At 38.6% G+C, this 126,963-nt stretch overlaps 1 protein-coding gene across 1 annotated transcript; it reads right to left on the reverse strand.

Annotated features, from left to right (window-relative positions):
• Nucleotides 1-32,991: 32,991 nt before the first annotated feature.
• On the reverse strand, nucleotides 32,992-93,696 carry Cfap95 (cilia and flagella associated protein 95). The gene is made up of 6 exons (XM_048347405.1): nucleotides 93,557-93,696; nucleotides 75,862-75,970; nucleotides 63,720-63,838; nucleotides 62,920-62,988; nucleotides 47,938-47,995; nucleotides 32,992-33,189 (listed from the first exon to the last, which is right to left on the reverse strand). Exons 1-6 carry the CDS (start codon nucleotides 93,694-93,696, stop codon nucleotides 33,007-33,009), a joined length of 678 nt encoding a protein of 225 aa, XP_048203362.1. The 3' UTR covers nucleotides 32,992-33,006.
• Between the last annotated feature and the right edge of the window lie 33,267 nt (nucleotides 93,697-126,963).

Here is a 126,963-nt window from a genome sequence, read left to right on the forward strand (position 1 = left end):
CTAGCCTCCTGGAGGCTCTGAGGGGAAGACTCAGGCCTTTGCCTTTTCAAGATTTTTAGAATCTGCCTACATGCCCTGGCTTGTGACCCCAGCCAGCAGTGTCACCACTCCAACCTTTGTATATATATCCTTCGATTTTTTTCCTTTCCTGACTCTTTACCTCCCCATCTCATAAACCTTTGTGATTCCATGGGGCCTATCTAGATAACTGGATACTCATTTCATCTCAAGGGCCTTGAGTTAGTCACATGTGAAAAATCTCCTTTGCCATGTAAGGTAGCATAGGTTCTGAATATTTTGGACATCTCTGAAAGAGACAATTATACTGTTCCTACATATCAAAGATCCACTGCATGAGCAAGTTGCTTCAATATCTTTGGATAAAATTCATTTGGCTTGATTACAGATATCAGTTTTAATGGCCTAAACTCTTCCTATATCTTTATTCTTTTAAAATAAGGTTCTCTCTGATATGTGAGCCTTTTCATGTTAAAAGAAAAACCACTTTTTCCTAAAGAAGGAAGACAAGCAAAATGACAGTTTAGTAACTAGTTTCTCTATTTTACTCAACCAATGACATTTCTCTTCTTTGCTCATTTTTCAGTTAGAAAATAAACAAAAGAAGCTGGGTGCTGGTGGTGGTTCATGTCTATGATCTTAGCTACTCAGGAAACTGAGATCTAAAAATCTCTTTTTGAAGCCAGCCCAGGCAGAAAAATCTAGGGCACTCCTATGTCCAAATAACCAAGAAAAAGCCAGAACTAAAGGTGTGGCTCAAGTGGTAGAGCCCCATCCTTTGAAGTGCCAGACTTTGAAGTCGGGCACCACTTTACCACTCGTACCCCACTTTACCATGTGAACCTGAGATAAGCAGGCCCTTTGAGCAGACCCAGGGCAAGCTTATTAGGGCCCAGCCGGTCAAGAACTCTAACCGCTGGGAATGCTTAACTCGGACTGCCCCCAGAATGCCTCCAGCCCTGAGCCAATCAGATTTGTACCTGTGTCCTAATCTTGTTTGCTTGAACACCTGATTGCTGTAACTTTGTTTTTGCCTTTATAAGCCCTGTGTAACCGCAGCTTGGGGCTCCCTCCTAACCTCCGCTGTGTCGGTGGGTAGGATGAGGCCCGAGTTGCAGCTCACTTGAATAAAGCCTTGCCTTGCTTTTGCATTTCGGAACGTCTGAGTCTCGGTGGCCTTCTTGGTGGTCGTCTCACAACTTGGCACAACACCTTGAGTGAAAAAGCTGAGTGAGAGTGTAAGTCCTAGTACTAGCACAAGAAAAAGTAAATACACTTTTGGGCCTTAGGATTTTCTTGAGTTCTGACATGCTGAGCCAGACTTCAAGGCTGTTGGATTTATACAAACCTATGCCACATCCATGGTCTTATACCCAACATTGAGTATATGCCTTTCTCCCAGGATCCTTTTGCTGTAATTTCTAAATGTGGGCTTGGACAGTTCCATGGGCATACTCAGTTTCTTTAAAGTTTCCTCCATGCCCTTCTCATTAGGATAACCCAAGATTATAGAGTAAGCATTCTTTTTTCTAAAATGCTATTTATTCTTCCTAAGTAACAGCCCCTTTTAGAAACACACTATGAACTCATTTTACTTTTCTCTGGTTTAAAAAAAAAAAGCCCAGTGGATATGTCTGGACATGTCCATTTGTCTTTTTCTCTGCCATTAAGAATTCCAGGGTGACTTGATCACTTCCCCTCAAGTTCCCCATACCTACTGTTACACCAACTGGCTTTTCCTTTCTGGTCAGAATTAAGTAGAAACTCAATTCATGTTGTCCTCTAATCAGCTGTTCTTCTTTTAGCAGCAGAAGCCTCCCAACAGATGTTAGGAGGGCTGAAGCCATGACATCACCTCATCACTATTACAGAGCAAAACAGGCCTTGCCCTCTCTGCTGATTTGGATCCTTGCATCTCTGGCCACATACTTCTGTACAGTTCTGAAATATTCCATATGGAACTTGTTTACATCTAGTACTATAACTTGAGTAGGCAGTTTGGGTTGATAAAGGTTCGAACAAAAACTAGAAGTATCAGGAGGCAGGGTCTACATCAATCTCTAGGTCCTGAGAGTATATTATTAGGGGATGAATGCTGATTTAATTTAGGAGATCTCAGTTTTAGGAACAAAACTCCCACTCCACCTATAGGAGTAGAGCTCTGTGTGTGACCACAGTAATCATTCAATCTAGAAAACCACCCTCTGATTCGTTGGGAGGCAAGTACAAGATTTCTACCAGCGCAGATTTCAGCACTTTTACTTCAGCATGGGGCCTGAAGTTTCTCTTGACTAGAGAGGTGAATAAGGAGCTGTGTGCACAGACACCAAGGGAGCACAAAAAGAACTCTTGTTAAATGAAATTGACATTAGAAAGGGAAATTGCTTTTAGAGGACATCACTGACAGCCATAAAGCCACAGCTTCAAGTGGCCAACCTTACTTTGGATTTTCAGTTTCCTTTCGTGTGCTGGAATGGGTTTTAATTCATAATGGATTCTTTTTACTCCATAACCAGATGTGAAGTTTTGTCCTTCCAAGTTTCAATAATCACCATGAGATTGGATTAAAATGTTAAATTTATTTATGCTTGTTAATTACTACTACTTTGCCCAGGGCAAAAAGAAAAACTGAAGTGATTTTTTTGGTATTGTTTCTGATAAAAACAGACTGGAGAAATGTTGTCAATTTTGAGATATCAAAGGAGCAAACAATGAAGTGGTAAAAATATATGGGATTAGGAAAAGAATGACTTTGGGGAACTGGTCTTGGGGTAAAGAGGTGGAGGAATTGAGCTGAGACAAAAAGGATGTTTAAAAAGATAAAGAATTTCCCAAGGAAGCTGGGCACTGGTGGCTCACTCCTGTAATCCTTGCTACTCAGGAGACTGAGATATGAGGATTGTGGTTTGAAACCCTCTCAGTAAGAAAGTCTGTAAGATTCTTATCCCCAATTAATCAACAGAAAAACAGAAGTAGAACTGTGACTCAAAGTAGTAGAGCACTGGCCTTGGGCAAAAAGTTTAGGGACAGTGCTCAGGCCCTAAGTTCAAGCCCCACAACTGACAAAAAAAATATTCCTAAGGAATAAGTTTCAAAAGGAAAGATGAAGTGACCTGTGTCAGGATAGGGAGATGGAGGGAATTCTCACTATGTGGAAGACAGAGTGGAAGACTTAACGAAAAAGGAGTTTGAGAATTATTAGGGTGAGGAGAATGACAGGAGTTCAGAGTTCGTAGGAAGTCAGATAGAGTTAGCAGAATATTGAAAGACAAAAAAAAATAACAATAAAAACTGAGCAGGGCAGTGATGGCTCATGCTTGTAACCCTAGGTACTCAAGACATTGAAATCTGAGCATCATGGTTCAGAGCCAGCCCAGGCAGGAAAGGCCATGAAATTCTTATCTCCAACTAACCATGGGGAAAAAAACTAGAAGTGGAGCTGTGGCTCAAGTGGCAAAGTGCTAGCCTTGAGTACAAAAGCTCAGAGACAGCACCCAGGCCCTGAGTTCAAGCCTCATGACTGACAAAAAAGAATAAAGACTGAAATCGTGAAACATGAGGAGGGAGAGAGGGTAAATCTGGCAGGAATGGACAGTTAGAAAGGACAATGTGTGTCCAGAAATTAGCTCTGAGTTCAGATCACTTTGGTCACCTGCATCCTTCTGCTCTCTGTCTTGCCTCTATATACCCTACTGTAAGTACAATGATATCTTCTTTCAAAAAGTTGTATTTCCCCAGGATGAAACACACTTATCCCTGCTCTTGTGACCTCTGTCTCAGTCTTAGCCACAAAGGTGACTTTCTTGGTCATTAGATGTCATTAAATCACTTAGTCAAATATCAGTGATATATGTGGAGTTCTATTTGTCCTCCTCCTGCCTTGCCACACATAGAAACCTCCTGTCCATCAGTCCTACAAACTTTCATAAGAATAAACCTATAAATCAACACTTTTTCGATGTCAACGGTGGCTCCCAACAAGACAGAAACATTGCTAGTAAGCTTTAAATCCATTCCCATGATTTCCCTCCTTTACTTAAGCCAATTCCTGCACAAAATAAAAAAGAAAAACAACTTATAAAAGCCACAAATAGACATGGAGAGGTTCCAAACCACTTCTTCTGGAAAACTAGGGAAACTGAGGCCTACAAACGTACAAATATTTAAACAGTCTACATGCGGCCATCTGGCATCCTCACTGCCGAGACTCTAGTCCCAGCTCAGAATCGGACCCTCCCTATCATGAGGACTTCCTGATCCCTGAAATTCTCAGTCTGCTTTTCCCCACCAAAACAAACTTCACATATGATCTATTATTTAGATAAAAATTGGTCCTTGTTTCCACTCATGTGTTAAGGGTGGTATTTGTGCATGTGAATTAGTTTTAGAATCTTGCCCCACGAGAGTATAACCCTTCCAGACTTAGTCCTCTTCTCTGCCTTTAATACCTTTCTCTGCCTGTATGACCCAATCCAGGTCCTGGCCCCAGTGTGGAAAGCCACTATGGAACCATCTTTCTGTCCTCGGTCCCCAAAAGAGTACCTGGAACAGAGTAAATGTTTAATAAGAGGTCATGTGACCAAAAAATGGCTGTGTAACAGCTTAACAGTTCCTCAAAAAGTTAGACAGGTTAATATGTGAACCAGAATTTCAATTTGGTATTTACCCCCAAAGAATTGCATGGATAACCCTGCCTTTGGTAATCCTTCATCAGTTGATGGATATTTGGATTGTTTCCATTGTCTTTTGGTCATTATTGGCAATGCTATGAAGACCATCCATATTCATGCTTGTGTGGGAAAAATGCCTTTCCAGTTTTCTTGGGCACATATCAAGAAGTTGAAAGGCTGGGGCCTACTTGGTAACTCTATGTCTAACTTTTTTAAAAAACTGCCAAGCTATTATTTACAAGACTGAAACTACTTAATATTCTAGTAACATATGAGGTTTCTATTTCTCTATGTCTTCCCAACAAAATTTTCCTTTTTTTTCAATTATAACCATCCTACTGAGAGTGACATAGTAGTATTTCATTAGGTTTTGATTTCCCTAAAGGCTAATGATGTTTATCCTTTTGATCTTTTCCTTATTAATTATTTGCATATCTTTTTCTAGGTAAAAGCCTAGTGAGAATCTCACTTACATTAAATTAAAATGTGTTATTGAAGTGCATGAATTCTATATATATTCATGATACCAGATCTTAGAGAGGATATATGATTTGGAAATATTTTCTTTGATTCCTTGGGTTAAATTTTCCCTTTTATGAGAGAGTCCTTTGACACTCACAAGTTTTTAATTTGGGAATACTTTAATTTTAAAGTACAATCTACCTTCTGTTTCCTCCTTTACCTGATTGGGCTTTAGCCATTTGAATTCCAGCCCTCATCACCAGCTAAATAGTTTCTTACTCTCCTTTCTGGAGACTAAGTCTACTAACTCATTGGTTTCTCTGGGAGAAGACTAAAAGAGTAGAGAATCTGGAGAAAAGATCGCATGGTAAAACATGAACACCATGGGTATGCTCTCTACAGGGGCTCTGAGCAAAGGATCATTCCTGAAAAATGGTTCTTGGGATGGCCACACATCGCATGAAAGTTGTCCAGGGTAGCTATCTGACACCTGGCAAATGACTGCCACCCAGTGGTAAAATGGAAAATGGCCTTAGAGGGTATTAGTTTTACTAAAAAATTACAGAATTTTTTTTTTTTGGGGGGGGGGGCTTGCAATTATAAATAAGACATTTGTTGGGAAAGCATTTTGTCTTTTGGATTTTTTGTGGCTTTGCTTGAGTTTGGGTGAAAGGCAAGTCTCTGTCTTTATAAATTTGAAATATTGGCGAGAGAGCACTGCTTTCAGGGCAGGCAGGACACTCCCGTGCCCTTAGATAGGCATTGCTATTTAGGAGGAACAGTTTGCTTTATGACTCATTTATATACTACCTCTGCATTTTATGGATTTCTGACCTGCCAACTGGAAGGTTGCTACAAGTTACAACCCAGTAACAAGACATCTGCAATTCAATTCAGCTTTTCCATCTGCTAGCTACAGAAATCCATCTTAGATGAGCTTAAGCAAAAGAGGGGATTTAGAGTAAAGATTTAGGGGCATTTAAATTGAAAAGGAGTGATATGTGTTATTTTGTCTTATGGATAGAGGCAATCTAAGCTCTGATTTCAATTCTCTACCTCAGTCCCTATACATGCTACAGTCTATGTTGATTCCAGACAGACAGAATTGTGTGTGTGTGTGTGTGTGTGTGTGTGTGTGTGTTCAGTGTTCACTTGCCAAAAAGAATCTGTCTTTGATCTAGTAATTCCAGTCAAGAATCACGAAGAGAGCCAGGATTGCCCTACAATTCTAGCTATTCAAGAGGCTGAGGGCTGAGGATCACAGTTCAAAGCCAGCTTGGGTAGATAAATCTGAGAGATGCTTCCATCCAATTCACTGACAAAAAAAGCAGGAAAGAGAAATGTGTACAGAGTGATAGAATGCCAGCCTTGAGGTGAAAAGCCAAGTGAGAACTCAAAGCCCTGAGTTCAACCTTCAGTACAGGCACACCAAGAAAAAAAAATCATGAAGAGTAAAGAGAAAATTATTTTTCCTCCTGATAATTCTAGCATTGCCTAGCTGTGAGGCACAATAGATGTGATATGAAGATATTAAGAAATTGCAGAGGATTATGGGATTTGGGCAAGAAAAAGACATCTTAAGATTTTTAAAACCAGATTGACTCCCCCACCCCCAAGGGAGGCAAAAGAACAATTTTTATATATTTTGAAATATGTAAAAAATGACCAATTTTCAGATTAACAGTTTTTCATATCTTTACCTATCCATGGCCCTCTGACAGACATCAGGACCATTTTGGTTGTAAGCTCTAGTGTCATAAACATCATTCACCCCCACACCATTCAGATCTATGAGCATAAACCCTTGACCACATATGTGTTCCTCCCCTTTGTGATGTGATGTCTGCTTTGTGGCATAAGATATTTCACTGAGATAGTTCTAAGCTATAAGTGACCTTCTTCATCATCTCAAAAAGAACAAGATTTTCCTTTCTTTTTTTCTTTGTGAAGCAGACATTCTTACTTAGGACTATGTCCCATTTTTTCCAAAATCAGTATTGGAAAATGTTGACTAGGGAGTCATAGAAACCTCAAGAGATCAGAAGCCCTATTGAAAATTCCCAGACATTCGTCAGGGCTCCAAGAGTTGATTAAAGAAACTTTTTGGTCTGAAAGGTTTCTCCATAATCAAGAAGCACTCTTACAAAAGCTGACTGTAGGAGGAGGTCATAATTGGAGTCTGATCCTGCCAGGTAGACTCTCAGGCCCATAATTGAGTGGGGCCCCAGCTTGACCCAGCTAGAAAAGTGAGATGTGCTTGGGGGAAAAAAATCTTGAAGGGATGCTGGACACTAGAAGCTCACACCTGTAATCTTAACTATTTAGGGGCCTGAGATCTAAGGATCGAAATTTGAAACCAGACTAGGCAGGAAAATCTGTGAGATTTACATGTCCAACTAACCACCAAAAAGCCAGAAGTGAAGCTATGGCTCAAGTGGTAGAGCACCAACCTTAAGCAAAAAATCTAAGGGTCAGCACCCAGACCCTGAGTTCAAGCCCCAGTACCAGCACCAAAAATAATCTTTGAGGGGGGGGAAGGTAACACATTATTAGGCCCAGCACAGTTTCAGAAAGTATGATCCTCAGATTCGAGAATAGTATGGTTTTAAGGCTATGCATCATGAAGAATCTGCTGCAGTTGGAAACTGATCCTGCACTCTACAGGGAACAGATGTGCACAGATGCAGACACATCTGTTGTAAGCTAAATTATCATGTTAAGATAAGGGATGAGGTGGAGAAAGAAATTGTAATGTCTCTAAAAAAAATAGCATCAATGAGGAAAGCTATTCAAAGGAGAACTTCTTTTTAATGCTCAGGGTTGAAATTTCACATTTCAGACAAAGACAAGACCAAGTGCTAACTATACATCTCAATATGTGCTGAATTACACATTTTTAATTCAGTTTAATTGTCCATACAATTTATTTCATGTCACTTTAGCTATAGATACAAAGTAGTGACAATTGTTTTGCCCAATATGATGCAATTGACTGAATAAAAGGTAATTCTCTTAAAGGACCATCTATTTCTCTACAGAATACCTGGTTTGTGTCATTATAAAAGGGTATGTGCCCTCAATCATATAAAAATTCCTATTTTTTTCCCATCCCTTTTCCTACTGAATCTCCAAAACATGAATCCAACTAAACTATGCTTACTATCAGTGCACTAGCCAATTCCATTCCCAGTGAGGGTTGTCTTCTTGGTTTACAGACAGTACGGTGTCTTTGGCTTTTCCTCAGTTCAACTGGGTGAAGAAAAGAACATAAACTCTTCAGTGCCTCTTCTTATAAACTCACTAATTCCCTCATGAAAAACCTAGATTTATGATTTTTCCTAAACCTAATTACCTCCCAAAGTCATTTTAATGCCCACATTGGGCATTAAGGCTTTATATAGCTGGGGTCATTATTAGGATCCTTCCTTCCTTCCTTCCTTCCTTCCTTCCTTCCTTCCTTCCTCTCTTTCTCTCTTTCTTTCTTTCTTTCTTTCTTTCTTCTCTCTCTCTCTCTCTCTCTTTCTCTCTCTCTCTCTCTCTCTCTCTCTCTTCTCTCTCTCTCTCTCTCTCTCTCTCTCTCTTTCTTTCTTTCTCTCCCAGTCCTGGAGCTTGAACTCAAAGCCTGAGCACTGTTCCTGGTTTTGCTCTAGGCTAGCACTCTATCATTGAGCCACAGTGCCACTTCTGGCTTCTTCTATATATGTGATGCTGAAGAATTGAACCCAGGGCTTCATGTATACAAGGCAAGCACTCTACCACTAGGCCATATCCAAGCCCTTCCTTATTAAGACTGTTACACTAAGAACATTCAAAGGGACTTCAGTTTTCTTAACTTACTGGTCTTATAAGGTAAAACCACCACCAACAAAAAAAAGGTAATAAAAGCAAATGTGTCGCTTGTGGGAGGAGCAAGTTGTGTAGCCTTCAAATTCATAGAGAAAAGTCACTCAAGCCACACCCTGCCTTCCCATCAGTTACCACAGAAGAAAGCAGTCGTAATTTCCAAAGGAACCCAGAGGAAGCATAATCTCTCAGGTTATCCATATTATGGTTTCTGTGCCATTTCCCACTAGAAAGAAGGCATAATGGCTCAGCTCAGGTCTGAGGTCTGTGACAAGAAATGCTCAAACTGAGCCTACAAATCTTTTTATACAGGAGAGTGAGGAAGCTGTCATAGACCTTCAGTGGCATATGAAATTGATCAGAGTTAACCTTGACAAATCTCCTTTTCGCCAAAACTGAAATGATTTCAGAAAGAAAATAATATGATTTCAGTAAGAAAATGATAATATCTATGTAATGGTTTGGATAAGTTCCTGAAAGGCCCATACATTAAAGGCTTGGTGTTATGTAGAGATGGAGGAATCTTTAAGAAGTGGAGCCTAATGGGGAGGAAGTTAGATTATTGGGTTGTGCCTTTGATGGGGGTATTGGAAGCCCAACCACTTCTTCTTCTCTGCTTTCTTGTTACCATGGGATGAGCAGCCTCACATAACGCATGCTTCCACCATAATGGGCTCCCTTACCACAGGCCCAAAAGCAACAGACCAACTTGATCATGGACTGAAACCTCCAAAGCCGTGAGCCAGAATAATCCCTTTCCTCTTCCTAAGTTGATTTTATCCCAGATATTTGTTACAGCAACAGAAAATGGACCAAAACAGCCTGCCACTGTCTGCTACAAATTTGTGAGTTCCCAAAATAAAATACCATAATTGGTCACCTTTGGAGGCTGCTCTAAAAGTAACCCAGAATTCAGAAAAATAGGAAACAAATCAAACAATTAGCATATCTGTATAATTCAGTTATTCCAATTAAGCAAATAATAGGGCAGGAGGAGGGGTTCAGAAAGAAATGCGTGGTTCCAGTGAGCACAGTTCCTGAGAAGCAGTCACTCTTCCACAGTCATAATCTCCCCCGCTCCCAGAGCACTGTCCTCATCCCATGCACCTGCAGGCCAAGGAGACTATGTTAGGTTGCTAGGGCAGTTGTAATAAAGTCATGCAAACAGTTTGGTTTACACAACAGAATCATATTACCGCAGTTCTGGAAAGTGGAAGGCTGATCTTAGGGGTCAGTCAAGAGAATTTATTCCTAGTCTCTTATCCATTCTCAGAGGTTTTCTGGCTATCTTTTGAGTCCCTTGGCTTGTAGAAGGATCAATTTAATATCTGCGTTTGTATTCACATTGCTTTCTCCCGATGTGTGTTTATGTATGTTTATGTGTGTATGTGTGTATGTGTGTGTGTATGTCTATGTTCAACAAATTTCGCTTTTATATAAGGACATTAATCATGTTGAATTGTTCTAAGCTATTGATCTCATTTTAACTTTGATTACGTCTATGAAAAGCCTACCGCCAAATAAGGTTACACTTCAAGATGTGATCTAAGGGTGTTAGGATAATGGAATATTTCTCTTGGGAAAACACAGTCTAACCCACAACAGATGTTAACATTATCTACTATTGCTAATCCCTTGATACTTTACCTTTTGTCATAACTGGTTGGGAGTTTTTCCACACCTTCGCTAAAATCTCTTGGAGCATGCTTTGTTTGCTCTGGATACATTTTCCTCAGAGGACAATTTAATAATGAGTGGGCAAAGGAGTAACATGGGTGGTGGGCCAGAGTGAAAAATGGGGAGTGGTCCAGCATAAATTCCAGTCACTGAGATCGGGCTTGCAGAGAACAACTGGGTTGGGAAATGCAAGGGAGAAAAGGAGTTTGTTAGGCACAGGAAGATGGCATAAGACACACACAAAGCCCAAAAGCATATGCAGTATGGTGTTTTTGTGTTTTGGACATACAAATTCAGCAGCAAGGATCCCATCCCTGATTCTGCCACATATTAAACTACTTAGGACAAAACTTACCTTTTCACTCCTTATACTGTCCACTTTTATCTATAAAATGGACATGACAACCTCTGCCTCATAATTTGCTGTTAAGACTGCTGAGATGAACCTCCTAAGGAGGTTGAAATGTGCAAAAAGAGCCTGAAATGTGCAAAAGGCATGATAAATGTTAGGATTTGCCAGAATTACTTTTACATACTTACCTCACATCTGGAGAATGTATCACCAACAATAAATTTCTTGAAATGATCCACCTCAATGTGATCTAATTCTTACTTTCCACTGCAAATTTAAAATTATTTTAAATACAATGCTGGATGGAAGTGAAGTTGCTGGCAGGCTTGTTCTTCTGAGATTTTCTCTTTTCTACATGGTTTAAACTCAGAGCTAATTTCAAACAGCTTCTAGCCTGGATACAGGGTAGCAGTTGGGCATATGGGTAAATTTTAAAGCAATGTAGATATTTTAGGGTGTCCAGGGGCTTTAGAAAGTAATATAGTTTGGCCTCTAATTTTTAGATGATGACATTAAAACCAGAGAGGTTAAATGATTCATCTGAGGCCACGCTGCTGGAGGCAATGTTGGGACAAAAATCTAGTCCTTATGACTCATAAACCAGCCCTTTCCTCTCCAATATGGCAAACTTTAGCAAGATAGTTGAGAAAAAATGCTTATTGCACAGAATTATCAATTTATGCAGTGAGTGCAACCTTTTCCTACAGAGAAATACACATTAGAATTAGAAATGAGGGACCAGAGCAGGAACTCAAAATATTACTATGTTCTTAGAAACCCACCACATGAGTCCTCTGAAATGAGACAAATAATGATTTAACCAGCATTTTAAGCTTTTAAAAGTGTATACTCTTAACAAAGAGTCAACTACTTTTATACATAGGAATAGACTTTTCTCAAAGCTTTGAACTGTGACTCGTCACTTTTTTGAGTTTTCTTTTGAAGCCTTTGCAAATTTTCCCCTCTATAACAATCAATTAGCCTAATGCCACTTGGAATTATACACTGTAAAGAGATTCTATTTTAAAGAAACCTACCTCAATGAAACAATGGAATGCTGAGGAGATGATTGTATGGTTTAACTTGGTTCTTTTTGAAAATTTCGCCAAGACCTAAGTATCACAATGGGTCACTGTGCGTTGATACTTGTATATACTTTTGTGGAACTAACTTGGTAATTTTCACATTTTGACAGAAGGAAAACAAGAGGTACAGGTCATTTCTTTAGCTCTCCTTTTCTGGCATAAGAGGGAAGAGATTTAGGGGAAAAAAGGAAAGCTGCAGGGCAGAATTAGAGAAAAATTACACGCTTAATGCAAGATATAGTACTTTGGTGTTTAATAAAAGTATATTGAGTAGACAAAATATTCAAGAGAAAACCCCATTTAATGAACTGGATTATGTTGAAAGGATTCTATTATCTAAAAAGACTTGGTATCCATAGAAACCTAGCAACCAAGACATATCCACACTGACTTTGCCTCTATGGAGAGGCAAACAAATAACCAATGTGCTTGCTCTTTCCTGATATCCTTATGTCATGACTACTAAATTACAATGTAAGAGCGCTGTCTTAACAAACCCTACAATTGTTATACTTTTAGAACAGGACCAACAGAAAAGAGAGAATCTAAATAAATAATAGAGGTAGAAAAATAGTTTACAAGAATGAAAGGAGACAGGGATGCCCTGGTGTTTCCAAGAAGGTATTGCCACTCTGATCTTCACCCCAGGCTAGATGATGAGCCAAGGGAGAAACCCATGTTCCCTGATCTGCTGACAAGTAATAGGTCACCTGATTCCACCGCATCAGTACTCTGTTGGTCTAAAAGGAAGTCCAAACAGCCCTAACACACTCTAAGCAGAAGGTCCAACCAGTTGCAACTGTGTGGTTTTGCATGTATAATTGATTTTATTGTTACTGGATAATACATGTGCTGTCTATCTTTATATGCCAGGCACTGTGAACATTTCTGAGGACATGGGAGATGTGAATGAGTTGTTCCCAGCTGACAGAGATATGAATCTTGCTTAGAATCTTCCACTGAAAACAAAGAAGGATCATTAACATCCATCCATGAGGGGCACATCATTATTTTAAACCCTTAGGATCCAGTAGAGATTCTTGGAAACAAGTGACACACAATAAATGTTGACTGAATATAATAGCTCTAGAGAATTAATCAAAGGAAGTTAACACACAACATCTGATTATCTGTAGCAGGGAGCCTCAAGATGTAGCAAAATCAAATGGTACAAATAAAATCATTGTAAATAATGATAAAATATAATTAATGATCTCAGAAATAATAAGTACTGAAGCTGGTATGTGAATTCTAGTCTGGTTCCAGAGATTTTTATGCTTAATCAATATACCATATCTTCTCCTAGAGAAGGCAGGGAGACAGCTACTAAATAAAGTCTCTGTAGCTGTGGTGTTTGGGGAAAAAATAGAAAAGAAAATAAGTCTCAGAGTACAAGCTGCAAAACTTTACATGCCAGACATGCAGCATGAACGACAGCTGTTCGTTTATTCATTTATTCAGCCAGTGTTCATCAGCCCTCCCTGAGCCTACAGCTCTTCCAGCCCCATCACTAGCCCAAAGGGGAAACACTTTTATTCATTGTCTCCACAGGATGGCTACTTTCAAACACACACTACCATCTACCTCTTTATTGAGTGTGCTGATTATTGCCTAGTTTCCCTTACCAGAATGTAAATTCCATGAAGTCATAAAAATGTGATGCTTTGCTCCCAGAGCAGTGTTGTAAAAATAAAACCAAACAACAAGAACAACAACAAAAAACAACAACAACCAATCAATAAGCATTTGTAGAATGACAGACTCATGGAGTTTACTCTTTAGGGCACACAAAAGTTAGTAATTTTGATGAAGTCCAGTTTGTCTATTTTTTTGTTACTGTAGTTTTTGATGTCACAAATAAGAATCTTTTGTCAAATTGAAGGTCAGAGATTTTTACCTGTAATTTAGTTTTAGCTTATATTTAGGTCTTTGACCCCTTTTGAGCTGATTTTTGTATATAGGGTGAAGGGAAGGCGCCACTTTATTCTTCTGGGTGTGATGATCCAATTGTTTATCAGCACCATTAGCTGACAAGCCCATTCTTTCCCTGTTACATTATCATGACACATATCATAGTTTGGTGCAGATAAGTACATTTGTTTTTGGAGGGAGGGAGGATGAAGTCCTGGGGCTTGAACTCAGGGCCAATGCTATGCTGTGAGCTTTTTTTACTCAAGGCTAGTGCTCTACCACTTGAGTCACAACTCCACTTCTGGCTTTTTGGTGGTTAATTGGAAATAAGAAAGAGTCTCGTGGAGTTTCCTCTCTGCGCAGGCTTTGAATCTCAATCCTCCAATCTCAGTGTTAAGTGGCAAGGATTATAGGCATGAGTGAGCAGTAGCCTGGCTTGTTTCTGGAGTTTTAAATCTATTCCACTGAGGTATACATGGGCCATGGTGTCAGTAACATAGCATTTACCACCATTGCTTTCTAGGAAACTTTTCAGGATTTCTTGGATTATTTTTGGTCTCTTGTGATTCCATATAAATTGTAACATCAGCTTGTAATACAAAGAAAACTCCTAAGACTGTGATGGAAATTGTTTTGAATCTGAATGGCATTCTAGGCCTGTCACCATCCTAACAGTCTTCTGTGTGAACATCGGATTGGTTTTTATCTACTCAGACCTTTAACTTTGTTAACTTATGTTATATATTTTTCAGAGCATAAATTCTGTGGATTTGTGTGTGTGTGTGTGTGTGTGCCAGTCCTGAGGCTTAAACTCAAGGCCTGAGTACTGTCCCTGAGCTTTTCTGCTCATGGCTAGTGCTGTATAACTTGAGCCAGAGTGCCACTATTCCAAGTTTTTGGTGGTTAATTGGAGATGGGAGTCTTTCAGACTTTCCTGCATGGGCTGGATTTGAACTGCAATCCTCAGATTTCAGCCTCCCAAATACCTAGGATTATAGGTGGTATGAGCCCCTGGCACCCAGTCAATTATGTGATCTTTTTGTTAATTTTTACCTAAATATTTTACTCTCTTGATGCTATTGTGAATTAAATTGTTTTCCTAATATTTGCATTGTTCATTGCATCTAGGGGGGTAAAAACTATTTGTATCCTGGAAAATCACTGACCTCTTTTGAGTAGTTCTAATAGTTTTTATTGGATGCTTCCTTAAAATATTCTACATATAAGAGCATGTTATCTGTGAGCAATGAATGTTTCATTCCTATCATATATATGACCTTGGAAAGAAGGTTGTCCATTCTTTCACTAGCAAGTAACATGTTAGCGCTGAGATTTTTTTTTTTGTCAGTAATAGGGCTTGAATTCAGAGCCTTAGTGATGTCCCTAAGCTTTTTTTGCTCAAGGTTATCACTCTACCACTTTGAGTTACAGCTCCACTTCTGGTTTTCTGGTGGTTAATTGAAGATAAGAGTCTCACATATGTCCATGCCCAGACTGGCTTTGAACTGAGATCCTTAGAGCTCAGCCTCCTTAATAGCTAGGATCACAGGTGAGAGCCACCAGCACCCAGCAACTCTGAGATTTTTTTTTGTGCATGCCTTGTATTGGGCTGAGGAAACTCTTCTTATCCCTCATTTATTGAGCATTTCTGTCTCACTGAGCTGGGGGTAGAGTGGGGAAGGAGAGAGTGGTCTTCGTTCAAATACCATACCCCTTTCTTACCAAATTGTAGTTTTTCTTGAATAGATATTTCTTCATTTGCTATTTGCCCCTTTGGATGATTTCCAGAGGCTTTAAACCTGTTTATCTTTAAGGATTTTCACTACTTTCTCTGTGGAGCAGCAGGTCAGCAGAGGTTATTCCATTGAAATGCAGAAAATCGAGCGACTGTTCATTTTAATGGGTGTATTTTTTTTTGCTAATTTACACCAGTAAGGCTGTGGCATATATGTCATCCACTTATTGATACTAAATAGGGTGGCAGCAATAATGGCACAGCATGTATAAGATCCCCAATTAACAATGACAAGGTGATTCTCTGCTCTAGTGAGATCACAGGCACTGAGAAAAAAGCTAACCAAGGTTTGGGGTTGTCAGTAATTGGATAGACTACACAGAATGACAAATGATTAAATATCTAAAACTCAAACTTGTTGTATGGGCTTTTGAAGAAGCTGCAAACCAATTAGTCTTTCTTTATCTTTCAGAAACAGCTTGGAAAATGGATTTTAATTCAAGCTCAGTGTGATTCCTAGACTGTGTAGAATAAGAGACATCAGTGGTATAAAATGGGAAAGTATTGCTTAAAGTCTCATCCGAGTTTCAAAACCTAAGTGTTCAGAAAATCTCTAGTCATTGCAATAATCACCATTACATCTACTTTGGTGAAAAGGAGGAAGTTTGGACCTTCAGAAAGATTCTTTGCTCTGGAAGACATTTCGTATGTTTAGTCCTCAGGTGCTCAGGGGGCAAAGCACCTGCTGGCATACAGTGAATATTAAGAACACAGTGTCCTTTTGTTTCTAATGTGTCTTGCTTTGATGTTCAAAATCTAAGAATTACCAATGAATTGAAAAAGGATAATGTGATTTCTAACGACATTTCTAGAGGAAGGAACGTAATGTATTCAAATACATCTTCTTTTGCCTTTTGACACAGTGTCTTTTGTTTTCTCTCTTGATAGACTTGAAATCATTTCCATAATACTTTTCATTTCTCCTAAGCAGAGATATAAGAATAGCAGGGGATCGACATTTAGATCATTAGATGAGAACTGATTTCTCACTCTGGTGCCTGTGGTTACCAGAGGCTCCCTCTCCCCAAATAATAATTCTCTCTTCAACTGCTTCCAGAGATAGTGTGGTATGCAGTTTATCTAGCTGGCTTCCATTTTGTAAATCACCTTTGAATCCCTCCTTAGAATCCATAACTACAATGTTTATTTTTTTCTTTTGCATATACATCAAATAATAATGCTTATGAATATATATGTATATCTATTCTGTATCAAGATGTGCTTCATGTATGTTCCTTTACATCATAGGAACCTTGTGAGGAATGTGAAGCACAAAGAGATCAGGTAACTTCCTTCTTCTCTTTCAATTCTTTCTTCCTTTTCTTCCTTTCTTTCTTTCCTCTTTCCTTCCTTTCTTCCTTTCTTCCTTTTTTCCTTCCTTCCTTCCTTCTTTCCTTTCTTTCTTTCTTTCTTTCTTTCTTTTTCTTTCTTCCTTTCTTCTTTCTCTCTCTTTCTTTCCTTTTTATTGCCTGTCCTGGGGCTTGAACTCAAGGCCTGAGCACTGTCCCTGGCTTCTTTTTGCTCAAGGCTAGCACTCTGCCACTTGACCCATAGTGCCACTTCTGGCTTGTTCTATATATGTGGTGCTGAGGAATTGAACCCAGGGCTTCATGTATGTGAGGCAAGCACTTTATCACTAGGCCATATTCCCAGCCCCCTTCCTTCCTTCCTTCCTTTCTCCTTCCTTCCTTCCTTCCTTCCTTCCTTCCTTCCTTCCTTCCTTCCTTCCTTCTCTCCTACCTCCTTCCCTCCCTCCTTCCTTCTTCCTCTCCCTCTCCCTCTTCCTCTCTCTGTCTCTATCTATTTCTTTCTTTCTCTCTTTGTACCAGTAGTAGGATTTGAACTCAGGGTCTCATACTCTCACTTGGCACTCTCTATCACTTGAGCAATACACTTCCAGCTCTTTGGTGGTCCATTGGAAATAAGACTTTGGAGACAGACTTTTCTGCCCACGATAGCTTCAAACCTTGATCCTCATATCTCAGCATCCTGAGTAGCTTGGATTACCGGTATGAGCTACCAGTGCCTAGCACCTTAGGTAACTTTCTAAGGGAACATAGCTGGAAAAATAGGGTATTGTGCTCTGGCTATCACTCCAAAGCACTACTTCCATGTAATCATATTGCTTCCTTGGGCAGCATAGTAAGTTGTCAGAAGAGTGGTCCAAAAAACACAGGAAGAATGGGTTCAGGGTCTGTCTCTCTCTACTTACAAGTTAATTCTTGGTGAGAATCTACACATGCACACAGTGTACAGGTATTACGTTACTAAAGTTGGGCAGAAAAACATACTACACTGATTATTTAAAAAAAAAAAACACAAAAAACAAAAACCTCACATGAGCATCTTAGCATTGTAAGATGGGCTTAAGGTTGAAACAGCCAATCCAAGAGATAGCATTAGATGCTGAGATGTAAAGGGTGAAACTCTGATATTTCTACCTAAAAGTTACAAAAACCAAAGTTGAAATCCTTCTTCAACATGTCTCTGACTCCACTCTGCATTCAGGCACAATTTTCAGTTCAGGAAAACAGTCAAATCCAAAAGTCAGCTGTCTAGACACCAAACCTTAATCAAGGAGATTAATTATCTGTGCAAAGAAATTATCAATCATCTGTCTAGAATTCCTACTTATTAATGTGAAAGCCTCATTTAATTGGCCATTTAGAGTTGTAGACTTGGCAGCTGTGTCTATCCTAAAGTCATCATCCACACAATTTTAATTAACAATAAGATCTTCGAAGGGCAAAGATCACATCTCATACATCTTTGTGTATCTCTTAGCCTACATACAATCTTGATTGTCTGCAATCAAGATATTTCTCATAACTTGAGTGGGTAACTAATCATAGTGCAGTGTTAGAGAGCTCATCCTACATAATTTGTTTGAAATCCACACAAATTTCATAATGAGGATTTCATAATGACCTGTCTTAAGGACATCAGTTATCTCTGTACCTGTGTTCTCTCACCAGGAAAATGAAGAGAAGAAACTCTAGGAGTTTTCACCAGTTCTGATAGTCTAAATTCATAGCAGCAATGTAGGTCCCAATGAGGGAAATATTTAATATCAAGGTTATATTCTTATTTACCTTCAGGACTGAGTTAAATTAGCTTGAAGTAGAAAGTTATAAATCAGTGGTGGCTGATTTACCAAGAGGTTTATGAGGTTTTTTTCCTCATTACAAACCACAAGTTACTCAATGAAATAATATCTATATATGAATGAATAATGGAAAACTGTGGGGAACTGGAGGTGTGGCTCAAGTGGTAGAGACCTTGGTTAACATGGGCAAAGCCCTGAGTTCAGTCCTCCATTATCTCCCAAAAGAAAATATCAGACAGAAAAAGCCTGAGCTATGATTTCTATCTTTTGTATACTCTGGGGACTCCAGTTCAGAGGAAGAGCAGGAAAACGTCATGTTTTCCAGTAGAGGGAGCCAGATTTAAACATTCACCAGACTGTAAGAGTTAAAAGCTAATGTTCCCTGGAAATCTGTGCCAGATCTGGCAGGGCAGAAGAAAATACATATTTTGATACCGAATCCTCATTTCTGATCTTACCTAACAAGTGAGAGGTATTGATAAGGCTAACACTAAGTTTCTAAAAGTTAAATTTTCCCCCAGCAATACATAATTGTGCTTTAAAGAAAATTTCCTTTTAATCCCATCAGCAGTGGTAGAATTTTTACAAACATATTTTGCCTGTAGATATCTGAGTTCAAATTCAAATAAAAATAAAGATCTATAAAGGTAGACAACTTATGATTTTATTTTTACCTAGAACTGTAGATTTAATTAGTTAACATGAATCATAGTCAAATATGGCAAGCCCCTAATCCAGCATTACTAGTGTCTATGTAAAAGGGTAAGATTGGACAAAGCTATCCACATCAGAGCAGCTGCATGTGAAGATAAAGACAGAGCTAAGAGTGAGGCCAGCAAACCACTAAACAAAGAGAGAGAGAGAGAGAGAGAGAGAGAGAGAGAGAGAGAGAGAGAGAGAGAGAGAGAGAAGAGAAGAAAAGAGAAGAGAAGAGAAGAGACGAGAAGAGAAGAGAAGAGACACAGAGAGAGACAGACAGAAAGAGAGAGCGAGAGAGAGTAGATCATCAGACTTCTTTACAGCTCTCAGAAGGAATCAAACCAGTGGACATTTGTTCCCAGACTACAGCCTCCAGAGTTCAGAGGGAATACATTTTTGTTATTTAAGCCACTCAGTTTGTAGCATTTTGTTACAGAATCCCTACAGGAAATTATTTCATTGTCTTAATGGTGTTCAAACTCCATCCTCAGTTTTCTTTTCAATTTAACTTTTAAAACAAAAGTAATCTTGTAATGATCCAAAGGACTGTGACTGCATTAAAAATGTTAGAAAATAGAAAAGTAACCATAAGATAAGAGATAGATAGATAGATAGATAGAAAGATAGATAGATAGATATTCCCACAAATCAGACCTTAATGCTGTTAAGAGTTTATAATTGGCTACCAGTGGCTCATGCCTGTAATCCTAATTACTCATGAAGCTGGGGCTTGAACTCTGCCTGGGTACTGTCCCTGATCTCTTCAGCTCAAAGCTAGCATTCTACCATTTGAGCCACAAGCACCATTTGACCATGAGACTCTTATATCCAATTAACTATAAAAAAAAAAAAGCTATAAATGATGCTGTGGTTCAAGTGATGGAGCATTAGCCTTGGGAAAAAATGCTCAGGGACAGTGCCCAGGCCCTGAGTTCAAGCCCAAGGAACAGCACAACAACAAAAAAGAATTTATTGAGTATTTTTTCAGATATTTTAATGCATTTATTAACATAGGTAACCTTTGCCAAAATGTTGTTTCATGTATCCTGATATTTTAATAAATAATTCATATCTTTTCATATCAATAAATTTTTCCCACTCACTCCATCATCTAACACTTTCACTTATCACAAAAATACTCTTCCAATTGTTTGTTCCAAACAACAATCAAATCCCAGCTCTCTCTTCTAATCAGGTAAAATCATTTCTTTTTTGTTCTTATTTAAAACCTTTCTGATTTGTTAAACAAACAAAACCATAGTGCTCTGTAGGATGTCCTGTATTCTACATTTATCTAGTTATTCCCATGTCGTGTCGTTTTGTTTCTTTTAATATCCTTGTGTTTCCTACAAACTGAAAGATCAAACTGACAGCTGAAGTGTTTAAGTTAAACATTTACTTACAAGTATGTTAGATGATATTACATATTTTATATCAAATATATAAAAACGGTCGTTTGGTGACATCCTCCAAATAGAATGCTGTTGACTAAAAGATAATATAGGCATTTATATATTGTAGAAATTCACTTTCTCTAAAGTAGGAAATGGGGGGAGGTATTTTCTGAGTAGGGTCATATTCTAGGCAATAGACATTTGCTGAAGGTCCCTTTTAAATGGATTACCATACAAGAAGCTATGACACATGAACTACTAAGCACTTACCCAAGTTTTGTAAAAATCCCAAAGGAATTCTTTGACTTGATTCCATTTGTTAACATCTCAGTCTGCTTCAGTAGTACTCAATTCATTGTTTCATCAGTGGTGAAGCACCTATCATGTTGTAATCTCTTGACTTGTTGAGGATAGAGGTGAAATACTGTTGCCCTCACAGAACTTGCATTGTTATAACTCAGATCTGGCCCAGCCTGAAAAAAAATACCTGAATTCCAGGAATATTCTCTTATCATGAGCTCAAACAATCCCTCTTTTCTCTTTCTCATGGTGCTCTGAATCTCAGATGTTACCTCCCTGGGATTAGTCCCATAGCTGACCACACTTCCCTTCTTAGGTTGGAATTAGGATTGACAAAATATGTGAACAATGAATGACTCTCTTTCATCCTTTTTTTCTTCTGCACAGTGTCATCCCTGATGACATTCTATTTCTACTCTTCATTCAACTACAAGCTGGTCTTCCTTATGTGTATGTCCCAACTTACGTTCAACACTCCAGAACTCACCCTCCTCCATATCCCCACTGCTCCCTCAGGGTTCTCCTCCACTGATTTCATCCTGGGTTCATTCAGACTCCACTAAGGCTTGCGAGCTCTAAATCTGAAACCTCCCTATCTACTGCTCTCTGTTCACATTGACCCGTGTCTCTCCTGGACATCAATGGTAACTTCTTTATTACTTATCTTCTCCCAACCATTTCCCCTCTAAGCATTCTTCTCAACTATGTTTGAGTTACCTTTCTTCTTACCATGTTATTCAACAACTTAAAGCCCATCACCTCTTGAATAAAGGCCCCCCTTGTGCATCATATACCTGGCCTTTCTGAATGTTTCCTCTCACCTGTGGAAGCTAGATCTAAAATATACTGGGACATGATAAACTATACAGGAGTCTAGATATTCACACACAAGAGACCAAAGGAAGGATACTGTAGGGGTTGAACACAAAGGCACAATGCCTATGTGCTTCTGATTATATAGTATTTATAGAAATGGACTCTAAGAGATGGAAACAAGAGGGTTTTTTTCTTCATTGTTATTTTTCTTTTCCTTTTTTTTCTTTTTTCAAATTTAATTTTATTGTCAAGGTGATGTACAGAAAGGTTACAGTTACATACCTAAGGTAATGAGTACATTTCTTGTCAAACTTGTTACCTCCTCCCTTATTTTTCTCCCACATTTCCTCCTGCCCAATCCTCCACCCCCCCCCCCAAAGTTATATAGTTCATTTCTAACATACTGTCTTGTGAATATCCGTGTTCTATTGGGTCACCCTTTGTCTCACCATTGTGTTTCTTTCCTTTTTCCTCCCTAATTCAGATAAATGTATATATAATACCAAGGATACCAAAATCAAATACAGTAATAACAGGGGATAAACCATAGGAAAAAATGAAAGAAAAAGGAAATAACTTCACATAGTACATTAAAAACAACAACAATGAAAACACTCTTGTTTCCATATCTTGAAGTTCATTTCACTTAGCATCATCTTACATGATCATAGGTACATAGCTATTGAGCTATTGTGATACACTGCTATACTAATTATTACAAATGAAGGAAACCATGGAATCTGTGTTTCTTTGGGTCTGGCTTACTTCACTTAATATGATTTTTTCTGAGTCTTTCCATTTCCTTACGAATGGGGCAATGTTATTATGTACGTATCTGATTACTTTATGTACTTTAAAGAAAATGCTGTAACCTACAAATAAGGAAGCATTTTTTGGAGGTTCTGGGGCTTAACTCAGTGCTGAGCAGTGTCTCTGAGCTTCTTTTTGCTCAAGACTAACCCTCCACCACTTGAGCCACAGCACTACTCCTGACTCTTCTGTGCAGTGTTTTGGAGATAAGAATCTCATGGACTTTCTTGCCCAGGCTGGCTTTTAACTGCAATCCTCAGATTTGTCTCCTGTGCAGATAGAATTATAGGCATGAGCCACCAGTACCCAGCCTAAGAAAGCATTTCTTTTATTTTCTTTCTTTTGTTTTATTTTTGGGGCAAAGGGTTACTTGGGTTTGAACTCAGGGCTTCAAACTTGCTTAACTGGCCATCTAACATTTGAACCATTCTTCCATCCAGAACGCATTTCTTAAAGCAAAAAACATATAAAACATATACACTATAAAGGAATATTGATAAATGCAAATACAATAAAATAAAGAACCTTGATTATTAAGAAAAAAAGAAAAAGCAAGGGAAGGAGGAAGATAGTATTTGTAACACTTGTGAATATATAAGAAAAGCAGCCAGGTGCTGATGGCTCATGCCTGTAATCCTAGCTACTCAGGAGGCTGAGATCTGTGGATCATGGTTTGAAGCCAGCCCTGGGCAGGAAAGTCCCTAAGACTCTTCTCTCCAATAAACTACTCAGAAAAAAACTGGAAGTGCCATTGTGGCTCAAGTGTTGGAGTGTTAGTCTTGAGCACAAAGAAGCTCAGAGACTTCCCAGGCCCTGAAACCAAGTCCCAGGACTGGCAAGAAGGAGAAGGAGGAGGGGGAAGGGGAGGGGGAGGGGGAGGGGGAGGGGGAGGGGGAGGGGAGGGGGGAGGAGGAGGAAGAGGAGGAGGAGGAGGCCAATAGAAAAAAGAGAGTAAAACATTTCACAGGAAGGGAAATGTACATGGATATGGCTCATAAACATATGGAAAAGATAAACTTCCTAAAAAAGGATAGTTATTTATACTAAAAATAACCAGATTCAATACAAACCCTGATAAACCTATGACATCAACAATTCAAGTGATGGCAAAGAATGAACAGGGGAAACTTGTATATAAATAATTATGCCCATTCAGAAAACTTTGAGATTGCCCAGTAAAGTTCAATTTGTGCGTCCTATAATAATTAGCATTTTTTCTCACAATTATGTCCCTCACAAAACATATTGAGTCTCATTTCTTTTGGAGAAATCCTACATATATGCATCAGGTGACATGCACAAGTAGATCCATAGCATCAGTGTCCATAAAGAGAAAGTTTGAAATAGTTGCAATGTCCACTAAGAATAAAGTAATAAACTGAGCATATGTTCAATTGGAAGAGTATTAATGCATTGCTAGTACTTGCAGTGACCTAGGTTAAATTTTAATAATGCTGAGCAAAAACTGCATTCTAGAACTGCACAGATTAAGAGATTTTAAGAAAAATGAAGGGAAAATTAATAACATACTGTTTCAAAAGACTTACATGGGCTGGGAATATGGCCTAGTGGCAAGAGTGCTTGCCTCTTATACATGAAGCCCTAGGTTCGATTCCCAAGCACCACATATATAGAAATCGTCCAGAGGTGGTGCTGTGGCTCAAGTGGCAGAGTACTAGCCTTGAGCAAAAAGAGGCCAGGGACAGTGCTCAGGCCCTGAGTCCAAGGCCCAGAACTGGCAAAAAAAAAAAAAAAAAAAAAAAGACTTACATATGTAGAAAAATCTATCCTAAGGAGTAAAAAAGAAATGGTTACACAAAATTGATGTTAGTGCTTGGAGTTGGAGTTGTCATAGGACAGATACACAGGAAGCCTTAAGATAAAATAATTATGTTTCTTAATCTTGATAATCAGAACCAGATAATCATTTTACAGTTATTCTTGAAACTATAAAGATGTATCTTTTCAATATTTTGTTTCTTTTTTTTTCTTTCTTTCTTTCTTTTTTTTTTTAATTGGCCAGTCCTGGGGCTTGGACTCAGGGCCTGAGCACTGTCCCTGGCTTCTTTTTGCTCAAGGCTAGCACTCTACCTGGAGCCACAACATTTCCGGCTTTTTCCATATATGTGGTGCTGAGGAATCAAAACCAGGGCTTCATGCATACTTGGCAAGCACTCTCCCGCTAAGCCACATTCCTAGCCCTGTTTCTTTTCTTTTGCTTTTGTTTGCTCATTTATCTGTCTTTGGGAGGTAAGGAGAGCATAGAAATGGTGGGACAAAGGGTGAACAAATGCAGCAGTGGTTCTCACTAGATACTACATTGGAAATGAACTATACAACTATGGGTGCAGATGGGAAGGAAAACACTGAGAGTTAGGAAAGGAGTGTCTAAAAAGAAATGTACTCATTACCAGACTAAAAGAACCATAGCCCCTCTGTACATCACCTTTATAATAATTAAAAAGTTAAAATTAAAAAATAACACATATATATATATCTGGGCTTTTCTTCATCTAACTATTCCTCTATCTTAGCTGCTGGTACTTCCTGCCTCCTCCCAAACTATACACACTTCATAAAATTCATTATGTTTCTATGACTTTTCTATAGCCATTAGCTCAGTCTGGAATTCCCTTGTTTTGTGTACCTACACCTACCAATGTGTGAACTACTTATATCAACTTCTTTATATATTAATTCATGGATCCCTCCTTCCTTATTAAGAAACCTCAGATTTTCCCCAGGAGACTTAAAAATATCTCCAGAATCTCATTATGTTTGCACTCATTATATGGGAGCAATTATCCTAGTAAGGTACAATTGTCTATTTATTTATAAACTAGAGAGAAATACTGGTCCTTTCTGTGTGCATTCCTAGATGTTTAATAAATAGTTGTGGAGTGACTAAATACATAAATAAATCATGTTCCTAACAATGACACAGCACCATAAGGTCCTTAACTGTGAAAAGTATTTTACTGGTCAGAAGTTATTTGCAGTTCATAACTAAACAAATTTCAGAAAGCACGTTGACAAACCTCTCTTTTCTTCTTTAAGAAGCATTTTTATTGAAGTATAACATATATGTATTACACACACACACACACACACACACACACACACACACACACACACACACACAGTGGAAAACATCCCAAGCTTACAGTGGGCTAAATTTTTCCAAAATGAACATTGTGGTGACTGACTCTCAGATTAAAAAAAAAAAAAAAAAAAAAAAAAAAAAGAGGCACTGAAGTTGCCTTCCTCTTTCTCCCAATTAGATCTCCCAAACACAGCCTATATACTAGTCAAGCACTGAGCCACAAACCCAGCCTTTGTGTGTGTGTGTGTGTGTGTGTGTGTGTGTGTGTGTTATTTTTCAGACAAGGTCGGGTTTGGACTTCAATCCTCTTGCCTCCTGGGATTACAGGCATACACTACCACAACTGGTCTAAACGTTCAATAAATTAAATTACGCAATACTTTCTGCATCTACAGAGCCCAGGTCTTACTTTACATTTTTACCTCTCCTAGTAGATGATTTGTAGAAGCACTAATTTTGCTAAACTTTATCTAGAAGTGTTTTGACCTTTTCTAAAGCATTGCAATCAGCAAATTACCTTATGGAAGAAAAAACAAGTTCTACATCACAAGTCTTGGGATACATGTCTATTCTCATATATGTAGGTAATTAATAATTTAAGTTAATCATTTAATTTACTCCATCAGTAGACTCATCTATAGATATTTTCCACTTTGCATTGGAAGCTAATACTTTCTTTTAATCCGAGCTATTGAAGACATCCCTTCAAGATAAATTCAACTACATTTTCTACTGTTCAGTTCGGAAAGTCTAGAAAAATTGAAAACTTATATCCCTGATGTTTTCCCATGAATAACCACCCCAATATTGGAGAGGGGAAAGCTGCTCACCTCCACCCAGACACACCCCTTCCCCTAGGTGGGACCTTCCATCAAAGTAGCAATAGCCTATATGTAGAAAGACCCGAGGACCTTCCATGGGATCAGCAGTCTCTGCTTGATTTCCCTGAAGTGGGAGACATTAAACTTGTCTCCAAATCCACTGTCTGCTTTGTTTTCTTGTTTCATCCTATGTTTCAGCTATCCTTTTTTTTCTGGTTTTTCTTTTCTTTCCCAGCACCTGTATTGTTATTGGGGGAACAAACAGATACATCAACAGCTTCTTTTGCTATTTTCTTGCTTTATTAAAGAGCTTTTGTGCACACTCCTTTGGACTTTAATCTACTTAGGAAAAAAATATATGAAAAGAAATACTGTGGTTTTTCTGTGTTCTTTTCTTCAGTTAGTCTACATGTGGGGAAAAAAGTTTCTTGATTTCTATAACTGCATGAGGCTTTTTAATAGAAATATTTTTGTAGGACATTCTTTGGCTTTTACAAAATGACTATACATGTATGGTATTTTTTTAAGGTGATGAAGAATTTTGTGACCAAATCTTGGATCTCATAAAAACTATTCAGTCAGTAATCTTTAATTACCAGTGTCTTATCAACTATCTTGTGTGTACTACCTGAATTAAACCAATGGGAGTTTGTATCAATTTTTAACAAACATAAATCTAGGTGTATAAAGAAAACATTATTGGCAAATACTTTTACTGTAATTCATTCTTATCTCTCAATTTCCAATTATAGTTTGAATTTTTCCTCTCCCATATCTTTCCAAATTTGTTTCAGGTTATCCCTTTCAAATTCATTTTCCACTAGATGATTCCACCCATTTGTACAGAGTACGTTTAATTAAATGCAAATTTTTCTGTTCTTGAGATTAAGAATCTATCTCATAAGATCCTACATTCTAATATTGGAATTCAATCCATTAAATTGTTAAGATAAAAAGGCTTTTACTAAATATTTAGATTAGTGTTGCCACATAGAATAGAATGTATAAATACTCAATTGTGCCCATGTTTAAATATTTGAAACTAAGACCATAAGTTTTAGTGGTATTTAATGAAAATTTTAAAGTGAAATGTGATACAAGTGGCTTTAAGAGGGAGTCAGCTTTTATTCTTTACTTGGAAAGGGAGAAAGTATAAAATATAAATGCATCAATCACCATAACATTTAATGTAAGCATACTTTATTTCATTATCATGAAGTTGAAATCCTATTCATAGCTGCTTACTAGCAAAGCTATATTTTCTTTGGTAGTGGAAGTGTTTTTAGAAATCTGCTCTCATTTATTGCCTTTTGTCCATATTGATATTTTTGCATAATCCACAAATGATATTATAAATATCCAAATGTCCCTTGGCAGAAAAGAAGGTTTCTATTTCTAATTTGAGATGTAAATAGATGTTTTTAGAGGCTGGGAAATGGTCTAGTCTTCTTTTCTGGTTGTAATACATAAACACCTTACTTTGGGGGTGGGGGAGTATGGAGAGCAAGAGAAAGAAAGGAGAGAGAAAAAGACATCTATGCATGTACATATACATTGTCATCTGGAAATGTACATACAGATTTAATATTAATTTATTAAATATTTAGTTTATTTCAAAAAGAAAACATGCATTACATGGGTGATAGCTGAGTACTTCTCAATATTCCCTCATAACAGGAAGGAATATAGGTCACATTTGGGGAACAAAGGTTTTGATTTCCTGAGGAATTGAGGTACATAAGCATTACAAAGATGTGTTGCTTATGGGAAATCTTGTAGCTGGTGGGGAAAGTGTTGGAAAATGAGATGACCTTTACTCTTGGAGACAAGTCTCACTACTATTAAATGAAAAGTAGAACTATATGATGAAAAAGTAAAGAATACATTACTCTAGCATTTTATGAACAATCCTAACAATCCTTAACCATCACTACCACTTCCATCATAAAAACTATTGACTAAATGCATACACATGGCCTATGAATTTTCTGATAGTTCTTGCTTCTAAGACCTTCTGAGATTCTCTCTAGTCTTAAAGATTTTATTGCTTTGAAACTGAAATCAAATATTTGATCCCAAATGAATCTTTCAGATTTCATCTCAAGCCCCAAATAAGAATCTGTTTCTTGGAAGTGGAGTTGTGACTCAAGTGGTAGAGCACCAGCCTTGTGCTAAGGGGCTGCCAGGCCCTGAGTTCAAGCCTCACTACCAGTAAAAAAAAATATTTCTTCTTAGATCATATCCTGATTTGTGATATTATATAACAAAAGATAAATAACCCAATTAACATGGGCAAGAGAGCTAAATAAAGGACATGGCTAAAGAAGATATGAATATGGCCAATGCAACTGGAATGATGGTCAATATCATCAGTCATTGAGGAAATACAAATCACACACATTAGGATTGACTATAATCAAAACAGTGGAAAATGTTGGCAAGTCTCAAGAGAATTCTGTAAAATACACATGTAGACTAGTCAGGAGTGGTATGGTCCCTTCCTAAAGAAGAACTTTCTTTAATGACTAACTCCAAGTTCCAGTATTTTTAGAAATGATGTGGGATACTGGTGAGAGGAATCATTAAAGTCATTACCTAAATAAACCCCTATCAATATGAAATTCTTAGACTGAAAAGACTAGGTTTCAGGGGAATGTTTATAATCACTCTGTTTCCATTCATTCACTTGGAAGCAATTGAATGTTCCACATAACGGAAATACCTATTGTAACCTTCATTTCGATGAGTCATTTCCTGTGACCAGGTTAACTACAGTCACACTTATTTCACTCTTCTGAATCACCAAACCTGAGTTCTAAGTTGAACATGTGTAGCAAACCCAGGCTTATTTTAGGCAGAGTGTGATGTCAGTCATTTTGTAGAATTTCAGCTAAACAAGCTACCAGGCAGAGTTCAAAGGTAATGGATATGACTATTAAAACTTTTCCCCCATGGAAAGTAATTCTCAAAGGATGAGTAGCTTGACATTCAGCTACACATATATCCAACAGCTGTTTGCACGAGATATGTTAATGAATGTTAAGAATGACTAAACCTGAATTTTAGTCTATGGAACAAAAAGTAATTGTAGACACATATCCATTAGAATCACCATTTATGTAAATTCAACACTATATAATTATGTGTACTATACACATTTGTGAATATCTAATATGTATATTTATATGTTACACTGACATATATTTTAAAGCTAGAAGAATATAAAATTCTACTGGTGAATACTTATCTGGCCTTTCACTTTTTCTTTTCTTTTCTTGTTGTTGTTGGTTGTGGGCCTTGAACTTGGGGCCTTGGTGCTGTCCTTAAGCTCTTTTGTTCAATGCTAGCACTCTATCACTTTAAGCCACAATGACTCGTCTAATTTTCTGGTGGTTAATTGGAGAAAGGACTCTCATAGACTTTCCTGCATGGGCTGGCTTTGAACCATGATCCTCAGATTTTGCCTCCTGAGTAGCTAGGATTACAGGTGTGAGCCAACAGCACCTGGCTTCACCTTTTCTCCATTGATTGTTATGTCTTCATAAAGCTTTATAATCTCTTTCATATTTTGTTAACCAAGAAAGAGTTTGGGGCAATATTCTATTAGGATTTATCATGAAATGCTATTTCATGAATTTATTTTTTAAAGTCAAGATAGTGAATGAGCCTAGGGTGACCAGATAATCTTATCATCAAAAGAAATAAAAGTTCAAATATGCCTCAGAGATTAACCTATTTACTTATGTTTAGTTATCTATTTATTTGATTGTAAAGGTGATGTTCAGAGAAGTTACAGTTACATAAGTAAGGTAATAAGTACATTTCTTTTTCTTTTCTTTTCTTTTTTTTTTTTTTTTTTTTGTCAGTCCTGGGGCTTCGACTCAGGGTCTGTGCACTGTCCCTGGCTTCTTTTTGCTCAAGGCTAGCACTCTGCCACTTGAGCCACAGCACCACTTCTGGCCATTTTCTGTATATGTGGTGCTGGGGAATTGAACCCAGGGCCTCATGTATACGAGGCAAGCACTCTTGCCACTAGGCCATATCCCCAGCCCCAGTACATTTCTTTTTGACCAATGTTACTCCTCCCCTAATTTTCTCCTGCTGCCCCCAAACTCCCCTCCTACCAAATTGTAAAATTTATTTCCAGCATATAGTGACTATCATTGTTGAATTTGTTGACCCTTTGTCTCACCATTTCTGTGATTCCTCTTCCCTTCTGCAAATCAGATGAGCATATACAAGAAGTAAAAAAGTAACAATAGGGCATAAACCAAAGGGAAGAAAAGAAAGAAAAAAGAAATAACTGCAAACAGTACAATAAAGAAAAACACCTCTTATTTCCATTTCTTGGAGTATAGTTTAATTAACTATATTTTATATGGTCATGTGCAATAGCTATTGAGCTATTGTGATCTTCTGCTAATAATATCATAGACATAGTCTAATTATTACAAATGAGGGAAACCATGAAGCCTATGTTTCTTTGGGTCTAGCTTACTTCACTTAATATGCTTAACATGCTTTTTCTTTTCCATTTCCTTACTAACGGGGCAATGTCACTCTTCCTGATGGAAGCATAGAATTCCATTGTGTATATATACCACATTTTCTTGATCCATTTCTCTACTGATGGGCATCTAGGTTGCTTCCATATTTTAGGTATGGTAAATAATGCTGCAATTAACATGGTTGTGTTGGTAGCTTTAGTATGGCATTGTTTGTGATCCTTTTGGTAAATGCTCAGAAGTTGGGTTGCTGGGTTCTAGAGGAGCTCTATGTTTAGTCTTTTGAGGAACCTCCATACTTCTTTCCAGAGTGGTTGAACAAGTTTACACTTCCCCCAACAGTGTAGTAGCATTCCCTGCCACATCCCCGCCAGCATCTATTGTTATTAGTTTTCTTGATAATGGCCATTCTAGCTAGGGTGTGATGGAATTTCACTTTTTTTTTATTTGCATTCCTTTTATGGCCAGAGATGTTGAACATTTCTTCAAGTGTCTATTGGCCATTCTTATTTCTTCTTCAGGGAAATCTCTCTTTAAGTCTTTAGCTCACTTATTAATGAGGCTGTTGCTTCTTTGAGGATTTGTTTTGGGGTAGTTTAATTGTGTAAGCTCTAAGTACTTTGTAGATATGAGGCCCTTGTCTTTTGTACAGCTATTAAAGATCTCCAAATCTGTGGGCTTTCTAGTTATCTTGCTAGCTATGTCCTTTGCCACACAGAGAATCCACAGCTTAATGCAATCCTATTTATCCAACTTTTCTTCAATTTGGTCTGTTTCTGGATCTTTATTTAGGAAGTTACAACCTGTACAAAGAAGCCCTAGTGTTTCCACTATCCCTTCCTGTAATATTTTTAGGGTATCTAAATATGAATACCACCTACATCTTTATTCACTTAATATTTGTCTAGAATATGGAGGGTAGAATAGAGGTCAACAGGAATCTTGAGATTAATAGAAAATAGATATAATACCAAACACAGTTGGGAAAGGGAGTCAAATTGTGATGTCCTATAGCATTGATAGGTGAATATAATTACCACAATGAATTATGTATTCAAAACAGCTAGAAAAGATAATTTTCAGTGTTCCAATGCAAAGAAATGAAATGTTACATATTTGAAATGATAGAAATAGTAATTGCTTAATTTGATCATTATACAGTATATCAAAACATATTTGAACCAAAACATCATATTGTACAAAATAAATATGTACCATCAGGTGGTAATTTTTTTAGGATCTTTTGTTATTGTTAAATAGGATTTAAATTGGCTCACCTAAAAGACAAAGAAAGAAAAACGTAGCCACATGCTAAATAATCAGAAGTGTGACTGTGTTGGCTTTATTTCCTTTATTTCTAATAATAAAAGAAATGTATCATCCATAAAACAAAATAACATAGCCATGGTGTGGTAATAATATGCCCTCAGTAGCACATATAGTAAACTTCAGAAGTTACCAGGATAGACTAAGAAAAGAAGAGAATACACACTGGTCTAGAATATCAGAGTTTCTGTTGAAAGGAACCTCTTTCCATTGTATTTAGAAGACAAAAATAATCAAATGTTCTATTTATTATTCTTAACGTAGCCAGAGAAACCAGTTCCATACATTATACTTTTAAAATCTTTATAATTTTTTAGAATGGTGTAATAGGATTCTGAGTCAAAGAATACAGTTTTAGTTTTGCATCTGCATTAGCATAAATCCCACTTTCATCATGCCACGTGTTGATACCAAATCTTTTGGAACCATCTAGATCTGTGAACTGAGACCGGCATTTTCTGTGGACTATAGAGTAATCATCCTGACTGGAATAATCCTATTGGAGGAAAAGAGACAAATGACATAGAATGAATAAAATATAGAGTACCTTCCAAATGTTGATCTTAATATCTTAGTCTTAAATTCCAGGTAAATTTTCAACAGTTGATTAATTTGATCTCTGAAGAAATACCTTAATAGAAATGATGATTGCAGTTATAAGAACTTCAAATCCTAAAAGAAGAATCTAGCTCAAAGTTATTTTACTTATAAAACTAAAAAGCTAAGTTATTAATTTTATATGTAAATTTTTTCTCACCCCTAAGTACACAGCATTGAAAGCAACTTAAATATTATGATAATCTAAATAAAACAAGCACAATTTAACTACCATTAAATACCTTTTTAATGTTACTTTGCTGAAATCATTCCCAAGAACAATATGTTGGGTTACACCATTAATAAATGCTACTAAGTCAATGGCAATGGTAAATGCTAATCTCTAAGATTCATTCCTATGAGAAATTTACCTCAAAATAACCTAGTATAGTTTAAGATGTTATCCTTAGACCAATTCATGAAAGCTTCATTGTAATTGAGTAAGATATTACCACTGACCATTTCCCAAAGAAAATATTGATTCTCTCAGACTACACCAGGGGTGATGGTAGATATGGAACATGAAGCTTTTTAACTGATTATCTAATTTTGGCTTTAAATCGGTTCTAATTTCAAAGCACCAAGACAATATTGAAATTAAATCACCAAAACTATAAAACAGTGAGACAATACCAAAGTAGTTCTAATCTTAGATTGGTTTCATTGAAAATTATTGTGTATTTATCAATGTCCATTTGTCTACTGAGTGCTTATTATGGTTGGGCACAGTCCTGAAGCATGTACATCTTTTAATTCATAAGTAGACTCTCGAGTACAAATTCTTAACTCCATTTTACACATAAGATCATTTGCCTCAAGTCTCCAAAGGAGAGAACTTAACAAAATTAGAGAGTTTAAAGAAAGCCAAATTATAAGAGGCTGAGACAAGCCTAAAATCTAAGTCTTTCCCACTGTCCATGTATAAACTTTTAATAAGACATAAAAATATGAACTATGAAATCATAAAGCTATATAATAGCCATGGCTATGGATAAAGAATGTCCATAATATTCTAATAGTTTTGAATTTTGCTTTTTTTCACTGAGGACTGTTTCATTGGGCTTTTCTGTTGGTTGGTCGGTTGGTGGTGAGGAAGTTGGATAAAAGTACTTTACATGAGATTTGATCATTGGCCCAAATTGTGCATCACCTTCTTACTCCCATCCTTACTGCACTCTAACTACAAAGAGTTTAAAATACCAAGTTAGTATGTTCCTTTAGAAACGTAGGCAGAGAATAGGATATACTTTTATGAGATGAAAAGACAAGTCAAAATGTACTCCTGGAAAATGTTTCTGTCAGCATAGGGATTAAAAAATCAACTAGAAATAGAAAGGACTGGATTCAAGAACTGTGATTAGAATTGAGTCTCAATAACTCATAGTAATTGATGGATGGATAAATAGATATGGTTCCTACATACAGTGAACTATTATTTGACACCAAGAGACATAAAACATTGGCACATGGTATGACATAGATGAACCTTGCAAACAGTTTTCTAAATGAAAAACAGATAAACAAAAGACCACATACTCTATGATTTTTGTAGATGACATGTCCAGAGCAAGCAAATCCACAAAAACAGAAAAGGAGATTGGCAGTTGCTAAAAGATAGGAGAACAAGGAGGAACAGAGGAAAATTTAATAGTTTAGACTTTCTTTTTGTGGTGATGAAAATGTTTGAAAATTGATTGGTGATAATTTACTTTTCCTGTGATATACTGAAACAGCAGCAAATTGTACACTTAAAAGTGATTAATTTTATAGTATGTGGAATTTTGTGGAGTAGTATATCCAAGTAAAGCTTTTATTTTTTGTAAATATTTTTATTGTTATAAAGCTGATGTACAGAGAGGTTACATAAGCTAGGTAAGGAGTATATTTCTTTTGGGACAATGTCTCCCTTTCCCTCACTCTTTCCCAGTTTTTCTCTCATCTCTACCCACAAGATAAATAGTTCATTTTCAACATAGTGCCTAGTGAGTTCTACTTCTGCATTTGTTCATTCACCCTTTGTCTCTCCATTTCTGTGCCCCATTATACTCCCAAAGACAGATAAATGAACAAACAACACAGAAAGAAAAGAACAACAAAGGAAAAAAACTCTGGAGTTCATTTAAATAAATATTATTTTATATGACCAGAGGCACATAGGCATTGCACCTTTGTGTTCCTCCTGTAAGAATCTTCTCCTTTAGTCTCATTGTATGTGAATACCTAGATTTATGAATAATTTATTATGTCCCAGTGTATTTTAGATTTAGCTTCACCATTTGAGAGAGAACTTGTACCATTTGTTGCTCTGAGCTTGGCTTACCTCACTTAACATGATTAGTTATAGACCCATCCATTTCCCTGCAAGTGATATAATATTATTCTTTCTAATGTTTATGTAAAATTCTATTGTGTACACATATCACAATTTTGATCCACTATTCTATTGTAGGGCATCTAGGCTATTTCTTTAAGTTGGCTATTTTGAATAGTGCAGCAATGAACCTGGATGTGCAAGTGTCTATATTATATCCTGGCTTATAGTGTTCTGGGTAGATGGCTGAGAATGGTATGGCTGGGTAGTAGGGAAGGTCCATGTTTAGTTTTTTGAGAAACCTCCAGACTACTTTCCAGAGTTGTTGTACTAGTTTACATTCCTACCAACAGAGAGTTGCTTTTTTCCCATATCCCTACCAGCCTTTGCTGTTGTTCAACTTCACAGTGTTGGCCAATCTAACTGGAGTGAGATGGAATCTCAGAGTTGTTTGCATTTGCATTTCCTTTATGACCAGGGCTGGTGAGCATTTCCTCATGTGTTTCTTTACCATTCTTACCTCTTCTGAGAAGTCTCTCCTTAGCTCCTTTTCCCATTTAATAAATGGTTCATTGAAAGCTTTTATGTTAAAGAAAAAAACAAATGCATTGAAGAGAGCAATTCTGAAGGGCTAAGTGACAGATGCCTGTTAAGATATGTTAGATTAAGTGCCTCTCACTGACCAAGGTATATCCACATGCCAGTTCTAAAAACAAAAACAGCTAATGTGTATGTTAAAGAAACAATTTCCAGGCTCTGTGGGTTAAATACTCCTGCTACTGTTAACTTTAGGTTACTAGAGAGAAGTTAGCAAACACTGAATTAGAGAGATCTGAGCATTAATGAGATTGTGCAGTCTCTTGGCTTCAGGTCACCTCAGTCTACTTCTCTCATTTCCCAGTGTGGAGCTGCCAGGATGTGCAAGGATTGAATCCAGCAACAGGACTACAGAAAGAATCTTCCTAGCCTAAGAACATAAATACAGCTTCACCCCATTCTCAAAAGCAGTGCTGAGCCCAGTATTAGATGCAATGCTTGATTCTGTCAATCAGATTATAGCTTAAGATTTTTTGTTCAGCAGATTAGGTGAAAGAAACTTATTTTCCACTACTGGACATAAGTGAAGAAGCATCTATCCCAGTATAGAACTAGCATAATATGAAATGTACACCTTAAAAGACAGATTTGAAAGTCAGTAGGAAATATGATACACTGCTACACCAATCCTTTCCTAAAGTCTGACAGTACCAAAAAATGTGAGCCAAACAATTGCCTTTACTAGCTGATTCAGTTTGAGCTGTGTTTTATGTGCTTTACCAAAATTACCCTAATAACAGTCCTTAGTAACTTACAATACTGGAACACTAAGGCAGTTATGATCAAAGGAAGGAAATGAACCAAACCCAAAGGAACAGAGCAGACAGAAAATTCATGACAAACCAAATAATCAGGCTCAGAAAGAGGGAACTTCTGGTGAACAAGTAAGATATTCAAAAGTTAGGACAAATTACTAGGAACCTGGATCATATAATTTATCATTAGAAAGCACAGTATGCTGTGCAAAGTTTAATTTAACGCTGAAATGGAATGGGAGACGACAAAGAGCAGATGTACCAAGAACAAACTTAGAAGACCTCTTCATTGACTGCAGTTCAGACTCAAGGCAAAGCTGAGAGAATGGAAGTTCTAGGCAAGCAAGAAATGTATCACTCAAATCAATAAAGGTGGGAATCTTTTTAAGTTACATTTTCCCTCTTCAGTGTATGGAATCACTCATTTGCAAAAGAGGAGATTAAAATGTGTTTCAGGAGAGCTGGGAATATGGCCTACTGCCAAGAGTGCTTGCCTTGTATACATGAAACCCTAGGTTCGATTCCTCAGCACCACATATATTGAAAAGGCCAGAAGTGGCCTTGTGGCTCAAGTTGGCAGAGTGCTAGCCTTAAGCAAAAAGAATCCAGGGACAGTACTCAGGCCCTGAGTTCAAGCCCTGGGACAGGCAAAAAACAAAAACCAAAAAAAAGAAAGAAAATGTGTTTCAGGAAATACAAAGTGAAGAGCAACATAACAACAGCTTTCAATTTGCAAGACAGGATTTTTTTCAGTAAGAGCTTTGTAATTAAATATACAGAATTGATAGCTTTTGAATATCAGTGACCAAATGACAGAACAGAAAGTTCCCTAAATGTGTCAAGAAAAAAATCATCCTTTGCTCTGAAGTCTTAGAAAATAGTCAAAGAACTGGGTACTTGTGGCTAATGCCTAAAATCCTTGCTACTCAGAAGGCTGAGATGCCCAAACAGGCAGGAAAGTCTATGCGATTTTTCTCTCCAAATAACCACCAAAAATCCAGAAGTGGAGCTATGGCTCAAGTGGTAGAGCTATAGCTTTCAGGAAGAAGAAAGAGGAAGATGAGGAGGAGGAAGAGGAGGAGAAGGGGAAGAGAGTTAAGAAGAGAAGGAATTATAGGAAGGAACTGAGGGAACAGGACAGCAGAAAGGGTTGGTGTATTTCCCAGTTTTACCAACCCAGTGCTTCAATCAGGTAGAGTGCCTTTATTCTAGATAGAGATACATTCTCAGATCCATGAGAATATAGCAAGGAGGTACAGGGGAACTGCACATGTTCAGAGGGGTCACTAATAGGAGCTACAGGGCTGAACACTGGAGCTGAAAGTGAGTGAGATCCACAGGTGGCTTCTGTGAGGTCTGCAGTATCAATAGAATAGGAAAGGCAGCTGAATTATTAGATATGCCTTCTGAGTTCCAACCAAGCCCAGGATGAAAAAAGAAAAACACCATCAATTACAATGTACACATATATTACCCACTGAAGCCAGCAAGGGAAAGAGTGCCAGGCAGACCAGATCATCACCCTAGAGACTGAAATAGGCAGAGAATGCCATATGGGAAACCCCACTCTTCCCCTCCAGCATCAGGCTGCTAAGTCCCTTCCCCCTTGCCATAAGTTACATGCCCTCTTACGGAGAGCTGATGCTGTTTTTGCCTATCACGCCATCCTACACACAGGAGCATACAAGCTTAACTATTTGATTATGCCTCCAGATTCCTTGGGTGAGACTTTTGACAGGATACAGTGAAGATGCTATCTCTCTACTACATAATGTCTTGAGCCCCAGCTAGAACCACTTGAAAATAGGAGATGGCTTGAGGGCTAGGGTCTGGAAATGTTTCTCATTTCCATTGGTGGTTGATGTTGGCTGGGGTCTCAGTTGGCCAGTTGGCTGTCAGAACCACACAGGCTGGCCCTCTCTGTGTTCTTGCCAGGGCCTTCTCACTACATGGTGACTATCATGAGAATGATGATGCCATGGCACACACCAGGGGAGAAGGTGTGTTTCTTTTCATTGCTTAGCTTCAAAAGTCACAGAGCATTTCCACCATGGAAAGAGTGAAGCCAGATGTGAAGACAGTTAACATAGAATGCTACTGCATGAGAGTGGCATTGGAAGAACACGTGTAATAGGCACACATATTGCAGCCATTTTTTAGATTTTTTTTTTATTTTTAAGTTTTATTGTAAAGGTGATATGAGGGGTTATAGATACATACGTAAGGTAATGAGTACATTTCTTTTTGAACAGTGTCACTCTCTTCCCTCATTTGTCCCAGTTTTTTCCCTTCCCGTCCCCCCCATCAAGTTGTAAATTCATTTCCAACATCTAGTGAGTTGTCTAGTAAGTATCACTGTTGCATTGGCTCACCTTTTGTCCCACCATTTCTGTGATTCCTCTTCCCTTCCCCAAATCATAAAAACTTATATACAAGGCAAAGGGTAAAGAAATCAAAAACCATGCTGACAAGGAATAAACCAAAGGTCAGGGCGTTGTGGGGGGGGGGGAGGAGAAATAAAAAAGAAATAACTGCAAAGAGTACACAAAAAAAAAACCTCTTGTTTCCATTTCTTGGAGTTCATTTCGATAAGCATGATTTTATATGGCCATATGCACATAGGTATTGAGCTATTCTTAGCTCTGCTAAGAATATCCTAGATCTATCCTAATTATGACAAATGAGGGAAAACATACAGCACATGTTTCTTTGGGTCTAGCTTACTTCACTTAATACATTTTTTTTCCAAGTCTTTCCATGTCTTTACAAATGGGGCAATGCCATTCTTTCTGATGTAAAGGAGAAATAAGAATAGCCAATAGACACATAAAGAAATATTCTACATCCTTGGTCATAAAGGAAAAGCATAACAAAACAACATTGAGTGCTGGGAATGTGGCTCAGTGGTAGAGCATTTGCTTAGCATGCATGAAGCCCTGCGTTCAATTCCTCAGTAACACATAAACAGAAAAAGCCAGACGTGGTGCTATGCCTCAGGTGGTAAGAGTGCTAGCCTTTAGCAAAAAAAGCTCAGGGCAATGCCCAGGCCCTGAGTTCAAGCCCCAAGACTGGAAATAAAAACCAACATTGAGAGTCCATATCACTCTAGCTAGAATGACCAGTATCAAGAAAACTAATGCTAACACATGCTAGCAGGGATGTTGCCAAAAAGGAACATTACTACACTGTTGGTGGGAGTGTAAATTGGCTCAACCACTCTAGAAAGCAGTATAAAGACTCCTCAAAAGTCTAAACATAGAGCTTCCCTATGACCCAGCAATCCCACTCCTGGGGATTTACCCAAATAACCACAAACAATGCCATACTAAAGCTACCAGCACAACCATGTTCACTGCAGTATTATTTACCATAACTAAAATATGGAATTAACCCAGATGCCCCTCAGTAGAGGAATGGATCAAGAAAATGTGGTATATATTCACAATATAATACAGCCATTTTTGAAACACACATTTTCCCCTTTTTCTAGGGAGACACACACACACACACACACACACACACACACACACACACAATGTGCTCATGGATATGATTTATTACAGCAAAGAACACAAGGAAAAATGAGCAAAGAGAAAAGGTGGGTGGGCTGAAGTTTATAGAGGAAACTAGGTGCAAAACAAGAACCCTCTCCCAGTGTAGCCAATGAGCTGTGGCATCCTCTCTACCAGGAAAGCTCATGAGAGACTCAGTGCCCAGAGTCTTTATTGCAAGCTGGTCACATGTACCAAAATTTCAGCCTCCCAAATGTAAAACAGGTGTTTGGCACAAACTATATTGTTTGCACAAACAATTTAGGCACAGGAACCATTCTAATCAAAGACATGTTAGCATAAAAGCCAAATTTCTACATGGCAGCCAAAGGCCAACCTTGCAATCAGGCTTTTTAAATGAACAGTAACCTCAGTTCTGCTATGTTAATACTTCATGCACACAGGATGAGAGACGATCTTTAAGCAAGTGAGAGCATTTTTCAAGGGAAGACTGAACACTTCCTAAGTTAGCTGTTGAAATCATGGAATCAAGTATGGTCTTAATGTAGAGAAAAGTTAGTGTTTTCCCACTGGTGATGAGCTGGGCAATAGGCCAGTTATGAGATCCATTTCTTTGATATGGGAGCTGCAGATGGTTGTTCCATTTTCAGCACTGTAACATAATAATTAAATCTTTGTTCAACATATATTTAGTGGGAGTAGGATAGTTTAGAAATTGTATATAGGAAGATTTGGGGATTACCACACACAGTTGACTAACACACTATTCAGACACTGGTTTATGACTAGGTTTACTTAAGGTAAAGCAAGGATTTGCAAGCTTTTTCTAAAGCCTTTAAGATAGGTGAAGGTAACAGGAAAAATTAGTCCCTGGAAAAATATGCAACAGAAAGGCATTAGTGCACAAGGAATAGGCACCAGCAGAGGAAGAGACATTTCATAGGGAGAACCTCAAGCACTTGGGGGGCTAACAGGACCAAGAACCAAAGATGATTCATAGCTTCACTCCTGAATGGCTGGGAGTTATAATACTGCTCAGAAGAATGAGACATGTGGAATAGGAAGGAGTTCTTTCAGCGGGGGAATGATGAATAGCATTTTGGACATTTTTAATTTGCCATGGCATCAATACAAAGTGTTTATTTGGAAGGTGGTGCTATGGGACAGATGGCCCGGAGAGGAGTTAGGGCCCTGTGCACAGCGGTTGGCAGGGAAATAATGATTATGGTATTTTTGTGTGGACTGAGATTACATAATGTACGCAAACAATTTCCTGATGTCAAAACTGAACTGTACCTACATACCCTTGTTCTTGAGAAATAAACATTGAGACCTTTTTTCTCCTCTTTTGAGAGAAAAGCATTTATCAAAGTCCCTAAGATCTCCCTTGAGTGGGTTTATCTTTGAAGGGCATGATTCTCCAACCCAATCTTATAGGTGACTCCAACAAATATGATGTCTTGTGCAATACTTGAAACTTTCTTATAACTTTAAAATTACAACATGATTAAAAAAAAGTTGCTCCCTCAGAACTGTGAATGCAGAGTCATAGGAGTAGATGGATTCTCTGAGAGTGTGTAAAATGGGGTGGGGAAGTGGAAGAGTGCTCTGAAGCCTGAATGTCATGGATACCGTGGTTGGATCTATAAAGAAGCCATGAAGGACAGAGGCATGATATAGTTGCCATGTCACAAGTACTGAAGGGCTAAGGTTAAAGAACACAGTGAAAACAATAATGCTAACTTCCAAAGATGTCTGGCAAAGAACAAGACTTGACAAAACAAAACAGTGTAAATCAATTGTTAGTTATCTTGGTGAGTACCATTTCAGAAAAGAGGCCAAGTTCAATAAAACATGCTGAGAAAAGTTAGGAAAAAAAAGAAAAGCTGTGGACAAGACCAGAAAGAGGAACCACTTAAGAAAATCATATGAAGACTTGTGGCCTTAAGAATAACCTGAGAGCTTGACACTAGTGCGCACACCTGTAATCCTAGCTACTCCAGAGGCTGAGATCTGAGGGTCACAGTTCTAAGCCAGCCTGGGCAGGGAAATCCATGAGACTCTTAGCTACAATTGACCTCAACACACACACACACACACACACACACACACACACACACACACACACACACACACACAGTGGACCTGGCTCCACTTTGAGCACAAAACCTCAGGGATAGAGCCCAGGCTCTGAGTTCAAGCCCCATGACCAAAAATAAGTAAATAAATAAAAATAATAAAAAAGAACATCTCTAGAAGCCAGATGTTAGTGGCTTGTGCTTGCAATCCCAGCTACTCAGGAACTGAGGATTGTAGTTCAAAGCTAGCCCAGGCAGGAAAGTTCATGAGACTCTTATCTCCAATTAACCACCACCACCAAAAAAAATCAAAACAAATAAAAGAAACAGCCATAGAGCTGTGGCTCAAGTGTTGGAGCATTAGCAAGCAAAGGAAAAGCTCAAGGACAGAGCCCAAGCCCTGAGTTCAAGTCCCAGAATGAGCACACACACACACACACACACACACACACACACACACACACACACGCCTTACAAAGTGTTCTTCCTTTCATTTTGCTGCTGCTTCTCTCTCTCTCTTTTTTTCTCTCTCTCTCATTCTTTCTTTTCTTTCTTTATCCCCCCCCCCCCCCCCTTCTCATAGGATGCTACAGGAAGCACCTCTTCCTGAGTGGAAAAAAGAGAACATATTTTGTCACTTGTATTAGTAAAAAGGATCAAGGTATCTTTAAGTTATGGGTGGGCCCCCCCCCCCACCTCCATCTTCACTGTAATAGGGAGGCCAGATCTGCCCAGTGCCATCAATAGCTGTGGAGGGACTTCAGGTTGACTCCAGCTCAGAAGCCAACTCCATCTCCACTAAGCCCTCCCCCACCCTATTCAGGGAAGATCCCCTTTACTATGTAGATTGACTACCTGAGGCCAGGGAGCTTCAAGGGAACCTGTGTCCTCCTCTTTATTATGATAAGTTATGTAGATTGACCACCTGAGGCCTGGGAGCTTCAAGGGAACCGGCTATGAGTAGGCATATCCGCCTGCATCATGTGAGCCCCGCCAAATCCTTGCGTCAATCCTAACTAGAATGATAGGTTAGTTCAAATAAATATTATGAGACAGACTGTAACTCTATTGGCCACCTGCGTGCGGCCTAGCATGCTCTGTAAGTGTTGTATCTTCATTGGTCACCTGCGTGTGACAAGTTTGTCTGTGATGTTTGCCTTATAACCAGGCTGGAAGGCCACACGGGCATGCGGTTCCAGCTCCCAAGTCTGGGCTGCACAGGTATGCGGTCCCAGCTCCCAAGTCTGGGCTGCACAGGTGTGCACAGTCCTAGCTCCCGAGTCTGGGCTGCACATGTGCGGGTGGTCCCAGCTCCCGAGTCTGGGCCCTGATCCTGCACTCGTGGTCGGCGGTCCCAGCTCCCGAGTCTGGGCTGCGACCAAGGCTGGTCGGTTCACTTTTTGTTCACTTTTTACTTCCCCAATAAAACTGTCTTTTTGTCACCTTGTAGCTGGAGAATGTGTGGTGGACTCTTGGGGGAACCAGGAATCCCCTCCCTTGGGGGGGGACCCTGTTTCATTGTAGCGAACCCCCACTTTACTTCAACCACCTCTTAGGTGTTATATTCTTATTTTCTTTTTTCTTTTTTTGGCCAGTCTTGGGGCCTTGAACTCAGGGTCTGAGCACTGTCCCTTGCTTCTTTTTGCTCAAGGCTAGCACTCTGCCACTTGAGCCACAGCACCACTTCTGGCCGTTTTCTGTATATGTGGTGCTGGGGAATCGAACCCAGGGCCTCATGTATACGAGGCAAGCACTCTTGCCACTAGGCCATATCCCCAGCCCCTCTTATTTTAAACATTATTTTCTCATGATTTTTTTCAGAAAAAAATGATATTGCTGTTTCTCATTCAATTGTGTACACAATCCTCATCCAGTTTTTTCCAGTCTCCCAGCAAGTAGTTCCTTGATTTACTTACTCGTACTTGATTTCATTCTCATTCACACATACCTTTCCATTTTTTATAGTTTTATTTTTCAAGGTCATTTTCCATGTTAGGCTTGCCTTCTGGAACATCATTACCTCTGCCTAATTTAGTATTATAAGATAAATGGAAATCATAATCTCCATCCCTCCATCTAGTTCATCCATTAAGAAGCATAATAGGTTACATTTCCTGGCCAAATCAGTTACTGTGAACTAACCTTGTGTCTACTATTATAGATGGCCATTAGCCACCTGGCATTACTACAGCAAAGACCATCCTTTTCCAGCACGCTTATCAAGAACTATGTTCATTTGGGGTATTCCATTTATACTCAAGCTTATTTGTGTGAATGTCACATTGAATGAAATGTAAATCACTGTGATATTTCCATTTACCATTTTAATACACATTATATATAAAGACCACAACACTTCTATGCACTTGACTGAGGTTCTACCTTCCCCTAAGCAAGCCTTCTTCTAAGCCTACCCAGAGTGGAGTGCAAAGAAAAGAGTAACCCCCCTCCAATAGATGCTCTCTTACTTACTGCAGAGGCTCTTGAGCTGCAGATCTCACTCATTTCCTTCTCTATGTTTCAACTGGTTTTATTCCTTTGGGTATTTTTCCCTCCCAAATGATTATATTACAAACATGTATACAAACATATAGTAATTGACAGCTGTAGCAATAACAAATATGTAACTTGTGGGACCTATTTCCGTTATATGTTTAAGAGACAGTTACCTTGGGGGGGGGTCGCATTGGTAAATTTTATCAAGGGAAAAATTTAACAAGTTCAGGTATTTTTCCAGAGGAAAATAGCTACGGAAAATACAAAGAATTTTAGGCTGTGAGGATAAATGTTAATATCTACATCATTAATGAATTACAGCCAATAGAAGGTTTCCTTGCAAAGGAAAATTATGGAAATTTCTATGTATACACACTTTATAAGACAAGATGACATTTTTGGGAAAAGAGGAGTCTATCATGGGGCTTGAACTCAGGGCCTGCACGCTGTTCCTGAACTCTTTTGCTTAAAAAGCCAATGCCTAACGTATGAAACTGTAACCTCTCTATACATCAGTTTGATAATAAAAATTTGAAAAAAAAAAAAAAAAAAAGCTAGTGCTCTACCACTTCGAGCCACACATCCACTTCTGGCTTTCTGATGGTTAATCTGAGATAAGAGTCTCCTGCCAGGGCTTTGCTGATCGGATCCTCAGCTCTCAACCTCCTGAGTAGCTAGGGTTATGGATGTGAACCGCCAGCTCGCGGCTCAAGCTAACTTTTTAATATCACACAAATCTTGATTACAGACAATAACAAAAAATAGTGGAACATTATTGAACATTAGCTTCTGACACTCTTATTTTTCTTTTGGTTTTTACTTTGGGGTAGTTTAATTGCTTTTTTAAAAAATGATTTTTAAGTAGTTAAACAAAGGAGCTGCCATTTAACAAAGCAGTTTATGAACACAATGCATCTCAATAGATGCCGCCCTTTTCACCATTCTAACCCTCCTCCCCACTCTTATCTTTCTAATGATAGTCCTATCATTTCAATCATATAAAACATAAGTATTGGTTTTCTTTTTTTTTTTTCAGTTTACACTATGTGAGGATTTTTACCTCTGTCACTGTTTATATTTATAAAGATATAGCCTACTGAGATATTTAGAAATCTGAAGCCCAGAGCAAGATAAAGAAGTTACAAGAGAAACCATATCTTTCTACTGAAAGGACCCAGCACTAAATATAATTGTGAATACAAATTTCCTGCGAGTGAGGCTCCCTACTTCTGTACTCCTGTTGATGCACCAAATGAACAGAGAGTGAAAGTGTGCATTTCCTAATTTTCAAGTAGACTTGAATTAAATGCCTGCTAAAGTCTTTAATCAAAGGAATTATTTGCTCACAAAGTAACTTTTTCAATTGAACATGTCGATAGGATGGCATCAAATCCAATCAAATAGTAGGGATTATAGAGTAGGAGAGCTCTGAAAGATCTTTCTGTATGTAACTGTCAGGAAGCTCCAGAGAGACAAAACTAATTCTCAGGTGGGGTGGGAGAGGGAGAAGGTATTTGCAGGGGTATTTAATCTGTAAATTGCTTTTGGTAGTACAGAATTAATGTTCACGATATTAATTCTGCCAGTCCATGAACATGAAAGGTCTTTCCATTTTCTAATATCTTCTTTGGGGATAAAACACAACATCTTCTTTTACTAATCTTGTAATACAAAGTTACTCATCAATATATTTTAAATTTATGTTTGGAATTTATGTATGGAAAACATACCCTGTCTGTTTTTCTGTTATGATTTACTAACACTAATGCAGGTATAAGGGAAGGCCATCATATTCATTCTAATTTCCTTTTGGTACTCCTCTTAAGTAGATAATCATACTATGTGAAGATAATAATGACTTTTTCCTCTTCTTTAACAATAGTTAAATGTGTTTGGTTTCTATCTCCCATCTATTGAGACATGCCTTGGGAAGGAAAGGTGACTAGGAAGCAGCTTTGCTTTGTTTCTACTGTCTAGCCTACTCACCTTGTCTCACCTGGCCGGTCTCTCCTCCTCTCCTCTCCCATACCCACACCCTTGCTCACTTGCTGGCTAGCTGGGAATCTGCTCTTTCTATTGCCTAATGGTTCTCCTCTCCACTTCTCTCTCTCCCCCTGACCCTGTTTTCTCTCTCAGTGTTGAGAATCAACTATTTCTGTTGCCTACTGTTTTTTTTTTCTTTCCTCCCTCTCTTCCTCCCTCTCTTCCTCTTCCCCCACCCCCCCCCAAACTGGGAACTAAGCAAAGACTTCACTAATACTAGAAAAGCACCTTACCACTGGAGCTACATCCCTAGCTCAGTTGCACAATTCTTGAAGCATTATAGTCCAATTCCAAAATGGAATTCTTTTCTTTCTTATTGTTATAAAGGCTATGTACAAAGGGGTAGCAGTTAACAGGTAAAGAACACATTTCTTTTTGGACAATGTCACTCCTTTGCTTGTTGTCTCCCAGATTCTCCCCACCTCCATCCCCACCCTTAAGTTGTATAGTTCATTTTCAATGTAGTATCCACTGTTGCATTTGTTCCACCCATTGGTTGAAATGCACATTTTTGTTAACATACACTTTCCCAGAGCCAAATTAATTCACATACATATATGTCTATATGATACAAATGAATAGAAAAATAGGTTCTTATCCCAAATAAATTGAGTACATGATTGGGCAAGAAACAGAATAAGGAAGAAGGCCACACACGTTTCAGATTATATTTCTGCTCCAAATATGTGGGCTTCTAGAAATGAACTGTATGCACAAAACATTCTATTGACACTCATAAACAGCTAGTAGTTCTAAGTAGACAGAAAACACCATAAATCTATTGACTATAGACACTACAAGTAATGAGTCATTTCAAGTCACAAATAAGTATTTAAATACAGATCTTATACTCACATGTGGTACATACTCATATACTGGTACATAATCTTCAGAGTATGTTGTCAGTGATGACCTGAGAGGAATAAGTCAATATTTGAGAAAAGAACTACTCCAAAAAAAAGACACAGTTAAAAACTTGCATGGTATAGATTTTATGTGTGGTCTAAGCATTTCAGGAAGGGCTTGCCATGATAAAATATTTAAACCCACAACTGCCCCAAACGCTCTCTATATTGTTTCTCACTAGCAGCAGGTACCTGTCTCTCCAATTACTTTTCTACCTAGTTCTAACTTTCTTCTCTCCCCTACAAATGGTTATTTGTGGCTACCAACGAGGTTCCATATCCTGAGCTCAGACCCTCTGCACTCCAGGTATTCTGTGCATTGCCCTCTTCCTGCCTCTGAATTATTTTTGGCCATAAGACTCTGCAGGATGACAAGGAAGAGATAGAAGAGGCCTGGGCAGGCTGAGATCAGAGCCCCCGACCCCCAATGCAATCAAACCCACAGAAAGGCTGAGTGACACACGCGCGCACACACACACATCTTACACAATTTATAAGCCTAGCAAAGCTCAAAAGCAAAACCTTGAGGTGCTGAAAATGAAAAAGGATGCTCACTATAAGGGGAAGACATAAATGTGATGCCCTGAGCCTTGAGCTTTAACTCCATCTCCAACGTAAGAAAATGGCCTGCGGCTTTCAGTACTTCCCCATAAAAAAGACCAGAGAAATAAGCAAGGAAGTTTCCCTCTGCTTGGGGCTTAAGGGAAAAAATATTCTCCTACCAGAAATTAAAACCTTACTTCTATTCCTCACAATGCTATAGGAGTAGATAGTCAAATTCTCAAAATCACAAATAACCAGTGCTAGTATTTAACCTCATGGTAACAACCAATTCCATCCAGCAACCCAGGTATAGTTTCCAGATTCACATCAGCAACCTGAGAGCTTGATAGAATTGTAAATATTCATTCTTAGGTATGGGCAGGGAGCTTGGTCCCAGAACCTTAGGAAATAACAGAAAATAATATCTGTCTGTGTTCAAGTCCCATATATAGAATAATGTAGTCCTTTTACAGGTCATGGTACATCCTCCCATATACTGTAAGTCATCTCTGAGTTATTTATAATACTTAATACTTCTAATAGCCTAACAATATACTTAACTGTATATAATAGTTTTTATACTTTATCATGTATGAAATATGATAAGAAAAAGACACTTTTCTTTTTTCCATCGGTGGGTGGTGGAATCCACAGATATGAAACTCATTGATACTAGTGAATTAGAAACTCTGTGTTTGGGGCTCAGCTTGCTGTATGGTAACCATCCCCGAGGGGCTCATGAGGCACACAAGAGTTCTAGTACTGATAAGCAAAAGGACAAAATTTGAAGGTGTAACTTTCAAGCCAGTAAATGGTAATTTTAAAAGGGGCAAAGAGTAATCTCTTAAAAAGAAAGAAAGGAGCTGAGCATGGGTGGGTCACACCTGAAATCCTAGCTACTCAGGAGGCTGAGATCTGAAGATCATGGTTCAAAGTCACCCTGGACAGATCAGACCATGAGATTATCATCTCCAATTAACCACCAAAAAGCAGGAAGTGGAAGTGTGGTCCAAGTGATGGAGTGCTAGTTCACGAACAACACCTAGGCCCTTTGCTAAAGCCCCAAGACCAGCAAGGAGGGAAGGAAGGAAGGAAGGAAGGGAGGAAGGAAGGAAGGAAGGAAGGAAGGAAGGAAGGGAGGGAGGGAGGGAGGGAGGGAGGGAGGGAGGGAGGGAGGGAAGGAAGGAAGGAAGGAAGGAAGGAAGGAAGGAAGGAAGGAAGGAGAAAGGCAAAAGAGGAAGAGGAAGGAAGGAAGGAAGGAGAAAGGCAGAAGAGGAAGAGGAAGAGGAAGGAAGGAAGGAAGGAAGGAAAGAGAAAGGCAGAAGAGGAAGAGGAAGGAAGGAAGGAAAGAAGGAAGGAAGGAAGGGAGGGAGGGAGGGAAAGAGGGAGGGAGGGAGGGAGGATGAAAAGAAGGAAGGAAGGCAAGGGGAGAGGAAGGTGGGGCAAGGAATGTGGCTTAGTGATAGAATGCTTGCCTAGCATGCATGAAGCCCTGGGTTTGATTCCTCAGTATCACATAAAGAGAAGAAGCTGGAAGTGGTGCTGTGACTCAAGTAGAGGAGTACTAGCCTTGAGCAAAAGATGCTCAGGGGACAGGGCCTAGTCCCGGAGTTCAAGAAAAAAGAAAAGAAAAGAAACCAGAATTGGAGCTGTAGCTCAACATGGTAGAGAGCTGAGCTTCTGCAAAGGAGCTCAGGGTCAGCACACAGGTTCTGAGTTCAAGCCCCACAAGCAGCCAAAAAAATAAAAACTAAGAAGGAAAGAAGGGAAGAAAGGGAAGAAAGGGATGAAAGGAGGGAGGGAAGGAGTGACTGGGGGAAAGGAAGAAATAGGAAAAAATTATTTCTGCTCCTAAGACAAATCAAATTAAAATTAAATACTACAGTGTCAAGCTTAAATTGAACACCACCAAATATTTTCAAATAAAGCTCAAAAGTAATAATATGTAATTTATATTTTATATGTTTTTATTTTATTTATATAATAAACATTAGCAAAGAGGGAATTTTCTTATATTAATAGCATCTATGAGCAACTTTGAGTCAAAAAAGACTATAGAGATAGTTGCCAAGATCTTTAACAATCCTATAACAATTTATAGAATATATAAGGCAGAAAAAGAATCTCAAAGATGAAGTGATAAATTTTTAGTCACAAAGGAAGAAAATAAACCATTCCTTCATCCTTTGGCTCCTTAAATCCAAATCACTTCATCTAGCCTGCAAAACCATACTGTTGCCCAAAAGTAGAGTATAATGCAGTATAATAATTAAATGTGTAGGAGGCTGCTGATTTGGATTGAGCTCCTGTACTAGGGCAGCAAACCATAGCAAAATCAAATTACTCACACTGAATTCCATGCCACCAGGTTGTTTATCTGACCTTTCAAGAAATCAGATGAGAGACAAAGGAGCTAAATTCCCAAACAAGCAAATATAGTTTTAGCCTCAATGATAAAAACAAGTCCTCTTTGCATTAACCATTTCAAGGAAAATAACAAAAATGACAACCTGCTTTTTGTTCTGTTTCTGCTTCTTCAGCCTTTTCTGCCTATGAAACCAACTTACTCTGCCCAGCTCATTGAAATGTGTGTGTGTGTGTGTGTGTGTGCACGCGCGCACGTGCGTGCACACTAATACTGAGGCTTGAACTCAAGGCCTGAACACTGCCCTTAGTTTTCTTACTCAAGTCTTGCCATCTATCAATGAGCCACAGCTCTATATCTAGCTTCTTGACAGTTAATTGGAGATAAGAGTCTCATACATAGACTTTCTTGCTGGTGCTGGATCCTCAGGTCTCAGCCTCCTGAATATCTAGGATTATAGGCTTCAGACACCAGTGTCCAGCTTGGGATACTCAATTTATTTTATAAGACGAGGTATTACTTGATTTCCAATAGATGCCCATTCAAATCTTTCAATTGTTTTAGTTTTATCTTTGACACTAGAAGCTTCCATGTACATATAAGTAGGCAAAGCAACAGTAGAGCTCAATCAGGGCTCATACTGCAACAGAGCTACGCAGTGATCATATCAAAGAGAGGAGGAGTAGGCAGGTGGATGGGACACAAAAGACACAACTTCCGGAAAGAACCTCACTGCAAATAATAGATCCAAGATTAAAAAATCTGAACCATGGTTTGTCCCAAGTGTGAGGTGACAAAATGGGAGTTTGGAAAAGCACTGCTGCTGGACAAAAAGCAGGAAACTAGGAAGGTAAAGAAAAATAAGAAACTAAACACTAGAAATGGAGGCAACTAGAGCAATAACATAACATAGTAGCTCAATATTGGGCTTCCCTCTTTCCTGCTTCTCACCCCACCCCCAGTGGCTGAGTTAAACTTTACTTCAGTGTTCTAACAGAAGAGGGCGCTCTTTAATTAAGATACTGAGCAAAAATCCCCAAACTTCTTGTTTCCCCCAGTAGAATTACCTATAATTGTTACTTGTCTAAGAATATCCTCCATACTTAATTTTCATAGAAATCAGTAACATTATTGTGAGAACAATAAATGAGAATCAAAATTAAGCTCATGAAAATTCTCTCCCCAACCAATGACAGAACCCCTCCCCAGCCTGCCTACTGAAAGATACACTGCAGATCCTACTAAACATAATTTTAATATAAGCACAAATATAACCATTGGAACAGAGGAAACGAAAGTTTCCATCTTCTTCCAGTGAGAAGATTCTCTGCATTTTTAAAAATCTAAAGAAGCTACAGAGCATAATAAGTAAGTAGGTTTCCACAGGGTTGTTGGATACAAGATGATTATACAAAACAATATGTCCATATATCAAAATTAGAAAATATAAAGTGAAAAGAAACCTTATAACTATAATGAAATCTCTAAAAATACACACCACAGAAATAACACAAGATATTTACAGGGAAAATACAAAATGTATTAACGGATATAAAGTAATGCCTTTCTTTGTAGATGAGGTGATGTAATATGATAAGAACAATTATTTCATCTAATAAATTCAATGCCCTTCCAATCCAAACACAAACTAAGCGATCCATGGAACCTAAGAAGCAGTCCTAAGGACAAATAGTCATGAGACTCCATAAACTGTCAAAGAGAGCTGAAACAACTTGGAAATGAGGGGGAAAAAATAGTTAAACTTACTCTACAAGGCAGCAAATGTAACCGGATCTGGTGGCTCAAGCCTGTAATCCTAGCTACTTGGAAGACAGAGAGCAGGGGATTGAGGTTTGAGATCAGTTCTCCTCTCCCCAGTCGCCCCCCCTCCCCCAAATGTTCAAGAGACTCCATCTCAATCAGTTGCTGGGTACAGTGGCTTGAACCTGTTCCCCCAAGCTACAGGAGAAGCACAATGCCTGGGTGAGGTGTTACATGCCTGTCCTCTCTGTGACATATGGAAGCACAAATAGAAGTATGCTTGGTCCGAGCCAGCCTGGGCAAAAAATAAGACCCTATCTCAAATCTTTGCAACCCCAAAAGTGGCTGGTAAACTGACTGAAGTGATCATATGTTTAGAACATGTGAGGTCCTGAATTCAAATTCTAATACCATCATCAGAAAAGGAAGATACAGCATGAAGCTGTAGTCATTGAGACAATGTTGTGTTGCTGCAAAAATATGCAAACAAACCAAAAGAATAAAATATAGAGATCCAAAATAAACCACTTATGAGGATTTGTTGTATGATGGAATGGCTTTACAAGGAATAGCTGGTTCATCTTATTAATCACACACACACACACACATAAAACTCTAAACCTTTTAGCTTTATTTATACATATATACATATGTGTATATACATATATACACATATAGCTAAAAGGTTTACAGGGTTATAGTTGATGAACTATAATTTAAACTTTCTGATGATCAAGACCCTATAAATAAGTTACAAGAAAAGTTATACACTGGAAGAAGATGTAAAATTCAAAACTTAGGGCTAGGAATATGGCCTAGTGGTAGAGTGCTTGCCTAACATACATGAAGCCCTGGGTTCGATTACTCAGCACCACATATACAGAAAAGGCGGAAGTGGTGCTGTGGCTCAAGTGGTAGAGTGCTAGCCTTCAGCAAAAAGAAGCCAGGGACAAGTGCGTAGGCCCTGAGTTCAAGCCCCAGGACTGGCAAAAAAAAAAAACCACAAAAACAAATTCAAAACTTAGTGCATAGAATAAAGTTTTTTAAACTCCTATAAATTAATGAAATAAAAAATATTAGTAGGAGAGAATAGGCAAAGGCTATAAACATTTGATTCACAGAAGAAGGAACCAGAAAGTCTAAACTTTGAAAATAAATTCAGCCCTAAACCCAGCAATCAGTGAAATGCAAAGTGAAACAATGAAATGTTCTTCCAAACCCATTAGGCCAATATACTAAAAATCTTTACTATGTTTAAGGTACTATTATGCCCTCATATATTATTGGTAGCAATGTCTTACAAAACTGAAGGTGCTCATCATGCATCTTTTTTTTTTTTTTTTTTTTTTTTGGCCAGTCCTGGGGCTTGGACTCAGGGCCTGAGCACTGTCCCTGGCTTCTTTTTTTTTTTTTTTTGCTCAAGGCTAGCACTCTGCCACTTGAGCCACAGCGCCACTTCTGGCCGTTTTCTGTATATGTGGTGCTGGGGAATTGAACCCAGGGCCTCATGTATACGAGGCAAGCACACTTGCCACTAGGCCATATCCCCAGCCCTCATCATGCATCTTATTAAGCAGTTATCTTATTAAGCTGCATAGGGCTCTCCTTCAGAATTTGCTTTTTCAGTAAAATTCAGTGGACAGTCAGTCATTCTTCTGTGACAAAGTGCAGGGTGTCATGTCCCAGACAGATGGAAGAATTTGGCCCTCAGACCAAGTAAATGGAGTGAAAAAGAGAACCCTAGGGAATTTTCAAGCCCTCTTAGCATTTTCACTCAAAGCTGGCACTTGAGCCAAAACCCCCCATGCATCCAGCTTTTTTTGGTGGTTAATTAGAGATAAACATCCTTCCTGAGCTGGCTTTGAACTGTGATCCTCAGATCTCAGCATCCTGAGTAGCTAGAATGATAGGCACCTGGCCCAAAAGGATTTTAATTGTTTTGCTATCACTCACAACTGAACAAGACCTATTACAATCAGAAGATCAGAGTCTAAGACCACTCATCATTATAATCCTATATGCAATTCCCCTTGCTCTGATTCCAAACATTGAACGATATCCTAGTTGCAATCTAACTTCCCATATGGATCTTTAACAGAGAGAATGCTTTTGTTAGTCTGACATGGCTGTCTAGTATGCTGGAAAATTTTACTTCTCATTATAAATTAACTAATTACAATTCTGGCTTTTCTTGTGTTTAATGAGCATAAAGTCAGTCTCCACAAGTCAAATAACTTCTGAAGCATAAATAAAAATGATCTTTCTAGAAATATAAAACTGGACACCAGGATAATGCCATCTTGCCAGGGTGCTTGGAAATTAGACAGTAGGCTTTCACCCAGCTCTGCCCACAGTTTGCCACGCATGCCCTCTTTGACCTTTAGCAGGTGCAGCTATGATATACTTTGCAGAGTAGAGTAACCACAGAGAAAGGCAGTGTGATTTCAAGGTTATTGTCACAGCCCTGGTCTGAGGTGAAATAGCCACATCTGCACTAACACAAGTGGTAGTGTGCATTTAGTGGATTTAGTGATGAGGTTGGTAATCAAGCCCACAGACTCACAGATTCTTAATCTTGGAAGGAGCTAAAATATCAACTGATCCTTTTTGTGCTCTATCGGGAGAAGGAGCAGATATTTTCTCATCCAGGATCCTGGCAGTCAAGACAAGGCTGTACCATAGAGTAACCAAGTTACATGGTCCCATCAAGACCCATGGAGATGAGTAAGGGCCTCAAAAAGCAGAGCTCACTTTAAATCAGTATCATCACTGACAGCAGTAGAAAGACATCCATTCTTTTGACAAGTCTACACAGAGGGCCACGGAATGCCACATAAAGTGAGGAGTTTCTGACCACTCTGGAAAGTTCTGCCTTATTCTTAACAGCAATTTTTTTTAATTAAGTGAATATGGATGCCCTTGTTATTTCCTCCCACTTTTTTTTTTTTAAAGAATAAAGAACCTTTCACCATATCCCATTTATGAGCTTGGTTGGGTTTCTGTGTTCACTTGACTGAACCAAAGGATACCCAGATAGCTAGCACAAAACTATTTCTGGGTGTGTCTGTGAGGATGCATTAAGAGATCAGCATATGAGTCAGTAGACTGAGTAAAGATCACCTGCGCCCATGGGCAGATATTATCCAAGCCATCAAGGTCCCAAATAGAACAAAAAGGCAGAGGAAGGATACATTTTCAATCTCTTCTGGAGCTGGGACATCCATATTCTCCTGCACTCAGGGAGCAGAACTCCTTGTCCTCTCATCTTTGGTCTCTGGGACTTCAGCAGCAGGACTCCATACCTAAGTTCCCATGCCTGAAGACCTGAACTGAGAGTTCTACCATCAGCTTCCATGTTTCTCAGGCTTACATACTCAAAATCACAACAGTGGATTGACTGGTTCTATAGCTTGCATACAACAAATAGAGGCACTTCCAGAATTCAATAATTATGTGATTCAATTCCTATAACAAAATATCCCATGTATTCAATGCTACAGGGCTCAAGGCCTAATCTGCCTAATGGTGGCAATTACTAGCTCCATTTTGGAAAGGAAAATGATATTCAGAAACTGAAGTATGTATCAGAATTCTCCTAATTGACCTGTCATTCCGACAAATAGCACCGAAGTTTGGTGTCAAACTGTCTTAGTTTAAATCCTGACTGGTCATTATGTTTGAGCTATGAATCTTGACTTGTTGCTTCTCTACACTTCTATTTTACCCTCAGCAGGTACAACCAAGAGTTTCTGTAGAGGGTAACACATTAACATAAGTAAAATATTATAATCATGCCCTGAACATCTCAGGCTTCAGGTATTTGATTTATTAATATTGCTCTTACAGGTAGGAGTTACAGAAACCCAGCTCAAATATGAATAAGAAAAGACAGGGAAATGAAAGCTTACCCAAACAGAATGTGACCAGAAGATTTTTTCTATACTTTTGCTTAACTCAGTTAACAGGTAGATGCTCCCCAGGAGACAGACCGGTCCATTCATTCTCTGAATTTGCAGACTGAAGCAGGTAGAGCTCTGTCCCCCAGACTCTAGTGACTATCCTAGCATGTTTTCTGATTGCCCTGGTCAGAAACACATGGACTTTTGGGAAGGTAGACATGGGGAGTAAAATCAGTCAATCTATCATACAGCCTAGCTGAATGACACTGAGTAGGGGAAAGATGTAGACCAAATGACAAAAAGCTGGACACATGAAAAACAATAGGTAGTACAATGAATTTGTCACAAAATGAAGAATGGAGTTCCAAGTTCTTTCACTACATTCCTTAACATGTTGTTGTTGCTGTTAATCTCATCATCATCATTATCATCCTCAGTGGTTAATTTTGTAAAGTAGTTATTTTTTCTTCTGGAAATATGCTCCGTAACTGGGTGGTTTTTAATGATGCAAACCACCCCACAAGTGCCTTAGTAGACAAGAAAATAAATGCTATGTCCTGCACTTGACAAGAAAGGAAAAACAGAAAATGTGCTCAAGTACAGGAAAGAGTAGAGAAAAAGTTTCACAGATACTGAAGTCCCAGTGAGAGGAATAAATTGAAAGAATTTAAACAATGGTCTGTGAATGCTACTGCCATCTGGAGAAGTGCCCTCTGCCAACAACCGACACTTAACTGCCTGAACTACTTTTTGGTCTCATTTAACATGCCATTTTATGTGACTATAGATGCCTTTCTCTTTAGAGCCATAAAATTTTACTACAAAAAAGGACTTTACAGATCATTTGGCTCAATCCTCTTATTTTCCAGATGGAAACAACTGGAATCCAGAGAGGGTGATTAGCCAGCACAAGGTCATCTAGTAGGGTTAATGATAGTCCAAGAGTAGATCCCAGGTTGCCTATTTTCCAATCCTGTGCCCTTTCTGGAAAAAAAAAATCTCATGATGTCAAAAAGCTACCAGTGACCCAATGTACTACTTTCTTTCCCACCATGAAGATCAAGTAAGTTGTTCAGATAGATTCTGAAAACAAGAGTCATTTACCATAAAATGGATTTCAACAAATATACAGTAATCACTACTATGAGGAAGCAGTACAATTTAGTATAAATGACAAGATGCAATAGTTAGAGCCTACCTCTCCTAAGGTATAGCTTAAGTACATCCTCATTCTGGTAAGTGCTCAGTGCTCAGTACTCCTAGTCTGATATCAGACTAGCAATCCTATGGACTTGCATCCCACCTTGACAGAATTGACATGGTGTTTCCAATTCCTGTCCTCTTAAGAACAAAGTGACTTAAGGAAGACATAGGGTTATATGTGAATATTTAAATGGGATCTTCTGAGAAATTAGACCTGCATATAAAATTATATTCATTATCACATCTCTTTTCCAGTACTGGCTCTGCTTCTTTTTGTTTCATTCTCTTGTTTTGATTTCTAGCTGTTTGCATCACATGATCTAGGTATTTTTAAATAGAAAACCTTACTTTTTAAAATGAATGAGCTCTGTGGTTGTACCTGCACTATCTCTGTATCTTATCTGAGTACACTGGAAACCGTGAACTGAACAACACTTGGGGGGAAAGGGAAAATGAAGGAGGAGGTAACAAACAGTAAAAGAAATGTATCCAATGCCTAACGTATGAAACTGTAACCTCTCTGTACATCAGTTTGAAAATTTAAAAAATAAAAATAAAATGAATGAGCTACAATTGTCTAGGACTATGGACAATTATGAAAAGATTTTATATTAGATAATCAGATACACAGGAATTCTCTGATAACTAATGAGTTTGTTTCCCACCCTTCACTAAAAAAATACTCCAAATTTTAAGTTAAGCTTACTTGAGGTACTTGAAAATCTGTTAATCTTGACTTATACCCACTCTATTAATTTTTCCATTCTTTTTCTATGTACATTAAGGGGAATATGTCTCCCATTACTTTTCTATACCTTTGCTCTCTGTACCCAGGAGCAAAAGTAATGTACACTCAACACTCCCTATACATGCTTCCATGTCTGTTATTGACCAGAAACACTGTTGGTGCCTAAAAAAATTTTGAGCTTCCTTGCTTTCAGCGTTCTCACCAATGGCCATGGTCAACTTCTTGAAAACTCATTAGTGAGAATGTGACCAGCACTCGAGGAAAATAATAGCTGTTGCTCCAGATGGCTCAATCCAGCCTTAAAGTGATCTTTAAAGTTTAAGTCTTTGAACTATTCTTTGTTTCTACAGGTTTCTTATGTTACAATTTTCCCCACTTATCTCCGTCTGTAGTGTATGAGGAAACATTTTTTCTATCAAATTCAAGAATGCTTTGTCTAGGGCTGGGAATATGGCCTAGTGGCAAGAGTGCTTGCCTCCTACACATGAAGCTCTTGGTTCTATTCCCCAGTACCACATATATGGAAAACGGCCAGAAGGGGCGCTGTGGCTTGGGTGACAGAGTGCTAGCCTTGAGTGGGAAGAAGCCAGGGATGGTGCTCGGGCCCTGAGTCCAAGACCCAGGACTGGCCAAAAAAAAAAAAAGAATGCTTTGTCTAGGGGTATCAAATACTCTAGTTACTGTGATGTTCAATATTTTTCACGAAGGTGTGTGCTACCAATTTGTGGAGGAAATGGATGGTGTCTTCTTCATGTTGCTGAAAATGAAGTTAAGGATAAAGGTGGCATTATAAGAAAAAGAAGCTGTCAAATGCCATTACAGCATAATAGAAATTATCTAAAAATTAAGGTAAGTGCAGTGGACTAATGGCTAAACTACACATTTATATTCTGGCTTTTTTCCCCATAGAGGTAACCTGAAGTATAAGTTTCCGGTATGATTACAGCCTTTCTCTTAGATGTTAGAGCTTATTATTTTGGTCGATTGAGCAAATTCATTCTTATTCATTGCCTTTTAAGGTTGACATTTAAGTTCCTAGGTAGTACAGTTGGCAAGAACCAAAAGAACATTTAATATTCAGCAAGAGTAGTTTTTAAACCCTCACAGCATTCTACCATACGCAACATCCTATAATTAGTGTATATTAGCTTAAGGAAAGCATTATACATAGAATTAGTGGAGGACAGTTGAAGGTGCTCATACGTTTATTTCCTTGCTAATGTTCATGAACATTACACAACCAAGAATTCAGGAATTGAAATTAATAAGTGGTGTTCTAAAAGATCGTGTCTTCTAAAGTGTTTGCCAAAGTAGAATAAGACTGCTTTTGGATCTGCAGGTCTTGAACCCCAAATCAAATAAGATGGCAACTAGACACTTCCTTCTTCACTGCAATTTGCAATTAACATTAGAAATAATTGATCTATTTGCTCAAGATATAACTGTGCTGCAACTGCAGTAGGTCAGGCTCTCTGTTGAACACTGGGGAAGTCAAGAACATACGAACAAGATGAAAAGATAGTGTTGGGATTTTTTTTAAAAAGAAAGTATAGATGCTCTGAAGACCCACAAACCTCCTTCTCATCTCTCCAAGACATAGGAGTGGGTGTGGCTATAGATAGGGGATGGTCCTCTTGAGGAAGTGGCCTAGCAGATCTCCCTAGGTCATACAGTGGGTGTGGCTGTAGAGAGGGGATGGTCCTCTGGAGGAAGTGGCCTATGAAATGAACTGTGGTAGTGTTAAGATGGCATGTACAACAAAACTTACTTCCTGAAAAGCTCTATAAAAACCTTGAAGAGTTTTCAAAAGGTAAAACTTCACAAGAATAGAATAAAGAGAAGGGATAAGAGAAATAGAAGTTGAAAGCTCAAGGGAAGATAGACAGATGGTCCCTGGCTTAGCAAAATTGTAAGTGAGCAGAGAAGGATTAAGGAAAGAGCTGTGTTTGAAGAACAAAAGATCTTCCCCACCCACTGACCATTGCAGAGTAACTGCCCTTCCCCTCCAGGAGGCTACAGATGCATTTTCTGGGAAGGCTAAAGGAGAAAGTCACTGATCAACAACACAGTTCAGTGTGACTCCACCCAATGAAAGGTTAATAGTAACAACCCAGAACATCCTATCTTTCCTTCTAAAGTCAAAGGAACACCTTGCAACACCTTTTACTCTTCGGATAGGAGATAAAGGTGCTTTGGGGAGGGACTGTTACCAGTTCAAGAAGAAAGACAGGTCCTGATACTGGGCTACTTTGGGAAAAGGAGTGATGGAGATTTCTCCAGCAGTGCTTCAAGTCAACAAAGCTCAGTAACAAGCACAGAGACCCAGCTCCAATCATGAAATGAAATCAAGGAGTCATTACTGGTCATGGGAGAAAAATGCCTCTAGCATTGAAAATGGATGCCACATAACAAAAAACCAGAAAGAAAAAAGCATATGTAGGGAAGAATATTAGAGAAGAATAAATCACCATGAACACATGTATAAGTGAAGAAATAGTGATCCCAAAAAGATCATATAAAGACAGAAAACTCAGAAAGGTAAAATGAATTTAAAAGGAGGGAAGACATTAAAGACTGGAGTGTGGGGTGTGTGGAGAGAATAAAAAGAAATTATAAGGCCAGTCTAAGCAACCCAACATACTAATAAAGGATTTCCAAAAGAGAGAGCAAATCCAACAAAATAAATCAAGAGTGAATTCAGTAGGCTAGAGGTATAACTCAATGGCATAAGTGTCAGCAAGGATTAGAGTTCAATCCCCAGTACCACATCAAGTGAACTGCAGAGCAATTGTTAAGTAGGCCTTGGTTAGGCATTCAAATTCTGTTACATACATTACCTTGGAAAATCTTCACCATGATCCTGACATGCACAAGCTAATGGTTAGAACTTCATCAAGATCTTAAGTATATTTCTACACCACTTTATCTCTATACCACTAAAGCTTGTCTTTTTGAAAAAGAAGAGTAAATGAGAATTTTTGTAGGAACAATTCATGCTACCTCCAAATAAATTTTTTTGCCAGTCCTGGGGCTTGAACTCAGGGCCTGAGCACTGTTCCTGGCTTCTTTTTTTCTCAAGGCTAGCACTCTACCACTTGAGCCACAACACTACTTCTGGCTTTTTCTATATATGTGGTGCTGAGGAATCAAATCAAAGCCTTCATATATGCAAGGCAATCACTCTAACACTAGGCCAAATTCCCAACCCAAATAAATTTTTATCAGTAAAAAATATGAATATCTTGCTGGGTAGTCAATGTTTGTTGTTGGTACAGTAAGTCCACTTAATTTATGGATCTACTACATGTAGTTCTGACAAAATGTGGTGCACAAAGTTTATAAATAAGTAAATGAAATTTAAAATGAATGTAAACTCCTGCATGCATATCATGTAACTCAGTTGATGCAGAAAAGCTCTATCAGTCTTGGCATTACTGTCAGTTGTTTTTAAATTGTGTTCTCTGCTGTTTCCCTGCCATTAATTTTGTAAGAACATATACCTCTCCAAAAGACTAAAGTTAATGTGCTTAATTGAAGTGATACAGTGAAATTTTTTTTTTTTTTTTTTTTGGCCAGTCGTGGGCCTTGGACTCAGGGCCTGAGCACTGTCCCTGGCTTCTTCCCGCTCAAGGCTAGCACTCCGCCACTTGAGCCACAGCGCCACTTCTGGCCGTTTTCTGTATATGTGGTGCTGGGGAATCGAACCTAGGGCCTCGTGTATCCGAGGCAGGCACTCTTGCCACTAGGCTATATCCCCAGCCCGAAATTTTTAGATGTATTGAAAGGTGGCAAATCCTTAGTGGAAGCTGGGCTGTGTTGTGGGGGAAATGAATTAAGCATCCACAATCTCACACTGAGCTCTAAGCATCCTGCACTTTCAGCTTCTCACAGTGGTCTCTTTGGATCCACATCCCACTGATACCCAAGGGTATATTGTAACACTGTATAAGGCTGATAGCACAGTGAATTAGCAAACATTGTACCACTGCTTTTAGGGGAAATACGAGGTTAGGTTCCTGAACACTTCTGGGTTTCATTTGTTTGCTTTGTTTGGTTTTGTTGTCTCTCAGACAGCTTCACTACGTGGCCTAGGCTGCTTCAAACGATCAGTTCCCCTATGTCTGATTCAAAAGTGCTGGGATTACATACATGACACTGTGCCTAGAGGCAAATACTGATTTGGAGGTTATGAAACAAAATCTTATATTTGGAGAATTTTCAAATTAAAAATATGCAAATAAGAATTGAATGCTTTATTATGCTGATCACTATCACAATTATTAGTGCTATGCCTCTTGGTGAACAAATATCTTCTATTAAATATTTTTTATTCAAGTTGTTTTCATCCTCCAAACGAATCTCTTAAACCAATATGCATTCTTCGCAATCCACAGAAGTTCAAAGATGACTTACATTTTGTTCCTATTGGGTGGATGTCTGCTAAAGAGAGCTCCAAAGCCTGTATCAGGTAAACCAAGGTCCCTGTCAACAAGAAGGTATCTTTTAGAAAACATGTCTATCTGCTCTATATAAGCTTTCAAAGCTATATAAAGTTAATTTGGGCTTGCATTTACATGATTATTTTAAAGGGTTTTTATGTTTCCCATGTTTGTATGGTTTGCAACATAAAACATACCAACACACACAAAAAAGGAAATCTTAGTATTTTGACCTTACTTTGTATTTTCCTATAATTACAATAAAAGGTAAAAATCTATGTCATACATTCCCATAAAAGGACAAAAACTCTGAGTAAAAACAGTTCCTACACTCACAGACACAAAAAACTAGCATATATGACCAATTGGTACAGAGGGCATAAAATGCTCAGATGGCAAGAAGACTAGAGAAATCAATTATAATGTCAGATTATCTGATTCTTACTGCATCTCGGAAAATATTTCCCAGCATATTTCATATTGTATTTCATCTAAATGACCATAGGAACCAAACACGTGATTTCCATTTAACCTATCTGCAATCAGGACTGCAGATAGCAAATAGAGATTTTAGCAGGACCCAGGATATGTGGAGTGGTGAATGATGGAGGGAAAAGGAATTCTAAGCCGAGGTAGTAGCATGAAATGAAAGAAGGGAAGCTTGAGAAAATATGTAGCATGTGCTGGAGTCAGAAACCTTCTTTCCTCCTAATGCATTTCCATGAGCATGCTCCTGGAGCCTGTTGTGTAGGCAAAAGAGAGCACAAAGGATACCTTTCAATAATCCCAGAGCTCATTGTTTCCTCATTTAATAAGGCCTTGTTCCTTTTCCCAGCCAATTCGTGGTTTAAGAAAACCTGTGACATCTGTTCTTGTGTTTCTGATATCCAAATCTGTAAAAAATAGAAGCCACATACAAGAGAAATAAACTCATCATCCATAGGGCTAGTTACTAAATACACATCCCTATTTAAGTACATTCTAATTTTATTTATTGACTCTAGATGACATTTAAAAATGAGTAACATAACTCATAGCCATCAACGATTTCATCACAAATATCCAATAAATAGTTTTTTTCCAAGGCCAGAAAAAACATGCCCTCAAATATAATTCAGGAAGCCTCCCCCATCCTTGCAACTCCATCTCATAGGCTGGACCCAGGGAAAGATTTAACTTTCCAAGTTCTTAGACTTCAATTAAAAACACATGCTAGGGTACAAAATAATTGTTATTACTGATGATCTGCACTCAGTCTTTTGAAAGTTTATTCCTTTCCTAATAATCTTCCTATCACTTTCAAAATATGTGTAAAAATAACATGTGTTGTTAGAAAATAAAACTCAAATTAGCTGTTTCCAAAGAATGGATAGTACTTCATTTGACTAACTACTAACTACCTAATTTCTATTTTCTTCTTCATCCTTTCCAAGATTTGTCTATTCTAACTTCCTTAAGAAAACATTTGCAGCAATCAAAAAATATCATCATTGTTATCCATTCTCTATCATGGATGATAATTCACTGAATTATCAAGTATTTATAACTGTGAGGGATTATCTGAAGAACCATCATGCTAACATCTAGGCAATCTTGAAAAAAAAAATTCTTGTTCCTAAGTGGAAGAAGGCTATGTGCTCAGGATTCAGTATTTCCATACAAAACTCTAGAAGATCATGAATTTGGAGATTCAGAGTAGAGAACCAGAATTCTCATCAACAAGAAAATCCTTATCTTCCTAAACCTGAAAACGAGGTTCTCTAAAATACTCAACGAGGGGCTGGGGATATAGCCTAGTGGCAAGAGTGCCTGCCTCGGATACACGAGGCCCTAGGTTCGATTCCCCAGCACCACATATACAGAAAACGGCCAAAAGCGGCGCTGTGGCTCAAGTGGCAGAGTGCTAGCCTTGAGCGGGAAGAAGCCAGGGACAGTGCTCAGGCCCTGAGTCCAAGGCCCAGGACTGGCCAAAAAAAAAAAAAAAAATACTCAACGAAACCCCAGAACACATTATTTTCAGTAGATTTCTTTTTATGAAAAAGAAGAAGAAAACAGCCAATCACTGTTAGCTCACACCTGTATTCCTAGTCAGGCAATAGATTGAGAACTGAGGATCACTATTTGAAGTCAGCTCCAGCAGAAAAGTCCCCATGAGACTCATCTCCAAATAACAACTCAAAAACCAGAAGCAGAATTGTAATTCAAAGTGGTAGAGCACTAGCCTTGAGAAAAAGAGCTCAGGGACTGTTCCCAGGCTCTGAGTTCAAGCCCCATGACTGACAGACAGTGACAGAGAAAGAGAGAGAGAGAGAGAGAGAGAGAGAGAGAGAGAGAGAGAGAGAGAGAGAGAATGAATACTCCTTGAAATCCAAAGCCTTCATCCTTAACAATATTAGAGCTATTGCCAAAGAGTTTAGGTTACCAATAAGACTGTCATAACTAGGATAGTATCCTACTGAAAATCTTTCTAACTATAACTGTAATCTCTGGTCATGGTTCCCAGTATACACCCTAGCTTTTGGCTTCTCTGACAACTGATCTCTAAAACCTCAAACCCTTGGATTTCAGCCCAATATCCTTATCAACCCAGTTTCTAATTACTCACCCATATCCTATTAGTTCAACTACTTTTCCTCAGAGTTCCCAGTTCACAAGTGGTGGGGAAACATGGGGTTGACACTCATATTACATGTTCCAACAAAAAAGAAAAGTTCTCTTTGGGGGAAAAATTAGTAACTTCCATTTTGTTTAAAAGTAGAAGACTAAAATGTACATTGATCATTTCCAATAGTACTTAATTTGTAACAAAGCCACCAGAACTTTGGCAATTGTCCAAAGCAAAGATACTGCCAAACATGAAACAACGAGGAATGAAAGGAAAACGATAAAGTAGCATTCATAGAACTTACACTTATTCTGTGTCAGACACTGTATCAAGCACTTCACAATCATCATTTCATTAAACACTCAAAGCAACTGTCTGTTGTATCTCAGAGGAAAAGAATAATCAAATGAGAGAACTGAGAGTTTAATGAAGGATCTATTTATAAAAGAACCACAGGGTAGACCAGTTACTGAATAAAAAAAAAAAAAAAACTACAGCCATAAAGAGAAAGCCTCCTAATAGTTTTGGCTTTCAGAACAATCATCACTAAACCATGAACCTACACAAATGAAACCATAGGGATAAATGGCTAAGTGCAGGCTCCTCCCACCTCTTATCACCTCCTCTGGATCAATCCTAATAGAAATCAGAAGGCAAAGGTCACATGTGCAAACTCCTTTGTCCTTGGTTTAGAAGGGTAGATAGTAGATCAGAAATGGCAAAGGAACAACGTTTATCTTAAGTGTTCCATTTCTGGGATGGACAAACTAAGACTCAAAAAGTTTAAGTAAGGGCTAGGTAAACCAGCTAGAGAGTAGACATTTCATGATTAAAAACATGTCCAGTCTTATTCACTGATTCATCTGTCTTTCTGTACCTATCAAGTGCCCAGACACAATGCTAGGTCCTAAGGTGCTGTGTTTTGGATATTCATTAATAGCATTCCACACAAAGATTCATATTAGAGGACTGGTTCCAAGGGTGGTGACCTGAGAGGTCCTTCAGGTCATTAAAGGTGCAGGGTAGTGTTCTTGTGTCCCTTTGGTGGTTCTGAAGAGAAGGTTGCTATAAAAATGAGCACTTGGCCCCATCTAGTTCTCCCTGCTTCCTACTATCTTCAACATGCATTATATCATCCACTACAGGGCTTTTGCCAGAGCCTGCACTATGCTCTCTGGACATGTACTCTCCAAAACTAAACAAACTTTTGTATAAAGTTAGGTGCCTCAAATACTTTGTTGTAATTTCAAAAATCTAGTACATAGGGCTAGAGAGGCAAACCTCAGAAGCTAAGATGAGTGTAATTTAGCAAGTTAAAACAGATCATGGAGATAAATGCTTATTATTAATAACAGCATGTATCCAGCTTCCATTCTCAATGCCTTCACAATGAGTCCTCACAGCTCTACCATTCTCACTTTGCACTGGAGGAAACGAAGATATGTAAAATTTAAAGACTTTGGATCAAAGTTATAATCTCTTAAGTTATGTAGCCATTAGTCAAAGTTGCTTTATTCCAAAGCCTATTCATTACCCCTATGTTTCATGTAATCAGTGGCAAAATCCCCACATGTGAGTGATCATATGGAATTGCAGACTACCTTTCCCAGCCTCCCTTAAACTTAGATATGACCAGACTGTGCAATGGGTGTAAGTATTTTATACAACCTCCAGGAAATCTGTATTTTCCTCTTCTTGATGCAGTGTGTGTGCGCATTAGGCAGGCTTTCCCACAGTCACATTGGATCCTACCCACAGGGCTGCAGAGCAGAAAGCTAGAAGGTCTAGGTCTTTTGAGACAATCTGTGCCACTATCATTCTGGATTTGGCCTGCTATTCCAAGACTTTGAACATAGAAGAATAAGGGCTGGGAATGTGGCTTAGTGGTAGAGTGCTTGCCTAACATGCATGAAACCTTCAGTACTACATAAACAAACAAAATATATAGAAGAATAAAACATCGTATAAACAGTCTATATTGATATCTGGTTTTAGGTACATGCAGACAAACCTAATCCTACACCATCTTAAGGTGAAAAATCACTTTGGTGTAGAAATGTTTATAACCTGACATAAATGTGGGTAATTCATAAAAGCACTCCATATGTTTGAAAAAGTTGTGTGTGGGTTTGGGTTTATGTATCAAATTGGAGGTTGGCAATTTGCTGTGTGAGATAGCTAAATTAACACAGAACAAACAGGATAATCACTAAAATTTCCACTGAATTTGCATAACAAATTTAGCTTGAGTCAAATGGTAATATATAAACTACCGAATGTGTACAGGAAGCTCATTTCATGCTATCATTCTCATTCCTCACGCTTTTGAGTCCTAATTTCTAACTTTCTGAATGAACTCCACCATATGCACAGCATTTAAGAAATGTAGGTAATAGATACACAGCCTGCATAGCTGGTACAGAGAATGGAAGGTCATTTATGACTTCCCTTCATGGCACGTATTTGAGGATAGCCAGTTTGGTTTGCTGAGTATTTCTTGCCCTCTGGAATAATCATACCAAGTTCATTGTCGATCAATTTTAATTGACAATTTCTTTTTGGGGACTTTGGTAGGGCCTCCAGGAAACACACTCCTCTGAAACGTATTGATAGAAATACAGATATTCTGAAGTAGTTTTCCCATCTGGTGCCTCAGGCCTCTTCTGGAACTCACTCTCTTTCTCTCTCTCTCTCTCTGTCTCTCTCTGTGTCTCTGTCTCTGTCTCTGTCTCTCTCTCTCTCTCTTAATTTTCTTCCCGCTTCTGACTCCAGGGTTTGAACTCAGGGGCTTGTCTCCATTGCTTGTGGCTGGCACTCTACCACTTGAAATATAGCTCTAGCCCAGCTTTTTGTGAGTTCATTGGAAATGAAGTTGTAAAGGCTTTGTTGCCTGGGCTGGCTTTAAAACATGATCCTCCAGATCTCAGCTTCTTGAGTAGTTAGGATTGCAGGTATAAGCCATCCAACCAGTGGTCAGCTTGCCTATAACTGTTCGTCCAGTATGAGAATCCTGTTCATCGAGCTTTCTTTCCTCTGGGGAATATTTATCAAGTCACTAGAAGGTGTCCTCTAGGCCCTAACTTCTAAACAGAATCTACTTCCCATATCTTCCTTTTGCTTTTTTCTTTAGGTGAGTCCTCCACATTCTAAATACTTTTCACCTGGTCTTTTCAACTTCAACCTTTGCTTGCTCATTTTCAAATACTCAAGGTGAAAAAGAAACCAAGAAGTTCAAACACAGAGCTCTCCAAATGCTTTGCATGGCCTATGTAAGTGTTCCACCATGCTCTGAAATAAAGTTGAAGGTCTTAGACCTTAGATCTTCATTACAAAATAAGAATCCAGGCACTGGAGACTCATGCCTATAATCATAGCTATTTGGGAGAAGGAGAATGGGAGGATTGTGCTTCAAGTATGGTCCTGGCAGAAAATTTCACAAGGACTAATCTCAAAAGTAACCATCAGGCTGGGCACTAGTGGTTTATGCCTATCATCTTACACACTCATGAGGCCGATTTCTGAGGATGCAGACTTGAAGACAACCCTGGGCAGAATATCTATGACATTTTACCTCCTATTAACAGCAAGATGCTGGAAAGGAGGTGTGATTCAAATGGTAGAGCACTAATCTAGCAAGAATAAAGCCCTAAGTTCAAAGCTCACTACAAGGAAGGAAGGAAGGAAGGAAGGAAGGAAGGAAGGAAGGAAGGAAGGAAGGAAGGAAGGAAGGAAGGAAGGAAGGAAGGAAGGAAGGAAGGAGAAAGAAAGAGAAAGGAAAAAAGGAAGGAAGGAAAAAAGGAAGGAAGGAAGGAATGAAAAAAGGAAGGAAGGAAGGAAGAAAGAAAGAAAGAAAGAAAGAAAGAAAGAAAGAAAGAGGAAGGAAGGAAGGAAGGAGGGAGGGAGGGAGGGAGGGAAGGGAAGGAAGGAAGGAAGGAAGGAAGGAAGGAAGGAAGGAAGGAAGGAAGGAAGGAAGGAAGGAAGGAAGGAAGGAAGGAACGCTGGAAGAGCTTTATTTTAACCTATCAATCTTCTACCATAAATAGCATTTTTCTTTTCAAGATTCCACCCACCCTCCTGGAAAAAAAAGTCATCACCTCACCACAACCACCACCATCACCACCACCATCACCATCACCATCACCATCATCATCATCACAAATGAATAATACCAAGATTTTGTTGCCAGGCATCAGTAACTCACACCTGCAATCCTACCTACTCAGGAGGCTGAGATCTGAGGATCACAGTTTGAAATCACATCAGGCTGGAAAGTCTCTGAGATGCTTATCTCTAACCATGAAGAGCCAGAAGTGTAACAGTGACTCAAGTAGTAAAACGTTAGTCTTAAGCAAAAAACTAGGGACAGCACCTAGGCTCTGAGTTCAAACCCTATGAAAAGCGCATGCGCATGCGCATGCGCACGTGTGAGCGCACACACACAGTTTTTATATTTAAAAAATCATAAAAAGGCCATTCTTATTTCTCAGCATCAAGGATGTCCTTGAGATCTTGCTCTGTTTTTACATGTACATTGACTCAGAAGTGCCATTTGTGCATTCCAAAAGATCCCAGAGTAGTCTCCAAAAATATAACCATCATTGCTTTGATCAAATGGCACTCATAGGCAGTAATCAGAATAACAATTTTCTTCCCTTGCCACCTGTTAAAGCCCGTTTTTACAAGGCTGTTATTTCCTGTCCTTAGAAGAAATAAATCTTGGACAAATTTCTTAGTTGTGTTCTGGTTCTTCTCAGCTAGCAAACCCATTTGGGGGGGGCCACAAAACAGTCTTGGTCTAGTAATTAATAACAGTCAGATAATCACAACAAGGCCTTCTTAGCTGTCCAGGAGTCTGAGGGAAGGGAAGATTAAAGCATGTGGAAAAACAAAATCGGCCAGTTTCCCCTCACTCCCATCAACTTTCTTCTGCAGACTTTCCTGCCTAGAGGAGGTGGTAGCTTAAGAAAGAGGGAGAAAAGATTTAGCCTTAAGTGAAATTCATCAGTTTGGTGAAATATTCTTATTAAAATAGAATGATACCTGCCCAAAATATTATATGTGTGTGTGTGTGTGTGTGTGTGTGTGTGTGTGTGTGTGCATACTGGGCTGTGATTACATTGTTTAAATCCCACTTATTCAATGTAGCTGTTACACATGCTTTAAAAAGGAAAAAAAAAAAACCTTCCTGCCTTTCTTTTGCAAATATTTATTAAGAAGTCACTAAGTGCTGGGCACTGCTTTACAAAATAGGGATGTAATAGGAAACAAACGAGACCAAAGTCCCTTCTTTTGTGATTCTTGTATCCTAGTAGTGGGAAATAAACAATAACTAAATTTACAATGTGTCTAGTGACTTAAGTGACACAAAGAAAACTAAGGAAAGTCTGTAGACAGGGAAAATAAGAATGCCTCTTTAATATGCAAATAAATAACTGGCTCATTGAACAAGTTGAAGTTGGGAGTACACAGAGTGGAGAAAAAAAAAAAAATTCTTCCTCCATCCCTGCTCTCCTTCCTCATCCACTCCTGCCCCTCCTCTTCCGCCATCCTAGCCTATCCTTAGTCATTTAGAGGGGCTGGTCTTTCTCATACTCAATGAAATATAAGCCCCAGGGCTTGTTCTGGTTATTCTGGGATAATATAAAAGTTCTCCAGCTGTTTCTGTCCCAAGGGTCTTATTAAAGTAAATAAAATAGCCAATCCTACGAGACATTCAAGACTTCAAACTTCTTTTTAAGTTAAAGAATCTTATTCCTTTACCCACCTGGATTTGTTATGACCTGTTCTACTGGGGGAGGGGGACATATATAATTGGCTTCTTCTCAGCTGTGTTTCTTGGCACTTTACTCTTCAAATTTCTTTTGTCCTCTGAGTGGCAGAGTATAAGGATAGAAGTAAATGTGATGCAAGAGAGGCTGGTTCCTCTAGTTATGTATATATTTGACCTTTTTGACACTGATAGATATTTGAAGCTGACTTCTTTTTTTTTTTTTCAAATTTTTATTATCAAACTGATGTACAGAGAGGTTACAGTTTCATACGTTAGGCATTGGATACATTTCTTGTACTGTTTGTTACCTTGTCCATCATACCCCCCTCCCTCCTCCCACTTTCCCTCCCCCAACCAGGTGTTCAGTTCACTTACACCAAACAGTTTTGCAAGTATTGCTTTTGTAGTTGCTTGTCTTTTTTTACCCCGTGTCTCTCAATTTTGGTATTCCCTTTCAATTTCCTAGTTCTAATACCAGTATACACGGTTTCCAATATACTCAGATAAGATTACAGAGATAGTGAAGCTGACTTCTTAGTTCCCTTCTGGTAGACTTTAACATCCTGTCTGGGAAAAAAAAAATCAATGGCTTTTCTCATGATACAGAATGTTTTTTCTATTGGATTTAAATGTCCTACTTTGATTCCTAGAAACCCAGCTAGTCTTCTTCACATCCTGCATCAGGGCAGGCTCTGAAATGGCTACATATCATCCTTCTCTTCCTCATGGCCCTCACTCAAGCAAACCACAGAGGAAATGGATTCTTGCTCTGCCTGTCACAGACATGTACCTCTGGCCCTTTCCTTCTGTTCTACTTGTTCAGACAGATCACCAGGTTTTGTGCCTATATGATCACCAAATATCCAAGAACCTTAGCAGGCAAGACTTACAGCATGACTCTTAAATTCTTCTTTTTGCTTCTTGTGTTTCAGTCTTCTTCATCTGAGGGTGGGACTAATGGCACCATCTTATTTGAACATCTCCCATAAGTAACCTAATACTTTACTTTGGCTTGTGAAACTGCTGTTATATTCTTGACCCTTTGGAATCTTAGCCAAAATGTAAGCACAAACAATTCTGCTTTAAGTATTGTCACCAAAAAAAAATTATATTCACATTAACTTTTGTAGCACAATTTAAGTGCCAAAAGACCTTCAATCAGCTAACCAGAATCCTTAGTGGATATAAGGAGCACAACTCAGCAGCAGTCTTGAGAAAACCAGAAATGTTAAGGTCATTCAAGAAGGGGAAAAGATAGGAAGGACTAGCTAGCATGTGTGTGGGCATAACTCATAAACAGGACAAAAGTTGTAGCTAAGATGTAGGAGATCAAAGACCCAACATGCATACAGTGAGGTACAGATTTTACCCAAGACAGACCAAAAACTTATCAGATTGCATTGTAGGAGGATAAGAGAGACATGGCAGGGGTTGGGGATTTAGCACAATGGAAGAGCACTTGCCTGGCAAATGCAAGGCCTTGAATTTGGTCCTCAACTCTGAAAAAAAGGAAAATCCAAGGCACTCATGACAGAGAAATTTGACCCTGTTAAGAGATATTTTGTGAAAATATTCAAGAAGTTAAGACTGTTACCTCTAGATAAACAGAAAGCCCACAGATTGGGAAAAGATCTTTACTGGCCATACAACAGACAAAGGTCTCATAGCTAAAATATATGCAGAACTAAAAAAATTAAATTCCTCCAAAACAAAACAGCAAAAGAACCAACAGCCCCCACAACAAGTGGGCTAAAGACTTAAAAAGAGACTTCTCTGATGAGGAAATGAGAATGGCCAAGAGACATATGAAAAAGTGCTCTACATCACTGGCCATAAAAGAAATGCAAATCAAAACAACATTGAGATCCCACCTCACCCCAGGAAGAATGTTCTTTATCAAGAAAACTAACAATAATTAATGTTGGAGGGGATGTGACCAAAAGGGAACCCTACTTCATTTTTGATGGGAATGTAAACTGGTTCATCCACTCTGGCAAACGGTATGGAGATTCCTCAGAAGGCTAAACATAGAGCTCCCCTACGACCCAGCAGCCCCACTTTTGGGCATCTACCCAAAAGACCACAAACTGTAACACACTAAAGCCACCAGCACAATGTTCATTGAAGCACAATTTGTCATAGCTAAAATATGGAACCAACCCAGATGCCCCTCAGTAGACAAATGGATCAGGAAAATGTGGTATATATATATATATATATATATATATATATATATATATATATATATATACAATGGAATTTTATGTCTCTATCAGAAAGATTGACATTGCCCCATTCGTAAGGAAATGGAAGGACTTGGAAAAAATTATACTAAGTGAAGTGAGCCAGACCCAAAGAAACATGGACTCTATGGTCTCCCTCATAGGGAATAATTAGCACAGGTTTAGGCTAGTCACAGCAGAGGATCACAAGAGCCTAATAGCTATGTCCTTATGAATGCATAAGATGATGCTAAGTGAAATGAACTCCATGTAATGGAAACGACTATCATATCACTGTTGTAACTACTTTCAACGTGCTATGTGTAATCATAGCTTCTATTGTTGATGATCCTCTTGTATCCCCTTCCTGTGGTAGTACCCACACTATCACTGTATTTTATCTGAGTACATTGGGAACTGTATATGCTGGTATTAGAACTAGGGAAGTGAAAGGAAATATCAAAAGTGAGAGACAAAGGATAAAAAGACAAACGACTACAAAAGCAATACTTGCAAAACCATTTGGTGTAAACCAACTGAACAACTCATGGGGGGAGAGGGAAAGGGGGAGGAGGGAGGGAGAAGGGGGGAATGAGGGAGGAGGTAACAAACAGTACAAGAAATGTACCCAAGGCCTAACATATGAAACTGTAACCTCTCTGTACATCACTTTGACAATAAATAATAAAAAAGACTATTACTTCTGACTTTCCTATACTTTGTTTCAATTTCACCTGATCTCAATTTCTACATGTATGGCACCCCCCTAAAGAGTTAGTAGCCTAGAGAATGAAATGAGGTAGTGTCAAGGTAGCTGTCTTATTGAATGGATCCTACTGTATCAGCACAATGCAATCAGGAAGCAAGTTGATTTTAATCAACCTGTCCATTCCATCCTACATGCACAGCTAGTTTTTTCCTTCCTCTGGAGGGAAAGAGATTGTAGACTTATCTAATAGTTTTTCACAGCCCCTTAAACTTCAAGGAGGATCGCATTCTTAAGAAAGTTCCCAGTCTAGTGATAAGTTTTATGATATATATATATATATATATATATATATATGCTTCTTTATTCCTGGATTGGTGATCCCTTAGACTTGGGAGCCTGCAGTGAGTTGAGCTTTGGTTAGCTGTGCTGTTTTCCTTGCTGCTTCTTTTCTCCCCTTAAACTCTTGCCAGGTCTGGCTGACCAGAGAGATAGTGTGAAAGGCTTAATACTAACTAAGCTGGCCTGTACTCTCTTAACCTTCACTAGTGTCCTGGAGCTTGGAGGACATTCAAATTAACAGACTCCTCTTTTCTTTGGCACTTAAGTGTTTGCAATGATTCTCTTAATGAGGATTCATAATGGTGACTTGCTAGAAGCAGGCAAAGATTTCTCTCCTCCTAGATAAAACAGTGTTACAGGGGCTCTTTGACAATTGCCTTTGCTTCTCCTGAAGGAAAAACCACTGTTATGATTGACTTCATTTTGTTTCTCTGGCTTGTTCTTTGACATCCTCCTTTATCTCAAATTCCAGAACAGTGGAGCCTGCTGATCTATGACTAACACACTATGACTAACCCAGGAGGTGTCCTCTCATTTCCAAGATAGGCAAAATAATCTCAGGACCGGAAGTGAACATCCCCACCCCCACTCAACAATCATGATTTTCCAGGGCCAGCACAACATCACAGAAATAATAGCAATTCCTTGAGCATTTACCATATGTCAGTTCTATAGTTTGGGTGTTGAATTTACCCTACAAAAGGTTTATGTGTGAGAGGTTTGGTCTCGGGAATGGTAACATTGTGAAGTGACGGCGCCTTCAGGAGGTGGAGCTCTGTAGGTATCCGTAGGTCACTGGGATGTGCTCTCAAAAGCACCTCCAGTCCCACAGTCTCCCTTCTGCTCCCTCCAGTCAAGGTATGGCTGCTCATCTGGACATGCACTCCTGCCTCCTTCCCCAGAGACACAAACCAAGAGGATTAGGTGATTTGGGATTTTGACGTCTGTCATCACCAGCCAAAAGAAATCTCTCTCTACTTTCAAAGGCAAGCTGCGCCAGGTAGTTCATTCTAGCAATAGAAAACTACCTAATACAGCCAGGCACTAAATTAAGCACTTTGTATTTGCTTTACATACCTCCCTCCCCCATAGCATTAGAAAGTAGGTACGTTTTACAGGAAAGTTTGGCGAAGGACACACTGGCTAAGTCACCTGCCAAAGTTAATAACCAAAGTAAAGATGGCTGCGCTAAAACGTCTTCATCTTGGCTCTCATTTGCATGGCTATGACAAAGAGTCCATCCAGCCTTTCAGAAATTAACAACTACTTACTGGCGGTTCCTCAGTTCCGAGTCGATGATACGTTGAGTTACACAGGTTTACTACTTGGTCCATACTCTCTGTATCATAATCTTTGGGGAAACCTTGTCTATCTTGGTGCCTTCAGAAAGAAAATTAAGATTCCATGAAGAGATAATTCTTATTTATTATGTATTGCATTACAATTTTTTTCACGGTTCTTTTTTATCAATGCATTACAATTTTTTTAATTATCCGATGAACACTGATTATATTTGTGGAGTTATTCAAGTTATAAATTGAGTCTATGACAAAGAATTTTCTACCACTCTTCAAGTAGCTGGGGCTATTTCCTGCAAGCAGCTTAGAACATTTGAAAACCCAATAATATTGCAAAAGCACTTGGTATCCACACAGTAATTATTCAGGAACTCCAATGAACTGAATCTTATTTAATAATGTAGATTAGTTACTGACTGTAAATTCTAAAATAAGACATGGTAATATCTTAGAAAAGGAACTTGCCACTTTAGAAATTCTTTGAACCATAAATTTTAATTATAACTATTTTTCAAAATCAGACAACAGAATAGTCATTCATAGTGATTGATAACCCATGCTTCATGCTTTCTAAAGAGTAGTTAGATGAATCTGACCATTAGCCATAAGCAAAAAAAAAAAAAAAAAGGAAAAGAACCATTCTTAGAAATATACATGAAGAAGAAAAAGTTCTAAACATCTTTTCTAAAAGAGCAGTTGAGAATAATTAAAGGAGAAGGAGAAGGAATGGAAAGGAAGTTCTATGCTGGTAGCATAAGTTTTTGATTTATGAGAGTAGCTACTTCCATAAAGCATTCTTCAGTGAAATGAAGCAAACTGAGAGCAGGCATCACTCATAAGAGCCTTTATCTGGGATACCAAACTGGCTTGCATAAGAGGCACTGGAATATCTGAGAATTCAACCATCTATCCATTTGCTCATTCAGCCGATATTCTTAAAAATCTATGTGGTGTGATTTGAACATAGTTCAATCTGAAACTCAAGTTGACATACTATGTGGCAGTGGTAGGAGATGGTGCCTTTAATAAGGTGAGGAACACATTAAGGGGGACTAAGACTTTCTCTCAGGACTAGGTCACTTCTCACACTACTGAGTTCTCACCTTGTCAAAATTATCTTTAAGTAATTGTACAAAGTAGTTGTACAAAGCTGTCATTCAACAACCTAGCTTATGAATATATTGTGTCTTGATCAGTGTCACCCCTCTCAACATTCTCAACTTTTGAGGGACAAAATTGTTAGCTAGAGAGCAGTTTGGTATAAGCTGATGCCCCCATTTGTGTTCGCATCTTTTGCACTTGCCTGCTGCTCTTGTACTACTTTTTTTTTGACATGTGTGATGTGCCATGAGGCCCTCAGCAAATGTGATCACCTGATCTTGGACTTCCAGCTTTCAGAACCATGAGTTAAAACAACTTCTTTCCTTTATACATTATCCAGTCTCAGGCATTCTCTTACAGCAACAGAAAATGGACTGATAATACTCCTCATACCAGGCTTTTGGTTGGAAAATGAAATGGGGAGCAAATCTGATGGAGACTTCATTTACTTCCAGTCCAGCCAGAGACAGAAATAACTATATAAGACAAAAAAATCTACAGTGTGGGTATAGTGCTGTGCAGACAAAACAGCATTTTTAACCTGAGCCCAGTTAGGTCCTGGCCCCCTGCCTCCATCTCATCAACCACTGCACTAAGTTCTCCTAACATCCTTTGCCTCCCAATTCTGAGCATGAGACAAAGCTCCACGGTGGAATGTGAGAGCCAGAAAGCTAAGGTGGGATAGCAGGCAGAATACTAGCATGTGATTCTTCTCTCTTTATACCTGGGCATCAAATTGAAATAATGCTTTTTGATAACTTATTAGCATTTTCATGAGAGCCCAATAGAAAGTTCTCACCTGCTAGGGTTAGTGACATCAAACAACATTAAGAAGTTGTAAAGTGGACAAGTCCTCAGGTCCCAGCTCTGTGACCATAGGCAAGTCACTTAGCATTTCTATGCTTCCCTTTACATTTCTGCAAAATGGTAATAGAAATAATAACAAAAAACAGGTGCCAGTGGCTCATGCCTGTAGTCCTAGCTTCTCAAGGGGCTGAGATCTAAGGATAACAGTTTGAAGACAGCCTGGGAAGAAAAATCCATGAGAGTCATAATCAGCAGAAAGCTAGAAGTGGCGATGTGACACCACATTTAGCTGAAAAAAGTCAAGAGACAGTGCTCAGGGCCTGAGTTCAAGTTCTAGTACCAGCCCAAAATAATAATAGATAAGAGAAAGAGAGAGGCAGAGACAGAGATACAGAGAGAGACAGACAGATAGATGGACAGGAAAAGAGAGACATAAAGACAGAGAGAGAGAGACAGAGACAGTGCATTCTATTTAAGATTTTTATAGAGGTTAAATGCAAGAAGAAAGGGCCTATACTTTGAAGTATCACAGGCATCTGTGCATAGTAAACACTGATTGGGCTTCAAAATCTGATGTATGACAATTGCAACTTTAGTTTTTCATAATTGAATTCAATTTCTCTTTCACCTTCATCTCTACCCAGATGTGAAAAACCTTACCATCAGCCCAGGTTAAGAAAGTATGAGGTTCAGAAAAGTGCCTCCTCTCACAGATCTATCCATGGCATTGAACATAATGGTACACAGCTGGTACTATTTATTCATCTCCTTTTGAGAAAGGCCTTTTAGGTTTACTGCCAATTTTAAAAAGTGGATTACTTGGTGTGTTCGCTATACATTTTTTTCTTATCCATTCTGAGTATTAACCCTCTGTCAGATGAATAATGGAAAGCATTCTCTCCCTTTCTGTAAGCTGTCTCCTCACTGGCTTCCATTGCTATGCAGAAGCTCTTTAGTTTGATATCATTTTATTTGTCTATTCCTTCCTGTTTCCTGTGCTTTAAAGATCTTGCCTCCCACCCCCTGCCAATCCTTGACCTTCCCAATGTCCTCTATATTTTATTCTAGTATTTCCTCTATATTTTATCCTAGTAGTTTAATGTATTACATTTAAATCTTTAATCAATTTGAGACTATTTTTACACTTGGTGAGCAATAAGGATCCAATTTCATTCTTCTATACATGGATATCTAATTTCCCCAGCACCATTTATTGAAAGGATTTGTTTCTTAAGTATTGCATTTTTTATGTGGCTCTTATTCCCCTAAACTGAGTTCATAATGCACTAACAGGTTGAGACCATAGTATGAAAAATTCTGCTCCAAATCAATAGGGCTTGAGTAGTTCGTTTGGGGGAGGGGATCTATTTTCACTTTCAACTTTCCACAAACACTGCAAACAAAGCAGATATGTATTTGTTAATATTTGGAGACTTTTTGTTGTTATTGAGACCAGGTATTGCAATGAAGTCCATGAACTTGGAACTCGCTCTGTAGCTGAGACTGTCCTCAAATTGCATTTCTCTTGTCAACTTCCTGAGTGTTGGGTTTTTGGGTTTACATCATTAAGTCTAATAGTGACTTTTTTGTTTTTGTAGTATCACAAGTTCAAGATCATCCTGAGCTATCTAGCATGACTATCTGAAACAAAAACACATACAAAAATGAAAAATAAAACCCAACTAAGTACAGTAGCTCAAGCCTGTAATCTTAACTTCTTGGGAAGCAGCGATTGAGGAAATAGCAATGCCAGGCCAGCCAGCACAAAAAGTTTCTAAGACTTCATCTCAACAAATGTCTGGGCAAAGGTGGCATATGCCAGTTGCTCCCAACTATGCAGGGAAGCACAAATAGGATTGCATTCCACACTAGCCCAGGGAAAAAGTGCGGCCCTAAAGTGAGGTCTAAACCTCAGTATCACCAATAAACAAAAACAAAAAAATCCCCAGACATGTAATTGTAGCATCTGAGTAGGGTGGGTTGTTAGCAGTGTGAAAGCTGTGAATGATAGACATCCTGGTGCACAGGCAATCATGCACAACAACAACAACAAATCTGGCCTCAAATACCATTAGCAGTGAGGCAGAGAAAGCTATGGAGAACAGCTGCAATCCCAGATTCTTGGGTCAGTGATTTCCAAAACATTGCTTCATAGAGCAGCCAAGCTTCCTCCCAAAATAAGTAGGAACAAATATAAAACTGTCAACTGTTTATTTTGACAAGCACATTCAAAATGAAAGAATCATCTATCTTCTTTAAAAATAAGATCTTTAGGGGCTGGGGATATAGCCTAGTGGCAAGAGTGCCTGCCTCGGATACATGAGGCCCTAGGTTCGATTCCCCAGCACCACATATACAGAAAACGGCCAGAAGCGGCGCTGTGGCTCAAGTGGCAGAGTGCTAGCCTTGAGCGGGAAGAAGCCAGGGACAGTGCTCAGGCCCTGAGTCCAAGGCCCAGGACTGGCCAAAAAAAAAAAAAAAAATAAGATCTTTAACATCAAAAACTCAGCAAAAAAAAATCTCAATCCTTCCAATGGAATACATTCAGCAATGTGTAAATATGCCCTATTGTTACTGCAGTTTCTCTATCACCTTGGACTAGTGCAAAGGTCCTCATTGGCTAGTCTCTTGCATATGTTAGTTCATCCAAGCATAAATTTGACAGCATTTAACTTAATTCAAGGCCAAAGATGATGGATATGGGTAGTATGTGCCAACTGCCTAAAGGAAGACATGAGTCTTCAAAGGCAGTTGGACATTCAGGCTGGGAGGAAGGTCCCCAGGACCCCTTATCAGCAGGGCCAGCATTTTTCCTGAAGAAAATCTTACTTCCACTGAGGATCTTATTCTATCAAGACCATAGCTGAAGACCATAGTTGTAAATAGTTCTTTATAAAAAATATTTATCAGCATGGTACAGGTGGCTCACACCTGTAATCATTGCTACTCAGGAAGTAGATATCTAAGGTTTCCAGCTAGAAGCCAGCCACAGGAATGTCTGTGAAACTCTTATCTCCAATTAACTAGCAAAAAGCTGAATGTACAGCTGTGGTTCAAGTGGCAGAGAACTACTGTCCTTGAGTAAAAAAGCTCAGGGACAATGCTCAGACCCTGAATTCAAGTCCCAGGTCTATCATACGCACACACACATACACACACACACACACACACACACACACACACACACCAAGATTTATCTGAGACATCATTAATTACCAGTAGATGGAACTTGTTTTCTCTACTGTTTGTGAGAAAAACAACATAACAGTGTTCAACAACATTTTCTGGAGGCCATTGTTTTGGAAAAGCTTTCTATACCAGACCCTAGCAGAACAGACCAAACCAGAATGAAATCACCATGCTAATTCTACAGAATCCAACAGGACAGTTTTCCAAAAGCATAGGAGACCTCAGATTACCTGATTCAGCATGATAATAAAAGAATCAGGACTGAAGAGAAGACTGATGGAGCAAAATTCAAACTGCAAACTACATAAAAAGAAGCCCCAAATCTGGACTGTGTTGCCAAAAAAAAGAAAGAAAGAAAACAAACGTGATGCTTGGGATTCTTTAGAGGACTCAGGGCAAGAGAGGATATTGTCTGTGAGGGCAAAGTCCATCACGGGAGGCCCCACACTGGACCAATGTCCAGCATATCCAATTATATCAATAGTTTTGTATCCAATATTGTATCCAATATCCAACTATTGTATCCAATAGTTTTCAGTCCCTATTTAAGCCCTCTACCTATTTCCACCTTGAGCCTGGCCCACTGCCATCCCAAGTCATAACTTATCAAGAAAATCTGTTGAAACATGGGGTATCCTCCATAAGAGGTGCACAAGTCCTCATCAAATCAGATCTAGAAGCCCCCCTGAAGTAAGATGCAGAGAAACTTGAATCCAAGACACAGTAGAGTTCAACCACAGGATTCTCCTCACAGACAAAAGACAGGTTACACTAGAGTTTTCCTAGTCTCATGTTTACACGAGAAAATTAAAGGTTTACAGAGAAACCAGCACCACTGTTACTGTATCACCTTTAGCTTTGTTTTATAGGCTATGTTAATATATCTGCCATTTCCCTTAGCCTAAGAGTTTCTTAGACACAGAGTTTGTTGTGGGTTTTTTTATTCTTCTTTGTGATCTCTATGACTAGCATAGTCTGACACATTGTAAATACTCATTAAATCTGCCTTGATTGATTGATTGCTATCCCTATTTTGTAAGGGAGCTTAATATAAATACTGAAAGCAAAGGCTTTCAAATGTGTCCATAAAGTTAAAGGGTGATCAGTCTGTATCACACTCACCAAAAAGAAGTGATCACGCATATATACAAGCTTGTTCTTTGCAACACCAGCTTGTCTCCAGGGGAATTATAAATCTACTTGCTTAATGGGAAAACTCTCAATATCCATATGCATCTCACTGACTCAAGAGGGGAGTTTTGATCTGAGCAATACCTGGCATGAGAACAATGAGAATCTGAGCCTGGTGATAGCTCCTGGTTACTTGACAAGAGACACATTTTTTTTTCTTTGCAGATTTCAAAGGCATTAAAAAATGTTTAGTTAAGGCTCCAGATGGCAGAATATATTAACATTAAATTTTAGAATTATTAATGTAGCTCACAACTCTGCAGTCAGCTATTGTGTCTCTGATGTAAATGTAGCATAAATGAAAAGAGAAAGATACCTTTTCTGTTAGGTTTTACAATCATCTGCTATCTAAGACCTTAAAAGAAAATTACCCTTGAGAGTCAGCTATATTCTCTGACACGTTAGAAGCACAAAACCAATAGAAGCTGAGACTGTAAAGAAATGTTTGACAAACCTCTTCAAAGCTTTCATGAGCAAAAGATTTATATGTCAAGGTAGAGTTATTTGGTGGCATATCTACCCAACTGACAAATGAAGATTTTTAGATAGATTTCCAGTGTCAATAAAGAAAATCTTATGTTTGGAGGAGAAATAATGACATTTCAGACTTATGAAGAGGGATTTTTGTTTCCAATGTGTCTCATGCTATATGAGATTTGTACATCATTACCATGAAACCACAGAGCTTGAAGCTCCAAAAGAAAGTCATTTTTCTAGACTCAACATATATCGAATGGCATGTAGATAAGGCCAATCATTATTATAAATTTTCTTAATAGAAAAGCTTTGAAACCCAAGGCATTGTGGAGGACACAGAAGGAATACAACAGAAGGAAGTGTTGTCTGTCTTTATTGTTAAGTAAACATCAGTCTGATGAACGTCCAAGTAATGACTCTGATCATACCGTAAGGAGCATGTATTGCCTATAACCAACTGTCCGACCTGGGATAAAATGGACAAAATTGTCAAATGGCATTAGGTCCAGATGAATTGACCGTGGGAGGGTACTTTCCATCTGTGCATGAATTCTAGCAGGACCTCTGACATGCCTTGGCCTGTATCTTTCTCAAAACTCCAGGGGAATTGGGGGCAAATCTGAAAACATTACATTCACCACTCTGACTTTGACATCAGTCAAACACAGCCAGAGACAATCTTTGCAAAGTATTGGTATTTATCAGAGGATTGTTTAACACGGAAAGAAAAATGGCAATTAAAAAACCAGGCAAGGGGTGGTGACATTGTCCAAAAATAAATGTACTAATTACCTGACTTAGGAAACAGTAACACCTGTGCACATCACCTTTATGATAACAATTTTAAAAACAGGCAATTATTTCAGACTATTTCATAGTCCTGGCAATCGAACTTAAGCTTGCTAAGCAAGCAATCTGCCATTTGAACCACTCCTTGAGTACAATACATACCTCTTTGAAGTGTAAAGAATGTCATGAAATCTTAACCTTTAAGAGAGTGTCCACAAAGGTCCATCAATTTACTGAGATGTATTCCCACGAGGAAAGCAGGTGTTACTGGGGTCTGAATGCTGAGGATTCCTATCCAATAATGAGGGGAAATTCACTTGCTCTAATTGAATTAATGGATCTCTTACAGATTTTACTATCCCATCCTTATTGTGCCAGCCACTTAAAAACAAGTTAACCTTAAGGTACTGACTCCAGATGCATGCCATCTGTCCTGTTAGATGCCATGGCCTGCTAAAGGACTAAAAGCCATAATTCTTGCAATCACATACTTTATATTACAACATACTCTAAAATAAGAAATTCCAATACATATTTCCAAAGACTCTTGGAGAGGAAGTAATTCTCTTGTCAGATGAAAACCAGCACACCATGCTTTAGAGTTCTCTGGAAGATCTCAGGGGCTAGAAATTATAGCTGATCCAAAAAGCTAAGTTAAATGCTCCTTGAGTATTCTTCTAGAACATTGGCCTACCCTTGATTATAGAATACATCACAGTGTGTTGTAATTGGTCCCTGAATCTTCCCCACTGCTGACTCATAATAATGTTTGATGTCCTAATGACATAGAGGCCAGTCACTATGAAATACTTAGGCCAGCAAAGTATTGTTAATATAGATGACAATAAATATATTTTAACTGTGTGTGTGTGTGTGTGTGTGTGTGTGTGTGTTGCTAGCACTCCAACTCAGACCCTACACATTCTAGGAAAGCACAGAGCTATACCCACAACCTTTAGCAAATATACTTTAAGAAGTGTCATTCACATTTATTAAATAAGCTCTTCACTCATTATTTAGAAAGGAAATAATGGGAGAAAATGAACAATGACTAGAAGAAAATAACTTTACTTAATGTTTCTAGCTCCAGTTCAAACTTTTTTTAAGTGTTTACAAAATTGTGATTTTTATTTCAAAATATTCTTCCTCTCATTTTCTACAAAAGAGGGCTAAATTATTTTCCCTAATATTTATTTAGCAATAAATAAATGACATTTATTCTTCCATTTAGCTGATCCAGGTACAATTTGATTAGGAATTTAATTAATATCTTAACAAAGAAACAGAGTATATATTCCAGCCAATTAATTACCTTTGTATCAAAAGTTAGTCAAACCAAAGTGTCATTAGTATGACTAATGACAATTAAAATTCAGTCATATTTTAAAATGAGATAAAGGGAACAGATCAATAAAAGATTATAGTGCCTATCAAAAATAATAACACAATATTCAGATTCACTCATAAATCATTTTTTCAAAGCACCACAAAAACATGCTCACCTCATTGATACACAAGATTTCTTTTTTCTAGTCTTTATATCTAAAGTGAATTGTGTGTGTGTGTGTGAGACAGAGAGAGGGAGAGAGAGAGAGAGAGAGAGAGAGAGTTCTGGGACTTGAGCTCAGGGCTTGTGCATTGTCCCTGAGCTTTTGTGCTCAAGTGCTCTACCACTTTGAGCCACAATCCCGTTTCTGGTTTTTTGTTATTTAATTGGAGATAATAGTTTTATGGACTTTCCTCACTGGACTAGTTATGAAACACAATCCTCAGATCTCAGCCTCCTAAGTAGCTAGGATTACAGATGTCAGCTACTGACACCAGGCAAGGTCAACATTTGGGGAGGGGAGGCTAAATTCAAATTAACATCAGAGGTTGGAAACTCCCCATGTATTAGCGAGCCATATATTAAGTTTTTGCTACAAACCTGAGTGTTTAGAATTTGGAATTCCTTCTCTAGTATAGTACCTACCTCTGGGATTACCAGCTCAGCAATCTTCCTTCAAGGTCTGCCCACCCTGCCCCATAGTCATTGGAGAACTGCCCTTGTTTTCCTTTCCTCTTGCCCACATGATCCCAAACAGATATTTCACACAGGGATAGGAATCTGGCCTATTTTTAAAATTTGGAACTTAAAATATCTTAAAGACAAATTTTCTTTGTGAGATAAAGGTATAAGTGATCAACTTTGGTTATAGTAGCCTTGTTTCTCATAGTCTGTCCTAAGACAAAAGAAATCCATTACAAAGAGGAAAAGAAAATAAAAATGAAATGAGATTTGGTAATATCCTTTGCTCTACTGATCCTAAGGTCCAGTTGTACCTCTGCCCTCCTTATCGGATGTGAACACTGGGGTTCATTTGTTCTATTGCCTGGGCTAGCACAAAGTGAGTATCTGTCACTTACAACCAAAAGAATACTGATGCACACACATAGAAAATAGTACCAGTGATGGTGAGCCATTATTTTGAGGGTTTGGATGTCACTACGTCCCACATTCTTCTCAACTCCTTCCTCACCCCCTAGAAAAAGATCCTCAATGAAGTACAAGGAGAAAAACATGGTGACTATCTAAAGAATGACTACAGCAGCATTTTGGTGAGGAGAGGGCTGTGGTGGGTACTGTCTAGCTAGGAGATGCTCCAATGGATAGGACATTGGTTTCAAGACAGAGTCCCCTGCATACAGCACTATTTTTTTTTCCCAAATTGACACATGCCCACAAGGAAATGTCTGTTTTATAGTCTTCATCTTCCAATGGTTAATTTTGCACCCAAGTTGTCTTATTTTTGTATGTTGTTAATATTCTTTTTTGAGTTTTTGATCTTTAAGTAGTTACATAAGCTAGTTGACAATTAACAAAGCAGTTTATGAATACCATGCATTTCCATCCATGTCACCCCTTTCAACATTCTCACCCATTACTCCTCTCCCCACCTCTTCTCTCACTCTTCTTAATTTCATAGGCTATGCATTGAATTCTTTTTTGTTGTTGTTTTATTTTCATAAATGTCAGCTAAATTGGCAAACCTTCCCACAAAAGTCATAGTATCACTATTCTCTAACTATTTATTTTTTGAAACAAATACTGTTTGGAAATTATTTGGGGAAAAATTTGACGAGAATTTCCTAAAAGAGAAAAGTATTGACATAGAATGTAGTCAGAGCAAAAAAGACAAAATCTTCTGAATTTTCTCACAAAATAGGAAATAAAATGCCCCCCTCTCAGAAAAAAAACTACTTCATTCAAAAACCATTTGTGAATAGCATGCCCATATTGAGGGAGAAAAACGTAGAACTAGATTAAAAATAACAGTGCGTAGGAGCTATCATTATAGAACACAGACAAGAATGAAGAGTAGTTAAACCAAAGATGTATAGCATCCTCCTTCTTACCAACATAAACTAGCAATTAAAAAGATATTTTAAAAAGACTCATAAGCCATTCAGAATGAGTCAGACTGAAAGATATGAACTATTGTGTCTACATTCTGATGGTTTAGAGAATGTTTGCTTTGGGGATAAAGCTGTAGAAAATGTTATACATTTTTAAAGTAATTTTAGTTTATTATTACTGTGGAGATAATGCATGTTAAGGCAAATATACAAGTAGCTCAGTGACAAAAAAGGATAAATAGTTCAGTCACCCACCATTTGGTGATATTTTATGGGATGGATATTGTTCCAATACAGATAGATGCTTTTGTTTTTTTGGCCAGTCCCGTGGCTTGAACTCAGAGCCTGGGCACTATCCCTGAGCTTCATTTTGCTGAAAGCTAGCACTCTACCACTTGAGCCACAGGCTTTTTCTGTTTATGTGGTGCTGAGGAATCGAACCCAGGGTCTCATGCATGCTAACCAAGCACTCTTCCACTAAGCCACATTCCCAGCCCAGCAAGATATATTTTTAACCAAAGAAGGGCTCTAGTACACACTTGTTTGGGGATGTATTTATAAATATATTATAATTTTAATATTAATCATTATGCTTTGGACCTCCTATTACAAAAATAATGTATGTTCTAATAAACCAGGCACATCCTCATTTTTCTTGGGAAGAGTGAATAGTGTTGCAACTGAAATATAAACAAAACTAAACTACTGACAGTGAACCTCTAACTGGAAAAAATTAAAAATTTCAATCCTGAATATTTTTCTTGGAAGTCGGATGTTGTTGTGAAATTAAAGTTCTAAATTCCTTAAGTGTCTACTCACAAGAGCCAGAGGTTATCGAGACTATCACGAGGAGAACAACCTTATATAATTTATCTTCTAAAAAAGGCTACTTTAGAAAGTGAAAGAAAGGAAACTTCCAGAGTATCAGAGTGTGCCATCACTTTCTCTATAGAGTACTTGGAGGAAAGCTGACTAGAGTAGCCAAGTGCCATCTATGGACCACCATGTTGAGGGATGGAGTCTGGAGTGGAAATGTCCGTGGAGATTAATTAATCTTTAGTCACAGCTGGGGCAGAGGGAAGAGAGAGCCTGACACAAACATCAGCAAGACCAGCAAAAGCCAAGGTGCGACTCAGCCTGTAAGTAGAAACCCTAGCTAGATCTTCCACACACCAATAGAGCTCACAACAGCAGACATAGTAGTAAGACCCAGATGAAAAGAGCAAGGATAAGACATAGATTGGGAGGCCTCACCCAATACTACCACTACTAATTGTCACATAACTCCGTACTTTTGCAACTACAGATGGCATGGGGGGATAGAGAATGTGGAGGAGGAGGAAAAACTGGGAAAGAGTGGGTATTGTTCTGAAAGGGACTATTTTAAACTAAAACAAGCTGTTGAAACTCAAAGAGATAGAGATGACCTTTAATTGGCATGTTTGAAAATTTTCTCTAGTAACTAGCAGTCAAAAAGTCAGGAAGGTTGGCTTTAGAAGATAAATGCTATCTATTTATCTGAGTTGTATGCAGATTTTGAATTTTGCTACCCGCTAGGAATAATAAACATATTTCCATAGCCTTGGTTTTCTGTTGAATGCTTAGTTGTCTATTTATGCCCACATAATATTATGGGTCTGGAACTTTTATGTTAGGAAATAAAAATACTTCTTTAAAATATAAACATGTCTTGTCCCTGCATGAACTCAGTCTCTTTAACACCTGCCATCAGTCCTTGAGGGTAGGACAGGCACTGTAAGAAGGAACAACATAAATTTCACTCTTGCTTTCAATTCTTCATTCCAAAATGGAAGCCTCATGTGTTAGCCTCTTTCAAGGTCATTTATATAGACATGGCCAGCATGCCGCCATGCTGTCCTGTGGCCTTGACACCATAGCTGTGAAAATCAACTGGTTTTAGTATGTCTTGTGCTACACTATATATAGTCTTTTGCCTCAAGGTCTTTTTAAATTATATACCATAAGACTCTAACACATAGTGCCTTGTCAATGTCTCTGTATTCTATCAACTTAACCGTTCATGTATTTGATAAACACTTGTGGAGTCCTCATCGTATCTTTATTCCTTACTCTAAAGCTTATTCTCAATTGTTGTTCTCACTTGACCATAAAACCCAACGGAACTGCCTTTCTCCAGTTAAAATATGTTGTGTGCATGAAAACCATACAACCAAACTGTTTTTAAATGTGCACAAAAATAAACTTTCTTCTCAAGATTGCAGTTCAAAGCTAGTACAGGTAGAAAAGTCTGTGAGATTCTTATCTCCAATTTAAAAAAAAAATCCAAAAGTGGTGCTGTGTCTCAAGTGGTAGAGCACTAGCCTTGAACACAAGGAGACTAGGGGACAGTACCCAGACCCTGGATTCAAGCCCCAGGACCAGCAAAATAAAAATATAGATTTTCTCTTGTGAGACTGAGTCTATCAAGTTAAAGTTTGGAAACTTTCTAGAAAGAAAGGCTCTATGGGGGGTGTAGGAGGTAGGGTATTGGGGAGAAGGGAAAGTGGGGGAAAATCAGGGAGGGGTGACAAATTTTACAAGAAATGTACTCACTACCTTACATATATAACTGCACATCACCTTGACAATAAAATTGAATTTTTTTAAAAGGCTCTAATGAAATACAGCAAAGGAGCAGGCTTCAACAGGTGGTTAATAAGCACTTTTTGTTTGCTTGCCTTTTTATTCTAGTTCTTAAGCATGCTTTGGAGATGGGATGCTTTGGGAGATGAGAGATGGAATTGCTGCCTGACTCTAGCTTGGCCCTACATGATGTGAAGGACTATAAATACTTCCAGGTAAATGCCCAAGAAAAACCAATGAAAATAAGAACAGTTGGTTCACAAACTATACATTTGTTTTCTGGATGAGAATACTAATGATATCTTGGAGCCTTAAAACTGGGTTATCTCTCTCCAGTGAAAGTGGAGTGCCTTAAAAACATACACAGACTCCATGTTCAGATTGCACAATAGAGTAAAAATCTGAAGGGTTCCACTGAAATATTAGTTTCCTCTTTAACTCTAATTTGTTATTCATGCCTAAATGATTTACAAAAAATCTTTAAAACAATGAGGCTCCCCTAATCCATAATTATCACATTTGTTGTTTTTTCCCCCTTTTCCCTTTCCTTTCTGTTTTCCTTCTATTGGCATATAAGAAAATGAGTTGGAAGATGTAAAATACCATGTTTAAGGCAAGGCGTAGGTAAGAATTAAAAATAATTGAAGTTACAAATACAGAAAAATTAACCTGAGTCCTTAAAATGGAGTGTCACCATGGAGACCAGAGCAGACACTATCTCCATGGAGATCTGAATAACTGGGTTTGTTGTTGGTGTTTAAATTGTTATCACTTGTTATCAGAGGCCAATTTTGCCAAGGATAAGGTAAGAGTGAGTGAATGAAGTGAGCGAGTGAAGAGTGAGCAAGAGAGTGAGTGCACTGGCCTCTATGAGAAATGTACTACGGGTGAGTGGTAATTATCCGGGTTCTTCTTATCCTATTCCAGTGAGTGGGAAGACGTCTCACAAGATAATTTTACCTTAAATCAGAATTTCTAACAGAAACATCTGACGGTGTGGATCCACAATGCTACAGGAAGCAATAGTGAAAGATGATTTCTAGAAAAGATGCTCATGACTCAGAAGCACCCAGGCGTAATGAGGACAAAATGGCACCACAGAGTTACTACTCTAGCCACAGTGAAGAGGCAGCTCTTTGGCAATGTCTTGTCCCAGATATGGACCAGAGAACTCCCTTAGCAACAGTCCTAAGAGTATTACTTGCTTCTGTCTATCATACCCAAGTGTTGGTAATGCACATAGTAAAGCTAAAACAGCCTTCTCTTGCATACCAGATGAGAAACTAGAAAAAACCCAAAGGTTTAAACTATATAATCAAAAATAACACAGAATTTCTCTCAGTTACAGATTGCACCTATAGGCACAGTAACTTAACTGATCAAGTAACCAAATGGCCAACCAAATAGTGTACTATAGATGTTAGATATTAATTGATCATCTTAAATAATAATAAAAGGTATTAGCTAGGCATTAGTAGTTCACACCTGTAATCCTAGCTACTCAAAGGGCTGAGACCAGAGGATTGTGGCTCAAAATTAGCCTGGAGGAAAAAGTCTGTGAGATTCCATTTCCAATTAGCAAGCAAAATTCTGGACTGGAGCTATGGTTCAAGTAGTAGAAGGACAACTATGAGCAAGAAAGCCTCTGGGTTCAAGCCCCAGCATTGGTATATACCACACACACACACACACACACACACACACACACACACATTTTTAAGACTTAACAAAAGTTTCACTATATCATTAAATAAATCAGAAGAAGCTAACAATTATAAACAAAATGCATAAAGGCATATTTAGCCAGGCTCCAGTGGCTCATGCCTATAATCCTAGCTAATCAGAAGGCTGAGATCAGAACATTATGGTTTGAAGCCAGCCCAGGCAGACAAATCTATGAGACCTTTATCTCCAATTAACCACCAAGAAGGCAGAAGTGGAGGTGTGGCTCAAATGGTAGAACACCAGCCTTGAGTGAAAATGTCAAATGAGGCCTTGAGTTCAAGTCCCACTACCAGCATAAAAGAGACAAATTTTTCTCGCGGAAATTATGCACTAGAAATTTATCAGCACTGAATTTTCTTCAGCTTATTTTTAGTGTAGATGTTGGTGACTGGTTGGACACAGAAGGAATACAAGTGTGCCAACTTCAGAAGCCAGCTTCTGCCAGCTTCAGAAGCTAGTAATGCGTCTCAGTTCCTTAGTCAATTCTCATTATTTGCATGTTCCATAAAGTTGATTCAAGAAAACACTCTTTTAATAAATACTGGAGCATTTTTTTCTAGAGAAAACAAGGTTGGTTCCTGTGAGCCTCTGATCATAATATATTGACTAATTAACATTGAACTTAATACCACCAGCATTACACTTCATACCTAAAGAAGACAACACTCAGGTCATTACACTCATTACACTCAGGACATTACAGTCCTCTTCTGCTTAGGACTGCACTTCAACATAATGTTTGGGGACATTTTAACAACAAATGGCACATACTCACGAACAGCACATACCTACAAAAATGTAGCATTGACTAGACTGTGATAAGAACATTTGTGTGCCATGTCAGAGCTAGACCAATAAGGCAGAGTGTTTCTTTTCCTTGAGCTTCATTGAGAATATGCATGGGAGGAAATTTCTGCCTTGCTGTTCTGTAAGCTTCTGAGTGACTATGAAAGTGCCTCAAATTTTGACTTTGAATTACAAATAAATTGTAATTAATATGTGGAATCTGCAAATAGTGAAGATCAATATCATTTGTCAAGTAAACGAAATCATTTTGTTTCGCATGATGCTGCATCTTACTATACCACGACACTGGCCTGTTTTCTCTTTGAGTACTCTTATGGAGCTCCCACTCTGCCTTCCAAACATTGCCTAGAAACACACATACACACACACACACACACACACACACACACACACACACACCAACCATCTTTTCCTGATACCTTCATCTCATATTCCCATATTTATTTTGCACAGAGCAATTCACACCAAATTAATTGGCATTAATCTCCTTACTGGACTATCATTTCTTGAGACCAATGACCATATTTTAACAACACATGAACAAACTTTATGGTGCTTACTGTCCTGGCTAGATTGTACTTCAGACACTGTACCTCCTTGATCATATGGTAATTCTGTCACCACTGTTTTTACAATGGCAGACACACAGCTCTAGAAGAATCAGGTCACTTGGTCCCTTGTCTGTCACTGGGTTGTTCTTCAAACTTAGAACCCAAGTTGACTATTATGCTATCCTAAACAGTGCCTTCTAATGTAGGTTATAGTATATATATATATATATATATATATATATATATATATATATATATATATATATCCAGGAATGATGCTATGAGCTTTGTACAAGTTACCACATTGATCATTTTTGTGTTTCTATCTCTGTGTTTGAGCATGTTAGCAAAGTGCATGGCACAATAAATGCTCACTGGGTTGAATTTCAGTGTTCTTGCTTCCAAATCTTCTGTCCAGAACCAGAAAGCCCTCTGTATTTTCAACAGGTGGTGGGGCTGATACACAGTATTCCACTACCCTTTCTCTCCTCATCAGATTCCTTACTTATCCTACATTTATACTCTTCTGGTGGACTTTCCTTTGTATGTCTATGTTCTTCACAAGGGGGAAGTACTTGTTTCAGAAAGTAACTTCCAGGCCAAGGTGTGGTGATCTAAGGCCTCTGGGACAGCAAGTCGTGGTGTGTGCCATGAAGCAGCTCCTTCTGGCTGCTCCGCTCTTATTCTAAGCCTATGCATGACTCTTTGCTCCCTCTCCTCCCATTTCACTTTTCTTTTCCCTTTGAAAAATTATCCTTAAACAGTTGTACAAAGGACGTTCATCATGTCTGAGAGTACAATGCATCTGATTCAATATCACCTCTGTTTTCTTTTTCTCCTGTCATCTTTTCTTTCTTGCCCCTTTATGCCTTTTCCTTCTTTCTCTTCTCCACTCTTTTCCCATTCTCTTTTGTGTCCTCTCCCCCCCTCGACTATTCTTCCCTGTCCTCTTCGTGCCTCTCCTGCCCCATATCTCATTTCTATTCCTTCCTCTCCCAGTACCCAGGAGGAACCTAGAACAGATGGCTCACCAGGAATACACCAGCACAGGCTTGGAGTATTTCTTGTCTTGGGAGCGGAGGGTCAGAGAGCCCTTTCGCTCCATCAAGTCCGTGGGTCCGATCTCATACCAGCGTTGTTTACTCCATGGGGAGCTAGCTATACTCTCCATGCCCACGCTGGAGGTGAGGACAGACCTCAAAAGATTTCCCTCCGCACCAGTCCTGCCCCAGCCACCTAGGACTGGATTATGCGTCCCTCGTCTCCTAAGCAACCGGAGGATGGGGGTTTGGCAACGTAGTGGGAGGAGTCAGTGGAGGGGCAGTTCCTTTCCATCTCAAGAGTTCTGTTCCCCTCGTCTTTGTAGCTATGAATAGAAAACTACATTTCCCAGAAGGCTAGTCAACGGCTGCCCAGATACTGGGAAGGGGATTGCATGCTGGGAAATGTAGTTTCTCCGATCTGCCAGCCTTATTTTAGGAGTGGTGAGAGTTAGGGGACACAGAGGGTCAGTTAAGAACTAACAGAACCTGAGCCCCAAGCTGGTCTATTGAGGCTGTCATTGAAGAAATTGTTTTTCTTGTCGATCATTAGTTTGAACCATACTTCTGTGTATTTCTTCCACTAACAGAGAGTAAGAGAGCCCCTTTCAAATACTGAATTGTGTCATTTCTGTACAATTTTTCTACCTGTCAGAGAGGAGTAGGATTATTCAGGAAATCAGTAAAAAGTTTGAAGATAAAAAGGCCTGGCTCTAACGTCATCTTTTCCCTCAACTTTTCTGAATACCAGTTTTCCACTGAAAGCAGAATAGGGTATTCAACTTTGGAGTGGGGTGAACAATGATCAGGGTCCTTAGGTCTATGAAAGACTCACTTCTAGGTGCAATTTAGGGTCCTAACATTCAGAAACCTGGGACCTGCTAAGACCTCAACCTTGCATCCCTTTCACATTTTATGATGATACAGATTTATCATAGTACTGCATTATATGTTATATGTGAGAGAGAAATTTCAAAAATTTGTGGTCTTGTCAAATGGATGATGAAAATGTGGTATATATACAAAATGGAATCCTATGCTTCCATCAGAAAGAATGATATTGTACCATTTGTAAGGAAATAGAAAGACTTGGAAAAAATTATGCTAAGCTAAGAAAGCCAGACCCAGAGAAATATAGATTGCACAGTTTCCCTCATTTTTTGTGCCTATAAACCCACAAGTATACACTGGTGGTAAAAGACAAAAAAAACCCACTTGCATATGATAAATTATACAGGACTCTAGATATGATAAATTAAATAAGACTCTGAACATTCACACAGTGAGACCAAAGGAGTATATCCTTCAGAAAGGATCACAAAGGCTCAATAGCTATGTGCATATGATCATATAAAATTATATTTATGGATGAACTCCAAAAAATGGAAATGAGATTTTTTATTCTGTTTATTGTTCATGTTTATCTCCTTTGTTGCTGTTTTTGTTTTCTGTACATTTTTTCTTGTATGTAGGTTTATTTGTTTGGGAGAAGATGAGAGGAGAGCACAGAAATGATAGGACAAAGGGTGAACAAATGCAGCAGTGATACTAGACACTGTTGAAAATGAACTATACAGTTTGTGGGCAGGAGGTCAAGAGGGAAAAGAAAGGGAAGGGATTCAGAAAGAAATATTCTCATTACTTGACTTATATAACTGTAACCCCTCTGTACATCACCTTTAAAATAACAATAAAAATGGAAAAAAAATTAAAGTCTATCATCTTGCCTTGCGGATACTGTTGCACATCTGTGTAATAGGAAAGCTATGTGTTTCTTTTTTTTACTTCCCAAGAAAAGAGTATTTAACACATCGAAATTTTTCTCCCCAGTCTGAACTGAACACCTTGAGAGTATTACTAAAGTGAGTCATTGTCATCATTCTTACCTAGTATGCTGTTTAGCACATGGAATCTTTTGAATATTGAATGAATTGATGAATGAAGGATTAAATGAATGAATGAATATTATGTTTGACTGCCTTGTATCTACCTAGACTTCCAGAAATTCCATGAGTAAGAAGATTACATGTACAATAAAGTCTCCTCAAATTTAAGAACCAATTGAAATAATTCACATTACAAATCAACTCTCTAACTTATAAAAGACACATTACTTCTATAAATACTGAGTTTATCTGGATCATATTTCTCAAATTTGATTGCACACAACTCCTAAGTGCTTTTCTGTGGCCTGTAGTAAATTATATGGACGCCTGTGTTACACTAAGGTCCCTGCTTTACTGACAGCTACAGTTCAACCATGCTATTAAAGAGAAGGGAAAAAAATGTCCACTATTCCCAGTGAGGCATTTTCAGAGTGCTGATTGGTATTTTAGTTCTTTCTTTCTTGAGAGAATGAAAGAAAGTTAGAAGTTAATTTTAAGAAATGTAATAAGATCCATGTGAAATTCAGTTGTTTTTGTCTTCAAATCAGAGCACCTTGTTGTTAACCAATACATTACCATCATTGCTATAATCTTTTTGTGTGTTTATTCTTCTTATGTTTAAGTAGTGGTAACATAATGACAGGACTGTAGATAATTGGACTCAAAAATAGAAGCTGCCCAGAGGTGAGCTCTGGTGCTTCAGAGATGTTATGTGTAGGCTTTCAGCCTAGAAAACAAGCAAAACAAATATACCTTTTATTTTAGAGTCTCTTAAGCTAAGCTGAATCTATGAATATGCTTCCTATTATATTACACTTTCTATTATGTTAATTATATATTTAACTGTTTTCAGCATCCTTGTACTGTGTGATTCAGTTTAAAGCTGAAATCCTCCACTGCAGGTGCATTCCATTTCTTTTCCACCAATACATTCCATAGGGTTTTTTGTTTCTTGATATAAAAAAAAAATGAAAAGCAGGCGGCTGAGATCTGATTTGTAGGTTTGAAACCACCTTCGGCAGAAATCTGAAAGACTGTTATCTCCAATCAACCAGCAAAAAGCCAGAAGTGAAGATTTAGGTCAAATAGCAGAGCACCAGCCTTGAGCAAAAAAGCCAAATGAGAACAGATAACTGAGTTAAAGCCACAATACTGAGAACCAGTTAAAATATGTGTGTATAAAATCAATAAATAAAGTAAGAAAGAACTGTGCTAGCAACAGTTTTCACAGAGGGTCTTTGTAAGAATTGTGTAAGCCAAAAGGTGAAATGAAGGCATGTGGAACAGCACCTAATGGCTCAGTTACATTTTAGCAACTGCCACGATTACTATATTCTCTATCATTTGGAAAATTATGTAAAATATGATGGTCATTTGAGAGTGGTCCTTTATGTATTTCTAGTTTTTTAAGTTGTATCTGGTTAATTGTTTTATTTTATTTTTTAATTAACATGCATTTTAGTATGAAGGGGGTTCATTGGATTGGAGTTTTGAATTTTTGTTAATTGTATTGCTTTTACTGAGTGTTTTCTTATCATTTGGGTATTTTTTTCTTTCTTGGCTTTTTTCCCCCAGAGTGTCTCACAATAAGCCAAATATATTCCTATAAAAACAGAAGGAAAGTTAATAATGGTTTCATGAATTGTTTCTTCTCATGTGAATCCATAAAATGTCACAATTGACAGAAAGTTTAATGAGAAGACTTTTTATCATATTTTAATATGAAATTCAGCATAAGAATCTGAAAAAAATGTTGGCAAGCGATTTAGATATGCTATTAGTGATGTTTTAATTCATATAGAGCCATCAAGCCTATAAAAACTTGATGTTTTATAAATATAAAACCACTGATCCTCTACACACTTGAGTTTTTTGTTTTCTTCAACCTTCATCATATCAGTAAAATGTGGGGCATTAAACAATGTCTACAGAGGCATTACTCTGCCCCCCCCCCTTTTCTGCCAGTCATGGGGCTTGAACTCAAGGCCTGAGCACTATCCCTGGCTTCTTTTTGTTCAAGGCTAGCACTCTACCACTTGACCCACAGTGCCTCTTTTGCCTTTTTCTATATATGCAGTGCTGAGGAATGGAACCCAGGGCTTCATGTATACAGGGCAAGTACTCTACCGCTAAGCCACATTCTCAGCCTTTACTCCCTTTTGAGATAATAACACTGGAGTGAGAAAATCAGAGCTCAGGTGAGTGAAACAAGACTTTTCTGCAGAATAAATTCAAGGGCACCAACACAGGAAGCAGAAATACATCATATCAACCAACTCTAATTTAGTTGCGTATTTATTCTGCAATACTGGCAATCCAATCCAGGGCCTCATGTACACTAAACAAACAGCCTACCACTAAGCTACACTCCCAGCCCTAATTTTCTTAGTAGTGAAGTAAGGAGGTCAGGTCTGGCTGGTGCCATCTTGGCCACCTGGTGAATTGTAGGGTTTGGTATTTTGTCATCATGGGTGTGCCTGAATTCCCAGAGGAAGGGAAGTTCGACCCACAGGTGATTGGTGTTCCTGAATCCAAAGAGACAGGATGGGCACTTGGCCTATAGGTTACTGAACCTATCAGTTCAGTGTTTGGGACTGGGAGCTTCCTGTGACACTGACCCTGACTTGACCCTATTTAGGGTCAGACCAACTCAGACGCCATTATGCCACGCCACATGTCTCCATGTTCCTGTCCTGTGTCCTATCTCCTGGCTCATCTCCAGTCACCATGGCGTCTGACTTGAGCTCTCCATTGGAGCTGAATTGGTTTGTTGGTATTGTTTTTGTTCTTTCTTTCCTCTCTGGCCTGTTTCCTAACAGTGTTAAGGGTATTTGTGGGCTGCAGGCCTTTGTAACAACTGGCTGCCTGCAGAGTGCTAACACTCTAATAAAGGCTCTAAGACTGGATCCTTCAAAATGTGGCTTCTCTGATAATTTACCTGACAATAGTAGCTTTATCAAATTCTAGAAAAATCTGCAGCATGAGCTGCAGAATTTGCTTTAGGTTAAACAAACATAAAGCAAATAAAATCCAACTAGTTAGAAATACAACTGGGGAAAGCTTTGACCAGTTCTTTCCTTTCCAATCTTAATGACCACCTGCAAGGACCAGGTCCTAGGAAAAGCACTGCTCCGGGCCTTCCAAATTCATCAGCAGCATATTCTCTGCATCATTAACATTGTTTTTCTTGCTACCAAATGTCTTCCAATTAAGCTTAAAGAAAAAGAAAATGGAATGATTTAAATTCATTTGTATGTTCTCTATGTCCATCAAGTTAAAATATATTAAAGTTGTCTTTAAACTGAATGGTACTAAGAAGTTAAAAACTAAGCATTTATGTTCTAATCAAGAGAGCCTATTTGTTCTGATTTTCCCTTCTCTCCCCCCCACACCACTTGTCTTCTTGTCCTTCTTCCTCATTCTTTTGTTTTCATTTTCCTTATTTTTCTTCCACTTACTTTTCCCCATTCCATGATCTACTCCTGTATTTCTCCCTTTCCTCTGTGTCTTTCCTTCTTTTTTTTTTTCTCTTCTTCCTCTTCTAGAATCCATATAGAGTTAGAAGTCAATCTTTTGCTAGGCTCTCAAGAGAATCTAGTACAAGTTAATTATATGCAAAATAGGGAAGAAAAAAATCAGACTGAGAAACAAGGGACAAAATTTATATAAATAAGGCCATATGTAACATTACACAGAAACTCTCAAAGGACTCATCTCCAGCAAAAGCTTCTGTCTTCTCCTTCAACTATTCACAACTACCAATAGTCTTTTTCAGAATGATTTTTAACTTTACATGTGCTTTGTCTGTGCTTCTAATTTGGATTGTGATCAAATTAGGCATCTCCTTTCTTAAGCCATAATTACTAATGAGTATTGATTAAATATCAATGTTCAGCAGAAATTCTTTTCTAGACTTTCTACTATCAGTATGAGTGGGTAAATTTATTAAATACTCAGCATGTAGTATTTTATAATTCAGTGATTCCCTTATTTTTAATATCTATTCTAGCCAATACTTGAAATTCTTTGGCAGAATTGTCCATAACTATTATAATAAAATTTTAATATCCTGGATGAGTAATGATATGTGCTAACACAACTGTAGATCAGGGATTTCTTTAATAGCCAACAGACAGGATATCCTTAATTATACAAAAACTAAATATCTGCTTTCACAAATGGTTAAAGCCCTTGGTTTCTTCCTTTTCTCCCAAGTGCTTTTTAGGCACCTTTCCTGCTATTCTCAGCCAGCAAGAAGGAGATGATTTATCTACCAGTTAACAGTTCTTATGAGAAGAGTAGAGCTTGAAATTAAGGATGGAATTGCTGTGGCTTTCTTTGTTCCTCTAATATGGATGAAGAACTTCCTCTCACAGGAAAAAGCTCAGAGGTATTGGGAGGAGCTGATGTCTTCCTGTTCCTGGTAGAGGTGGACGTTTTCCCATGCAAGCCCCAAGAAGTACAGTGAACAGGTTGATGAGGCACTGACTGACTGAATTTCCACAGGTCAAGTGTATACAGGTGGTTTCTGCCTATTGATTAAGTTTAGCAAGCATCTGGGGTTGCCTAGCTACCACTCTTAAAGAAAAGGAGCTCAGACAAAAAGCTGGACAACATCTGACTCTAAAAAGAAAAAAGCATGAAAGGAAGTACAAGTTTTTAGGATGAAGTCTGAAATGGCCATCTAGTTGCTTTAGTATTAAACTAGGTCAAGGAATTTTCCAAGTAAACACTAACAGTAGTTAAAGTTTCTCTAATTGTTGAATCAGTAAGTACATTCTTGATGAGAAAAGGCCATTAGGACCAAGCAGAGGAATTCTTGGACTCCTGCAATGGAATTCCAGGGGCATATCTGGTTTGAACACATGAATCCTAGGCTGATGGTGTCCTAGAATGGAGTTTCTCTAATTCTGGGTTCTGCTTCCCTTCTTGGATTGGGTGACTTTCACCACACCCTCCCCAAGATGTCCACTGAACTATGATTTTTTTCTTACCGAGAACATCAAGTACTGCCCTTTCCCCTAAATCCAGCAGCAGTCCCAGAGGCTTATTAGCTTTGTTTGGTTTGTGTTATCTCTTTGGGGGGGGGGGGGGTGGCGGGGTGAAGGAAAGAACCACAGTAGGACTAGGCCTAGAGGTAAAGGAGCATCTTTCTCTATGTCCTGAACTTCCCTCCATGATGTCCACCCTCCTACACAATCAATTGAAAGTGTATGACTGAAATAAAGGGTAAAATAGGTTACTATTCACAGTATAAGGGAAAAACATTGCTGTTAGGCAAAAATTGCAATTCCTTTGTCTTATCAGCTTAAAGAAAGCAGCCCAAAACTCAAGAGATCACCTTGTTTCTGTATGTTTAGAAATAACTTCTCCAGAAATCCTCCAGGACCAAGACTGAGCTAGTGTTTAACCAGACCTTGCTTTTGATTTGGAATTGTTTTCACCATGCATAACTTTCTCACCCCCTGCCCCTAATTCCCCCAATGAAACCTGAAGCTAATGTCTGTATGCCTGAAGATGGACTGAAGTGCTATCTTCTCATGGCTGCCATATAATACATCTTTCTCTGCCCTTCACCATGTCTGTTTGGCATATGAAGGCAAGATGCCTGAATCTGTAACTAAGGACTCTTAGCCAACAGTGCCCAGATCATTTCAATTTCTAAGATAATTAAACTGAATCACAGCTAATTGGAAGGCAAAACTAGTCATATTTTCAAACTCCAAGGAATGTTCTTGTTCTACTATAGACATTATACATTAATATGTTTGTCTGTACATTTATGTATGTATATAAAGATATATGTATGCATATGTATGTATAATCTCCTGCTTGTAGGAATTTAGCCTCTAGACTACAAGATTATTCTTCATCTTAGTTATTATCCCTATAACTTTTATGTTCTCTGTGTATCATTTTTCCCTCTTAGGTAGTTGGTCAATTAGTAATAGGTTTCCAAAGTCCCTCCCTATTAATTTCCTCTGAAATCATACAGTTGATTTCTCTAAGGTTATATAAAATGCAATATATATATACATATATAATTTTATAAAAATAATCCAGGAGAAGGTGGCTCACACCTGTAATCTAAGCTACTCATGAGGATCATGGTTCAAAGTAGGGCAGGGCAGTCCATGAAATTCTTATGACCAATAAATTACCAAAAAAGCTGGAAGTGGAGCTGTAGCTAACTCAGTGTAAAAGAAGCTCAGGGACAGTGCCTAGACCCTGAGTTTCATGCCCTAGAACAGGTACAACAAATAATAATGATAAATCATTTGGGTCTCTTATCTCTTTGCACTGGCATTTGGTATATTTTTTTATTGTCCTGAAGAACACCTTTTTGTTCTCTGATTTATTTTCCTTCTCTAAGTAACCTCAGTTTCTGGTGGTATGCATACTGTCACTGGTAGGACTAAAGAATTCTAGTCTTTCTTCCTCAGACCTCTGCTGTTACTCTGGAATCCAGAGATGGAAAGGGTAACTGGATTTCTAAAACATTTCAACATAAACTTTTTATTAGCATACAGTAGCTGTACACATGGGTTTTATTGTGGCATTTCTACACATGTAAACAATGAATCCTTCATTCTCCCCTACTTTCTTCTACCACATCCTACTCTCTCGTCTTAAATTTCAACAAGTTCTATTGTCCTATTTTTATATATCAACATAAACTTTTATTTTGCAATGAAAGATCAAGTGCTTTTCCCACAAAGATATGGTTTTAGAAAATGACTTATTTTCAAATAAAATTGTAAGGAAAAATATCACCAAGTTGACAATGTCCTCTACAAAAAATATTCAAATGTCTGTATCCAGTTCTATCATGAGTTGTAGTTTTAACATTTAAAAACTATCCTAAAATATATTTTAAATTTTATTATATAGATTACGCTGTATTCTCTCCTCTCATTTGTCAGTGTCTGTCCTATCTAGTTAGTTTACACTGAACTAAATTCTTATTTCTGAGTGAACCTTATTATTATTGAAAAACATGTCACATTTTCTCCCAGTGTAGGTGTGAATGCAGGAAATATTTTGCATAAAAATAATTTCTTTTATTCTTGTCATATTATCAAAAATACTATTTTGGAGGTAAAATATACTTACGATGACTTTCAGTCACAAGTTTGAAAAATTTCTTCACTACTATGAGCTAAAATTTCCTTCCACTATAGTCAGAATAGGAGATGGGTAATTTTTCTGGGTACCTAGACGTTTTTATTTTATATCAACAGAAAGGGAGACAGAAGAAAAATTGGAGAGTGGAAAGAGAGTCATAGAACAAACTGGCCTTGAAGTTGAGTACTGGAATAGCATCCTAGCCATACTAGAAATGCCAAAGGTACTTATTCATTCTGCATTGCATGTGCACAGAGATGTGAAGGAGGAGAATTGCTAGTCTAATGAGAGATCAGGTAAAGGCTGAGAGAGCAGATTCAGGGATCATAGCACATGCTAACAGAAAATGGAAATCTCAGTCCTGCAACTGCAAGCAAGTGAATTCCACTAGTAACTGGAATGGACCTGGAAGTGATTTTCTCCCCAAGTGTCCAGCTGACACGTTCAGCTGACATGTTCATTGTGGCCTTATGAGAGCCTAATCAGAGAACTCAGCCTATGAATGAATGTTGTTTGAAGCCATCGTATCCATGCTAACTTGTTATGCAGCAGTAGAAAACTAAAATATGTGGTATATGAGAAGACATTTTTCAAAAGATTCTGAAAGATGATGAGTTATAGACACTATGCCTAATGAGCAATACATGGATAGAGAGGGAAAATGTTATAAATAATTCTCCTGACTGATATAGTGCACTACACCCTACAACAGTAAGAATGAATTTAGATCTTGTCATATTTGCTAAAAAGTGATGTATGATATCCATCAGCATAAAGTTATAACCTTTCTTCCAATTATTCTGACCCTGTATTGGACTTGAAATAATACTGACATCTACTCTTTGAATCTTGGTGCATCTTGACATATTTTTTATACTGAGCCTTATACAGTTATTTAGAATGAGGTTCATTTATACAAAGAATAAAGTTTTCTTTTGAAAGGGGAGGTTCAGCTGGGTGCTGGTGGCTCACACCTGTAATCTTGGCTACTCAGGAGGCTAAGATCTAAGTAGTGTGGTTAAAAACCAACATGGGCAAAGTCCCTGTGAGACTCATGTCCAATTAGCCACTCCAAAACTGATAGTGGTGCTGTGGCTCAAGTGGTAGAGTACAAGCACAAAGAGGCTCAGGGACAGTGCTCAGGCCCTGAGTTCGAGCCCCACAACTGAAAAAAAATAGTTCAACCATTTCCTTTGGTTGCTATAACTCATATTTTTGTCTCATGTTGTCTTTTCCCATTAAAAAATGTTTTCTTCTTTTCCTTTACTCCTCTCTAGTCTCTAAACCATACATACTTTCTATATATTGTACTTTTTTCATTTAGATATATACATCAAGCTCCATTTTCTTTGTAGCTCTTCTGAAGCATTTTTGATATTTCCTTTAACCCATACCTTCCTACTTATGAAGATTGGGGATGAAATGTTCCCTTTGACTTTAAGTGAGATGAATTGTTGAGAACTAGGCATACTGTCAACAAATACTTATCTGATTAGATGGCGTTCAAATTCATTTGCTCACTCTCACTTACAATTATTTGAGACATGGCATTGGCACCTCATCTCAGATATTTCAGAGAAAAAGAAAATTAAACAATGTGGCCTCAAGTAATGCAGGCAGAGTTTTTTTAAATGAATAAAATACTGCCAAAGTTTCATTATTGTTACTGCTGAAGTCATTGAGAGCCATCAAACTGCTACATTTTTTAGTGTATGTATAAGAAGCAATTCAGTAGTTGTAATCACTCTTCTTATTTAAACAAAACAGGATGGGCAATGATTGGTTCATTTGCCAATGATTGGTCCATTAAGTGTCTTCTGCTTCCTTTTACTCCAAACTCCTACACCTATATGTAGCATTATTTCACAATTCCCTGAGCCCTGCATGTGGTATCCTAACCAAGGGCAATCTGTCAGGATATGTCACCATCAAATCCTTCAGCAAGTTGCCTGATTTCTTACTTCAACAGTGCTAGGAATCTTATTTAGTCAATGTAGCCCTAAATAGCTCAATCTGAGAGCATGGAAAAACAGTTTCAAAGACTTGCACAGTGATCACATTAAGGTTTATAGATAAAAATAAGATGGTCATGAAGCTGGTTTGGGAGGAAAAAAAATTCTCTTATGTCTACCTTTCATTTCCTGCCCATATTACATTGCCAATTTGCAGGAAAGCTTTAAAGTAGATGGAAGGCATGATTCTCAAAGGCACTGGGAAACACCTACTCTTGCTCTGCAGTACTAAATTTAAGAGTATTCTTGAACTGGGGATGCAGAAGTCTGAGAATCCTAGGAATAATTAATGAGAACTATTCATGACTGGGTTTTCTGCATTGTGTTTATTGCCTCCTGTATCCATATTGTTGTTGTATGGGGAGACTGGATAGGCACATGAAGAAAGGCCAGACTACACTTAAAAATAGAACTCTGAAAACTTGTAACAATATACTTAGGATATGGACCAGCTCAGAAAATGGTAACCTGTTATCAGTCATACTGGTAGAAAGTCTATTTGCTACCTCTAGGGACAGTCCAAGAAGCTATTAAGTGACCCTGCATGGCCAGGACTTGATTATAAACTGAAAGCTTCACTAATTTTTTGTTCCCCAGCCTGATTACAGTTTCCATCCTTTGGTCAGGGCACACTTTAAACCTTCTCTATTCCCAAGCCTGCCTTCGAATCTCTGCCAAATTGTAAGTGATGGTGGATAACACACTTGGCACAGCAACCTCTGAAAAAAATAGCTATGCTTATTCTCATTTGGTTGATCTTCATTTATTTCTACAACATAAAGCTAAATGTAATGATCCATTCCTGGCTCTGATAGATACCTAGCACAAATTAAGATGAGCCTATGTAGAGAATGGACCAGTATCGTGTATATAAGTATAGCTATGAAGCTTTGAGGAGTGATTAGACTCTTACTCATGTTGTCAAGCATGATGACAGAACCCTGTGACAAGGATTACAGACTAAATTAACTTCCTCCATCTATCCTGAATGATGCTGCTGATCTCTGAGAGATGTATCCTGTGCTGATTTCCCTGTGGATTCTTGCAATAATTGTAGTATGTTTAAGCTACCCACAGCATAAGTGTCTGGTTGTTCCATTACTTTGAGCTAGCAAACAACACTGGTTACTATGTTAGTTATATATTTGGGCTATAAATATGGAAGTTCTTGTCTCCTATCGATGGCTAGGATTTATAAATAGGTAAACAATTGTGGTAGGTCAGAAATCATTCAGAGAGAAAGGGTATCCCTGGCAGAGAGAGCAGCTTATGAAAGGTGAGAAGACATGCTTCTGGTTTCTCATGTAATATTTCCCTCATGTCCACATCCACTGTGATGCCATCTACATCCATCCCTGTTCTGATTTAGCCAGAAGAGCTTCTCCAGAGCTGAGCAGATATGGACACCATGTTCTTGAATCTTGAGAACTAGAAACCTCTTTTTTTTTAAGTATCCAGTTTCCAATATATGAAAAAGAACTTAAAAGATTACGTATGAAAAGTTAAATTCATAGAAACAGAAGGACAGAATGAGAGTGAGAAGCTAAGGAGATAGTGGTCAAAGGCAACATAATTTCAGAGATGATTAAATTCAAGATATCTATTGTACATGCTGACTACAGTTAATACTTATATTAGACTCTGCTGTAATAACTTCCTATTTTCAATACTTTCATTTTCAGCTATTTCTTTCATCACCACACCATTAGCATACTGTCCATTAGAAAAGTTATTCATTCTTCCTTCAAAATGTATCTTTATTTACTCCACTTTTCCCCAGTGACTGCCATTTTGTCATCTCCCATTTGTCAATAGGCTATTTTCCCCTGCTCCTATTACAATCCATTTCCTCACAGCAGCTAGAGTGTGATAACCACATATGTCATCTTCCAGCTTAAATTAATTTTTCCTATTCCTCTTGCAATCAAATCCCAACTCCTTATCTGGTTTTCTGTTTCTTACACATGAATGTAATCCTACCTGCCTCTCTAACACCAGTTAGCATTACTCTTCTCCCACCATTCCACACCAAACATACAGGTACCATTTCTGTCTTTGTAACCTGCAAGGATCTTCTTTATGAGAAGTTTAGTTGGTTGTTGGTCCATGATTCTTGACCATGCTACCTGATTATGTTTCTCCTCACTTTTGACATGAAAATCTCTTCGTCTATCATGTCATACCCTAGGAAGCACTACCTTGAACCCTTCACTCACATATTCACTCTTGTTAGAAAAGCAAACCTACCTTGCATTTATTTTTTTGCCAACTCTGTTATTCTCTTTTTAGAACATAATCATTTGAGTCCACTTTATCTCCAGAATATGATTGGTTGATAAAATTCAAGGTGTAATAATAACTAAAACATTTTCTTCTGATAATAGATTTTATTACCTCCACATACAATCATTATGGGCATGACAAAAGGGTTATTTGATTTTTGCATGTATACTTGAGGCTAACCTTATATAATTATTAGAATTACCAACGTGGCTTTACTAGATTAAAATCTTTTTTCCATTTTTCATCCATATGTCTCCCAAGATATTAAAAGAATTGATTTTCCATTAGCAGTGAATCAAAGTTATCTTGATATATATACTTATATATACATACATATATATACATATTATTTCATTCAGCTAAAGAAAAAGAACTGAAAACTCTAATAGATTAATAACAGAAAACATCTTATTCCACACAGAACCAATGCAGAGCAGTTTTCAGAAATGTTTGATTAAATGGTTTAATGATGTCACTTTTCTTCACTCAATTCACTGAAAGGATGCTGACTCTTTTCAGGTTTGCAAAACAGCCAGAGTACTCCTGGGCTGTGCATCCCTACAAGACTACAGTATAACTGGATATAAAAGATGAAACATGGGCTGGAAATGTGGCTTAGTGGTAGAGTTCTTGCCTAGCATGCATGAAGCCCTGGGTTTGATTCCTCAGCACCACATAAACAGAAAAGGCCAGAAGTGGTAAGGTGGTTTAAGTGGTAGAGTGCTAGCCTTGAGCAAAAAGAAATCAGGGACAGTGCTCAGGCCCTGAGTTCAAGATCCAGGACTGGCAAAAAAAAAAAAAAAGATGCATCATCTCTTCCTAGGATGAGGAAATCTTTCCTAGAAACCCAAGTCTTATTGTCTAGAAATGGGTATCATGGCCCTGTACTGAATCAACCAATGAAAAGGAGATGGGGATTGCCAGGGATTGTTTATGTCTAAATATTAAACTAATCTGGACTTTTTCTTCCTATAGTTGAATCACATGGAGCATCTTCCAATAAGGATGAAGTTAGGGTCATATGGATAATGATAGACAATCAACAACAATGTCTGAGCCAGTTCTTGTAGTACTTGACTATAATCCCAGCTCTCTGAAGCAGAGGTAGGAAGAGCTTGAGTTCAAGGTTAGCCTAGACTACATGGCATGTTCAAGGACAACCTGAGCCATACAATGAGACTCTGTGTCAAAACAAAACAAAACAAAAAACAAACAAATAAAAAAACCCAAGGGTGAAGTACAGACCACTGGTAATGTGCTTAATGTGCTTGCCTAACATGCCAAAGACCCTGGGTTGAAGTCCCAATACTACAAAGACTGATAATAGTTAGTCTTAATTTTTTCTAATCTTCAAAGATTGGTTTGTTGAAGAACAATTATTTTCATTTTGTTTTATTTCTGTTTTATGTGCTGGTACCAGAGCTTGAACTCAGGACCTCATGCTGTGCTCAGCTCTTCACTTAAAGCTGACACTCTGCCACTTTGGTCATGCCTCCAGTTCTAAGAACCATTATTTAAAATAGTATTTTTTCTAACTTTTACTGTTTACATTTTCTCATATGTTCTGTAAACTTTTCTTTTCATTGTACTGGTGTTTGAACTTAGAACTTCGTACTTGTTAGGCAAGTATGATTTAGCCATATCTCCTTTGCTTTCGGTTATTTTCTCAGTCTTGCTTTTTGTTCCTGCCCATGCCTCTCCCATACATGGAATTACAGGCATGTGCTACCACATCCAGCTTATTAGTCTGACTTCAAACCATGATCCTCCCAGATTCCACCTCTTGAGTAGCAGAGATTATAGGCATAAGTCATGGCACCTAGCTCATAAACTTTCTATTCAACCTTTTAAAACAAAGTCTTTTAGAGGCTCAACCGTATTTGGTGACAGAAAAAAAGAAAAGAAATCCAAGCAATAGGCCGAGATCACTCCTAAAAATTCAAGCTGGTTTTTTTTTTTTTAAGATGAACTAATTTTAGATGAATTCTCTCAGTGATTGTTGAGTCCCTGAGTTTCCTCCAAGCACATTACCACCAGAATAGGTGAGATAATGAATTCATAAACCCTCCATTATTTGTATTAACAAACTCTTCAGGAGAAGGAGAATCAGGAAAGCTCTCTGAGAAGCTTTTAAGTTTTAGGAGAACTCCAAATCATTTTATGATTTCATATTATAATCTCTATCCAAGATTTTTTTATGACATTAACCACCCCCCCATCTTCCATGGAGGTGGCCAAGTTATTAACACTGTTCCAGCTCCAGTTATTCCTTATCTCTACTTTATCTGTTTTCTCCAATGTTTTCCTTTAAGTTTTCACTGAAATATATTTTAATTTTAACAGTTAAGGTAGCAATATATTTCTCTCTTTAAAAATGTTTCCCTTTGGGGCTGGGGATATGGCCTAGTGGCAAGAGAGCTTGCCTCGTATATATGAAGCCCTGGGTTCGATTCCCCAGCACCACATATCTAGAAAACGGCCAGAAGAGGCGCTGTGGCTCAAGTGGCAGAGTGCTAGCCTTGAGCAAAAAGGAAGCCAGGGACAGTGCTCAGACCCTAAGTCCACGCCCCACGACTGGCCAAAAAAAAAAAAAAAAAATGTTTCCCTTTGAACAATAATACTCATTGGCCATTTATAAAATTTTTAATCATTAGCTTATTGGTATGTGGGTTGTTTATATATTAAGGAAAATAATTACATATTGTATAGATTGCCACCTTTCCCTTGATTTGATCTATCAAGCTTGATTAATATGAGACAAGAAGATAAATGATAGATAGATAAAAGCATTTCATCTCTCCATTTTTTAAATGTTTTCAACACTGGGTGACAAAAACCACCATTCTTTTTGAGAAGTTTGAAACTTCTATTTTTATGGTGTCAGCTTTCTTTATGTGTATGTTTAGCAATGAAGACTTTTCAGATAACAAAGTACTTGGGGCAATATATAAAAATCGACATGAAAAATACCAACTTTCATGCAGGCCCATGTCATCTAAAAGCACTTTCTCTTTCACCCTGAGTCACTTTACCTGGATGACATCATCATCACCCATAGCTGATGCTGTCTCAGCAATAACCACCATATCCAGACTGAAGGAATTATCTCAGACCATGAAAAGCAAAAGAGGATCTAACAAATCTGGGGGAAAACAGAGCTCGGGATAAAAGAATTGCAAATAAAAGGTCAATGTCCTGAATGTTGTACAGAACCTGACATTTATCTTCATTCTTGAATCTTGTTTTCTCTGGTCCAAATCAAAATGATTCCAGCTTTAAGCTGCTGCTAAAGGCAATACCAATACTATTTAGAAACAGGAAATAAAGAACTTGGGAAGAACTAAGAAAACATGAGACATGGATCCTTCACAAAGTGTGCACTGGTGGAGAAATCAACTAAGACTCTCAAAACAACTAAATGGAATACACTTAGCTATCATAATTATGAGTCATGTTCTTTAGTCACAGAGCCACTTCCAGTTTTCTGGTGGTTAATTGGAGATAAGAGTCTCAAGGACTTCCATGCCAGGTCTGTCTTTTAACTGTGATCCTCAGATCTCAGCCTCCTGAGTAGCTAGGATTACAGGCATGAGCCACCAGCACTCAGCAGAAAAACTATCTTCTATTCAAAAGTAAAAACCTGCAAATCAAAGAGAGATCAGTTGGGCTCAAGTTTCCAGAGTTAACATGAAATAGGGAGATCAGGCCTGACCACTGCCATCTTGGCCACATGGTAGATGGTAGGGTGTAGCATCTTGTCTTCATGGTGGGGAAGGTGAAGCCCCCACCTCCCAGGTAATAGGCATGCTTGAATCCCTGGAGGCAGGGGTGGGCACTTGGCTGATTACTAAACCTGTCAGTCCAGTACCTGAGATTGGGAGTTTCCGTGACCCTGCTCTCTGACCTGACCCTATTTAGGCCTGGACCAGCTCAGGTGCCATTACACCACACCATGAGCCTTCATTACTTGTGTCCTGTCTCCTGTCTATTCTCCGGTCACCTTAGTATCCCAATTCAGCTCTCCATGGGAGCTGAATTGTTTGTTGGTATTGTTTTTGCTCTTTCTTTCTTCTCTTTATTTCTTCACAGTGCACTATTGTTATGCCCCAAGTTGCAAGATGACCTCCAAGAAGACCACAGAGAGCCAGACATTCCGAAATGCAAAAGCAAGGCTTTTATTCAGGCAAGCTGCAGCTTGGGTCTCTTCCCATTCACCGACGCAGCGGAGATAGGGAGGAGGACCCCGAGCTGAAATCTTACAGGGTTTATAAAGGCAAAAACCACAAAGTTACAGTAACCAGGTGTTTACAGATCTGATTGGCTCTGGGGTAAAAACATTCCAGGGTCGACAGAAGTTACCAAAACAGTCCTTCAGTGGTCTGGGTTCTGACAACCTGCCCTGTTAGGTGGAGTATTTGGCGGCCTGAGTGGGCTCACAGTGCTTGTTTATCTTTGGCTAGCATGGCTATTTCTCAGAGCTTGTGCAGGCCCGAGGTTACGTGCACAGAGTGAGGCCTGGCTGGCTTTAAGATAGCTTTGCTTAAGAAATTTACAGTTTAGCAGTCTCAGCACAAACATGTCAGTTCTTACAGTTCAACATAAACAACAAGATGGCTACGGTTTCAAAATGGAGTCACTGCTGCCTCAAAGTAGGATTTACCTTCACTCTTCACTATTAGTTTCCTAACCGTGTTAAGTGTATTTGCTGACTGCTGGTCTTTGAGACAGGAATTCCCTATTGCAGTCCCCAGCCTTTTAATAAAGACTCCAGGATTTAACCTCTCAAAATGTAGCTTCTCTTTTTCTTACCTTACAACAATAACAGTGAAGAATTTTTCAACATTCTCATATAACACTCTAAAAGAGTTCTTTGTGGAGCCAAGGGAAGAGGGGTAGGTGAATGAAGGGAAAAAGTAGAGAGAATGCAGTCAAGAATCCATTGAATACAAAATTGAGAAAAATAAGGGGGTGGGTCAAAGAGGGGCAAAAATGTTGAAGGGGGTGACACAGATCAAGATTCACTGTATTCATTAAACTGTTTTTTAAATGGTGAAAGATTCAGTACATATCCTACAAAATTAAGAAAAGTGAGGGAAGGGGAGGGATGGGTAAGAACATTGACGGTTGACATTAACCAAGACACACTGTGTTCATAAACTGCTTTGTTGAATGGCAACTCCTTTGTATAACTACTTAAAGATAATAAAATAGTTTAAAAAAGTTGACTGAAGGGGCTGGGGATATGGCCTAGTGGCAAGAGTGCCTGCCTCGGATACACGAGGCCCTGGGTTCGATTCCCCAGCACCACATATACAGAAAACGGTCAGAAGCGGCGCTGTGGCTCAAGTGGCAGAGTGCTAGCCTTGAGCGGGAAGAAGCCAGGGACAGTGCTCAGGCCCTGAGTCCAAGGCCCAGGACTGGCAAAAAAAAAAAAAGTTGACTGAAAGGTAAAAGAATTTGGGATGCAAGTGTTTTGCTTTGTTTTACTTTGTTTCAAAATAAATAGTTCTGGAAAGTATTTGGCTTAGAATCTTTCACATGTTCTGTGAGAGGAGGCAAAGATAGAAACTGTTAAAACTGGGGACTGGGAATATGGCCTAGTGGCTCTTGCTTGCCTCCTACACATGAAGCTCTCGGTTGGATTCCCCACTACCACATATATGGAAAATGGCCAGAAGGGGCATGCTATGGCTCAGGTGGCAGAGTGGTAGCCTTGAGCGGGAAGAAGCCAGGGAAGGTGCTCAGGCCCTGAGTCCAAGGCCCAGGACTGGCAAAAAAAAAAAAAAAAAAGAAAGAAAAAGAAACTGTTAGAACTTTAAGAAGATACTGTAGAAAAATTAAAACAGCTTGACCAAGGGCACAGAGCTAGGAAAGATCAGGATTAAGAGAGGAATCAGAGTTTCTGATTCTAATTTTAGTATTCCTTCTGATTCTACTATAAAATTCTCATTTTCTAGGATTTTGTGCTCAAGCTCAGTAATAAACTGAATGCCAACAACTGCAATGGTTTGGTGGTATTAGGGCACTAAGCAGATCTGATCAAGGAGATATGGAGCATCACAGAGAGAATATGTTGTCCTTATATCTTTCTATGTAATCAAGATGGTGCTGAGCTAAAAAGGGAAGGGAGATAGTGTTAAAGAAAACAGATATATGACACCCCAAATCCTAGGAACTATTTTAGATTTTTTTAAAACCCATAGTTTCTTATAGGACAGCATTTGAGGTTGTGGGGCCCAAGAGAAAACTGTTCACACAAGTTCAAGTCTCACCCTTGACACTTATGCACTGTGATTTTGGACTAAGTCACTTACTTATGACTTTCTTTCTCTACAAAAATGGACAAAAATAAAGCAACTACTGCATAATGTTGCTAAGGATTAAATTCAATAATGTATGTAGAGCGTTTGGCACAGTTCTCTGCACATGATAAACAGAATAATAATCTCTTAGTGTGATTTTTATCACAATAAGGACCAAACTAGTTTCAAGAGCTTCTTCATGGTGGCCTTCAGTTTCAGAAATGGGGACCCATTTGTTCCACTCCCTTGCTCTTAGATTAGAAAATAAACCCCAATATTTATGTGACAGTCATAGAAGAAATAGAGGGGAATCAACTTTATTTGCTATGTAATTTTTGAGTCAATAATTTATTTTCTTAACTCTTAGTCTTTATCTCTGGACTGAGGATACCAATAAGATCTCACAGAGCTGTTCTGAGGGATAAATAAAACAAATGGATAAATGATGTTTTGCCTAAATGTATTTATAATCTAAACCACAGAACAGTACAGGATATAATTATTTATTGTTCCACCTACAGACAAAGGAGTAGCATTACTGTTAGCAGAGCTGCCTCTTCCTGCTCTTCTTACTTGTTACTACTACTACTACTACTACTATTTTTCAAGCCTTAGTTTCCCAGATGCCCATCTCTTCTTCCAAGACCAATTATAGGCTTCTTTATTATAACCAAAACAGGCAACAGAAGATAAGCTTTTAATTATTCATTGATAGAAGATAAGCCTTTAATTGTTCAGGATGCTGAAATGTCACAGTGATTCCTGCTCTGTGCATGAAGCAGGCCATTTCAGCTAATGAGCAGCAGCTCCCCGTCACAATCTGTGAAGTCCCCAAGGTTATAAAATCCATTTCTTAAATTTCTTTGTAATCCTAGTACAGAATCTGACATTAAGAAATAACTTGGAAAATGGAAACTTGGGTTGGGCTATGAAAGCCTTCTCTGTCATGAGCAGGAGTCCAGATATTTCACTAGTAATAAAGAGTAACTGAATGTTTTTAAACATGAGAGTGACACAGTCACTCTAAACTGTGTGACCTGGACTGGCTCAAATGACAGAGCACCTGCCTAGCAAGCAAAAGAATCAAACCTAAGTAATGACAAAAACAAAATGTGACAAATGAGAGTAATCAACATATATTAACTCAGGTCTTGTGCTAAATATTTCTGTGCATTATGCTGGTTAATATGTACAATCCATCTTTGAAGTATTACTCTCACTTTATAGAAGAGGAAACAGGTATTTTTTAGTCACTGAAGTGCAATGTTGTAGAACTTGGATTTTGAAATCAAAGGGTCTACCACCAGAGTCTGCATTCTTCAAAACAGTACATAAAAATATGTTACATTGCTTAAAAGTATTAGATATTAAAATATTAGATACTAAAATGAAAATCACCATATAAGAACTCTAGTAATATAGCATCTTATCTTTGAGTAGAACATGAAGTTGTGCATAGTATTAGTAAGTCTAAATGCCTAAGTTGGTAAATTCTAAAAGCCCATCACACATAAGTGATTTTGTATACCATAAAGGGAAAGAGTTCATTACAACTGTTTTGGTTTTTCAAGAGTACATTTAAGACATGTTTCAATACAATGGGTGAGTTATTCACCACCTGACTTTTCAGATATATAGTGTTTCCTAAAGTTAGACACACCTGAATTTTACAGTTTTTTCTTTTCTACATTAGAAAATTAAACTACCTATTTCTGGCTACAGAGTCATCCTTATGTATACTATTTAACCTTTCAGAATTCAGGTGAACTTATAGATATGGAAAGCTCTTCCAATGCAACAATCTGGAGCCAGGAATGTAAGTCAAAATATTGAGCAATTCTGTATTTGTGTTTGTTATTAATACATGTTGTTCCTGTTAAGACATCCCTTTTGGTAGGACTGTTACACACTGAAGACTGAGCTGCTGTTCAAACATGTCTCCATATGGCAAAAAGAACCATGTTCAGGGGTAAAATTCATCCATCTGTGCTGAATTTTGAACTGGTCTTCTTATGGTAAGTCATTGAAACAGGTACATATAACCTATTAAACATAAACTTCACTGGATGCCTTCATCATAGAACTGCATGAAACCTACAATGATTCTTGCATGCTCATTTATATTTTTTAAAGGATTTTTATGACATACAGCCACTTCTCCCTCAAAAGCAAAATGCAGTAATAGTTAATGCTATCAACTCTACATTTCTTTCCATGGAGAAAAGCTGCAAATTTCATTGCAGTCTTCTAAATGCTTTTTCTTCCAAATGATTTTTTATTAAGTCCTGGAAATGAACCATAAAAGATTGAATTATTAATTCCTAGTTCATTACTAAAGGCATGAAGTTGTCACTGCTGAGAAATGCTCAAGGGGAGTAATGAACACAAAGCCATTCTGTGAAATAAAACTACTCAAGAGAACTGATGTTAAGTTGGCATTTCAATAAAACAAGCTGTTGGGTACAAGTTCACGCCTATAATCTTATCTACTCAGGAGGCTGCGATCTGAGGATCAGAGTTGAAGCCAGCCTCAGCAGTAACGTCTGTGAAATGCCTATCTCCAATTAATCACCAAAAAAGCCAGAAATGTCACTGTGGCTCAAGTAATAGAACCCTAGCTTTGAGCAAAAAGGAGCTCAGGGCAGTGCATAAGCCCAGAGTTTGCGCCCCAGGACCAGCAAAAAAATAAATAAATAAGAAGTATGTGTTGAGTGAATGAATGGTGAAGTGGAAGGTTCCTCAATCTAACTCTTGGATTTCCTTTTTTTTTTTTTTTTTTTTTTTTGCAGTCATAGGGGCTTGAACCCAGAGCGTGGGTGCTGTCCTAGAGCTTTTTTGCTCAAGGCTAGCACTCTACCACTTAAAGTCACAGCACCACTTCTGGGTTTTTGGTGGTTACTTAGAGATAAGAGTCTGATTGTCTTTGCTTCCCCAGCTGGCTTCGAATTTGATCCTCAGATCTCAGCCACCTGAGTAGGTAGGATTAAAGGCCTGAGCTACCAGTGCCCAGAACTTTCCTTTATTCTTGAGAATATATATTTCTTGGGCAATTCAAAATGTTAAAATGTTATGGTTACAAAAGATATAGCCTATGCATGATAAGAACATGAGAAAGAGAAGACAGAACAGGTTTTGTAGTATGGAGGTCAGATCTGGCAACATGGTGAGTTGTACTGTTTGGCATCTTGTCTTGGGCATGCCTGAATTCCTGAATGCCTGAATTCCTAGAGGAAGGGAAGTCCCATCCCCAGGTGATGGGTGTTCCTGAATTCATAGAGATAGGGGTGGGTACTTGGCCTCTAGATTACTGAACATGTCAGTCAAGTGCCTGGGACTGGGAACTTCCTGTGACCCAGCCCCCTGACCTGACCTATTTAGGGTAAGACTCGCTCAAGCATCATAATGCCATGCCATATATTTCTGCGTTCCCATCCTGTGTCCTGTCTCCACATCCCCCTTCAGCTCTCCATTGGAGTTGAATTGGTTTGTTGGTATTGTTTTTGTTCTTTCTTTCCTCTCTGGCCCGTTTCCTAACAGTGTTAGGGTATTTGTGGGCTACAGGACTTTGTAACAACTGGCTGCCTGCATCCTGCTAATGCTCTAATAAAGCCTACAAGATTCAATCCTTCAAAATGTGGCTTCTCAAATAATTTACTGTATAACAGTTTGACATAAGAATGGCTGAGGGCTGGGGATATGGCCTAGTGGCAAGAATGCTTGCCTCACATACATGAAGCCCTGGGTTCAATTCCCCAGCACCACATATACAGAAAATGGCCAGAAGTGGCGCTGTGGCTCAAGTGGCAGAGTGCTAGCCTTGAGCAAAAAAGAAGCCAGGGACAGTACTCAGGCCCTTGAGTCCAAGCCCCAGGACTGCCAAAAAACAACAACAACAAAAAACAACAATACAAAATAAACATGTGGCAACATGTCACCTCCCTCTCCTCTCTCTCTCTCTCTCTCTCTCTCATAACAGTACCATTCTTTTTTTTTTTTTTTTTTTTTTTTGGCCAGTCCTGGGCCTTGGACTCAGGGCCTGAGCACTGTCCCTGGCTTCCTTTTGCTCAAGGCTAGCACTCTGCCACTTGAGCCATAGCGCCACTTCTGGCCGTTTTCTGTATATGTGGTGCTGGGGAATCGAACCCAGGGCCTCATGTATACGAGGCAAGCTCTCTTGCCACTAGGCCATATCCCCAGCCCCAACAGTACCATTCTTTAAAAAAAAAAAAAAAGAATGGCTGAGAATTTTCCAAATTGATGACAGACATAAAACTGTAGACCCAAGAAGACCTGGAAACACAAGCAGAATAATTACCCTCAAATCTGTAACTACACATTTCCTATTCAAAACCAAGGTAGAGAGAGCAATCTTGAAAGAAGTCCCTGTGTGAGATACCTTACTTCTGTGTGGATAAGAATTATATCACATTCGTCTTTAGGAGCCATTCAGCAAGAAGAAAGTAGAATGAAATATTTAAAGGGCTCAGAGGAAAAGCTGTACCAGTGAAGTTATTCTTCAAAACTCAAAAGAGAAAAAGAGACTCTCTGATAGATAGAAGTTAATGGAATCTGTCATACTAAATGAAGTTCTTCAGAGAGCAATAAAATTATATAGGTCAGGAAGAAGAAAAGAAAGAAAATATGAAAGTAAAAGATCTTTAACTTTATTGTGTTTAGTTATCCGAAAGAAAAGTTTGTTCAAAATAGCAATTGTTAGGTCTGCCCAGGAGCACAGGCTCCCTCCCCACTTCTTCTTTGTGAAAGACAGCACCTAGCCTTACCAGAAATCAACTGCCTGTAACAAATAATCTCTCCTGTCTGTCACCTGACTGTGAGTCAGCAAAGGACCCCAGGCTCTGAGGTCACTTCCTGAATTACCTTGGTCACTGCCTCCTTCAGATAGTGAGTGGTTCCCCAGGTTCTGAGATCACTCCAGTGTCCACTGTGGTCACACCTCAGGTCTTTTCCTATATAATCCCACTTACACATAAGTCCCTCCTTCTTTTCTCTTCTCTCTGCCTCCATTTCCTGCAACTGGCAAGTTTGCTTCCCCCCCCCTCCCCAATAAACTCTTTTCTGCCTGAACCATGTGGTGGTCTCTTTTTGCTGAACCCTACAGTAATACCAATTTTATATTCAGTGATTATCACTCACAGATAAGAGAAATGAATATAGTTAATGTTATTCATGATACCAGGGAGGAATTAGAAGATTTGTATGAAACACATTTACTATCTTTGAAGCAGGATTGTATTATTTGGAAGTGGAATTTGATTATTTCTAAATGGATATTCACATGAAGACAACTAATGGAGAATTTTTTTTAATTTTTAAAGATTTAAGAAAAAATTTTAATTTTTTTTTATACTTATATAAGCCTATCTACTCAGGAGGCTAAGATCTGAGGCTCCCATTCAAAGCCAGCCTGGCAGGAAGTCCATGAGATTCTGTCTCCAATTAAGCACCAAAAAGCTGGAAATGGCACTGTGGCTGAAGTGGTAGAGCAGTATCCTTGAGCACAAAAGCTCAGGGACAGTGCCCAGGCCCTGAGTTAAAGCCTCAGGACTAGCACTGGAAAAAAAAAAAAAACAGTATAATTTATGTGTGATTAAATGCAAATTGTATACACCCCAATCCTTTTTGTTGATGTCATAACTCCAAGTACCTCAGAATGTGATTGCCTTTGGAGACAGCCTTTCAAAAGCTAGCTAGTTGAACACCATTGTATTAGTGGGCTCTACTCCAATATGACTGACATCCTTATGAGAAGAAATCTGAACATAGAAAATGGGATGTTCACATAAAGAAAGAATTTTTTCTTTTTTTTTGTTGTTGTTATTGTTGTTTCGGTTTTTTGTTTTCGTTTGGTTTTTTGCCAGTCCTGGGGCTTGAACTCAGGGCCTGAGCACTGTCCCTGGTTTCGTTTTGCTCAAAGCTAGCACTCTACAACTTGAGCCAAAGCACCACTTCTGGCTTTTTCTATATATATGGTGCTGAGGAATCAAACCTAGGGCTTCATGTATGTGAGGCAAGCACTCTACCACTAAGCCATATTCCCAGCCCCAAGAAAGAATTTTTAAAAGTGTGGGAACAGCAACAATGCATCCAATCTGAAGCAGTAAGGAGCATCCAGAAGAAGCTAACCCTGCCAATATCTTGGATGTGGAGCTGTAAGCCTTCAGAAATATGAGAAAATCAATTTCTCTCATTTAAGTCACCCAGTCTGTGGTATTTTTTATAACAGCTTTGGCAAACTAATATTTCAAAATAAAAGAGCAAATGGAAACATACAAAATGTTCCATTAAAAGCAGGGAAAGCACCATCTTACCACCATATCTACAAGGCTTCAGTATAATGCCAAAGGATTTCAACCATAAGAACTATAAGACATAGATTCTATGGAAACAGATCTTCTAGGGAAACTTAAAGGTAGTTGTTGAGAAAAAAAAATGCAAGCACTTTACTGCAGACATTAAACAAAGTCAAGCTTCCAGCCAGATTAACATCAAAAGCTCTTAGTCAAGACCTATTTACTTCAGTTCCTATTATCCCATCATGATCAGTTCTCAACAAAAGGTTACAAAGCATGCTAAAGGGGAAGAGAAAAAGAGTTTAAAGAAATCCAAACAGTCTACAGCCATACCACCCAGAACGTGTCCAATCTCATCTGATCTCGGAAGCTAAGCAGGGTCGGGCCTGGTTAGTACTTGGATGGGAGAAATAAAACAAACTTCAGAACCACATTCAATGGGGGTAGGGGAGTACTGAGAATGTTAAAAAAACTAGATAGTAAGAGCTGCATAATCTACCACGTAAGTGTACTAAAAAAACACATTATACTAAATTCAACCCTTTCAAAGAATAAATTTAATAGTCTATGTATGTTTTAATGAAAATGATTTTAAGAGAATTTACCTGGCTACTTATTGAAGTGCCAGACTTTGAAGTCAGGCCCCATTTTACCACGTGAACCCCATTTTACCACGTGAACCCCATTTTAGAATTGAACCCTGAACCAATCAGATTTGTACCTGTGTCCTAATCTTGCTTGCTTGAACACCTGATTGTTATAACCTTGTTCTTTGCCTTTATAAGCCCTGTGTAATCACAGCTCGGGGCTCCCTCCTAACCTCCGCTGTGTCGGTGGGTAGGATGAGGCCCGAGTTGCAGCTCGCTTAAATAAAGCCTTGCCTTGCTTTTGCATTTCAGAAATGTCTGAGTCTCGGTGGTCTTCTTGGTGGTGGTCTCACGACTTGGCACAACATTTGGGGGCTTGTCTGGGATGGCCCCAGAGACCCCTGAGACCCCAGACTCCGAAGGTAAGAAAATAGCGCTGTTCATTCTGTGTGTCTGTGTGATTTGTAGTTTTGTTTTCTGTTTAGGCCAGCCGCTTGAATCTGAACCTGTAGGTAGTGAAGGACCAGCCGGAGTGGACACACTTGTATGGGCAGTCCTGGGGGACTTGGGGGACACCTCAAGCTCTCCACAGGGGGCTCAGGATTCCCACTACCACCCTCAACCTGAAGGACTGGACCGGGAGGCCCTTCTAACGGGCGCCCGTCTAGTCCACTCTATATTTGGGGTTGTCTGGTCCGCTCCTACACAGGAACAGGAGAGAGAGAGCCTCAAGACTGTGTGGTGTGCCCCCTCACAAGGGCAGGAGAGACTCAGTGAGACTGTGTGGTGTGCCCCCTCACAGGGGCAGGAGAGACACAGTGAGACTGTGTGGTCTGCCCCCTCACAGGGGCAGGAGAGACACAGTCGAACCTGTAAGCCGCAGCTCCCTAAGTCTGTCTGTAAGTGTTGTCTGGTCTTTGTGCCTGTGATTATCTTTGTGTGTTTCTTTCTTGCGCTGTGCCTGACTGACAAACGGATGATGGGGAACGTTCCTTCCACTCCCCTGGACTTGACTTTAGCTCACTGGAAAGATGTACAGGTTATAGCCCACAATCAGTCAATCAGTGAGAGTGTCCGCAAAAAAGAACTCTAGGGGGACACCCACCCAGCCTTCTTAAGCAGAAAATTGTTTGGTGCGCTAAAATGTTTTACTAAAACTATCAAGCCCTGGAAAATGAGGCTGGAGAATGCTAAAATCATTTGTTAAAGGTTTTTGTCTTAAAATGTACAGCCGATGCTTATTCTGCGCGCTTTAAGATCTTTTGAAAATGTATGTGTGTGTGCATGTGTGAGTGTGAACATGTTCAAGACTGCAGTATGATGCAAAACTAAGTTTAAACTAAGTTTAAGTTTAAAGTCAAAGGGTCATCAAGTTTGGGCATTACCAAATGCTTTAAAGGATTTCCCAGGGTTCTTTAATTAAAATTAAAAAAAAATCAGAGCTAAGTGTCAGAAATTTGGATTTAAAAGGATATATATATATATATATATATATATACTAAACTAATGGGGATAGAAGTAAACTCTCATTAACTCTATGTATGTAGGAAGAAATGGCAAAATGGGCCAATGTTTCTCACTAATATATTAGAAAGCTGAATGGATAAGTATTTCTAATTGTAATTCTTGCATTAAGGAAAAATTCAAAGGTCTTCATGCCATGCAGTAACTGGGACTGAAGGAAAAAAAAAAAAGCTCTTTTGAAACAAGCAGTCCGTAAGCAAAGGGCGGCACCTGGTTTCAGAATGCCTGTGAGCTTCAGTTTTTCCGATGCAGATAAAAGCTAAAGTGTTGTGTTAGTGTTAAAAAGGCTTTGGAAATCAAGAATAGATTTCTAGATAAAGAAATTTGGAAGTAAAATTGTCCTAAATAATTATTTCAAAGTGAGAAAAGGAGAATTATGGCTACCAAAATGTTTAATTGCCATTCCAGCTTCTTTGTAGGTTTTTTGTAACCATTTCCAGCAGGCCAGCAGAGAAGCACAGGTGATTCCTACAAGTTTGTCAAGATCTAATACTGACCCTTAATAAGTTCCAGGTAAGAGAGCATGCTTAAAAACTACTTCTGTGTGGACCACCTTGTTGCTTATAATTGGAGTAAGACTTATAAGACTCACTGATCTGAATCTGCAGTTCGAAGCCAGCCCGGGCAAAGAAAGGTCCCTGTGAGAACTTGTCTCTTATCAGCCAGCAGAGTGCTGGGAACGGAGTTGTGTGGAGCTCAAAGTGGTAGGGTGCTAGTCTTTAGCTGGAGAGCTGGAGGACAGCGCTCAGGCCCTGAGTCCAAGTCCAGTGGAAAGTCACTCCTCCTGGGACAAAAGTGATGGAGCATCCAGAGGCAGTAAGCCACTGCTTGGATGGCAGAGATGGTGTCAGATCCTAGAGTCACTCCTGTTTGGCCTTTCAAAAGTTAATCAAAGCCGGGAAGTCCTAGAAGAATAGTTCATAAGCATGCCTTTCCAATGCCCATGTCTGTCTACTGGGCAGGAACTTGCCAGTCATCTGTGATAGTGGTTAGTAAGGGGAAGTTTGTCAAATGAAAGGATAGATTAAAATCTCACCCCCCCGCATTTACTCAAAGCTCTGACTGGCAGTGAGAATTTTAAGCTGATACATCTGTTCAGGAAAGAAAGCTTGTAGACCTGAGATTGTGTCCTTATTGAGATCTGTTAAAGGCCTGCAAAGGTAATTTTTTTAGGTCATCAGATCAGTTCCCCAGACAGTCAGGAAAAAGCTTTTACAAACTAGAATGTTAAAAGGCACAAATTTGTAAACCTGAAGTCACCTATCTGGGCTTCATATTAAGAGAGGGCAAGCGTTGGCTGTCAGATGCACGTAAAGAGACTGCTAAAAATCCCTGTGCCTAAGTCAGCCAGACAAGTCAGAGTTCCTGGGAAGAGCAACAGCAGGCTTTTGCCAGCTGTGGATACCTGGGTTTGCTGAGATGGTCAAGCTTCTATATGAACAGAGGTATTGACTCTAGTAGACCCAGGGCCACGAGGTTTGCCTCCTGTGCCCCAGTATTCCCAAGAAGATTTGAAGTGGATAAAGAAAATTCTCATGGCCCACAAAACCCCGGACAGAGAAGGAAACAATGACTGGTGGAAAACTTGTGAAGGGAAACATCCTGCCACAAGGGCTGGGTAAGGGGATCCTTAAGAGAATCCACTGAGTTTCTCACATGGGAACCTGAAAAATGCAGGACTTACTCCGACACTCCAAAGTGAAAGTTAGACAAGGAGATCAACTTATTGAAGATATTGTTAAAAATTGCAAGGCCTGTTAGCTTGCCAATGCCCCCAATCACAGATCACTAAAGGAGCTCGCCTCTGTGGGAATAGGCCAGGCGTGTATTGGGAAGTAGATTTCACAGAAATTACAAATATTTGCTAGTTTTTGTAGATACCTTTTCAGGATGGGTTGAAGCATATCCAACAAAGCATGAGACTGCGAATGTAGTGGCTAAGAAGATCCTGGAAAAAATCCTACCCTGGTATGGCTTCCCATCCACCATTGGGTCAGACAACGGACAGGCTTTCATCTCAAAAGTAAGTCAGGGAATAGCCGCAGCAATGGGGACGGAATGATTGGAAATTGCATTGTGCTTATAGACCCCAGAGTTCAGGACAGGTAGAGAAAATGAATCGGACTCTAAAACCTTAACTAATGTGACCCCAACTTAAGGTATTATATGATTCTGCTTCTGTCCCTACCCCCCATTTATTCAGACCAGGGGACTGAAATCCTTAGAACCACGGTGGAAGGAACCCTAGACGGCATCGCCACTTGGGTTCATTGCTTCCACGCCAGGCCAGCTGACCCCTTTGCCCTGGATGACAACTACCATGGTGGAACATGGGAGGTCTCCAAGCACCCAACTCAGCCGCTTCGCCTTCGCCTCAAGAAAAGGAAGTTAGACTGAATATTGTTATAATTTTCTTTTTGCCTTCTTTCCTTACTACCCTGGCTAGTGTTGATGTTATTTTGGCAGCTCACTCCAAAGTGAGGTGACCCCCTTATTTTAGGTAGTTTTGGGCTTGCTCAGGAATACGGGTATAGCCACCCGACCCTTAGAGCACAGCTAAGAAGTTTATGTATTATTTTGTTGCTTACATTTGGATACTAAACACTATACAGCTAATGGTAAGTCTGTATAGCTGAAAGTTAATTTTCAGTTTGCAGTAATCCTGCAGTCCCTTGGTAAAGTAGACTAAGGTTATAGGTTCCTGGCTAGGTAAGGTCAACGCCCCTGAGTCAGCCTGAAGAAGTTACAGAAGATGGATGATCTTCACCCATCAGCCCCCCTTTAAAACCGAGGGACCAGAGTTGTTTTTGGGAAGATGAGGCAGGATAAACTAGAGGCATGCAAAACAGAGGTACAGAGACTATTCTTGTAAGAAATGGTGACAGGCCCTTTGGTTACTACATTGGGGCCTACTGGCCCATGCCTTACCTCTATATCATCCCCTAGACATGCAAGCCATTGAAATGAACAGAATGGAGCCATAATTGGCTCCCAAGATACCAAAAAGAAAAAGGAGGAAATGAAGTGCCAGACTTTGAAGTCAGGCCCCATTTTACCACGTGAACCCCATTTTACCACGTGAACCCCATTTTAGAATTGAACCCTGAGCCAATCAGATTTGTACCTGTGTCCTAATCTTGCTTGCTTGAACACCTGATTGTTGTAACCTTGTTCTTTGCCTTTATAAGCCCTGTGTAATCACAGCTCGGGGCTCCCTCCTAACCTCCGCTGTGTCGGTGGGTAGGACGAGGCCCGAGTTGCAGCTCGCTTAAATAAAGCCTTGCCTTGCTTTTGCATTTCGGAATGTCTGAGTCTCGGTGGTCTTCTTGGTGGTGGTCTCACGACTTGGCACAACACTTACAACATTTTTCAAAAGTTTTCCTATATTCTCAATACACTCACCAAATCTGTGAAAATAATATCAAATTAGAGAATAAAGTACATCTATGCTATTTACAGCAGAAGAACAAAATTTTCAGAATCATAGTTCTGAGGGCTGGAGAAATAGCTCTGTGGCATAGTGCTTACTTAGCATGTACAAGGACCTGAATTTGAACTCTAGCACCGTGGGGAAAAGAAAGAATTATGGTTCTCTTTGTATAATCTTTGCTATCCATAGCACTAATAATAAAAGAACAGTATTTTTATTCAATAAATATCTATTTCATACCTGTGCAAGGAACTGTACTATTTTCTGGCATACAAAAGTGAATTTGAAAATATTTTCCAGTTTGGTAAAAGATATTAATTAGATTTATAGGAAAATTGTGAAATAAGGCAATATATGAAAAGTGCTAAGAGCTGGGCTCTGGTCACTAACACCTGTAATCTTAGCTATTCAGGAGACTGGGAATGAGGATCCTAGTTCAAAGCCAGCCAAGGCAGATAATCTAAGAGACTCTTATCTCTAATTAACCACCAAAAAGCCAGAAGTGGAGATAAGGCTCAAGTGGTAGAATATCAGCCTTGAGCAAAAAACAAAAACAAAACTAAGACTTCAAGGACCGAGTTCAAACTCCTGTTCCAGAACAAAACAGAAAAACAACCACAAGAAAAAGCAAAATGAAAAGAAGGAAAAAGAAGCAAAGTACTAAGACTATACAGACTAAAATGAAATTTAAGTTTATAGAAGAGCATTTTCAGCTTGGGTAATCATAGGAGGCTTCAAGGTAGAGATGCTTTAATTGAGCATTTTTTGGTCAAAGCTCAGGCACTAGGAAAACAAAATTAAAGATCAAATAGGTTCTCTTGTTTGATTATCTGATAAAACTCAAATATATGTATGTAGAATTATATATGTGGGTATATTTATGCATGTTTTGTTTATGAAATTCAGCACCAGCTCATACATTGAATTCTTTTCCCCAGATAGTGACACTATTTCACTATTCTGGAAAGTTATGGAAACCTTAGGAGTGGGGCCTGAGAAGATTTTTACTGGGGATGTGCTGTTGAAGATTACACCTGGTCTTAGTTCTTCCCCCCCCCCCCCCCTTTGCTTCTGGTCCATGATGAGATGAGCAGCCTTCCTGTCTGCATCTTACAGTTGCTGTAATGTTCAGCTTCACCAGGAATTACAAGCATGTGCTACCTTGCTTGGCTTCTTTCTGCCTTTTAGATAGTTTGTGTCAGGTATTCTGACTACAGTGATAGAAAACCGACTAATGCAATGTATGTCTAACCAATACATAGTATAAGGTGATGAAAACATCCTTGAAAAGTGAATGGGTTTGTTTTTTTTTACAAAGAATCATAAACCTTTTCAGTATCACCCTGAAACCTTTAGAACAGTTTCAACTGTCAAAATACAGACTTAAGTTATTTATGAATAAGCTACTGGCTAAATCACTAGGTGACTTCTTCTACTGCTTCCTGCTTAACATTAGTACTTCATATTGATTATTCTGTTCTTCACTATTTGTTCCATCCTTACATCTCTTCATTTAAATATAAAAGAGCCCACTATAAGCAAGGCAAGGAATAAGGAGCACAAAATTGCATAAGAGAGTGTTCTAACTCTTGTGAGTTTACATTCTCTAAAATAAGGATATTAAATTAATTAGACTATTTATTATGTTTAATATATGTAGGAGCCTTTAAGTACGTAAGTGAAGAAGTTTAGTTCTTTACTCCTTTGAGGTATTTGACTTAATATACTCTAAATGCTTTGCCAAGAAATATATAGGCCAGAGAATGGAAGATAAGCCATTTAAACCTTCAGGGCACTGCCACATTGACATTTTTTGAGAGATCATTAGATGGGAGCATAGCATGATATTTCTATCCAAGTAAAGGTTGGATTATTTTATCTTGCATGTGATCCCTGAGAGACATATGGGCCACTTTGGAGGTGATGTATACTGTCATT

The sequence above is a fragment of the Perognathus longimembris genome, chromosome 1 (genome assembly GCF_023159225.1).
Source record: "Perognathus longimembris pacificus isolate PPM17 chromosome 1, ASM2315922v1, whole genome shotgun sequence".
NCBI lineage: Eukaryota > Metazoa > Chordata > Mammalia > Rodentia > Heteromyidae > Perognathus > Perognathus longimembris.

What these genes read in the sequence shown, in the direction of transcription:
- Cfap95 (XM_048347405.1), bottom strand. Translation starts at nt 93,696, where the DNA reads ATGGAGAGTATAGCTAGCTCCCCATGGAGTAAACAACGCTGGTATGAG. An exon ending in TCGGAACTGAGGAACCGCCA is followed by an intron (nt 63,839 to 75,861) that starts GTAAGTAGTTGT and finishes TATTTTTTACAG; the next exon opens with ATTTGGATATCAGAAACACA. An exon ending in TATATGAGTATGTACCACAT is followed by an intron (nt 33,190 to 47,937) that starts GTGAGTATAAGA and finishes TTCCTCCAATAG; the next exon opens with GATTATTCCAGTCAGGATGA.